Raw genomic sequence first — 144,179 nt, forward strand, 5'->3', positions numbered from 1 at the left:
TGACCAAAGCGCTCCCCGGCGCCGGAAATCACTCTGGATTTTGTCTCGACGGTCTTTTTGACGCTCGAAAAGACATTTAACCGCGAAGATTTCGAACTCGGGCTTGATTTCGTGGCAACGCCCATACACCGGCAGTCACATAACGCCAAGCAGTCCCATCCGAGCACAAAGTTTCAAGGGCGCTTTGATGGTGAGCGGGGTCGCCGCGGCATCTCACTGAGGCCACGGAATCTATGGAGCGCATGGATATCAATTGCGGAACTTTATGGGTATAAATCTCATAAGCTCTTTATGTGAAACGTGCATTGACATTTCCAAAGTTGTGCTTTAAATTTTCAGTTGCGGAACTTTGTGGGTTTAATGTTGTTATAAACATTTGACGCCAAAGGTCCATTGACTTTTCTAAAGTCTTACATCGGAACATACAACGGGACAAGCCAAATCAACACACTAGCAGACGAGTTGACAAAGCACGCAGCGAGGTCCAATGAGACGATGTGTTGGGGTGGTTCGTTTGTGCCGTCATGTCACATAAAAAAAATATCAACACTTTTTTAACCTACGCCAGAACAACCATGTCAAGACACTAAAGCCAGCCAAAGTAACTACGTTCTTATTTATTTTTTCTGCTTTGACTTTTATTCGCCGAGAACACATTGAGCCTCTTCAATTTTTTTTGTTCTCGCTACCCTAACCGCGGGCTGCCAGAGCGAGCCAGAGCGCATATGTTTTTCTCGTATGGCCCCGACCACCGCGCGGTGCACTTCGGTGGGCGTTCTGTTTGCTCTGGCCGAGCGGATTTTCACCTGACAGAGTTTTGGAAGCTTTCTGGCTAGCAGACGAGAAAAAAAAACAATGGTCGCTCGCCGCCATCACTGTGGGGACTCGAAGGATTGTACCGCGTTCCTTGAGCGGAACCTTTCCGGAAAGTCTTGTTTCGCCGGTGCAGGATACTGAGCAATATGCGTATGGTTCTCAGTGGGCCAATCGTCTCATGTTTTCTTCGGTATTAATTCTGTAGCCCCATTAGGTGCCCGATGTAGGCATTCGATTCTTGCCAACATACTTTCCTATGTGTTTTTTTTTCCATTTCGGTGCCTCCGCCTCACAGAAAAAAAATACATTGTTGCGGCGCAGCGAATTGTCGCATGGTGAAAGTTCAATTTTGATACTTCTTTTGCGGAAAGTAATGGGCGACGGGACGCTTCAGTTGCCGGATACGTTTATTATATTATTGCGAAAGCAATTGTATGGACACTCCAGGCGCATTCCTGCCGTCGCCGTCGCCCTCATGTTTCGTATAAAGTCCAAGGGTGATAAAATCGTGACCACGCGCTGCATGCTGTATGTGCGAATGAAAGCGTAGGAGGGGAGGTGGAATGGGTGAGCCGACGATGGTGGCTCAGTCTTGTGTGCGCAAAGGTGAAAAGCGGGGAGCAAGAGCGCCGCCTTCCGTCGCACGCAATACATCGGGGGGAGTGGATGGAATGGGGGCGGAATCTAGGATTCCGTGAATCTATGACTGTGCAACATGTTTATTTGCCTTGTTTGACGCATTACATACAGTTACTTTTTCTTACATACATAGACTCAATGGAGACTTATACGAATACTTAAATATCTTGTTGCGATGTTTTGTGTATACATGCAGTGAACTATGTTTCCAGTGACACTTTTTTGTCCTTTATCAAGCCGTATTTTCATATTTGTATATCCCATTGTATCTTTGCATTTCTAATGTACGAGGGCGAGTCAAATGAAAGTGTGCCTACCCTAACCGCGCAATAATGGTTCGGTTCATTATCTGCGAGGCATGCGCGTATAGGAGAACGGCATGTCTCATTTGCAAAAGTGACACGCAGGTGTGAAGATAAATGTTCTTTAATGCTCTCATACACTGGGTTGAATATGGTTGCGTCACATAATGGACACTTGAAAAGTTGAACAGCTTGGTGTCGCGAAGTTTTTGACAGCTAAAGGTGTTTCCGAAGCAGAAATTAATCGCCCTATGGCTGCCGTTTACCTTGAACACGGCATTTCATTGACCATTGTGAAGCGTTGGAGCAAACGGTTTAAAGGACGTTGTAAAGACATTCCAAGACCGGGCCAAAACCATCGTGCAATCACCCCCCACACAATTTCAAAGGTTCATGAGCTGATGAAACAAGAACGGAGGATAATTATCGATGAACTGGCAGACCGTCTGAACATCAGTCACGGTTCGGTTCACGCCTTAATTCATGAGCTTTTCGGTTATCGGCTCTTTGGTGGGCAATGGATCCCCAAGATTTTGATCCATAGCGAGAAGACGGAGTAGTTTCGCGCTGCCTGGACTCATCTGATCGGGTATCACAATGAGGATGACGACTTCATGTTTGCAATTGTGATCGGGGACGAACCTTGGTGCCACTACTACGAGCCTGAAACACGACGGCAAATGCTTACACTGGAAACATTCGAATTTACCACGCCCAAAGAACGCAAAGGCCATCATTTCCGCTGGAAAGGTGTTGTTGACTTTTCTTTTGGTCGTCAGGGTGCATTACTAATAGAATTTGCTAAATCTTGAGAGGCTATCAATTGTTTCCGATATTGTGAAACGCCAGAACGGCAGTGTGTCGCAATCAAGAACGAACAACGTGGAAAATTTACGAAAGGGGTCATCTTGTTCCACAACAATGCCTGTCCCCACGTCGCTTATGTGGTTAATACAAAACTGGCAAAGTTCAAGTGGGAAACGCTGCAGCATCCGCCATACAGCTCAGACTTGTCACCTTGCGACTTCTACATTTTGGGGTAACCGAAAAAACAGCTCAAGGGAACCAGATACAGACTTTTTGAAGCAGCAACCCAAGGAGTTTTATAAGACGGGAGGGAATCACGCGACTCGTTAGTCAATGGGACAAATGTCTAAATTCTCATGATGACTACTTTTAAAAGAAGTACCCCGTTGTTGGCTCAAATTTATTTGACTTGCCCTCGTATATCTTGCAGAATTCCTGCTTTTTATACGTGCCCTCGGTTGCGACTGATTTCGGTGCAATTACTCACGATACACGACCGGTGACAGCTGCTTCTGCGTAATACATTAAAACAAATTACAGCGTCATTGAGATTTTTCACTGCCCATTGCATATATACAAGAATGTAAGCACGGTTCTTGCATGACAAAGTTTCATTAACATATCTGTCCTCAACTTGTTCAGTTCATTGCGTTTTAATTTTTCATATCAGTGGCATGCACTGCTTTCCTGGTTTCGAACTGATATAGTTCTAAAGTTCGTGTGATATTTTCTTTACTTAAATAGACAAAAATATGGGAGCATTGATATCAGTTATTTTGGGCAATATTTTTGGCACATACGATTATATTCTTTTATGAAAAATTACATATTTTATTGTTTTGACTGTGCGTAGCGTTCAAGAATTCGTTTGCAGCATCTTTGGCAATGACAATGCAGTTATTCATGGATTTTATCCCTTGACAAATTGTTTAAGAGGAAGCTTTAGCTCGGGCCCAATCCGACGCGGCCTATTCAAATACTTGTAAAACGCAGAAACCCTTTTCTTAGATAATCCTGCTAATCGCTTTTATTGAAATTCGTTGCATTTGAGAGAGAAAGTTAAATCCTAGTTCTGTTGGAAACACAACTTCGATTTAGGGCCTGAATGTTTAAAATGTTTTGAAAAATTCGAAAGTTTGAAAATATAGAAGCACGACGTTTACAAACTAATAGCTATGCATGAATAACAGACATTGTGGTTCTGTAACCGCATCTATTATAACTGTCAAAGCGGGCAAGTTTGCGATGTCAATTTGTATCTTACGTGAATTGGTTACGTTGTGTGCAAGGGTTCTGCACAAGCCGTATTTCCACAACACTAACTTTTTTTGAGATTCATGTGTAACATATCCATTTTGTCCGCTGTAGATGTACTATTAGATGCAATTCACAGAATTGTGATAAAATTTTTCATTGTTGAGTCACGGACTTTTAAACTTGATAGCTTCGTTTTCTGAAAATTTTCGATTTGGCCAATTTTTAATAAATAATTGACCACCTAAAGAACAAATTTGAAAGCAGTAGTCACTAGAATTAAAATTTTTCCTTTAAATGCAACAACAAAATTGCTGGCTACGCCACTGGCCCCATGTGTACACACACACACACACACACACACACACACACATATATATATATATATATATATATATATATATATATATATATATATATATATATATATATATATATATATATATATATATATATATATATATATATATATATATATATATATATATATATACACATGGGGCCAGTGGCGTAGCCCCCCCCGAACAAAATTTCTGGCTACGCCACTGGTACCTACATATATAGAACACTTCTAAGTATAAAAAATACATTTGGAAATTTAGTTTTGCGGATATACTAAATCTATATGCAGCCTGAAGATTAAGTAACAGGCAGACTGGACGTCGCAAAGCGGCTCGCCAATCCGCGCCACCACCGGCAGCTTCCACGTCACTGCAGCACGCCCACAGCTGTTGTTAGGTGCGGCAAACAGCTCCTACCATTTAGAATTCATCCCACAATACTGATGTACTGATGTATTGGACCAGTGGTGTCGGAGCCCTCGCACCTGGCTTGCGCACCAGACGAGCTGGACAAAAAACCATATGTAGTAGTCAGCACTCATTTATACTAGGTAGCTGTAGCTTAATCTTAGCCGTTCAATGCGCTCACACTAGTGCATACACACAGAAGGTCAAAACAAATACTCAACGCTCGAGCCCAAAGTGAAAGGCAGAACGCTATCTTGTTTGTGCAATTGTGTGTTTTCAGCGGAACGTAGGTGGTGCATTTCTTTTGGTACGTTATTAATTCGAAGTCATGATCTGTCCCATGAGGCAGAAAATACGGCCTCATCAACTAATGGCGCCAAAAATAGGCGAACGGCGCAAAGAGTGAAACACATTAAAATTCTCGGATTGACGTCGACTTTCTTAGGGAGGTTCTTGTAAACAAATTAGGTTCATGGCTTTAAAATCTGACGCATTTCTGTCTGCGTGGGAATCTGTCTGCGGGAGTTGAGCCCGCTTTCACGAAGTCACAACGGCTCCACAGTTCTGGCTGAATAAAGATGTGCGTAGTGCCTGCGCCATTGCACACGCCACGTCGCAGACATCTGGCTGCGACGTTAGACTAAAGTGACTTAAGGTGGGATAAAGTGACTGAAGGTGAAATGAAGAGTATAAAGGTTGACTAGAGTGGATGAAGGAGGATCAAGGGGGATTGAGTTAGAGTTGCTAAGGGCACGTGACAATGTACGAGTTCACGTATAATTCGCATGTGATAATTGAAAGTGAAATTGTTTCCTATATTTTATGTATGACGTCACGTTACGTGATACGTAATGCAGCATATAATGAAGGAATTACAATATGAATTCGTTGCTACTCGGCGATAAGTTCTGATTGGTTGCAGTCTGGTGATCATTGAACGCTGAGGAAGTAAAGCGAAGAACAGAACGCAAAACCGTTTTAGTACTTAGGAAGTCTTTAATTGCGATACCGTAGAGAAGTCACAATGCTTTCGCATTCAAATCACGTAAGGCTACTTAAATGAGTGTCGCTTTTTCTTCTAGCTTAACGTAATGCGCGTCTCTGGAATCGGTCTAACCCTTTGGGCAGGAGCAGGGCATGTGCAGTTCGAGCGTCGATATGATTGCTCAAATGTTGCGACCTATGTCCATTGTCCATAACACAGAGCAGGCATCAAAGAGATTCACTGACGAGCGGCATACCCAGCCACACTGTACCAGTTAGACAAGTTGGACCGACAGTTTGTTTCAAACTCGGTTTGCTTCAAGACATAGAGGGCATAGATCACGCTCTCTATGCAGACGATATCACTGTGTGGACGTCGAGGGCAGGGTCGGAGAGCTGGATGGAGGAGACCCTTCAGAGAGTGGCAAAGACCGTGCACGAGTTCGCTAAATCGTGCGGCCTCAGTTGCTCGCCACAGAAGTCCGAGTTACTCGTCATCAAGCCAAGAAGAAAGAACGGAGACCAAGAGAACGTACGCATCACCATCGACGGGACGACCATAACACCAGCCACGCAAGCACGTATCCTGGGTGTCATCTTCCAGAACAATGGCAAGGCGGGAGCGTCGATCGACAAAATCGAAGTTTCAACGGAACAAATTTCGAACATGATCAGAAGAGTCACAAACAGACAAAGGCGATTGAAGGAGGACGATGTACTGACGCTCGTCCAGGCCTTCTTGACGTCGCGCATCGTTTACGCGGCGCCGTACCTCAAGTTACTGAAAAAAGACAGGGACCAGTTGAACGTCATTATACGAAAGGCAACCAAGATGGCGCTGGGCATTCCGAAGCATTCTTCGACCGACAAGCTTCTCGGCATGGCCAAGCACAACGTCGTCGAAGAGCTAATAGAAGCTCATCTATCTAATCAAAAAGTTCGGCTCAGTCAGACGTCGGCGGGACGTCGCGTTCTTGCCAAGTTGGGCTGGCAAGAGGCAGAGCGGAAGGAAACGGGGCCGTTACCCAGGTTGTGGGTGCATAAAATCCACAGTAAGCCACTGCCTAAAAACATGAGGTCGGGTCGTAACGACGGCCGCAGAGCAGCTCGTATAGCGGCCTTGACGGAGACTTTGGGTCAAATAGTAGAAGAGGAAGAGGGGGTCACTCTCTTCACAGACGCTTCGTTACCCAAGTTTTCATCGAAAGCAACGCTGGCAGTTACGACGCGGGATGTGCTCGTAACCTGCGCCTCCATCAAGACGTCTTTTCCAGAGGTGGCAGAAGAGGCTGCTATAGCGCTAGCACTCGCGCAGCCCAAGGTGGGAAGAATTGTCACCGACTCGCAAAAGGCGTATAACAACTACAGGAAGGGGTGGGTGTCTATTGCGGCACTAGATATTCTCCAAAGTAAACGCGACGTACCTGAAAGGAAAGTTGAGTTAATATGGACACCGGCTCACTCTGGGCTGGAGGGCAACGAACTTGCCCACCAGTTCGCCCGAGAGATGGAACACCGGGTTGAGGAAGATGAGCCACAGTCCATATTTACTTACAGAGACATTACGAACCATTATAAGACGGAGAGGCGCCGTTACCCCGATCCTCACAAATCGCTTAGCAGAGAACAGCAAGCGATCTACAGGCAAATACAGGCAGGATCCTTCCCGCACCCTTACCTTCAAAACAAGATGTACCCGGAAAGGTACGAGAAGGATTGTACCTTCTGCAAAACTCATTTAGGCACGCTCCAACACGTCATTGGAGTATGCAATTTCATCAAGGCGATCCCCCCACCTCTTAACTGCCGCACTACCCTACCCCATGCCTCATCCACCCTTACCGAGCGATGGGAGACCTTGCTAACCAGCACCGCCCTGGAAGACCAGCTCGTCCTGATCTCCAGGGGCCAGGCGGCTAGGGAAGCATATGGGTCCCGTGAAGAGGGAACCACTTCCATCGACGGCGTCTAAGAAGATGTCGAGCTCGGCTCAATAAAGTTGTTTCTCTCTCTCTCTCTCTCCCATAACAGAGCAGCCCGATGTTTTACTGCCTGCACCACGGACTACGTAGTGACCAAAGTACGCCGGAAAACTGGCTGGGAGCCAGATTAGACAGACAGACAGACAGACAGACAGACAGACAGACAGACAGACAGACAGACAGACAGACAGACAGACAGACAGACAGACAGACAGACAGACCAGACCAGACCAGACCAGACCAGACCAGACCAGACAGACAGACAGACAGACAGACAGACAGACAGACAGACAGACAGACAGACAGACAGACAGACAGACAGACAGACAGACAGACAGACAGACAGACAGACAGACAGACAGACAGACAGACAGGCAGGCAGACAGACAGACAGACAGACAGACAGACAGACAGACAGACAGACAGACAGACAGACAGACAGACAGACAGACAGACAGACAGACAGACAGATAGATAGATAGATAGATAGATAGATAGATAGATAGATAGATAGATAGATAGATAGATAGATAGATAGATAGATAGATAGATAGATAGATAGATAGATAGATAGATAGATAGATAGATAGATAGATAGATAGATAGATAGATAGATAGATAGATAGATAGATAGATAGATAGATAGATAGATAGATAGATAGATAGATAGATAGATAGATAGATAGATAGATAGATAGATAGATAGATAGATAGATAGATAGATAGATAGATAGATAGATAGATAGATCCAAGACACGGTCCTTGGCACTCAACCGTGGACGAAATCTGGTCATACATGATGGCATGGGTCACTCCGAGCCATGCGTGTCTCGGGAAATGGTCTTCGCTTCGTCCATGAATTTCTCAGTGATCGATGTGTACAAGTTAAGCTGGGAAGTATAATGAGTGTCAAGCGACGAATTTCCCTCGGCGCCCCACAAGGAAGTGTCCTATCCTCCTTGCTTTTTACCGTGGCCATGGCTAGCCTTCCAGATGCCCTGAAAGTAGGTCGGACGGCAGTTCAAATCTCCATCTACGCAGATGACATCTGCATTTGGATCTCGGGGTACCAACACAAACGTTTGGCCCGGATAGCCCAGGCCGCAATCTCCACTATCGATCGCCACTTATCGACGCTTGGCCTGTCTTTATCAGCAGAAAAATCAGCCTTCATGCTTTTCCCGGGAGTGAGAGGCAAGTCAACACGTCTGACGCTGAATATCAGAGGGCATTCAATTCTTCGTGCAACTCATGTTCGATTCCTGGGCGTCACCATCGACAACAACCTACTATGACGTGGTGCGGTCGAAAGTGTTGTGGCTGCATCAGTGCAAAGAATCAACGCACTTCGTCGATTGGCAGGTGTACGTTGGGGAAATAATCTTGTATTCATACTTAAACTGAACGCTGCCCTGATAATAAGCCGCATTCTCCATCAGCTCCATCTGATATCACCGTCATCGAGTCAATTCGAGCGCTTGGAGGCAGAGCACAGAAAGAGACTTCGCTTGGCTATGGGAGTTCCAACGGCGGCTTCAAACAAGAAAGTCACTAATGAGACAGAGACTCTTCCACTCCGCCTCTTGGCATCTCAGGCCTTGCTGATGCAGCTATTAAGGCTGGGCGAGTCACGCGCAGGCACGGCGCTTCTACGGCGGCTAAGAGCAAGAACTCGCTCACATTTCCATGCGGAGCTGAACACCTTCCGGTTTTTAGGATTGTAATGGCCTAAACGAAGTCGCCTTGACCCGCCATGGTCTTTTCCGGATGTTACCTGCAGCCTCAATGTACCCCACTACCGAAGAAACGCGCCATTTCAACTGCCGAAGCCAAGTTTATTGTGCTGGACTACTTGAGCACTGTGTTTCAAAGCCATCTACAAGTGTACACAGACGGTTCGGTGTGCGCACAAACATATAGCTGTGCAGCGGCATTCTGCATACCATCCCTTGATGTGTCATGGTCTGGCCGACTGGATCGCGTAGTTTCCTCTACAACAGTAGAAAGCGCCGCAATCACCGTGGCTTTGCAGAAACTACGGGCCTTTTCTGCACGAGATGTCATGGTGCTGACGGATTCCAAGTCAGCATTACAGAGATTACATCGGGGCCTACCTCTAGAGAAATTTACAAGGCAGTATCTGGCACTGATCGACGACCTAATGAGCAAAGGATTTAACATAAGGTTTCAGTGGATTCCATCACACGTAGGAATTGATGGAAACGAGGAAGCTGACACCCTTGCACGCCTAGCGCTGACATGTGCCCCAAAAGTAAAAGCTCCAAAAGCTTTTCGAAACCCTAAGGGTGCAATCCGCCTTCATTTAGACAGATGCACAAGAATCCACACGATTCCTGTGTGACTCATGGATTTACACGCGAACAAGCGACGCTTTTATACCGCATCAGGACCGACTCCGCATACACCCCAGCTTGGTTATTCAAGACTGGGCTTCGCGCTTCCCCACTCTCTGTTTTCTGTGGTGACATTGGCGACATCGAACATTTCATTTGGCTATGCCCGCAGTTTAACACAGGAAGAAAAGCGATGGTCGACAACCTACAAAAAAGCGGTCTCACGCACAGGACCTTTGAAGACGTTGTTTTCCCCGGAGGGCCCGCGGCATTCAGGAAGAGAGCGCAACGACTGCTGATAGCCTTCCTGTGAGACACGGGGCTCATCGACACCTGGTGGCACACCCCTGATCTCAACTCGAAGGAGGCTCAGCTCGAAGGAGGAATTGCCGGCTATGTATGCCAGGCTAACCCCGCCTGCTTCAACATCACCACCACCACCACAACCTTTTGAAAATTAGAATAATTACAGCGCAAGAAACATGCGAGTATAAGTTCTTGCGTGAGTATCGCCTTATCTATGACTTTCATAATTCTCTCTTCGTGAGGTTAGTATATATCCATTCGAAGGAAGCATCATATAACACAAGAATAACAGAAATATGGAATGTTCCGTATTATCGCACTGGCTATAGTCGGCAAATGCTTCACAACAAATGTCTACGTCTACTAAATGACTATAATGAAAAACAAATCGATATTTGCGAAGTCAAATTATCTTACTTATACGCATTCTTCCTAGCCTAACATTGCCCTGTAGAGTTGTTTATGATTTGAATTTAATTATACTGTTTAATGCCACTTTTACTACGCGAACGTTGTTATGAAATTTTGTGATGGCGGTCGAAGCTGAGGCGAAGTGACGTATGTTAACGCAGGATGCCCTACGTAGGGCAGTAATTAGTGATGTGTTTAAGTTTAGGGTTTTGTCAAAGTGTATGACAATGTTGTGTTTAATATAATGATTTTGTGAAAGTGTACGACCATGTAAAGAAAATGTGTTTGCCTCTGCTGCTGTGTTTGCCACTATGGGGGAGAAGGACACACTCAAGCCATCCTTGAATGGCTTTTCCCTTCGCCTCCTATCACATGTATATGTTCTAAACCAATAAAGAACCAATCAATCAATGTCACGCCGGGAGAAGGACACACTCAAGCCATCCTTGAATGGCTTTTCCCTTCGCCTCCTATCACATGTATATGTTCTAAACCAATAAAGAACCAATCAATCAATGTCACGCCGTGAGGATTATTGGCTTTGCGTCTCTTCGACGTTAGGTTAGCTTAGATTTAAGTTAGGTTTGCGTTAGCTCAGGTTGCGTTAGGTTAGCGTGAAAGGCTTTAGGCATGGCGCGGCGTATTCTCACTGCTGTTACGCCATGCGGATTATTGTCTTTACGTTTAGGGCATGTTATGTTCTCTTATATTAGGGAAATGTTAGCTTAGCTTAGGTTCGGTTAGGTTAGACTAACGTTACGTTAAGCTAGATTAGCGCAAAAGCCGTCAGGGTTGCGCGGCGTATTCTCACAACAGTTACGTCGTGAGCATAATTGTCTTTTTGTCTCGACCTCGTTAGGTTAGGTTAGCGTAGGACGCGTTAGTAGGCGTGGCGTATTCTCATATCGGTTGCGGGGCGTCTGCCATCACCGGCGCCCTTTCAGCCACTCGCGTTCATTCGCGGTTGCTAAGGCCTCCTAGATTTTCAAAATTTGGAGGACGCTTAAAATGACTGACAACTGGTCAGAACGTGCCGTGAGATGTTGATGTAATGACCATGATTTATAGTTATAGAAGCCAGTATGCCGTTCGAGATATAAGAGGGAAATATAATTTTAAATGGGCAAATAAAGACAGATAAACGAGCAAGTGGCGAGGCCTGGTTGTGAAATCTTGATACTTCGAAATGAAGTCACGAGATTATTGTACGTCAGTCGACTGTCATTAAGTACAGTAAACTTAGTGCTTAAAATTGCAGTTCCAATATTTTTGAACACTTGGGCTTTATTCTACGCATATTACGAAGTAAAGAAAGTCCACGCTAATGAGCCGCGCTCGCGTCGTCCCGCATGCATGGCGGCGCGCATGCTGTTGTACGCGCAGGAGTATAGCACGAGTTTGCAAGTACCCAGAGTTGTATGATCTCCCTGTGATACAAGATGCCATCGACGAGTTGTGCTGTAAATGGGTGCGCTTTTTACCTCCGTGTCGGCGCCTCTGTCACACTGTACTGACGCCGAGGTCTGCGCCGACCGTCGGCAAACGAAAAAAAGAAAAACACTCTCGCCGACAGTCGGGAGACCGAAATTGGTGTCAGGTTGGCCTATAGTGTGAGGGAGCATTTGCCAATCGGCGTTCTCGCGGCGCGCTGCTTGTGGCGGGGACAGCGGTCTATCGTGCGAGTCGGATTCGTCGCTTCCGCTGCCGCATTCGTCCATCGAAACCTGACGTTCGGGTGCTACTCCGTAAGGATCTAAATTCAGAGCACGCATGCGAGCGAAAATCCTTTGTTCCAGCTCGCTCAGGTCTTGAAGAGACGACAGCGGAAATCAGAAGCGCACGCCTGACTACAGCAACACGAACCGCGTATCACGTTGTTTCGTTTTCGATGCGCTTGGTTTCGTTTTTAGTCAAATACCAAAGCAGTTGGACAGGAAATCGCAAAAACACATTGCTATTATCGCAGAAACACTTTAACACTTTGGAAAACATGAATCGCAGGAACAGAGCTACAGCCGCACTTGTCTGCCTCCCACTAGTGCGGCCCTATAATCGCTATCGCGCTGCAGATCCAAAAATTCGGATAAAAAAATGTTGCATGGCGTTTTCCGGGTTGCTGCTTCAGCATTAGACGCTCTGGCCGGTAAGCTTTCCATTGTACTAAAGAAAGTGGGTACCATAAAATTTGGTTGTCAGTCCGTTTAAGCTTCGCCTTTAAGAGTGCAACGCAATAGCATTCAAAGATCCCTGGCTGTTTCTCACGCTTCCGGGCTACTGGAGCGTATGTAACCTTAACGTTTGCCGGGAAACGCTGGCCGCAAACTCTATGCACGAACGCTAGCTTTGTGGTAGAAACGTGGCCTCTTGCGTTGGCCGCGATGCGATAGCATTCCTCTATCTTCTCCCGCAGCAGAGTTGTACATAACTTTCCCGGTGCCGCTCGCACCAGTATTCGCAGAGCGCTATCACGTAGTGCAAAAAGACCTCAAATGTTGACCTGCACCACTGCGACGCCAACTTTACGGGCGCGACGCCGACGTTTCCGTCAGTGTCATCGAAATTGCAATCAGCGGACCGTCGAGCGTGCGTTGCACCGAGTGGCCCCAGGTTGCAGGTTCGGTATACCGCGATATTAAAGTAATGACTTTGGTGAGGCGCACCAAACTTGACAAACCGCACGGAAGGTGGCAAAGCTTTTTACGGGGTGCCTGGCCCACTCGGAAAGGCACCGGGATGTGCGAGATGTGTTCGGCTTGTTCACAGAGATGAGTACGGTTTGTTTACCCTAAAGTAGCATTTATCTCGCGTAACACTCCTGTACACGCTGAAATGCGTGCGCCTGGCATTAGAGGTTGTTGTGAAATTTTTTATGTATATGTGCAGTGCATGCAACACAGATGCGGCACAAAGAATGAATGACACGTCTGTGTCCCGCTGCACATGCACGCCGAGAACGTCAATTTGCCAACTCGACCAATTAGCTGTGTAGCTTGTACGATTGTTCTGTCTATGCCGGTCTAGAACATTGTGTTCAAAACAGCGTAAATACAGGCACATGCAATTTCACGCTGCACCCTAATTTATCTCTACTCTGTCTTTTTTTCTACTTTTTGTCGGCGTTCTGATTTTTCATGCGAGGTTGATTGACGTAATGGTTTTCATTGTTTTGTAGTAAGCGAAAACATCGTGCGCTTCCGCTGATGAGACAGCTGTGATAGCTTCAGCATATACCGCCCGCCCGCTAGTTCGATCAGCCTTAGTCGACGTGAGGGATGTAAAATTATTTTTGTACGTTTAATAAGCGTTGTGTTATAGAAAATGAACCTGAGCTGCTGCTGCTGCTTGCTTTGCTTTGCTTGCTTGCTTTGCTTTGCTTGCTTGCTTTGCTTTGCTTTGCTTTGCTTGCTTGCTTGCTTGCTTTGCTTTGCTTGCTTGCTTTGCTTGCTTGCTTGCTTTGCTTTGCTTGCTTTGCTTTGCTTTCTTGCTTTGCTTTGTTTGGTTCCTTTGCTTTGCTTGCTTGCTTTGCTTGCTTGCTTTGCTTTGTTTGCTTGCTTGCTTGCTTTGCTTGCTTGCTTTGCTTTGCTTTGCTTGCTTTGCTTGCTTGCTTTGCTTTGCTTTGCTTGCTTTGCTTGCTTGCTTGCTTGCTTGCTTGCTTTGCTTTGCTTGCTTGCTTGCTTTGCTTGCTTGCTTGCTTTGCTTTGCTTGCTTGCTTTGCTTGCTTGCTTGCTTGCTTGCTTGCTTGCTTGCTTGCTTGCTTGCTTGCTTGCTTGCTTGCTTGCTTTGCTTGCTTGCTTGCTTGCTTGCTTGCTTGCTTGCTTGCTTACTTGATGCTGGTGCTTGCTGCTGCTGCTTCTGCTGCTGCTGCTGCTCACGAGGCGTTCATCCAATTAGTTGACATTATCATTCGAATGCGTTGTTACTTCCTATTATTTGTTTTGTACCACCAAAGCTCATGGGTTCAAATGTCCTAACTCAACTTAATGAACTGTGTGCTAATTAACCTCGCCCTAATAAACACTACAGGTCGTGGGTTCCACTCGAACCAAAGGTCGAGGCTTAGACTCCCACGAAGGGTCGTGGGTAAGAGTGGCTTAATTACCTGTGCATTAGTTACTGTCACCTTAATTAACACGGGAAGTCCTAAGTACAACTCTCACCAAAGGTCGAGGGTTCTGCCTCCAATTTTGTGTCACTGAATTTTGATACCATAACGACGGACTGATCAAATTTTCAACGTATGAGTCACCTAAGGCTCTCCCCTGAACAACGAAAAAAGACGCAGCCTCCGCTTAGGCTTATATTGGAGTCACACTGTGCGTTTTCGATCCCGATCATGCTTGATCGCGATTGGAAATACCGTAGAAAGACTGCAAGTTGGGCAAGTTTCTTTTCGCATGTTTATAATGGATAAAAACGCGCTGTGTAGCACCAGTATTACCCAGAATTCCACCCTTATTCAGCGGCAGGCGATTCTGTATATCGCCCATAAAAAATAAAGAGCGTGAAAAAAAAACGTGGTACAGACAGCGTTCTCTCCTATAACGCACGTTGCTCTTCCTGTCGCGTGTGATCAAAAACAAAAGAAGGAAAACTATTTCTGTGTCACACAAAGTGACATTCACTTCGAAGCAACTGAAAGCAGGTGTTTTGCGTGGCCTAGAGTCACGGCTCTCTACCGGAAACCGGTGAAGTACATGGATATTTCAAATTTGCCATCACACATCCTTTGGACAGCCACACAGCCTTTGGACAGTCGAAAGATGGCTTGCATCGCCAGCATCTCGGTAAGCATCCGTCTGAATTAACATTGGCCCGATAGGAAATTAAGTGTCACTGGGAAAATATTCGTCGTCCGCAACAAAATTTTTTTATGCCCCAAGGTCTGGCAGCCGAAATGTGGGCCGCTCACGTTCCCTTTCAATGTTAAAAGGTTCTTGTGGAAGCGAGTTGTATTTTTAGCCTCCATTTAAACTTTGATCTTCTTGGTCGAATATCTACATGCGCTTACCTAAAATATCTATTCAAGGCAATTTAGTCTTATTTTTCTCTCTAATTTCGCACATGCATTGAATTCGGTTCTAGAATATGAGTACAATGGTACGCTAGGTAAGTTGTTATTGTTGCGTCGTGGGAAAATCGGTTTATATCAGTGTCCTAAAAACCTTATTTTCGTGTTCTTTCTTGCGTTTGTTGTTTTACTGCTAGATTGAACACAGCAAAAACATTCTGTCCCCTGAATGTGTTTCTATGAGAACCTGCACGGCTCGGTTTATGTTTCGTGTGCTTTATTACAAACTCAGCGTTGTTAATGTGTAGCAACGGGTTCTCTATGCTGTACTCAAACGTTATAATGCTTGGCATGCTTGGGATGTAAAATATGTATGAAAAGAAAGAGAATGCTGACGCAGGCTTTACAACGGTTACGCCTCACATAATATTTAGGTATGCATCGTAAAGGCTTCGGTAAAATTTCTAACGTTACTTAGACTGCCGTGTATTATAGTTTCTATCTTTTGCAGAAGGGAGATAGACGCGGAAAATATAGAAGAAATGGGCGGACCGATGCAAGATGTCGCTGTAATAAAAAAAAATCAAATACAACATTTTATCTGCTAGTAGACGAAACCGCAGCATTAAAATGTTAGGAGCAACTCGAGATGGTGATTTAAAAAAAAAAGACACAGCGTTTGAATTTATTTATCGCAATGTTTCTAAGGGTACGATGAAAAATTGTCAGCAGTTGCTTGAAATAATATATATAGTGCTAGACGCCTATCTGAAGTTTCGAATGCGAATGGAACATTAGTATTCTTAGTCATATTCCAAAAGTAACTATTCGGTAGTTCCGAATATATGAGGCTAGCCAAATATTTCGCAACAACTGACTGTTGAAGTCTTCATTCTGTGCTCCGTCTGCTAAATACAGTATTGCAAGTTATCAGAAGTGAACAAAAAAACGACAAAAGTTATCGAAGGAATGCAGAAACAGTGGGGAGAACGCGTTTTCTTTTCGATTTTCCCGCAAAAGCGTATGTAACAATCTGGGGGTATTGTTTGTAGCCTGTCTTTTAATAGGATTGAAACTCTAGCCACGTAACATTTTTATCTTTCAAGAAACGCCCAGAGATGTCTTTTTAGAGCGCAGCTCTTTGGCGTCCGTTCCTGGGTTTCGCGTCGTCGTCGGCGTTGTCGTCGGCCTCGTAACCAGCTCCGCCCCCCTTTCATCCCCCCAGCGCTAGCAGCGACCGACTGATACCGCTGGATGCCGCTGACGCCGCTAGAGAGTCAAGATAACGTGACTGCATAGAACACCGTCGCCGCCATGCAGAAAGAGGAGGAAAGGGTCCCCCCCCCCTGTTCTTGTGTGGCGGATAGGGTGCTCTTCAGTTGCCGACGCGCCGGTTATTTCACGTAGGCCCCGGCACGTCGACGAATACGTGGCCACCTTCCCACGGCTAGACCTGGTTCTTAGCGCTGCGGAAGCGAGGGTATCATATTGTTTGTGTCGGCATCGGCGGCGTTGTCCCTGAAACCAACTCCGCAGCTGGGGTTGACTCACTATCGGCGTCAGCGGCATCAGTCAGTCGCTGCTATCTCTTCCCTCCTCCCTTTATCGTGCTGTCCGCTTGCTGCGCGCGCTTCTGCCCCCATCGTTTGCCGCTGGGTGTACACGCCGCCCCCCTCCCCCCTCTTCCTGCGAGTCTCCGGTTGTCAAAGCGCCGGCTCGAACTTAATTCCTTTCTTCGCTCCTCCTCCAATGCAACCCCTGTGCGGTGGCAATCAGAGAGCCAGATCGGCGGCGGCGGATCTGTATATGTGCACCGCCCGAGCCGAAATTGCCGCTGCCGTTTGCCCAACGGCTTGCTGGTAGTAGCTGCCTACTTCGCCCCTACCGCACTCACGAAAGACGTCGTGCACTTCCTGCAACTCGCATTAACCGTCCATCGATCCACACCGATGTTAGTAGTGGGGACTTCCTAACACTTATGCGGGAGAACATCCCGTTCCTCTCGCTCGTAACGCGTCCCACGGCTGTGACAACCTCGCGAGGCACTTGTATAGATCTCGTCTTTGAGAATCAAGCATTAGTGTACCAAGTCGAATATATATCAGTCTATTTCTCTGACCACAAAGCTTCCTTCATGACTGTCAAGAACTGTTAGTGGAGTCTTTGTTAAAGGAATACGTGTGAAAAATAAAAAAATTCTGTGATAGCGCATACATGTGTTGCTCGATTTCTTTGCGTCAATCTATCGAAAAGGTGAAACAGCTTATTTGCTGCGCTCAAATTTCGCATTAGGAAGTAACGTAATCGTCGGTAATTTTTTTTCCTTCCAATTAGCGCTTTTGCTCGTGCTTCCGGCACATAGGTCCTTTAGCATCTTTTTTTCCGTTTTTTAGCCATAACTTCTGATATTTTTCGGCAACCATTTATATAGCGTTTTGTAAAGGTCTAGTTCATACAGCATGCATTCATCCTTGGAAGGCTTGTTTACAACCAAGCTCTAAAGATGATGGGAGGCTATTCTCGCAGTTTTTGTTGACGACTACTCATCCTGTGTTTAGGTCTGATTCTTTATCCCTTCAAGTAAATTTTTCTTTTTCTTAGTATAAGCGTGGTGCTTACAGCAGAAATAAATATTCCTGCTGCAAATACGTAGATGCGGTTCGGTATTCGATTATTACTATATTTATTTCAATACATATTCAAAAAACTTCGTATTTGCCCATCTCTAACTAACATCCATTCTCTCTAAGATCAGTAGTATTAGCCACACGCAGAGGAATCGTTTTTCAAAGAACGTAAAGCAGCAAATGCTTCTGAAACAGCGGCTGATTCCCATTCAAAGCTGAAACTTCGCTCCTCTTATACGTCCCGCTGGGGCCGTCTGCGTCAGTAGGCGTTCGGTGTGTTGCGACACCATGGACATGGGGGTCAGACCCTCCTGAGCTTAGCCGCGCGGGCTTGCCAATGTCCGGGAAAAAGTAGATCCTGGGGGTTGAGCCATCGCCCTTCGGCGCGTCCCTAGCTTCATAAAGGCGACACCCCCGTGACAGACACGCCCGGGGTTGCCCCCTTTTCCTATACACCTCTTCACTCTTTCACTTCTTCTTTACATCGTGTCCTGCCTCCTATTGCCTTCTCTTCAATTTAATGGCGGCTAAGGTGAACGTGGTGGGAGGTATCCAGCCTTTGGTGTGTTAGATTAGGGTTACAGTGATGATGTTGGCTCGGTGCATACAACTGACTCTTCGAGGACTTCGTAGCGTCCCCTGGTAGCATCCGTGGCGGGCGGCTGCCATGGCTGCCGAACAAGCCTGAATCTGCATCGCTTAATCTTCGTTCCTGGAACTGCCCCACCGTCCTTCATCAAAAAGAGGACGCACCACTGAAATATTTGCTGTACTGAATGAAGCGAAAAAAAAGTTTCCGAGGCATATCGCGTGTAAATCAGGGACAGCACCTGCTTTAACAAAGTACCGGTGGCTACTACTGGGAAAGGAAGCGATTTTTTTTTTTTCAATCGCCGCTGCCGTTGCTATTGTTAAAGGCCTGCACGTGTGCGCTCCGGCTTCCTGCTGGTTGGACTTTGCGTTTCCCTTTATAGGCACGCCGTTTTGTCAGGAATGTGAACATTGAGCCGCGGTTCTCTTTTTTTTGTTTCGACCTTTTTTGTATTTCATCTTTGAACACGCAGTTTTCTGGTTCCTGTACGAAAAATTCGCCAATTTCGAATAAGTATCGAATGTTTTCTATTCTACTTGGTCTTTGAATCCAATAGTTACTACCAATAAGTACGAATATTGTCACGTGGTGGTGACGTTGAAGAACACAGTAGCAATACTGTGAAAGACAAAACTAACCTTTATTGGGCGAACCGATGCCCACAAAAAACAGGCTACACTTATAGCACAGCGACGGCGACGAACACGGTCGGCGATCGTCGAAAATCAGATCAGCGTGTCAAACGAGTCGGCTTTTATACATCAATCGTCGAATGCTCCAGAGTAATCGCTGGGACCCGCGTGCCTTCCACAACGTTCTACATTATTCGCGTCGCGCACACATGTAATCAGATTGCACAAGGTTCGGTCACAGAGAGCGGATGGAAGCATCCATAACATTCCAGAAACTTCCGATACATACAGGTGCGTCCTGCGCTGTGCGATAACAGTTGTTAGGCGGTGAAACGTGTCGCCCGATAAAGACAAACAAGTACACGTGTCAATATATTTCTAACATTTTTCTAATATTCCTAAAACTCAGCTACAAAGAAATCTTCCTTTTGAACAAAAGTGCTATAAATTTCGTCCCCACGGGCAAATTATAGGCAGAACACATGAGAACGCAACCAGCGGAGCAGGCTGCATTGTCTAGGAAGCGGAACTTGTCTGACTTTAGAACGATCAGTTACACTTTCCGAGAAGTTGCTGTATATGCGAACAAACAGCTCATTCATTCCTAATGGTTCATATTTGGTCTTAATAAAGAGGGCTTCATAACGTAATATGTAAGGGCAGAAATTTGGTGATGGTATTTATTTATTTATTTCACGATCAACAGCTTCTTGTTCAACATTATTCATCAATAACCACTTGCCCAACTGGCGGTTCTCCTGCAGCAGCCTAAAATTCTGTGCTTTTCTAGGTAATTCAGCCGGGTTCACTTACTTTTTACCCACAACTTCCCGCTAAGTGCCTTGTAGCAATGTAATCACACCTGTAATCAATACATATTAAGACATGGTCTTCGTTGGCGAGTTCAAATAACCTTATGATTCGTTGGATCTCTGTATGTAACCACTTTCTCCTCGTAATTAGATTATTTGAGGCATTGTAATGCGTCTTCGACAGCGAAAAGGTGTCCAAATATAGCTTGGGATGAATAAGACGAACCTGATTAGCGTAGCGGTATGTACGGAGCAGTATTAGGTGCCGTCGCCATCAAATGTCCATTATGATTCACTAAAACATGTCTGAGCATCTTTTGAACTGACACATCGTGGTAATAAATTCGCTTTGATTGTTTCGGTTATTGTTCATTATGTGACGGCCCCTTGTGTGGTTCTTAGGAAAATATAAATGAAATGAAATAATTTGAGAAGAGAGGACGAAATAAGAACCAGTTGACCTCATGAAAACTGCACGCGCCTAAGCCCGGAGCTGGAAGTGTGGCTTTATTTAAAGAAAAATGCGGGCCGATTCCGAAGGCAGTGCCGACTAAAAAGAACAAAGCCAAAGTTAACAAATGTTCTGTAAACGACAAGAGTACGTCGCTACTAAAGAAGCGCCGAAAGGTGTAGATGAAGTTAAAGTGACTCAACAGCGGTTGGCTTTGAAGAAATAATGACCCGGTCTTCGGGTCATTATTCCTTGCGATCTGGTCTCTCCCTTGCGAATAACGAACACGGAAAAAAATTGAAGCACCTGATTTTTTTTTATGTGAACCGCAGTTTCTTCACCTTTCTTGAAGGTATAAATGATACATTACAGATATTGTAGTCCTACCTATCCATGGTACACATGCACAATGGAAGGGAAGAATTGTTTTCTGCGTACGGTCAAACGAAGCTGCAAAGGGAACTCATATTGGTTTCTGAGAAGAAAGAGCCGCAATTGAAGAAAAATTCTAACCGGCCTGACGTTCGACCTCGGGGCCCGCGCCTCTATAGGGTGGTCGCTCGACCGTCTCGGCAAACCAGAATGTTAGCGGGCCATAGAGCGACGTCAAATTTACGAGGTCAAGGATAAAAGAAATCCTATCCTTTTGCGATCTCTTTCATTTTATTACTTTAAACACACCCTAGGGGGTGCTAGGATTACACGAATGAAAATATTAAATGCTTTACAGTTTGCTACGACGCCTTATGCAAGGTAACTGCTGCTGTGAAGTCAGATGAACTGGCGATGGCCGTGATGTCTTAACCTAAGTCGTTGGAGTCTGGCTGCTCAATGAAAAATGAATACGAAAGAACTCTCATCACGATGAATGTCGACAGTAATGCTACTAGCATAGTAGCAGTGTAGCGACATACCCTATTCCTGAAGTGACGATAAAGCTTTCGTTGCTTCGTGTATATGCCGCACACTCCGATATTGTCCCACTTTGCACTTACTTATGCCAAGATTACCCATGAGCATGGTGGCTCTATAAGGCGGTATAACTACAACGGTATAACTACAATGAGATGCCGATTCTTTATTTGTGATTATGGTGTAACGGCAGCACCATGACCAGGACCACGTGAGGGCGACGAAATGACGGCTGTATGACGACGATGGCGTGGCGATGCATGTATGAGGACAATCGGTTGAAGCTGTAGTGACGGCCATGAGACGACCACGGTGACATGAAGGTGATGGTGTGACAACCGATGCATGATAGCGTCTGCCTCACGAGGACGCAGTGACGCCGATTGCATGACAACGGTGGCGTAATCACGACTGAATGATGACCGCAGGATTACAATAGAGGGCCGAACAAGGAATGATGTCGATAGACCGATGAAGGTGGTATGACAACGACAAGATTACAACGGGCCGACGTTACTGAAGTGATGAGGATAGTGAAATGACAGCGCGACCAAAATGGCCCGCCAAGACGGCAGAATAAGCGTAGGACGTCGAAGTTAAAATTACGATGATGTAATTACCGCAACAGCATCACGACGACGGCATCATAACGAATGCATCCTTCTTCCTCACATCTCACTGAAGTTAAATCTGGCGTCCCTCAAGCCACATTGCTAGGTCCTTCAGTCTTTTTAATCTATATCTATGACCTTTCGCCTAACATCAAGTCACGCATAAAACCGCCTGCAGACGACTGTCTCCTGTACCCTAGAAGTACCAACCAAAACCCACAACAACTTTCTTCAAGCCGACCTTTATAGCGTCACTGACTGGTGTAGTGCTTGGCTAATGACCCTTAACGCAACCTAACGTAAAAGTATGTCAGTTTCGCGTTTTTATTACTCTTGTAAACTTTATAATGCACATTGAATGTAACGAAATCAGAACGGATAGTACTTATAATTTGTCTGGTGTTTACATGCCGAATGATTTATCATGGCCCTCTCACGTTACCTACATTACTAACAACGTTAGTCATACTCTTGGTTACTTTCGCCGAAACTTTCGTAAAGCGCCAGCCCAGCTTAAACTATAGCTGTATCAAACATCAATTCGTCCAAAGCTCGAATATGCTTCTGCCGTATGGGACCCACCTCAATCAGCGTTGGCACCTTAGAATCTGTCCAAAACCAGTCAACTTGATTTATACTCAGTTTTTACGCTCGTGCTGCCAGCGTCATGACGACGCTGACGGAGCGCACGCACCTCGTATGGGCTCCGTATATTTCAAACTCTTGTGGCCAAACAACCACCGCTGGACCCAAACTGACGTCGGAACCAGTTTCCTGAAGGAGTCAGCTACCGATTAAGACCAGTCCCGATGCCAGGGACCCAGGACAAGGGTTCCTACGACCTGAATATTGCTGACCCTAATGAAATCTTCAGCTCCTCCGTCTCACCGAGAAACAGGTGCACCGCAGCTACGAAGGTGCGCGGCGTCGCTGTCACTAGCCCGGCTCCCGAGGACTTCGCCCAACAACTCGCACCCCCGTGAGATGAAGTAAGCGCAGTCCCTCCACTTGTTATCGAGGTAGTAGAGGTTGAAGGCACCGAAATAGCCCCCGAAAAAATTGCCCTTGAAGCAGGGTGGCTTGTCAGCCACCGTAAGCAACGACAGACTACGCAGGCATCATCCCTATACTCATACACGAATCCCTCCGTGCTACTGCAAGCGCACGCACAGAGAGTACCCAGCAGTCCGCACTACGCCCACGCGCACCATGGCAGTCACGGCTTCCAAAGAACGATATCAAGATCGTCATTCGCCCGAGAGAAGGTTTCAACGTGTCCGAATTAGGAGACGTCCAGATACGCGACTCAATACTACAGATCACAGACATTACAACCAAAGAAGCAGATGACATTTACCGCTCATGCGCGGGTAATAACATCATTGTAGTTAGCATGCCAATCATGTCTAACGCCGAAAAATACTGCCGCATCCGCAGTGTCCCCACCGGAGCAGTCCGCTACGCTGCCACAGCATACGCCACACCACCGTAGTACACAACCAAACGAGTTATGCATAACATCACTTCGTATGACACGGAAGAAGACATTACCAACAGCCTCGTTTACAAGAAGAACTCTACAATTCTGCAGGCCCGATCCATGAGCAATACTTATTCAGTGCTCATCGTATTCGATGGAAAGCAAGTATCGTACCATGTCTACTACCGCGGAGCAGAATACAAATGCTATCTACATAAGAAGTGCATCGAGGTGTGCGACATCTGCGGGACCATCGGCCAGAGGGCCGATGCATGCCTCACTCCAACCCAAAAGAAATGCAAGAGCTGGGACACAGTAAATCCGCCAGCTGATCATCCCCGCCACCCTTGCTCCGCGCTCAGCAGCAAAGACCACCCGACTGATGATAAGGCCTGCCATCGCCGCTTCCAGAAACCAAACCTCTTACTCCAATGACCATGGGAACGCCTACGACTAGAACAGCGCGGACAAGATGACGGGGCCATCGACTTCTGCAAATGGAGACTCAGCTCTGCCAACACTGAAGTCGATGCCACAACCGCAGGTTCCCGAACCCAGCAACTCACGAGGTTGCAGTCGGTCTCATGGACGCAATCACTCCCGAGGTCACTGTCAGTCAAAGGGACGCAGCCACTCCAGGAGCAGACCGGATTCCACACCGACGCAGCAGCAAGGAAACACCAGCCTTAGAACGACCACAGTTAAAGTGCAAGCTGGGCCAGCATTGTCTCCCACACAGGTCACACCAAACAACCTATAGCAACCTCAGTGAACACAGTTAGTGACGCTACGATGCACAGATTCATGCAGGAGCTCCGATCCTTACGTGCTGAGATAAAAGACCTCAAGACAAAAAAGGCTAAGCTCAAATCACAACTTACAGACACACAAACCAAACACTTACCATCAAATGCGGACATCCTTCCTCTCCCTGCAATAGATTGCCTGCAAACCATCCAACAACCAACCCCGCACAAACGCAAAGGTCTCGAACCAATCTCAAAAGCGGAAACACCAGCATACACTTCAGATGGAAATGTCAGCGGTGAGGCCCTCACTCAGCTGCAACAGCGGATGGAGCGCAACCTCAGCGAAGCATTAGACTGTAAGCTTGCCACATTGCTCGACGCCTCCATTGCAAAGACTCTCAAATGCGCAATGGATAGCATCCTTACTGCGAAACTCGAAACGCTACTACAGCCAACAATTGAGCAAGTCTTTGCGGTAAGAGAACAACAGCCACAGGAGAAAACGGACGACACGCGCAAAGTGCTTCAAGACATGGTCGCAACTCTGGCTCAAAATCACAACACCCGGTTGACAGAATAGGAAAACACCCTACTCCGTCCCAGAGCAGGTCCCCCAAAGAAGCCGTGCTCACGTCCCGACAAAGATGCCTGCGAGTAATCCCGAACGAGTTACCTACTGCATTTGGCAGAGGAACTGCCAGGGCTTCCGGCGAAAACGAGCGCACTTAGAGCAATACATTACCTCTCTCGCACCACATACTTCCCCCGACATTATCACATTACAAGAGACCGGAGAACCGGTTAAGCTGTCGGGACACGCGGCATACACAACAGTTTGCGACGATAACCACAGGCCCCAAGTAACCACACTAGTGAAGCGAAATATTCCGGTTGTACAGCATCATACAGGCATCGATACAGCAGCCCACATTCGATAATCCCGTCTGCAAGGCGCACGCAACAAACCCTCATCATACCCAATGTATACAGCAGCCCCAAATAACAACATAGGTTTCTACGACTTTTCACCTAAGCGGGTCAAGTAGCCAGGGGACCCTCCCTGCTTATCGTGGTGGACCTAAGCAACCCTGCAGTGGCATTGGGGATACCCAATGAACCGCCGCAAGGGAAGACAACTGAGGCTTGACGGACAGAAGCTAGGTCTTACTCTTGTCACGGATTCAACTTATCCAACTCGTATGGGAAACAACGTTAGCAGAGACACTACTCTGGAATTGACATTCGCAAAACGAATTCCACAGGCAGACTGGATCAACACACACCACAACTTGGGCAGCAACCACTTTGTAAACCAAACAATAGTTCAAGTGGGGCCGCGAAAGCCCAAGTGCTCTCAACTCCACATAACGAACTGAGACGCTTTCCCGTAGGCCAGAGCCCTCACCCATTTCTCCGGTACCCAACCCCCTCTGGAAGATTGGGTCGCATCCTTGCTGCAAGATGCGAGCGAAGCCACTAAATTGGTGCCTGAGGAAGCCAATCTTCAGGAGGCAGATAGCAAGTTACTGCAAATGTGGGAAGGCTCGCCAGTCTGCAAAGCAGATACAAACACAACAAACTGAACCGAACGCTCAGGAAACGTATTAGCACTCTCACCCTTCACATCGAAGACTATGCACAACATACTCGTGAAAATTGGCATAGCACATGCTACAGCATGGAGCGACAACCAAACCTGCCGAAAACATGGAATATCCTCCGTTGCTTTCTCGATCCGGCCAACAGCAAGAGCACACAACAGCACAACTTGCAAAACATTATTCACATCCATCCAGGTACAGACACACAAGTTCTTCAAGAGCTGATAGACGGATACGTAGGACCTCAGCCTACTACATCCGCTCCAGCATACACTCGCACCGCTAACGACCACCAGGACGCGCCCATACAAGCAGCAGAAGTGCGTTAAGCCTTCCTCACACTCCTTCCTAACTCGACAATGCTTCGCAACCTAGATGAGGATTCCATACTAGCCCTCACAGCTTATTTTAACGTGTACTGGGAAATTGGAAACTTTCCCTCAAAATGGAAAGAAGCCAAAATCATTATGATTCCCAAACCAGGGAAGAGCTTCCTACTCGGAAACCTCCGCCCTATTTCCCTTAATTGATTTGTCAGAAAGGTCCTCGAACACATCTTCATACGCTTACACGGCATATGAACGACGACGACCTCTCCCCCAATATTATGGTTGGCATCCACCCTAAACTTTCTGCTCAAAATATCATGATTCAGCTCAAGCACCAAATTATCGATAGCAATAAAATCTGCAGGCTGCACACCAGAATCATCTTGGGGCTAGACCTAACTAAGGCCTTCGATAAAGTCATGCATGAGGCCATACTGAACTAACTGGCACAACTCCAGGTTCGACATCAAACATACAACTACGTCAACAATTTCCTTACAGCTCGCACGGCCACCATTACCAACAGAGGGTTACAGTCGCCAGTTATTCATTTCGGCAGAAAAGGCACGTCGCAAGGATCGGTTCTGTCCCTTTTCTGTTTAACGTGCCCTTGCTCGGACTACCACCTGCATTGCTAGCGTCGTCAACCTCGAGCATAGCCTATACGCAGACGATATTAATACATGCATATTGCGTGTGTCTTGTGGACGATGCACGCGGGTGCCCCGACGAAGACACGAACGCTCCCTGGTTCTCGAGCTGTCAGCTGAACTGTCCAGCGCTGCATTATGTTTTTTAAATATACATTGTAAATAGTATCCAGTTTTTATTCCTTAGTTTGCGTGACATTTTCATGGAGAGTGCCGTTCCCCGAGCTCGCCTGGAAGTTTCGCAGCGGCAGCACCATCCTGCTTTCAGCCTTGGCTCCCGGTGACGACACCTCGTATGCTTCTACTCCTGCGACCCCGCCAACATCGTACAGTACGAGTACCAACCTCCGCGATCTTGGCATATTCTCCGGCCCAGATAATGGCGACGTCGAGGACTGGCTCAAAGTGTATGAGAGTGTTAGCCTAAACAACTGCTGGGACCCTACCATTATGCTAGCGAATGGGCTCTTCTACTTGGGCGGAACTCCTCATGTCTGGTTCGGGACACACGAGGATGAGATTTATAGCTGGGATGCTTTCAAGGAGAAGCTCAGTGACCTCTTTTGCAATCCCACCGGTCGGCAGCTGGCTGCTAGAAAAGAGCTTGCTACCTGAGTTCAGTCTTCTACTGATTCGTATGTCTCGTACATACAAGACGTGCTCACTCTTTGCCGGAAAGTCCACGACAAAATGGTTGAGGTTGACAAAGTCGACGACGTACTCAAACGGATTGCGGACGACGCGTTCAACTTCTTGGTGTTCAACAATGTGTCAACGGTCGACGTCATTGTCAAGGAATACCGCCACTTTGAGCTCGCCAACAGCCGCCGCGTCATTCCACAGTTCTCCCGGCTCTCTAACACGGCTGCGACGTCGTCTTGCGTCGACCTCTCCGCTTTACCACCCTTAAAGGAGCATGTCACACGTATCGTTCGCCGCGAGCTCGAGGCTACAAGTCCTGCGTCATTCCATCCACGGCCACTTGACCCCACCTTTGACCAACCGGCCCCAGAGAACGGCACCAGACTTCAATTGTTAAGCATCACATAAATACTAGTGATGCCAGTCCTTTTCATCGCCGGCCATATCGAGTTTCTACTTGAGAGCGCAAGGTTATTCAAGATGAAGTGAACAAGATGCTGGCCAAATGTATTGTTGAACATTCATCGAGTAATTGGGCGTCGTCCGTGGTAGTTGTTAAAAAGAAATATGGCACATGGCGTTGCTGCGCATATTATCGTCATCTAAACCGCATTACAGAGAAAGACGTCTACCCCTTGCCTCGCATTGACGACGCCCTCGATTTTCTCTACGGTGCCAAATGCTTTTCGTCAATAGAGCTTCGATATGGTTGATGGCAAATTTCTGTGGATGAAAAAGGACCAAAAGAAGACCGCGTTCGTCACCCCTTCTGGTCTATATCAATTCAAAGTTATGCTGTTTGGTCTATGCAATGCCCCAGCACCGTTCGAACGGATGATGGACTCTTTGCTTCAAGGGTTCAAATGGTGAACATGTCTCTGCTAACTAGACGACGTTCTCGTATCTTCACCTACATTTGAGACACGCCTTGAGTGCTTATCAGCAGTTCTTCGAGCCTTCCACGAGGTTCGGCTGCAACTAAATTCATCGAAGTGTCACTTCGGTTGTCGGCAGAGAACAGTGCCGGGCCACCTCTTTGACTCTTCCTGTATTCAATCATACCAGGAGAAAATTCATGCTGTCACGTCTTTACCTGTATCTCAGCCTGTCAAAGACGTCCAAAGTGTTGCAGGATTCGGCTCCTGCTTCCGGCGCTTCGTTAAAGACTTCGCAGCAGATGCGCGACCGTTTGCGGATCTTCTGAAGAAGGACGTGCCGTTAAGGTGGGGCCCCGCTCAAATTGTCGCATTTGCCCAGCTCACCAACATTCTCACCACGCCACCCATACTGGCCCACTTTGACCCATCCCCTCCTATAGAGGTCCGAACCGATACGAGTGGTCACGGTATTGGAGCACTCTTCGCTCAGCGCCAACAGGGTCACGATCACCCGCCGTGGTTGCTCAGCGGCTATGGTGTTGGGCTGCTGAGCACGAGGTCGCGGGATGGAATCCCGACAACGGCGGCCGCATTTCGATGAGGGCGAAATGCGAAAACACCCGTGTACTTAGATTTAGGCTCACGCTAAAGAACCCCAGGTGGTGGAAATTTCCGGAGTCCTCCACTACGGCGTGCCTCACAATCAGAAAGTGGTTTTGGCACGAAAAACCCCATAATTTCATTTTTTAACAGGGTCAAGATCGTGTTATCGCCTACGCTAGACGCCTCCTCACAGCAGCGGAGCGCAACTATTCGATTACAGATGGTGAATGCCTGGCTCTCGTTTGGGCGGTTTCCGAATTCCGCCCGTTCTTATATGGCACACACTTCTATGCCATCATGGACTATCACGCGCGCCACTGGCTTTCCTCATTCATGGATCTTACCGGCAGGCTTGGTCGCTGGGCTCTGCGGCTGCAGGAATATTCCTATGCAGTAGTGTACAACTCGGGCCGCTTACAACAAGACGCAGTCTGTTTATCCTGCCATCCAATGAACGAACCACCCGTTGACCCTGACCCCGATGCCGACGCTGACGTTTTCTCCGTTTCTCAGCTGCTACACGTTGCCGACAAGCAACGCCGTGAGGCCACCTTGCGCGCCATCATTGATGGCGTAGAATCTTCGACTTCTCATTCTTCGCTTCACCTGTTTGTTCTCCGGGATGGTGTATTACACCGGCATAATGTACGCCCCGATGGTCCTGCCCTACTCCTCGTCATTCCTCCGCACCTCCAGTCCGCTGTTCTCCAAGAACTTCGCGATTTACCAATGGTAGGTCACCTTGGCGTCTCCCACACCTACGACCGGATTCGCCAACGCTTGTTTTGGCCAGGCTTTGCCCGCTCCGTCCGGAAATACGTTGCGTCGTGTGAGAAATTCTAGCGCCGAAAAACACCATCGACGCTGCCTGCCGGGAGCCTTCAACCGCTCAACATTCCTTCGGAGCCGTTCTTTCTCGTTGGCTTGGACTTACTTGGCCCTTTTCCTCTATCCACGTCTGGCAGCAAGTGGGTCGCTGTGGCGACAGACTACGCCACACGCTACGCCATCACCTGAGCCCTTCCAACGAGCTGCGCCACAGGTGTCGCCGGTTTTATTTCAAGCGACGTGATTCTGCAGCATGGCGCTCCCCGCCAACTGCTCACTGACCGTGGTCGGACATTACATTCTAAAGTCATTGCCGACATCCTGCAGTCCTGCTCAACCAAGCACAAGCTGACTACGTCTTACCATCGACAGACTAATGGTCTCATGGAGCGTCTGAATCGTACCCTAACAGACATGCGTGCAATGTATGGCTCGTCCGACCATACTGATTGGGACCATGCCCTACCATATGTAACTTTTGAATACAATTCTTCGCATCACGACACTGCCGGTTATTCCCCGTTCTTTCTGTTGTTCGGCCAAGGACCCATATTGCCACTGGACGCATCTCTTCCATACGCCGCAGCAGAAACCAGTGAGTATGCACTTCACGCCATCACCAGGGCAGCCAAAGCACGCGAAATTGCCCACGCTCGCCTCCTGACCACGCAAGAGAAGAAGCAACGGCGTTTGTACGATTGCCAACACAGATACGTCCATTTTTCACCTGGATCTCTGCTACTCCTGTAGTCCCCTACTCGTCACGTTGGCCTGTCAGAAAAACTCCTGTCTCGGTACACAGGCCCATATGGAGTGCTGCGTGCCATGAATCCAGTTACCTACAAAATCTCCCCAACCATCATTATCATCATCATCATAATCATTATCATTATATATTTACCCTTAAGGGCCCCTGATGGCGCATTACATAAGGGGGTAGCAAATTGTAACCATGTGTCCCAAAGATAAAACAAATTAATACAGTTTGCAAGAACTCGTAAACACAGTAAACTTATGAAATCGAAAATGCCGATAAAAGGGCTTACTACTGTGGCTGCAGACAACACTTGTGTAATAATAACAGTTTAAATTCTACGTAATTTGTTTCATTGACGATACCGTCAGGAAGTACATTCCAATCATTTATTGAAAGCGTTAGTTGAACCATGAATGCGTTGAACCCTGTAACAATTAAACAGACATCGTGATATGACCTCATGGATGGCAGAATTAGGCTCTCACATAAATAAGGGAAATGATAATATAGCTTATGAACAAGGAAGAGGCTTGCTATGTTACGACGGGATGCCAGGAGGATCAGACCAATCGAAGCTTTGATGTTATTAACGCTCAAGCGAGAATCATATTTGGATGTTATAAAACGAGCAACTTCTAACGCCTTCTTGATGGGGTTCCAGATAGGGGATGCGTATTCAAGTTTGGTGCGGAATAAAGTTTCGTATGCGATTAGTCTAACCATGGGCGGAGCAAATGTGAGTGATCGTCTGATGAAACCTAGTGATTTGGAAACGGTTACAGAAAGCGACACGATGTGCTTTGACCAGCTAATATTACTTGTTATTTCTATTCTCAGATGCCTATAAGGTTCCGCGTGTGATAGCGCGGTAGTCTTTACCTTGTATGAGAAGTGTAGGTTAGATCTTTTACGAGACACGTGCATAAACTTACATTTCGATACATTTAATTGCATGAGCCAGGTCGAACACCGATTTTGGATTAAGATGTTAGGATTAAGGTGATTAAGGATTAAAGTGTACCAGTGCCTCATCTCCCACGAATTCCACTGACGTTGTACATGTCGCACGCCTCAGACCATATTACTCCCCTCTTATCACCGATATTTAGACGCACCAGGACGATGCTTGCATCGCCGGGAATAAGGGTACATGCATATTGCGTCTGTCTTGTGGACTATGCACGCGGTCGCCCCAACGAAGACGATGAACGCTCCCTGGCTCTCGGGCTGTCGGCTGAACTGGCCAGCGCTGCATTATCCTTTGTAAATATACTTTGTAAATAGTCTGTAGTTGTTAACCCTTCGTTCGCGTAACAATATCACTCTGGGGGCCATCGGGGACAGTGACGGCGACATCCAAGAGACGCTGCAGCAAGCCAGCAACGAGGTCGTTGCATACGTAGACCAGCGCGGCCTTGAATGCTCCCCACAGAAATCGGAGCTCCTTCTGTACAAGCCTAATTGGGGAGGTCGACGTCCCAACCCTCAGCCCCTCCCCCCCCTCGAGATAGAACTCCACGTGCATCAGCAATGCATACCTACTGTACCTAGCATCCGTGTCCTTGGCTTACGGATCTAACAAAATGGCAGAAACACGGATATACCCAAACAAGTAGATACTCATGTACACCAAACCACTGGCCTCATTGCACGCATCGCAAATCGACATCACGGCATGAAAGAAAACAACCTTATACGCCTATTAACCACCTACGCCTTGAGCAGGATCACTTATGTTGCCCCGTACCTTAGCCTCAATGCAACTGACAAGCTCAAACTCAATACCATGATCAAGACGGCCTGTAAACAAGCCCTACATGTTTCGATGTCCGCCTCTAACGAGAAACTGGATTCTCTCAGAATTCACAACACCATAGACAAGCTTACTGAAGTGCAGCGTATAAGCCAATACGTAGGACTCAACAATTGCACCACGTGCAGGCGCATTCTAGGCACCCTAGGCTCTTAGGTGGTGTGAACCTACACCACCCAACTCAGTCCAAAAGTACCCGTTCCTCCAAACATTCGCGCTCAGCTAGTTAACCTGCCCATACCTCGCAATATACGGCTACAAAGGCGCTACGACCAAGCCGCTGACGTAGCCTACGTGGACACAGCGGAACACCCCAACCAAAACGCCATGGCGGTCGTTGCAGTCGCGGGCTCGAAGTACGGCGTCGCCGCGGCCGCATCAATACTGATCACGCAGCTCGAAGAAGGAGAAGAAACGGCCATCGCTTGGGCCTACGCGGCCACCAATGCACACTGCATCATCAGCGATTAAAAACGGCCATTCGAAACTACACGTTGAACATACTCTTTGACACTCCTCCCTCAAGGCAACGCTGTGTCTAGATCATTGGGGCCCCTGGTCACTTGGGTCTGGCTGGAAATGAAGCCGCCCACGATGCCGCCCAAGCTCTCGCACACCGGGCGCATCATCCTTCTCCTGAGTCTTCCGATCCCGATCAGCCCTGCGTTCTGCATCGTGGTCACGCGCGGGACCGAATACTCCCGTTCAGAGAAATGCACCTCCACTAACGCAGAGAGCGGTTACGCTACCCCCCAGCACAAAAAAACACTGAATAAATCTCAATCCACCACTTGACGACTACTTCAGACGCGAACTTTCCCAAACCCCCTGCTATACAACGGCAGTATACCACGTCAACCAGTTAGACCAGTTAGACCAGTTAAACCAGTTATACCGATGCATACTCCCCGCTCTGCAAAGCGTGCGAGGCCCGCGCTGACCTCGATCAGATTATTTGGCAATGTCACAAAGCCTCACTCACCAACACCTACCGCACTAACAGTTCCTTAGTGCTGAGGAAAGCCACGTTTCCGTTAGTAGTACATCTGTGGAACATGTGTCAATTTCAATTATACATTACAAACCATCGTTAAACTATCGTTAAACATGCTATGTACGTTGGAATATAAGAAGTACAGCTGACTGGATGGTTGCGTTCGTGCTACCTACGTTGATAGTGCGCGTGAGCTGCCGGCATTTGAGGTAGGGATGCAGGAAGCATTATCAATGTTAGCGCTTCTGCGCGCCTCTCGAGTGCCAACGTTGCAGTCACGATCATTAACATGGCAGTACACGGACGCACTTTTGTTAATATATAGTTTGTTTACGCAGAGCGACAATGGCTGTCCAGAGATATTACCTAATGCAAGCAGCTCTTCCCGGGAGTTTCGAGTTGCCCTCGAACAGCCTTCGATATACCGGAAACATTTGAAGACCGAAACTTACTATGAGAAAAAAATGCGATCTTTTATCTTTGGCTATGTAAACTTGACAATAATGGGTCGGCGCTTGCATGAAACATAGGAGGCGAGCCTGTGGGCGCCTCGTATTGCCTCATCTTATAGGTTAACGTCACGCTTTTGAGATATAATGTTTCTGATTATTTTTCCACACGGTGCACATTTTTCGAATGCACCGTCGGCAATCCCGTAGATCAAGTTATCGCCACGAGACCCATCTTCGAACTCGTTATGACGGCAATCAAACACAGTCTCCTTTCTAACGACCGTATGCGGAAGATCAGGAACGGAAGATAAGGAAGGTCAGGAACATGCTGGCCTCAATTCAATAACTCTACCATCAACTCATTCGTGGCTATCCTGGTAGAAAGATCGATTACTTTCTGTTGAAATAAATATTGGTTTCTTTGAACTTGGTTTAGTACACCAAGAAGCTCCTCATGACCAGAGTCAACTTTAGCAGTAAGGCTGGAAATAGCTGCGAGCACCTTCTCATTCGGACTTGGGTTTAGGTCTACGTCCATGACAACAAATTAAGGATATCAACGCACTGAGAAACATGTTCGTGGTTAACACTTGGGCGAGGCAAGACCAGCATGTATACATTACTGGAGCGCTTTCAGTACAAAGACGGGCGGTAGCTGCATGACCTGCACAATGAAGCAGAAAAAATGCACAACCACTGCCGTGGCTGCCACTCTTTCTTGGCCACTGAAGAGGACAGACGACGGCCGGGCGCTTATATCAGCAGCGAGTGCTGACGACGACAACGGTACCAGCTGGTCCAAAGGGTGAAATGGCAGCTTCCAAACAGTTGCGGCTGGAGCAGACAACTCAACAGCTGGAAAGCCGATACAGGGGATTGTTCACGTAGCCCCGTTTGTTGGTGCCGCAGAAGCAGTGCATGACCATGAGCAGAAGAGAGGCGAAATCTGCACAATGAAGCAGAAAAAAATTCACAACCGGTCCTATGGCTGCCACTCTTTCCTGGCCACTGATAGGGACAGCCGGTGGGCTTGCGTTTAAATCAGCAGGAAGTGCTGACATCTACAGAGGTAGTGGCTGGTCCAAGAGATGAAACGGCAGCTTCCAAACATATTCAGGGTATTGTTGACGTAGCCCCATTCGTTGGGGCCGCAGAAGCAGCACATGAGCGTGAGCAGAAGAGAGGCGAAATCTGCACAATTAAGCAGAAAAATTCACAACCAGTCCTATGGCTGTCGCTCTTTCCTGGCCACTGAAAGGGACATCCCACGGCCTTGTGTTTAAATCAGCAGTGAGTGCTGACATCCACGATTGTAGCGTCTGGTCCGAAAGGTGAAACGGGAGCTTCCAAACGGTGGCGGCTGTAGCAGGGGCTCAACAGTGGGAAAGACGATAAAGGGTATCGTTGACGTACCCGCAAATGTTGGCGCCAGAGGAACAGCGCATGACCATGAGCAGAAGAGAGGCGAAATCTGCAGAATGAAGCAGAAAAATTCACAACTGGTCCTATGGCTGTCACTTCTTCCTGGCCACTGCAACGGACAGCTGTTGGCCTTACGTTTAAATCAGACGCGAGTGCTGACGTGGACAATTGTACTGGCTGGTCCAAGAGGTGAAATGGCAGCTTCCAAACGGTTGCGGCTGGAGCGGAAGGCTCAACAGCCGGAAAGATGACACAAGGGATCGTTGACGTAGCCCTATTCGTTGGCGCTGCAGGAGCCGCACATGACCATGAGCAAAAGAGAGATGAAATCACCACAATGAAGCATAAAAAAATCACAACCAGTTATGGCTGTCGCTCTTTCCTGGACACTGAAAATGACTGCCGACCATAGAGTTTCATACAATAATTACTAGAGGGAACTCTGGCGCTAGTGTCTATGGGAGCTGCAATGAGAGTGGCGGTACCAGCATGGGAATTATGGGAAGTACATGGATTTGTCTAAACTACTTCCTTTTGTCTTCAAACTGCTTTGTGACATTGGAAACTCGTCGTTTTCAACAATATAGTGCGTAATAAATAAATAAATAAATAAACATCATTAAAATTGTCCGATGGCAGAATTCGAACGCAGGAATTCTACCACAAAAGCTTTATATTGAAATCATTAGGACACGGACGCATGTATCGACAAGCGAACGAAACATCCTTATGAATTTATTGCGGGCATGCCAGTGCCTTGAGATGCATCGCGCGTTTCGACTTCGCCACCTGGAGGAGCTCAATCGTAGCAATTATTAGCAATTGCGCGTGTTCGCGGTGTCTTTTGAACTTCGAAGAGTACAGATTGCGCTGAAATTTAGGACAATAAGATTTATATACCTTAATATACAAAGCCACAAACACGAATATCAGACAAATCCGTGTACAGTACTCACGGATTGAAATAGGACATTCGAAGCGCGTGGCCGTCGCTACATGTAGCGCCGCCCGTGGATGCTCATGGAACCAAGGTGCTGCATTGTGGTATAGTGCGAGGGCGAGAACTTCTACAAAGCAGAATTGCTCCTTCCGGTCGCCAACGGGCCGGCCTGCAGCTTACCACACTGCCTGCGTGGCGCTGCAAGGCTTGCGCGCCTTCGTGTGCCGACCGAAATGGTTCGGCGGTGCGCACTGCCCGTTTTGCGGCGTCGTCCGCTTGCGGGTCTGCGCGAGCAGACGACGCTCTCGTTAAGCGCTTTCTGGCGATGCGGCACGCATGCTGCGCAATTAAGACAAAGGATTCAGCTCAACTACGAGATAGCGCCGTACTTGCCTTCGTAGACATGATCAACACTTGCACAAAAGAAAAGAAAGTTTATTTCGTCCATTTTGTAACGACAAAAAAAGAAAAGCATAAGTCACAGGTCTGTCCTCGTGCAACGTTTAAACGAATTCTCAGTATTTTGTTGGTTCCCCCCTAGCAGCGAATACGGCGGCCATTCTGCGTGGCAAGCTTTCGTAGAGGCTATCAGCCAAGGAAGAACGCGCTAGCTTCTCCCATTCTTCTTGAACAGACGCCCACAGGTTTTCCGAAGAACACCTGTGGAGCGGCCGACGAGACAGGGCCTTCTTTATTTCAGCCCATACATTGTCAAAAATATTCATGTCCGCACCTTACGAAGGCCAGTTCAACACCATCTCATACCTGTCTTCCAGCAGGCGCGTCCCGGGTGCTGCGGTGTGAACTGGGCTCCGGTCGTGCTGGAAGTAAAACAAACCGTCCTTAAAGGAGCCATCCAGGGCGTACGACATAAGGACGGTGTCGAGGAGTTCTATGTATGCTGCGGCATTAAAGCGGCCGTCCAGGCGTACAAGCGGACCCAACCCGTCTTTGGAAATACACCTCCACACGTTGACGCTACATCGACCGCTGCTTGCAACACGATGTAGACTGGGGTCGTCGAACGTGGGTGAAGGAAGCGGAAAAAACACAAGACATCATTTTCCTTCTCTGCAATTGACAACCGCGACGATAGGGGGTCCTGCTCTTAAATGTTGGCAGAATGCAATGCCTTTAGTGACCATTTCTACGAACTGCTTGCGTCCAACGCACGAAACAAGGAGCCGATGAAAAGTTTTTCGGCGTGCGCTCTCTCCTCGCGGTAGCGGAGTGCACGGAATATAAAATTTGATGAAACGCATACCTAGCCACCACATACCATCTATCCCATCTATCATGCGCTACGGAGTGCAAAGAAAGATAAGCGTTGGCGGATTTCTTTAGAGAAGCTGTGTAACCCTCGAATTTGTGAAGGAGTCCACCTACCTCGTGCTTCGTGTCCTCCACACTCGCCGCTGCTGGTCCCATTTTCATGTGAACGTGCTCTCGTCCGTAAAAATGACATTCTACCACTCTTCCACTGTCCAGGACCGATACTCCTGTGCAAACAGCAGCCTTTTGATCCTGTTTTCTGAAGAGATGAAGGGCTTAATCGCCGCCACACAACTACGAAGGCCACCCATGTGAAGGCGCTCGCATACAACTTGCGTGCTCGCTGCGAGCCCTAGGTCGTTTCGTATTTCTTTCCCCGTCATCTTCGGGCTTCGTCTCGCTGCTTCAACTATACGCTCATCGTCAGAGTCGGTCGTCACCTTCGGTCGGTGTCCTCTAGGCACAATTGTCAGGCGAGCATCCGTCCTGAAAGATCGCACAATCCTGCTCACCGACGAGCAGGTGCATCCGGTCATATCGGCGATTTGTTGCTGCGGTAAATCTGCTGCAGACAGAGTCACAATCTGCATCCGTTCCGAGATGTGTATGCCTGACATTGCTGCTCGCGTCTGAAACGGAGCCGCGTCTTCCGTTCGCCATATATAACTTCCTGTGGCTCGGCTTCTGCTGATGTCAGTACGGCCAACAATGCCGGGAGTTATCATTTCGAGGTTGAAAAAGGCAGTTTCTCGTCGGCTACTGCACAGGTGTTCGCACGAAATAAGCTATTGTTTTGTGCAGATGTTTATCATATCTACGAAGGCACGTAAGGCGCAGTCGCGTAGCTGAATGCCGTGTCTTGCTTGCACAGCATGCGTGCCGCATCGCCAAAGCGCGTGCAACGAGAGCGCCGTCTGCTCGCGCAGGTGTGCACCATCGAGCCATTTCGGTCGGCACACGAAGGCGCGCAAGCCTTGCAGCGCCACAGTGGTAGTGTGTTAAACCACAGCCCGGCTCGTTGGCGACCGGAAAGAGCAATACTGTTCCGTAGATGGTCTCCCCATCGCGCCATACCACAATGCAGTACTTTGGTTCTATGGGCACCAACGAGCGGCGCTGCTTGTAGCGACGGCCACGCGCTCAGAATGTCCTATTTTGATCCGTGTGTACTGTACTTTCCATCGTTCCCATGGTGGTACAACGACTGTAGCGCCTGAGTTCCCTCTAGTAATTATTGTATGAAACTCTATGCAGCCGACAGCCTTGCAGTTAAATCAGCAGCGATTGCTTGCGTTGACAACTGTACCGGCTGGTCCAAGAGATGAAACGGCAGCTTCCAAATGGTTGCGGCAGGAGCAGACGGCTCAACAGCGAGAAAGACGATAAAGGAGATCGTTGACCAAGCCGCATTCATCGGTGCCGCAGGAGCAGCGCATGACCATGAGCAGAAGAGAGTGGAAATCTGCGCAATGAAGCAAAAAAAAATTCACAACCGGTCCCATGGCTTCTGCTCTTTCCTGGCCACTCTTTGTGGCTTCTATTTAGCAGCTTGAATGGAGTGTAGCACATTGGAGGAATTGTAAACAACATTGCCACCACTAGAATGGGTTGCGTCACATGACCAGCGTCGTGACTCCCGCCTCAGAATGCGAAATAAGCGCATTGAGCGCCAACTTTGATTACGAATATCTTCGAACACAAACACTTAGAAACGTTAGAATGTGGACCTGACGTCTAGTACGACTATCTTCATATCTAGATTTAAGAGATGCCATAACCATGAAAACCAGAACTTTTATAAATAAATTAGTTTTTCACGTGTTAGCTCACTCTACTTCCCAAAAATTGTGTCCACCAACGCGCATAAGCCTCCTGTACATGCAGCTTTTGCCTAGCTAGCATGCCATTTGTATTACAATTCCTGATCTTTTTACTTTGAGGATCCTTTCTACACTTTTAAATAACTGTGTACATGTACAGTTTATAGTCAGTTATAGAAAAACATCCTAATAGGCACTCGAGCATATGTGTGGTGCCATAGTTGACTGCGGAGGTGCTTTATTCATCCTTCGAGCTGCGCCAACTCAAATTCTCGAGCCTAAAAACATTTTTGCAACGGCGAAGTGATCGCACAGCTTTCGTTATTAACGATGGCTCAGTTTGTCTGCTGCGTTGGCCTTTTACAGCGCTGTGCTTCATAGATAGCCATGAGCTCATCGACTTTATGTCAAAAAAGACCTTGATTGGAACTTGTATTTCCACATTGCGAAGGCAGCCCAGAAATTGACTCACCACAGTTAGCGTTTGAGTGCTGCGCTCGTAGAAGTGCATAAGAGTACAAGTGAAAGCATGTTTGTGGGCTAGACGCACACCCACGCGCAAAAAAAAAGAAAACAGAAGGACTTGTGCACCGGGCTTTCCATAATCACGACCCAATTTCGAACGAAGCTCTTTCTCTTGATCAGTTACGCTACGTAATTCAGGTTCCCGTAGTAATTAAACTACTTGCTTCAAAACGCTGCCCCTAAGTGACACGCCCGTTCGAAACCTGAAAAGGACAATTTACACACATCTTCTACATATCCACACGCATTTTATTTCTTAGTAATACATCCATTTTCAATAAATTTTATCTCAGTAGCATCTATAGTTATCCCCCAAAACAAAGAAAATTCGTCTCTTTTCGTAGAGCGTAAGAATAACGCTTCGAATAGCTTTTAGTTCATTTATTGCCCATAGCGCATTCAACCCACACACTCTTAACTTTGTCCATAATCTGTTCCTACTTTCACGAAATATAAGCAGGCTGCCTCAGCAATTCATCGAGAATACCAGGAAAATCTACTACAAACAATGTGTAACGCACTGAAATGCAAGTAGAAGAGGGTGCAGTAATTATTTCCAAACCTTTTATTCGAGCCATAAACGTCAATGTTTCTGATAACTCAGATGCCCCCGTTTACATCAAACGTAAACTCGATGTGACGTCGGGTTCTCCTGGGACACTAGGCAACAGCATAAAATGCCCATATAAAGATTCATAGCACTTGCTAAAGAAATCTTTTTTAAAAAGCCTCTATTTTATCCACTCACATATTCCTTCGTATACATATTTTACATAGTATTCTGCCTGTTCTGATGCGAAACCGTCGAATGGCCTATTGAGCGAGAACTTTGGCGTCTGTCATCTGTAGCAGCGAAACAGCACCTAAATTCGCATTGCCATTAGCTACGACGCCACGTTGCGAGATGCGCCTCGACCGGCCTCGACAAAGCAGAGCGGGCGAAAGGGAACGCCAGCTGCCACGATAGTGCGATAGTCGTTGCGTGCGGAAAGAGGCAATTTCCCCACCCCTGCTGAGCGCCTTGCTGATAGGACCTCGTGTGCAACGCCAGGTGCTCTCCGTAGCTATCTCCCTGGGCATCTCCGCATATAGTCTGGCGGAGTTACTAGTCGACCGGTTTCCCGCCCGGCCCCTGGTGAACGGGTCCTGCCTCCGCCAGCTAGTGAGCCTCGGTGCCTGCCCCTCATTTGTCACAACCCAGAATGGGTGCTCGAGCAGATCGATGCTCTTTGCTGCGAGCCCATCCGGGTGCATGAGCTGAAGGCCGCCCTAGGACAAAGCAAGTGACTGAGCGCTCCAGGAGCCGATAGAATCACGTTCCATATGCTTCGGAACCTGCAAGCTGCAGAGCAAGATCGTCTCCTGGAGTACTTCAACACCATCTGGAGCACTGGGACTCTCCTGGGCAGCAAGGTCACCGCGGCGATGGCGCCACTCCTTAAGCCACGGAAACTTGCGGCGGCACCCTCCTTGTACCAGCCAGTGTCTCTCACCTCTGCCGCCTGTAAGGTGATGGAGAGGATTATCCTGGCACGCATGGAGTGGATCGCCGCGCATGTGCACTACTTCCCGGAGCAGCGGACCGGCTTCAGGCACCACTGCTGCACTGCCGACTCCATCACCAACGTCGTGGCCACACTGGGTGATGCAAAGAACAGTGGTGACGTGGCCCTTCTAGTGCTGCTTAACGTGCAGGGAGCCTTTGACAGCCTGCCCCACGTGGTCATCGAGGCCTCCTTAGATATCCTCGGTATCACTGGCAACCTCAGGCACTTTTTCTCTGCCTTCCTTGCGGGAAGAACTTTCTGAGCACGAGTGGGCCAGGCGCTTAGCGCCCCTCGATCCATCGCCACCGGCGTGCCGCAGGGATCGGTGCTGAGCCTGTTTCTGTTCAATGCTGCCCTGGCAGGTCTGCCAGCCGCACTACCGGCAGACACCCGGTGCCACACACAGCGCTCCGTCTACGCTGATGATGCGGCACTCTGGATCCGGGGAGCAAGGCGGTGCTTTCCAACCAACCGGGAATCACTGCAGGGGGCCCTGGACACGGTGACAACATTCCTTGGGAGCGTCGGCTTACCCGTCTCTCTTGCAATGACGGAGGCCCTGCTGATGCACCTGAAGGCTGCCTCCCGCCTCAGCGTCCACCAGTTGAGAATCGGCACCGATCCCCTTTTATGGAAGCAGACAGTGACGTACCTTGCACTCACCATAGACATACCGGCTGACGTGGATCTCGGTTACTAAGGTCCTCAGCGCCAAGGTGCGCCGCGTACATTCAGCCGAGGGCCGACTACTGCAACGAGGCCGAGTATGCTCGACCAAGTGGGCCTTGCGCCTGAACAAGGCTGCGGCAACGGCGTCCTTGTTGTGTGCCCTCCCACTGGTTTCCCTGACGCATGCCAGGAAAGGAAAACTAGAGATCCTGCACAGGAAGGCCAGCAGAAATATCCTAGGGCTTCCAAGGCACTCCACGATCGCCGCAACACTGACTGAGGCCGGCGAATGGCCACTGTCACTGCTCGTGTTGCAACGGGGACTGGGGCATATTGACAGGCTACATCACGAACCAGAAGGCCAAGCCTTTTTAGACCGGCTTCAGAGCCTGCCGGCTTCCCGTATGGGCAGCCTGTGCCGCCTCTATAAGGAGAGAGTTCCCCACCTACCTGTGGCAGTGATTCTTCCGCCATCACGGACCTCCGGACATGCACCTTTCCCTCAAGGGGATAGCTAAGCCCTGCAGCAGGCGGCAGCCTGCAAACTCCAAGGGGAGCTGGAAGGACACCTGCTGGTGTTCACGGATAGTTCAGTCGTCTCCAGCGAGTCCGAAACAGGGGCGTGCACAGTTCCAGCTCTCGCCTGTCACAGGCAGTGTAGGCTCCAATTTACAGCAACTTCTACTGCAGCTGAGCTCGCCGGGCCGCACCTGGCTGCCGACCTTCTTGCTCAGCATCCTCCCCAGCAGCCGGTGGCGGTGGTGTGCGACTCTAAGCCAGCACTCCAGGCCCTCGTCAACCCGCGGTAGGCAGGCCTCACAGGGTTGCTGCTGCTTGCCAAGTTAACGGCTCTAAACACCACCGGAATCCCAGTATCGTTCCACTCGCTGCCCTCACATGTCGGGGTAGCCAGTAACGAGCAGGCGGATACCTACGCCAAAGCGACCCATCATGATGTAGTCCAGGCTACCATAGCGGTAGTGGCTTCGGTCTACACGAGATATGAACTACGGTGCCTCCTCACCTCCATTCACCCTTACCCCCGAATCGCTAGTGGCAGAGCCCCAAGCCTCTTCCAGAGAACGGCCTGTCTGGAAAAGGCCATTCGACACTCCTGCGCTTGCGGACTGGCTGTACCTGGACTGCAGCCCGGCTGTTCGCCAAGGGCCGTGCCATGTCACCTGCCTGCGAAAGGTGCAGGGATCTCAAGACTCTCGAGCACCTTCTCTGTCGCTGCCCATCCTTGGCGCAGGAGCACTCGATAGTCATCAGCACTTACAAGCGCGACGGCCTTCCAGCGGCCCCAGAGACTGACGTGCTGTTTTCGGTGGGTCCCCAGCTCCCTACACTGCGAAGCCTGCTGGAGTTTATCAATTCCACTGGAATAGACAACTTGTAAGCGCCCGCTACAGTTGCAGCGGTGGCGTAGAGGTAGAACACCCCCCTCGCGTGCAAGAGGTCCGTGGTTCGAATCCCAGTGCCGGCAATTTTCCACCGGATTACAAAAAAAATCCGCGTGTTGATAAAATTGCATAAACAGGCCTGCAGTGTGGCCTGATCCCAGTGACCAGAACCGGTAACGCACTCCCGCACCAGAGCAGGATTGGCCACCCTGGTGCAGTACTTGGCCACAACCTCCTATATGAACAACACAATCAAACCCCGGCCCTCAGTCCCCAGCAGCTGCGAAGCAACTGACCACGGCGGTGGTCAGACCTGCGACGCTGCAGAGGGTGCTAAGAATCACTGGCTCCGGACAGGTCGCCATTGGAATATGAACCTGGCAACGTTTAACGCTAGAACGTTATCTAGTGAGGCGAGTCTAGCAGTGCTATTGGAGGAATTAGAGGGCAGTAAATGGGATATAATAGGGCTCAGCGAAGTTAGGAGGCCAAAAGAAGCATATACAGTGCTAAAAAGCGGGCACGTCCTGTGCTACCGGGGCTTAGCAGAGAGAAGGGAACTAGGCGTCGGACTCCTGATTAATAAGAATATAGCTGGTAACATACAGGAATTCTATAGCATTAACGAGAGGGTGGCAGGTCTTGTTGTGAAACTTAATAAGAGATACAAAATGAAGATTGTACAGGTCTACGCCCCTGCATCCAGTCATGATGACCAGGAAGTCGAAAGCTTCTATGAAGACGTGGAATCGGCGATGGGTAGAGTGAAAACTAAATACACTATACTAATGGGTGACTTTAATGCCAAGGTAGGCAAAAAGCAGGCTGGAGACAAGGCAGTGGGGGAATATGGCATAGGCACTAGGAATATCAGGGGGGAGTTATTGGTAGAGTTTGCGGAAAAGAATAATATGAGGATAATGAATACCTTCTTCCGCAAACGGGATAGCCGAAAGTGGACGTGGAGGGGCCCGAACGGCGAGACTAGAAATGAAATAGACTTCATACTCTGCGCTAACCCTGGCATCATAAAAGATGTGGACGTGCTCGGCAAGGTGCGCTGCAGTGACCACAGGATGGTAAGAACTCGAATTAGCCTAGACCTGAGAAGGGAACGGAAGAAACTGGTACATAAGAAGCCGATCAATGAGTTAGCGGTAAGAGGGAAAATAGAGCAATTCCAGATCAAGCTACAGAACAGGTATTCGGCTTTAACTCAGGAAGAGGACCTTAGTGTTGAAGCAATGAACGACAATCTTGTGGACATCATTAAGGAGTGTGCAATGGAAGTCGGTGGTAACTCCGTTAGGCAGGATACCAGTAAACTATCGCAGGAGACGAAAGATCTGATCAAGAAACGCCAATGTATGAAAGCCTCTAACCCTACAGCTAGAATAGAACTGGCAGAACTTTCGAAGTTAATCAACAAGCGTAAGACAGCTGACATAAGGAAGTATAATATGGATAGAATTGAACATGCTCTCAGGAACGGAGGAAGCCTAAAAACAGTGAAGAAGAAACTAGGAATTGGCAAGAATCAGATGTATGCGTTAAGAGACAAAGCCGGCAATATCATTACTAATATGGATGAGATAGTTCAAGTGGCTGAGGAGTTCTATAGAGATTTATACAGTACCAGTGGCACCCATGACGATAATGGAAGAGAAAATAGTCTACAGGAATTCGAAATCCCGAAGGTAACGCCGGAAGAAGTAAAGAAAGCCTTAGGAGATATGCAAAGGGGGAAGGCAGCTGGGGAGGATCAGGTAACAGCAGATTTGTTGAAGGATGGTGGACAGATTGTTCTAGAGAAACTGGCCACCCTGTATACGCAATGCCTCGTGACCTCAAGCGTACCGGAATCTTGGAAGAGCGCTAGCATAATCCTAATCCATAAGAAAGGGGACGCCAAAGACTTGAAAAATTATAGACAGATCAGCTTACTGTCCGTTGCCTACAAAGTATTTACTAAGGTAAGTGCAAATAGAATCAGGAACACCTTAGACTTCTGTCAACCAAAGGACCAGGCAGGATTCCGTAAAGGCTACTCAACAATAGACTATATTCACACTATCAATCAAGTGATAGAGAAATGTGCAGAATATAACCAACCCTTATATATAGCTTTCATTGATTACGAGAAAGCGTTTGATTCAGTCGAAACCTCAGCAGTCATGGAGGCATTACGGAATCAGGGTGTAGACGAGCCATATGTAAAAGTACTGGAAGATATCTATAGTGGCTCCACAGCCACTATAGTCCTCCATAAAGAAAGCAACAAAATCCCAATAAAGAAAGGCGTCAGGCAGGGAGATACGATCTCTCCAATGCTATTTACAGCGTGTTTACAGGAGGTATTCAGAGACCTGGATTGGGAAGAAATGGGGAGAAAAGTTAATGGAGAATACCTTAGTAACTTGCGATTCGCTGATGATATTGCCTTGCTTAGTAACTCAGGGGACCAACTGCAATGCATGCTCACTGACCTGGAGAGGCAAAGCAGAAGAGTGGGTCTAAAAATTAATCTGCAGAAAACTAAAGTAATGTTTAACAGTCTCGGAAGAGAACAGCAGTTTACAATAGGCAGCGAGGCACTGGAAGTCGTAAAGGAATACATCTACTTAGGGCAGGTAGTGACTGTGGATCCGGATCATGAGACAGAAATAATCAGAAGAATAAGAATGGGCTGGGGTGCGTTTGGCAGGCATTCTCAGATCATGAACAGCAGGTTGCCATTATCCCTCAAGAGAAAAGTGTATAATAGCTGTGTCTTACCAGTACTCACCTACGGGGCAGAAACCTGGAGGCTTACGAAAAGGGTTCTACTCAAATTGAGGACGACGCAACGAGCTATGGAAAGAAGAATGATAGGTGTAACGTTAAGGGATAAGAAAAGAGCAGATTGGGTGAGGGAACAAACGCGAGTTAATGACATCTTAGTTGAAATCAAGAAAAAGAAATGGGCATGGGCAGGACATGTAATGAGGAGGGAAGATAACCGATGGTCATTAAGGGTTACGGACTGGATCCCAAGGGAAGGGAAGCGTAGCAGGGGACGGCAGAAAGTTAGGTGGGCGGATGAGATTAAGAAGTTTGCAGGGACGACATGGCCACAATTAGTACATGACCGGGGTTGTTGGAGAAATATGGGAGAGGCCTTTGCCCTGCAGTGGGCGTAACCAGGCTGATGATGATGATGATGAAGCGCCCGCTACAACGCTGGCAACTTAACTGAGGACTGCCACCTGCTGAGCCTAATGGAGTCTGTTAGGCCACATCCTCCCTTTTCATCTCATCTTTCACGTCCCTCTCTCTCTCCCCCGAGGAAGCTTCGATATGCTCCCTCACGAGTTGCAGAATCAAGCGTCTTTCCTTCCTTTAGATCAATATCATCATCATTTCCGCAACGCGTCGACCGATGGGCATAGCCGTGTAGCTGGCATGTGGCGTTGGCACTGCAGACTGCTGCTGCTTGCTGACTCGGGCAGTACGTATCGTTGTGGTACATTACTCGCAGTGCAAAACTTGCAGGACCACTCAGCCCCATTCAAGTGGACATTAACGATTTCACATTCAGAACTTATAAGTGCTTAGGTGCGACTCGGGGTGTCTACCAACCGGAGAAACCGGGGAATTCTCAGGGATTTTCAATAGTCTGGAAATACTCAGAGAAAATTGAGGGAACTTGTGGTTTTATAAGGGAAAAATAGCTGTCAATTTATTGAATGGGAACTAAAGTTGCTCTAATGATGGCTTGAGTAAAAGCGGAGAGAAATCGTAACGAATTGTCTTTGACGCCGAGTCGTCGGCGGGAGGAGTTGCCAGTGTACAATCGACGACCGATTTTCCGGACGCACGATTTTTGGGACATGCCCGATAATGAAGATGGTTTCGTGGGACCACCACCTACGCCATAAAGTCAATACATAAGAACGTCAATAATCAAAGTCAACACTGCCAACAGGCCTTAGAGCTTTTTCCGACGTACCTGTGGTGATTTGACTCCTTAAGGGCAATAAAAGACGCGCATTCATTTTTTCAGACTGCCAGATTTTTCGGACGTTTTCGCGGCCCCTAGGGAGTCTGAAAAATTGGACGTTGACTGTACCAGTGACCAAGAGGATGCTTCAAATGGTCTGCGGGGCGAGCGCGCGGAGTCACGAGAACGTGAACAGACCGGACTGTCGCATTGGGGAATGATTGAGATCGCAACTGCGCCGCCTCTTTTTTGAAGAAACTTGATCTGAAAAAGCATAGCGTTGGCTGACTCCGAGATTCAGGCGACCCTCATCCAAACTAAAATAAACTCTTCAACGGAGTGAAATGCAACACTGATGCCTTGTGCGCGGGCTGAGTGTATTTCAGAAGAGTTGAGGTTGACTTTCCAGCTGCAGAGAGTCTCACTTGTAACAAGGTTCGGGCCTAACAACAATGAGCTTGCTATCAGTTCATACAAACAGCTCTTTTCCGAAAATATTTGCTCCTGTATACACCTCTTTTTATTCGTATTTGAATATGTTCGACTCGATTTTCATTGGGCCTTACCATTTATTTTCGAAGATATTTTATTTGCTCTGCATTTCACTAACCCCTCCCTTCAGTTTTCTATATTGAATAAAATGAACACTACTGTTCACTATTCAAACTGGATTAAATCGTTTTCTTAATGCATACTAGAAAGCGACAGCATTGGTAGACATGGTGTAAGCCCGTCTTGACATAAAACAAAGTTCTGTGTCGCTCAAGAAAAATTGCAATGGCACTCAGGGAAAACCTGGAAAAGTCAGGGAACTTGAAAATGTCAACTTGGTAGATAGACACTCTGTAAGAATATAAACTTGATAGTTTTATTTTCGGAACATTTTTCATCTTGAAAGATTTTGTAAACAAAATGAGAGCCTAAAGCAGACATCTGCTTCTAGCAGTCACTAGATATTTACTTTTCCTTTAAATTCCACAAGCCTCGTGAAATTTCGTGCATTGGTTGCCGAGAAAAACAATTTGTCATTTCGCCTGCATTTAGATAGGAGCCTCCTACCTAACACATGCTCTTAACACCTCCGCCGTAAAACATTGAGCACAATCCCGTAAAAATGTAAGTTACGTGGGTTCATCTTTAAGAGCAAGTTAAGTGTTTGTTCAGCAGGAAGGAGCGCGATGACGCTCACTTGAAGCTTTCTCAAAACCCAAGAGTATGGACAACGTTTTTCTTCCCACTAAAAGGTGCAATATATACCACTACATGTCATAAAACAACAGCGCAACTGGCGTGGACAACATGAAAACACAGGATTTTAAATTTATTTGACTTGTTGATCTTGTGTTGACCCCTGCGTAGCATGTAATCTTCCCTGAAGTGATAAGGATGGCCAAATCACAAGTAACGTACAAAAACGCTGACTACTCACTGTATAGGGAAAACTATGTACAAGTGTATGTTAGGCCATTTTTTCTCCAAATTAGCTGGTACATTTAACGTCGCGTTTCATACTTAACCAAAAATAATATTCGTTTCCAAATTCGCTTTTTGTATATTCGCGCATATGGCTTTGATAATGCTGTTAAAATGAAGTGATTACATGTAAATTAGAGTGATTTACGGTTTTAAGAAAACGTTTAGATTATATTGCACATAGAGATTCGTTTAAAGGTCACCATCTTGTCGAACAAGAGGCGCACCTCTGAAACTCATGGTTTCAGTATTAGACTATAAATGCCAGGCAGGCAGATCGTAAATCAATGAGAAAGAGGTGTTTCGCAAGGTGAAATAGGGCTAAATAAAAAAATTTACATTTACTAACGATGTTGATATTCTTTCCAACCCTGCAACTGAATTACCTGCAGAATGCACGCAAGTTTGTTTTATATGTAATCTGTAATATAAAGATTATAAGGTTATCGTCTTTGAAAAATTGTCGATACGGCTGTTTTTGCAGAACAATAAAACCCAACTGCAGGAACTGAAACATTCTTTTAAAGCATAGTGTAGATACGTACTTACCATTCATTGTTTTTCTTGAAATATTTTTTTTTACTTGCGAATAGCACGGATAAGTCATGTATATTAGGTTTTCAGTAAATTTATCCGTCCGTAAATTTATCAGTGGTGACCTCTGGGATGACACCGCGTCGTCTGCAATAATCGTAATCACGGCCACCATGTGTGAATCCAGCGAACGTTCTCTTGACAACCGACGACGTTCTGCTTCTGCGCGCGAACGTTAAAGCAATAACGAGTTATGGTTATCGAGAACAAAAATATCGAAAAACCAACCCCTTAAACAGTAATAGCCAGCTCGAAGAAATAGCTGAAAATTTGAATGTTAATGTACAAAAGAAGCACTACAAATTTCCTAACAGAGTGATTGCGATCAAAGGCGAAGAATGAAAGGCTGTCTTTTATTTGTGCCGTGATATTGATAGTGGAATTGATATTGATATTGATATTGATATTGAAAGTGAAATATGCTTTACCACGTGCTCTCTGGTCGCGTCATTGGGCACTGTGACTGTATACTTGCTTTAGAAGCTATCTGAAATCATGCATTGGCTTTTTGTAGGGTCTTTATTTTCTGTAAATTTTGCACGCACTACTTCTAGCGGACCCCGATTCGCATTCCGTGTGGTAAACGTCCTGTTTTATTAACCATGTGCCTGTAAGTCTGTGTTTTAAGGGCGTACATAAGCCACGTTGCCTTTTCTTTACATCCTTAATGTGTAATTTGCACTGTGCTAAATCTTACTGTTTTCGCTGAACAATTTACGAAACGGGTATTTGATTAGGTGATAGTAACATTCTTTGAGGAACATTTCGTGATCTACAGCAATTGGGAGAGCAACAATTATTAACTGCCACATCAGCTATCTATTTATTTTCATTTTTATACCTAAAGATATTGGCGATTACTTTGTTAGCAGCACCCAGATCGTTATCGTCAAAAGAAGCTGAGGTTGAAGATACTAAACTTGGGGCTGTTCTATTCCTAAAATACTTGCATTACTTTCTCACATTTCAAAGGCCGCCATCTTGAGCACCTATTATGCGCTTCAAAAGTGTGCCACCGGTGACCTCCACGGCATGTTCATCTACACCATTGCCCTAGCAGCCACCATTCTTGTTGCGGCGTTTACCTGGTACTCCCGAAGAAAATGTCGGGGTCTATGCCCAAAGCTGCAGCCGCCCGGACCGAGAGGAATTCCCCTTTTGGGAAACTTGGAGTTCAACAAACGGGGCTTCTATCACACCAAAGCAATGGACTGGGTAAGACAATACGGACCCTTGTTCAGGCAAGTACACACGATTTCTCTTTTGCCTTGTCATAAGCACACGGTATTTATAAATAAGGTCCTCCTAGACAAGGGCTTCAATTAATGGTATCGGTTCTCCATTGTGTGTTCTCTCAAGAATCACCTGTCCTGTTCGTTAAAGTTTCTTGCGATTGTGTATTTAGTGAAGCACAGTATATCCTTGTCAGCCGACTAGGAAGCCTTGCTACAAACGGCAACTCGCAGGGTCAACAGGAGCAAGTCTGGCGGGCCCTTTACTGACCTAAATACGAAACGATCCTATATTTCTCAACTCATAAGACAACAGGACTCTGTACACGCGCGTAATCAAAGCATTTACGCTACATTTTTAATGCAATATATCGCTGAAATTTATTAAAGGCATAAAGTTGTTTGCAGCCAGAAGTGCAGGGTTCAGGAAAATGCATGTCCTCTAGGATTGCAACTCATTTATAGTACCAGCGTACTGGCTGGGCTAAATGCGCTCCATGAGAAATGAGGAAGTAGGAATGCGTTGAGCGGCACAACCAGTTTGACACACCGACGAACAACAAGAGGACATGTGTCCGGTCTAGCACTGCTCTCGACGGCAGTAGACGCGCCAGTTGGTGGCGTGCAGGGGCAGTTTCGCACGAGCTCTCGTATTCAGTAAACATCAACTATGCAACTATGCATTTGTCCATGTATTCCTGAGTGTTGCCAAACATCATGTTCTTGAGATTGTGCACGATACTGCAGAGTAGGGTACAAGAAAACCAATTCATTGGATTAATTTCTGCTAATAGAACAGCACTAAACTATGAACACAGACATGATGATGATTTGGGTGATTTATACCATAAAATATTTTACGAAGAGGAAGCTTGATGCAGAAATGTATGTGCAACGATTCGCATCGGGAAATGTTAGTGGTAATTGCGCTGGCTAGTACAGAGGTCACAGCTCCACGAGACAGTCTACCACCTCCTCTTAGCCACGCAGGGGCGTCTGCACAAGCAGGCGTTTGGTGTGTTGCGACACCACGGACCCGAGCACACGAGGGTCGGACCCTCCCGCGTGTAGCCGTGCGCGGCTTAGCCGTGTCCGGGGAAAGGGGGATCCTGGGGGTTGAGCCAATGCCGGGTGCTCGGACCTTTAAGGCCCCTCGGCGGAGGCAACACGCCTCTTTGGCCTCTGCTTCACGTAGACGGCACCCCCGGACTGACCCACCCGGGGGAAATCGGTAGTCGCCTTTTCCTGTCTCTCTCTCCTCAAACCTTCGTCTTTATCTTTACATCTTTACATCACTTACATCTTTATCACTTTACATCTTTCCTGTCTTCTTCTCTCTTCTATTTACTTCCTTCTCCTTGGCGGCAAGGGTTAACCCTGTGTGGCTATCCAATCTTGGGTACACCATATTTGGTTATAGTGGCGGCGTACGGCTGGCGTCGTGCAGACTTGCATGCAAGCTCTGCAGCGTCCCCTCGTCGGGCTCCGTGGTGGGCGGTCGGCGCTGTTGCCGAATTTTTATACATTTTCATGGAAACTTCTTTCCCCAAACTTCCTGATCGCCCTCAGAAACGAGGGCGCACCGAAGAGGTCTTTCAGTTTTTCGGACGACAAGTCCACAATTTTCCACGTTTTCATGTCATCCACTCAGAAAAACCAGCTAAACAAGTACGAACAATCTCCCCTTTCCTTGTCTCTAAGTCTCTTACCGAAGTTTTTGGCCCAGGTTATAAGGTGTCGAGGATGGCTAGCGGTGACCTCCTCTTGGAGCTCCGCGACCGGAAGCAATTTGAGAAGCTGCCACAGCTAATATCATTTGGGGAGACCCAAGTAGTAGTAACCCTGCACCGCACGATGAATACCTCCCGCGGCGTTGTCTCGGACGATGATTTGCTGGAGATCACTGAGGCTGAGCTCTTGGAGGGCTTCAGCGAACAGAATGTCATAAATGTCAAAAGAATTAAGATGAGGCGAGATGGAAAAGAACTTGCGACCAAACACCTAATACTCACCTTCAATTCAAGTGTCCTGCCCGAGTCAATCGAGGCAGGGTACATCAAACTCCGTGTAAGACCGTACGTGCCGAATCCCCTCCGATGTTTCAAGTGCCAACGTTTTGGCCACAGTTCGCAGAGCTGCCGAGGCCGCCAAACTTGTGCGAAATGCGGTGCGCATGAACATTCCTCCGAAGCCTGTGAGAATTCTTTCCACTGCGTAAATTGTGATGGCGAGCATGCCGCATACTCGCGGTCATGCCCGTCTTGGAAGAAAGAAAAAGAAATAGTAACAATCAAAGTAAGAGAAAACATATCATTCAAAGAGGCACGCAGGCGGGTTGCATACCTTCCTAAGGCCAGCTTTGCCGAAGTGGCGCGTCAGGGGGCAGCGTCACAACGGCCTCCGGCGACTATCCGACCCACACGCAGTGAGTCGACAGTTACGCCATCTGCCCCCACGGTGGTTGCAGCTAGCGCTGCTCCGCCAACCGAGGAAAAGGGGCCATCGACCCCGAAGGTGGGCGCAGCCGAGGCTGCCTCAACCTCCCAAGTCCCTTCCAGTGCTGGCAATGGCCGGCGCAGCCAAATCCCCCAGGGAACCCCATCGACCTCCGGGCTGGTGGGCGCAGGGGTCTTGCCCTCCAAGGCGGGGCCTTCCCTGGTAACTTCTCGCTCACAAGAGCACGTGTCCGGCGCCTCACAAGAGGCAATGGACACTGCACCTATCCTCAAGGTGCCCCAGGCGCCTAAGGAGCGGCGAGGTTCCCTCGAACGCTTCAAAAAGAGCAAAACTCCGGTTACAGGGCCTCGAAAGGGCTCTGCAATCTAAGACACTCCTTCCGTTTCCGTAAACACAGCACCAATTAAATTTAAAATATGGATACACAAATCATTCAATGGAATGTCAGAGGTCTACTTAGGAATCTTGATGATGTTCAAGAACTTATCCATAAACACAATCCAAAAGTGCTGTGTTTACAGGAGACACACTTAAAATCTACACACACAAACTTTCTCCGAAAGCACGTTACGTTTCGCAAAGACCGCGAGGATGCTGTCGCAGCATCTGGCGGTGTAGCTATTATTGCTGACAAAAGTGTAGCGTGTCAGCATCTAAAGCTCCAAACGGCCCTTGAGGCCGTGGCCGTTCGAGCCATACTTTTAAATAAACTCATTACAATCTGTTCTCTGTATATACCACCACATCATCACCTTCACAGACGCGACTTAGAGTCATTAATAGATGAGCTCCCGGACCCCTATTTTATTCTTGGTGATTTTAATGCACACAGTACTTTGTGGGGCGATTCACGCTGTGATGCGCGAGGTCGCGTCATTGAACAGGTGCTTTTTTCCTCTGGAACATGTCTCTTGAACACGAAGGAGCCCACATATTTTAACCTGTCCAACAAGTCATACTCTGCCATAGATCTTAGCATTTTATCGCCGACGCTTTTACCCTATTTTAAATGGAATGTCCTTAACAACCCGTATGGGAGTGACCACTTCCCAATAATCCTAACCACGCCGAAACAAGATCAACTTCCCCCGCTGGTCCCTCGGTGGAAGATTGACTCAGCCGATTGGGAACGGTACCGAACTCTTACTTACATGACGTGGACTGAGATGTCTGGTATAACCATAGAAGATGCTGTTGCATATTTTACAGCTTTTATACTGGATGCCGCCTGTAAATGTATTACACAAACGAACGGCGTGGGTTCCAAGCGGCGTGTTCCCTGGTGGAACGATGCATGCAGGCAAGCACGGAGGAACCAGAACAAAGCGTGGGCGATATTTCGCGATTCTCCTACAGCTGAAAACCTGGAAAACATTAAACATGTCAAATCCCAGGCAAGGAGAACGCGCCGGCAAGCAAGACGAGAGAGTTGGGCGAAGTTTATATCAAGCATCAACTCGTACACAGATGAGACAAAAGTATGGAATAGAGTGAAAAAGGTTAATGGACAACAAACGTATTCCCTGCCTTTAGTAAATAGTCACGGAGAAAGCCTGAATGATCAAGCCAACTTTCTTGGCACACACTTTGAACACATATCCAGCTCCTCACACTACACAGAAACATTCCTAAAGAACAAAACGCGAATAGAACAGCAAAAGTTACAAAGAAAATGTGCTAAAAGTGTGGCGTACAACGAACCATTCTCCATAGCAGAACTGCAGGCAGCACTGAACTGTTGTAATGCATCCGCCCCAGGTTCAGACCGCATAATATATGAGATGTTGAAACAACTACCCCCCGAAACACAAAAAACCCTCCTTTACCTTTACAACATTACATGGTTTTCAGGCGAGATCCCCTCTGTTTGGAAGGAGGCTATTGTAATCCCAATTCTAAAGCAAGGAAAGGATCCTTCCTCAGTGTCAAGCTACAGACCCATAGCACTAACAAGTTGCCTCTGCAAAGTTTTCGAAAAAATGATTAACTGTCGCCTACTACACTTCCTCGAATCAAACAATTTGCTCGATCCGTACTAGTGCGGGTTTCGGGAGGGTCGATCTACCAGTCATCATCTTATACGCATAGAGGCACGTATCCGTGAAGCTTTTGTCCATAAGCAGTTTTTCTTATGTGTATTCCTTGATATGGAGAAAGCTTATGATACTACGTGGCGGTTTGGGATATTGAGAGACCTCTCACACTTAGGTATCCACGGAAATATGTTCAATGTTATCGAAAGTTATCTATCAAATCGGACATTCCGTGTTCGTGTGGGCAATGTTTTGTCACGGAAATTTATACAAGAGACTGGAGTGCCGCACGGTGGGGTGCTCAGCTGCACGCTCTTTATAGTAAAAATGAATTCTCTCCGTCTACACATACCACATAACATCTTTTATTCAACATATGTTGACGATGTGCAGATAGGATTTCAGTCAAGTTCTCTCGCAATCTGTGAGCGACAGGTCCAGCTTGGTCTTAACAAGGTCTCCAAATGGGCTGATGAAAACGGCTTCAGACTGAACCCACAAAAAAGCACCTGTGTTGTTTTCTCTAGAAAAAGAGGCCTGCACCCTGATCCTGAAATTGTGTTGCATGATGAGCGTCTACCTGTAAACAGGGAACATAAATTTCTAGGCATAATTTTAGACGCGAAATTAACTTTTATACAGCACATAAAGTATCTTAAAAACAAATGCATGAAAACAATGAATATCTTAAAGGTTCTCTCACGCACAACCTGGGGCAGTGATAGAAAATGTCTCATGAACTTATACAAAAGCCTCATACGCACACGACTAGACTACGGAGCCATAGTTTACCAGTCGGCTACTCCAACTGCTCTAAAGATGCTTGACCCTGTCCACCACTTAGGAATTCACCTGTCCACAGGCGCCTTTAGAACAAGCCCAGTGGAAAGCCTGTACGTTGAATCGGATGAGTGGTCACTGCATCTGCAGAGAACATATTCGTCTTTCATGTATTTTCTTAGAGTGAACGGAAACAGTCAGCATCCCGCGTATTACACCGTAAACGATTTGTCCAGTTGCCAACTTTTCCGCAACCGACCCAGAGTGGCACAGCCTTTCTCCATGCGTGTTAGAGACATGGCTGAAGAAACAAGGGTTCCACTGCTTGAATACCATCTTATGTCCCCTGCTATACGGCCCCCGCCGTGGCAGTGGCAACCAATAGACTGTGATACATCTTTCGTAGCTGTCACAAAGCACGCGCCTGTCGCGCATATGCGAATGTACTTCCTCGAATTACAGCACAAATACTCCTCTCCTGAATTCTTTACAGACGCATCGAAGTGTAATTTTGGCGTATCTTACGCAGCGGTCGGTCCATCCTTTTCAGATGCCGGTGTTCTGCACCCTAACACAAGTATTTTCACAGCAGAGGCCTACGCGATATTGGCTGACGTTAAACACATTAATGAATTTATTATCCCAAAGGCAGTTATATACACTGACTCTTTGAGTGTTGTAAATGCTTTGAAAACTGTCCGGAAATATAAAAACCCTGTAATTCTATCTCTTTACTCAGCATTATGCACAACCTATCAGTCCAAACAGCATATCATCGTATGCTGGGTGCCGGGGCACCGAGAGATAGAGGGAAACGTGTTGGCTGACGAGCTAGCCACATCCGTCAACGCGATCGCTTCCAACACTTCCACGACTGTCCCTGTAATGGACCTCAAGCCCTCAATAAGAAAAAGCTAAGGGCTTTCTGGCAGTGCTTGTGGGACAAACAAACAGAAAATAAACTACATGTTATCAAGCCGTATCTTGGCAACTGGCCGCCGGTATCAAAGAACCGCCACACAGAAGTAACACTTTGCAGACTCAAGATAGGACACACATACAGCACACACGCATACCTCTTGTCCGGTGGCGATCCACCCACGTGTGATAAATGTGGTGAGCCACTTACCGTGCTTCACATCCTGCTGCAATGCACTGAATTAGACGCTAATAGGAAAAAGCATTTTCCATTACCACACCGTCAACAAATTCCCCTTCATCCTCTTATGATCATAGGTATGGAACCGCTCTTTAAATATCAATCCGTGTTCGCACTTTTAAAAGATGCACATAGTTTTCATGTCATATCACCAGGAAATCCGTAGCACGGCCTCTTAACTGAGGTTTCTGCTGCGATAACTGCACTAAAAGCACCTGCCTCCCAGCCTTTGGGCTCAAAGGCCTCCCGGAGGCTTAGGTGGTATTTCAACATTCTTGCATTTTAGCTCCACGATCACTTATCACGCGTACTAGATCCATAGACAACTATATGTATCACTATCATAATTTTATACTATATATCATTTTACGCTTTTATGATACGGATTGATTTTAGGCCACTTTACAGCCATGTCACATCCCACCATCGTAACTCACCAATCAGCGTTTAACACATCATTATCAGTCATGGCGCTCTTTGGCCGCACCTGACCCTTGCGCCACTAAACAATACACATCCATCCATCCACCTCCTCTTAGTCTCCGTCTTGCGCGCATGGTCCTGTCCAAGTGCACCGTAACATAACCCCTCGGAGATGGAGCGCCGTCCCAGCGCTTGTTAGATTGATAGCGAACCATATGAACAGTACAGTTTCAAAGGGGACACGTGGACGACGTCAGTGCGTAGCTGGGACGAGGAGAGCGTGTCAACAGGGGCGATTTCGTAATTTAAGTGACCTAATAGTCGTAATACCTGGTAGGGCCCGATATAACATTACAGCAGTTTTTCGGAGAGGCAGACATGGCGACTTTCAGTCTACAGAAGAGCTAGATTTCGGAGAGAGAACTGAAAGTTCGGGTGGCGACTGTCGTAGCGAGTCTCTTGTGACGCGTGAGCCGCTGTTAGTCGTGGCATATTCCATCGTAGGTCGCGGCACCGGAGGTAACAAAGTGCCTTATGGCAGAGTGGTATGGCGACCAAACAAGATGTAGAAAGACGAGAAACCAGTGGAATCATGATGAGACGAATTGTACGCAAATGTCACTGAGAGCAAAGTGATGTGCCAGTCGCGATGGTCTGCCTAAAGGCACTTAGACAACATCTTTATAAAGGTGCGATTCAGTCGTTCAGTCAGTACGTTCGTTTGTAGGCGATATGCAGTTTTGAGCTTGTTTTCGGTGGAGAAGGAACGAAGTAGGTCTTCGACAACTTGGGACAAGAAGTAGAGGCCCCATCTGTCAACAGGTGCCTTGGCGCGCCATTGTGAAAAATCACGTCTTGAAGTAAGGAGTCTGCTAGATCTGTAGCACAGCAGGGCATATGTAATGGCATATCGCGTTGCTATAGGCAACGACTATTAATTTGTTCTCTTTTTTGGATACGCGGAAAGGGCCAAAGAGATCCATGTCGACACGGAAGAAAGGCGCTGTCGGAACATCAGTTGGATGAAGGGGCTAGCAGGCTGGGCACATAGCCTCTTTCGACGCTGGGAGGGATCGCAAGCTTCAGCGTATCGTCGCACACAGCGGTGCAGGCCTGGCGAGAAGAAACGACGTCGACCTCTGCCGTAATTCTGCGGATGTCGGCCGTGGGCGAGTCGTGGAACTCAGTAAGAACAGTAAGAACATGACGAGGTACAACTAGAAGTAAATTTGGTCCATCAGGGCTGATGTGGCGTCGATAAAGAGTGTCGCATGGAGCACAAACATTCTGGTTGAGCGATCTGATTGTCCTGAGGTCAAGCGCCCAGTGATCGGCCGGAGATAATCATCCTTTCGCTGCTTAGTAACGATGTCACTAAAATCAGAAATGTCCTGAAGGCAAGTGTAGGAATCAAGTTCACCGTTGTCAGGAGGATCGAAGGAATGGTGACACAAGCAGTCGGCGTCCAGATGTAAGCGGGCGGATAGGTACAGGTACATCGCAATGAAAGGATACTCCTGAAGTCTGAATGGCGAGCGACCAAGGTGGGCAGTTGGGTCTTTCAGCAATGACAGCCAGCACAGGGCATGGTGGTCCGTGATGACAGAAAATGGGCGGCGAAAGAAGTAAGGGCAAAATTTAGCCGCTGCCCATACCAGAGTGAGGCACTCGCTCTCGGTGATAGATAAATTGCGCTCTGAAGGGGACAAGAGGCGACTGGCGTAGGCAATGATACTCTCGACTCAATTTTGCTGTTGGATGAGGACAGCGCCTATGACATGGCTACTGGCGCCTTGCGAATTTGAGTTGGTGCCGATAGACCAATGTGGCCTAATGTCGGAGGCGTTGTCAATAAGTGGATGTGGGTGTAGAAGGCGTCGGCTTGTTTGCGGCCCAAAAAGAACGCAGTGTCCTTGAGAAGATCAGTCAGTGGCCAGGCGATATCCGTAAAATATTTAACAAACCGACGAAAATAAGAGCATAAGCCCACGAAGCTGCGCACACCTTTTCCTGAGCAGGGTACAGGGAAGTTATTCAATGCGTGAATCGTACCAGTACCAGGATGTATACTGGCAGCATTGACAACGTGGTCGAAAACTTGGACTTCGTGGTGTCCAAAATGGCACTTAGACGAGTTAAGTTGAAGCCTAGCCTCCCTGAAGAGTTCAATAATAGCGGCCGAGTGACTGAGGTGGCTGTCAAACGTAGGGGAAAATACAATGCTATCGTCCAGATAACATAAGCAGGTGGACCCGAAGGAGAGAGTTCAGTATTCTTTCGAAAGTGTCTGGGGCACTACACATTCCGAAAGGCATAACATTAAAATGGTAAAAGCCGTTCGGTGTAGCGAAAGCGGTATTCTCACGGTCGAGTTCATACCGGTTTGAAGGCCAATTAAAGACCAGTATTTCGATATGTGAAGGCAGTCGAGAGGCGTCGTCAACCCGAAACAGAGGATACACATCATTTTTCGTGATCTGGTTCGGTTGACGGTAGTTGACACAAAATCGCCAGCGGCCATCCTTCTTTTTGACCAAGACAGCCAGCGATGCCCAAGGACTCGAAGAGGGCTCAATTAGACTTTTGGTTAGCATCTTGTCTACTTCACTTGAATAACTTGGCGTTCTGCTTGAGACACGCATTAAGGTTGCCGATGGATAGGACTAGCATCAATGGTGTCATCTTATGGGTCACAATGGAAGCCTGTCCCAGCGGGCGATGCTCAAAGACGTCGCGATAAGACACCAGGACGCGACAAAGATCCGCAGCCTCTTCGGGAAGCAGGTCTTGAGCGAACATCTTCGAATATATGCCGGGATTGGACGTTGCGGAATTGATCGAACAGTAGTTGGCTGCAGACGGGCACGGAACATATGGTACAGAGATGGCGGTATCGTACATGGGAGAAGCGTTGCCAAGTTACATGCCCTTCAGGATAACTTGATTACATGAACCAAAGTTTAAAACACGAAGAAAACGTGGTTATCGGCGATTGTCACAATTCTATGAGAAACGGCAACTGTGCGTACTAGGAGAACATTGACATTAGCAGTCAGCATATAGTCACTGTTAGTAACAGGCGGTAAGCATGTCAAGTAATATACATGTCCGGTTGAAGCGGCAACCGTACGAAGCCAACAGAACATAAACGAGGCTTAACTGCTTTTGGAGGACAGCAGTGAATAGGCAGCTCGAGTTGGAGGATGCCAGCAGCGCAGTCAATCGGTGCTAAATGGTCCGGAAAAGTCGAGGTCGAAGATCAAGTCGTAGGAACACTATTCCAGAACAGCAAATAAAATGGATGTGTTGAAACTAGCAACAGATAATCGGGCAGTGCACATACGAAGGATAATGTATGTTGCTCCATCAGCGACCCGGTAGCACGAGATGCGGTAGGTGTAAGGACGTTCTTCAGGTGGCAACGAAGATGGTGGCTCATCACCGAGATATGGGCCCCAGTATCAACAAGCACTGGCACAAATATACCGTCAACTACTACATCAACTATACTGCGTCTAGTCGGCAGGGTGAGACAATTTGTCGGAGAGGTCGACAATGCAGCGTCACCACCGGGAGCTGCATCTTTTAGTTTTACGAAAGTATGTGGCCAGGTCGGAACGACGGCGACAGGCGACAGGATTGGGGTGACCTGGACGTCGGGCAACGACTTTGCGGCGAACGGGACCGGTGACTGCTCGGCGATGATAACTGGCGGTGCCACGCAGTCGTACCGTCAGTGGCATGCAGCTTCGGCTCCGCTTGCGGCTGGATTTGGCGAAAACTGCCGTCTGGATGAAGGCTGCTCGAGAACGGCATCGAGGACCAGTGGTTGCGACAGCATCGGGTGACGTGACCAACGCGGAGACAGGTGAAACAAATAAGTCGTTCATACGGTGTTCGCCACTCTGCCATGTTGCGAGAACATCCAGGGATCAATTGATTTCGAGTATGCGTGAGCGAAGGACGCTCATTGGCCGGGAGCTGGCCACGGTGTAAATTCACTGGAAGCCGACATTGGCGAGTTCTTGGCGCACTATTGCTTGAACAAGGGGAACCATAGGAGTGCATGTACCATTAGCATGGCATGCATAGACGCGGGACGCATGGCTTCCAGCTCACGGCGTATGATCTTCATCAGCTGCTCTGAAGGCAGCTGCTGCCGCGAAGTAAAGTCCTGTCTGTTTTTACAAGACGATGTTGCAGCCGTATCGGGAAGCCGCATAAATGACCGATACTTAGGACGGATTTTCACCTGCTCGATACGCTGGCAGTTGGTGCTAATGTCATTAACCGATGTTCAATTCCTGCAAATGAATAAATTTAACGCGTCATCGGCGATAACGCTTAAGACATGCGCTACTTTTTCAGACTCCGGCATTTCAGCGTCGCCCCTGCGGCTGAGTGCCAGCACGTCGTGTATATAGGCGACGCAGCCTTTGGTGGACGTCTGCCCTCGTGATGCAAACTCTTTCTTGGCGACAACCTTCCAACCCAGTGGTTTCCCGAAGAGATCTCGCAGCTTCTGCTTGCAGATATCCCAGTCACAGAGTTTGTCTTCGTGATTATTAACCGCACTCGTGCAGTTACTGCCAAGTAAAAAAATTGTGTTCGCCAGCATCGCTGTAGGATCTCATTGTTGTGACTGCTCACTCGCTCATACATCGCCAGCCATTCGTCGACGTCACGCGGGTGCGTGATCCAGTAGCCTTCTGGCAGTCGACAGTCGACACAGGCGCTGCCAATCTAGGCACCATCTCCTACGACATCGGTGAAGATCCGAAGCGGAAGCCACTGCGAAGCTCCGTTCTGAGTCGTTACCGCGCACTTTCACGACATGTTACAAAAACAAAGCCCGATGCACAAAAACAAATGCATGTACAACTATTTACATGGGGAAAAGTTAGTACTAATGGCGCAGGCTGGTACCAAGTTCACAGCTCCCGGAGAATAGGTTAGGATAGGATAGGAGATCTTCCTACGATAGCGCGCACCCGCTGCGGGAGACTGGCCACGGTTTGGATGGTATTAGGAAGACGTTGTTACAAAAAACGGTAAAAGTGTCAGGTGGAAACGGAGAAAAATAATGCTTGAACACATTCGGAGAATCGTCTTGAAGCAACTATAAATTCTTCCACGACGAAGTAAATATCCCTGTGGTAGTTTCCAAGAGGCTCATAGAGAAAGGCTATTTAAAATGGAAAAATTTAAAGAAAGTTGCCTGAATGTTTGGCCTAAAAATTCTTTTCCTTAAAGAAGAAAAACGGTGCAGAATAAGAAAAAATGTTCTGCGGTCTCATCTGCACATTTCGGGCACAGAGGGGAGGGTGCCAGACCAGCCTTGTGACGATAAAAGCTTAATACTGCTGTTCCACTGCGTAATCTGGTAAAAATTACTTCAGTTTTTTTGGTGTGTAAAGACTTTTTGTGCCAAGAAAATAAGAGGTGTCAATATTCTGAAAAATTTGCTATAGCTGGATTCAAAAAGTCTTGAGCGATTTCATAGCTCCTGCACCTAGCTGTAGCTAAGTAAGGTGATGAAGGAAGTAATGATAGCACAGGGCGACTGAGGGCCGCTCTCGCGAGACTGCCAGCCATTTCATTCATATCTGATTTCTTATCACCAGGAATCCAAAGTAATCTAATTATATTCATGTGGGCAAGCACTAGGAAACGATACGCAACAGTTTCAGGACAGGCTACCACTTTATCTCCGTCTCCCTAATGTACGCACTGTCCAGTCCAAATGCACCGTAACAATATCATTTTATGGCAGAGTTTAATCCTATTTTCTACTTAATAAATATCGGGGTTATGCAATCAAGGAAGCAGTACAAAGAAGAAAGAAGCGGTAATGTTCTCGCGTGACATATTGGATATGTAGACCTTTAAACTGAATCACATGGCACCGACGTGAACCTGCAACATGCTACAAAATAGAATGGCCTCCTGGAAAATCAACAAAAGATATCTTCATTGCACTTTGAATTTCTGCCTCCGAGTTGTCGGGGGTATGCTGGGGCACCAGTACTAATAGTGGCGTAGACATTTTAGAAAGCGTTGTAGAAAAGAAAAGAAAACAAAATTTTGATTTATTGCTATAGAAATGACTGCCAGTTAGCGTCCTTTACGCACGTTCTTCGGTCCAGCGGCATTGGCGACAGCGTCACGGAAGCAATTGCAGTTTTCGAGAGCATATTCTGAAATGAAAATTCGTGACAAAATTCGCTGTCTTTTTCTGTACACAGACATTATCGGCTAAAAAATGCACCAGTCGTGGTAGTTGGTTTGTTCGTCCCGTTTTAGGTCAGGGACCGCATTACGTGGCCTCGGATGGAGCCGAATACTTTAAGGGGGAGCGTAATTCTTGTAACAAACTGCACGTTTGTTACAAGAACTGCCAAAGGGTGCTACGAATCGTTTCAACTACTATAACAATGATAAATATACATGGAATTGCCTGACTTGTAATCCGAATGGTTGCAGCAGGCGCATCAGCAGCGCAGGCTGTTCACAGCACTAACCAAGACATGTGATGCAAGCCTACTTAGCAGGCGCTCCACATGATAAATCAGTGGGTACAGTCATGTGCTATTCGTGGTCAATCTTCACATTGCCGCACATACGCAAGAAAGCAGGCAGAGACTGATTTATTTAAATCAGATGCTTTATGGAATATCGTGCAATAAGCTGTTCAGATTGTGGATGGAAGCTTAAGCAAGTTGGTTCACCGTTGACATACTGGCCAGTAAATAGTACCAAGATATGAGGAATATTGATCAGTTAGCAGGCATAGCGTAAACTGTGAATTAGTTAAATGGAAGAGAAAAAAAGACAGCCTCCGAATGCGGTCACCTCTGCCTGAAGATATTTATATCAGTTATCTGTACTTTGTTTATGTGCGTGTGTGTGGCTGCGTCACGTGAAACGAATGAATTGTTGGGCTACGAGTTTCGCGAGTGCTGTGGCGACCTTAATTAGCTCTTCGAGCGTTGTATTAGGGTGGTGCTGTTTACTGTGAGATATAGGGTACTGCCTTTTACTACATCTATCTGCCCACTTTCTTTCTGGAAAGTGCTGCTTTAGATATATACTTCTGCTGAAACTCAGAAGAAACTTCATATAATGATGGAATCGAGGATTTCAAACCATGGTGGCTTCGTTTCAGATTCAAGATGCTTGCAGTGAATGTGGTCGTTGTCAATGATTACGATCTCATCAGAGACACGTTTTCGAAGCCAGAGATACTGCACCGCCCGGCAGCTTGGTTACTGAAGGAGACCACAGAAGGTTTGGGCACTTGATATATTTTCTTCCATAATTGTGTATCCTTGTAGGGATGCACTGGCCCCACATGCGCGCAATTGCAACTCCAGTTAGTAACCATGACCTCGAAAAAAAACTGCAGTAGTCAGTTAAATTACGTTTGCGTTCAAATAATTTGTTGGCCAAATTTTGGAATATTTAGGGATACCAGGATGCCAGTGAGAATAGACCGCGTTGCTCCTCATGACAAATTTGCTGCGAGCCCACTCGACAACCATTGTCTGGTTCTAGCTCGAAGAAGTATTCGATGATTACGTTTTACACTGGACAAACAATTATAATACTTATAACACTTCGACTAGACGGCCTGGGTGCCATAACTGAGATATTACTGGAAAAGAACACACTCGGCCAAGGTTTACGACTGGGCGTTTTGGTATAGCATATTAGAGGTTGGATTGCGCAACAATTTGACGAGACACACAGAAGAGAAGCACACACCACAGAGCGCTCTGTGTTGTGTGTTTCTCTTCTTTGTGTCTCGTCAAAATGCTGCGCAATCCAACCTTTAATACACTAGGCCAATATCCAAGCAATACAGAGGTTCGAAGGCAGCAAGAGAACTTCATGCGTTTGCCAGTGATCGGACAGGGACTGTCGCTGAAGCCAACGTGAAGCCCTGACAATGAGGAAACGCTTGCTTCAGCGACATTCCTTGTTCGGTCACTGGTAAACGATGGGAACAGAACAAATCCAAAACGAGGCCAATATTGCCTCGCCTAGACATATATTTACCTGCTTTGGGTATACATACATAAATACATCTACTTAGAGCAGGTAGTGACCGCGAATCCGGATCATGAAGCTGAAATAATCAGAAGAATAAGAATGGGGTGGGGTGCGTTTGGCAGGTATTCTCAGATCATGAACACGTTGCCATTGTCCCTCAAGAGAAAAATGTATAACAGCTTTGTCTTACCGGTACTCACGTGCGGCGCAGAAACCTGGAGGCTTACGGAAAGGGTTCTCCTTAAATTTAGGTCGACGTAACGAGCCATGGAAAGAAGAATGATGGGTGTAACGTGAAGGGATAAGATATCATGTGTGGTCGTTCTTTCTCCATCAAGAGGTTCCCGTGTCCATAATTTCTTTAGTATGGCCATTGGTCGTCTAATGTATCGGCCATACAATAGGTCAAAAGAAAAATGCTGAGACTCGACTGGGGCCCTTCTGTATAAGCAAATAATAATGGCGCCAAGTATCTGTCCCAATTCTTTGGGCTTTCCTGGCACATGTGCCGTACCATATGCTTTGGGGTGCCATTGAAGCGCTCAACAAGATCATTCGGCTTACGGTGCTTTGGTGTCGTTGGCAAACGTCGGAAGGACAGCAGTTCTCGGACGCTCACAATTTCCGCGGTATTCCCACCTGAACTTCTGCTACCATCTCTGTTTCAACACTTGGTAATGCAACGTCGTCAGGATAGCGCTTTGCACAGTCCACCGTTCTTAGACTAAAGCGAGTTCCTTTTGCCGATGTCGGTGAGAGTAGCCCGATTATACCAATAGACACACGCTGGAAAGGCGTGTCAGTCAATGGCATGTTCCCTAGGGGGACATGTCAGACCAGGTCTCTCAGAACAGTACGCTGACAGACGTCACAAGAGCGCACAAAATGGGTCATCCCAGCCTGCATGCCTGGCCAATAAGATTCTAACAATCTAGCGGTGTTTAGGTGATACCTTGGTGGCCTGCTAAAACTCCTTCATGCACCATCTTAAGGACGAACTGGCGGAGGCTTAGGGGAACAAGTTGCTCAACTTCCTTCCTATCAGCCATCTGTTATGTCGGTAAAGTATGCCCTTTATCAAAACAAATTCCACGTTTGCTCATCCTTTCGTCGCTAAATTCACGATTGACGAAAAACAGCCCTCCAAGATACGGTATGCTCACTGCAAATATTGCAGAACTTGTGGACTCACATCTAGTGCGTTCCAGGCAACGACAGGTAGCTTTATTTCCGTGGTTCTTGTTGACGCTGCACTCACAGCCGCTCGATCTTGGGATATGCAGAGGCGTCGAACAGGCTTCTCTGCTGGTACCGATTCCTTATGCAGACTGGCAATGTCAGCCGCACCACGTGACGTGTTAGAACCAGTGGGGTAGAGTACCCCACCGTTGTTCCCAAGCACAACGTCGTAGAGTGGCTTTTCCATGCAAAGTGCCAGTGTTGTTCCTCGGAGGAATGGAGAGTCTACGTAGATTGTTGCCTTTGGAAACTGCTTACATGAATCGTCCAGACGGTAAATAGACGCATGATACCAATCAAATTATTCTCCTGTACCAGCGAGCGCCTGACATCCATGGTATTGCATCCGGAATCTCTCAGCGCCGTCACAGGATACCCATCTGATATCCGGTTGCCGTTGGTATCGGCTGGGTGAGAAGACCAAGATAAATATCTTATCTATCTGTTTTTGTAGATGGCCTTACTTTATTTTCTGGTTTATTGGTAGAAGCCGGACTTTCCTCATTCCGGGTGGCAGGCGTCCGGTCGCAGTCAGCAATAGCACTTAACGTCTCCTCGTTGCTGCAGTTTACGTTCAGGTATTCGTCAGCTTTGTAGCCATGTTTCTTGCGTTTCCAGCGAGACGAGGACTTTGGTCTGTTTGACCGCGTCCAACAATCTGCAGCACGGCGTTCTTGTCTGCCACGTAGAATGCAGTGAACTTTTTCTTTCCCGCCCTCTGTTTCAAAGTTCTTACTCTGCAAGACTGATTTAGTAGTCTCTCTGTCCTCTTTTCCACTGGAGATGCTTGTCCCGCCTTGCGCCTCCAAATAATTGTCAGCCGCTTGGACTAGCTGGCTGAGGTCGCGGCATCCTCGCTCTTTTAGGGAGGCAGCGAGCCTCTCATGGCAGCGAACCCAAACCTGTTCCACTACAATCTTATTTTTTAATGCCTCAAACGTTTTGTGTTTTCGCCATCTGCTGCCAATGATAAATGTACCCGAGTAGTCTACCAGCAAACTGCCCTGCTGTCTCGGAATTATCTGGCTTAGCTTCGCGAAAGTTTTGTCGGTATCCTACCATGTACCGGAACCTCTGAAGCAAAGTTTGCTTCAGCTTTTCATGATCTGTGGCATCTTCCCCATCTATGCGTCCCGCCACGCTTAAGGCTTCGTCTGACAGACACAAGCATAATAGCAGCGCCCACCTGTCTCTTCGCCATTCCTGGCTGGTGGCTACCCGCTCGAAGCACCATGCATGTACGTGTCGAGTTCGTCGTGGCCCTCGTTGTAGGGAGGAATAAGCTTGTGGGAACTTTTTAGGCTTCACCGCTCAGTTCCCCACGTTCTGTACCGGTTTCGACCATCCGGGCTGTGTGCGCTGCAAGGGAAAATCTAGTCCCTAGCAGAGTTTGTTCCGCCGTCCGGCGAGCGGTCTCCTGTTCATGGGCCACTCGTGCGGCTTCCCTGTCCTCAGCTCATTTATCACGCTCTGTTATGCTGCTCATCAACCCACTCCTTCAGTTCTTTACCTGACAAGCCAACCTCTTTGCCAATCGCAATAAACATCTCCCAGACCATTTTCATTCATTGAACACAAGCTAAGTGTGGCTCTGATGGTCGAAAGTAGTTGGTTGGATGTTGGTTGGAAGCCAGAAATTGTAGTGTTAGGACCATTCGGCACCTTTGCTAGTGTGCAGTGATGCGAAAGAAAGAGAGACTCGTTTGCGGACCTTGTTCTATTGTGAACATTCAAAGAAATTGAAAGAACCTTAAAAGAATATAAAGAAAGTTAATAAGCTGGGTAATGGCATTCAGTACGTCCACACACAAGCACACGACAATCAGCGAGTTGAAGCAGTCCTGTCCGGAGAGGCTCACGGTTCCGTCGTCACGGCACTGTAGAATCGCCGTGCTTGAGTCGGAATGGACGATGACACGTTGCGGCCCCTCCCAGCATGGTTCTCGGGAAGCATGGCACGCTCAGGAGAAGCAGCGGCAGCCTGCAGACGCTTACAGCATGGCCGTGGTGCCTGGTTCGTACGCCGCTCGCAACCCACGTGCGGCGGTCGCACGTGGGGACCGCGTCTAGCACAGCAACTACTGTGCCACACTGGAACGCTGCTCGGCACAGCTCCGGAGTGGCAGCCCACGGACCGGTGACCCTCGGGTCCACCAGCATCTCGAACATCTCGAGTACCAGGGCTCGAGCATCTCGAGCCCGGGTACTTCGGACACCCTAGTCCGCGCATGGAACTGCCGTCTTCCGCACCTTGCAACACACGTCTTGCCTGGCAGGGCCTAGTTTACCCCAGGAGCTCGGGGTTCATGTCCGCCTGGTTAGAACACTTTGATATCGCTTTGTGCTGCCGCTCTTGTGCAGCCGTTCACTTTTTCCTTTCCTAGGGAGCTTTGGTGTCCGCTCCAGTTTTCTCGTGGCACTTGCTTATTACAACCACCAAAATACCTTTTTTACACTTTTTTGAATGTGTGTGAAAATGCTATGGCATTGCTTTTCATTGTTGCCAAAGAAAACGAAACAGTGTCTCCGTTTCCTCTTGTGAAATATTTTTCTGCTTGCCTGAAGTTTGTGTGTGGGTTCTCTATATTGTCTTCACAAACTTTGGTGACATGTTGTGCTTCACCCAAATGAAATTTCCAAGAGTTGGAATAAAGAAAAACGTTGCTAGAAGAGCAGACATATTTGTGCGCCTTTTGGGAGGGCGAGATTTATGCATATTTTCTCGGCGTATTAAGATGCAAACGTGCCCATTTGAGCACTAGCATTTACTTTGCATTGAATGACAAGAAGCGACGGTAGACACTGCAGGGTGCAGGAAGTACTGAGGTTAGTCAAAGTTGCCTACGCATCGTTAATACAGCTTGCCAAGTGGCTGTTAATGGAGGTTCCAAAGGGAACAGGTGCCTTACACCTCCATGCATTAGCAAGATGTTGCATTTTTGTGCGATTTCGGAGAAAACAGGAAGGACGGGATTTCGAGATATGGTGTGCCGTAATTTGCAACTGATCATTCCGTAACTTCCAATTCGGCTATGTAGGGGCGGGGGAAGACACTATGGAGCGTACATACGTACTATTCATCGGGAAATACGAATAGGTTCTGAAATTGCTCTATTGAGTGCTCCAGGTTATATGTTTTCATTTAGCAGACAACAGCAATGACAGAAAATGTATTTGCTGTTTTGATTTGAAGCATAGTAAGCGTGTGTTATCTGCAGCATACTTTCCTGCATATTGTTGGATCATTTTGTAAAGCAACAAGCTCTTGCTTCAGCTGCAGGCTCTCACAGGCAGCCTTGGCCGCACGCTCTTTGCCTATGTTATGCAGTGCCGCACAAACCTTGCAGGACACTTCTTGCGGTTCCTTTTATTCATTGTACTTGGGCTGCTGCTTCCACTTCGAGGTTCAGGACACTGACTTTCCACTGCAGAATTTTAATCCACAGTGGATGCAGAGTCCTCCGTGTGTACATTGCCGCTTAGCTCCATGTCATATGTGGCCACAACCTCACCGTCGTCTGGTGCGTTGTATACTGCCACTTCTGCATGGCAGGAAAGTGCACCTGTTAGTGCACCGGTTAACAGTTTAACAGCTGCACTTCGAAACCGGAATAGCAACCACTGGCACTGTGCATGTCGAACAAACAAAAAACATCTGAAATAAAAGCGTCTCACATGACAGCTGGTTATCAAGAAGCATCTTTGATTGGACATTCGTCTCTTACAGCACCTGGTACAATATATTTTCAATGAAATGGAGAGTGGTCATGCTTAAGCATGACTTTTAATATAACCAATTTTAGCCTGTATTGCTATATCGCAGGCTGTGATAGGTTACACACAATAAATCGCAAAAAAACTGATGGCGTGTTTACAGGCACCGCACAGCTTCATCAATTTTCAGCGTAGTACTCTAGCAACATCACACGTGATCTGACATATCACACTGAAAAGCTTGCACACTTATAATGTACAAAAAGCCGGCTTATGGTAATAAGCCATTAGTAGTTTCAGTGTAATGGTGAAAATAGCTGATTACCTCCAAAATTTCCTCAACAAGGTCGCGGTCATTGATTTGGAGAGATCCAAGGAAAGAATGAAGCTGCCAATAAAATGGCCATTCAATTTCCTTCGCACCTGTTGTTCCGCTGCAATGTCGCAGCTTTCTGCAAAGAAAGGTTTCTTGAAAGCATGAAATTCTGCACCATATAAATGTACATACCTGGCACATTGTCAAAGGTAAAAACATGAAAAACAAACAGGGTGCGAGCTGCACTTGAAAGGAATGGTGAAGCGCCGACCTGCCCCTCAAGGCACAGAAAGTAAATTCGCAAAATGAAGACAATAGCGCAGCGGTACAGGAAAAAGCTCATTCAAAATGAACTTCTTGACACATTAGCTCTCTACAATGAATCTAGCTATCGTTTATTTTCGATATATTCGTTGCCCCACAGGCAATCACTGAGGGGAGTGACACATAGAATAAAAAAGCACAGCATGAAATAATGTTAATCAGGGTGGCAGCTTGGGCACTTGGCAACGCATCAGAAAGTTTAAGAAAGGGCAAACTGTACACGGACGAAAAGGCATATAAACCAGCGTCTGTGAATGTCTGCTGTGTGCCTTCTCGTCCGTGTCCGCTTCGCACTTTTTTTACGCAGATTGAAGGGGAGAACGGGCCTATACCTAATTAATATGCGATCTTAAAGCTGTCAGGCACTCGGGTAAATTTAAGCAGGAAGAAAATGTCATAGCTCGTAAATGAATATCTACGAACACGAAATGCACACGACCTCTGTGCGGCAACAATATACTTGCAGACGTGTCGCGAGCGCAGTTTTAACATTAGTACGCTTAGAGCAAGCCGGCGATAAAGCATGGAAACAGCCCAGTGCCGTTGAACGTGCATAGAGCGATTAGTCAAAATGATCACGCAAGATCCAAAAGAGTGCCGTTTTGCCAAAACCTAGCCCAGGAGCACTGCGTATCCTTCGTTGTTTGCAACGTGTCACACCAGGGTCGTGAAGGTGGAGGCATAACATTTCGGTGTGCTGTGCTCACACGTCACACACATTGCCAACCCAATTGATCGTTCCGTTGTCAGCAAAAAAATAATACCACTTCCCGGTATTGTTTTGTTCAGATTTGAAAGCTTCTGTCGTACTTGCTTGTCGTTATACGGACCTGCTCCCGCCGGCCGACCAGAGCTCAGAGTCTAATTGCCCAGAGTTCAGTTGTATATATATGCGAGTATCGCGTGTTTGCGGGTGCAGAGTGGTCGGGTTCGCCTCCCAAATGCGGATCAGGGCCTGCGTCATCACGACGGGCACGCTTTTGGGAGGATGTTTCGCTGCGAGCCAAGCTGCACGCGTTGGAAGTGGGTGCCGCCATTTTTATCAGTTGCGGTTTTTACTGAAGTGGCCCACCTCAGTTTGCGGCAACCATGGTTAACGGAAGAACTATACCAGTCAGGTTTACTGTTTGACTGAGTGTAACTGCGGTTAGCCTTAACTGCCCTCAAACTTAACTGCGGTAAGACTACCCGCGTTACATGGGTATTAGTGTTCAGACATTATTAACTACAGCGCGACAGGACGACAACCGACAAGAACGCACTGCGCTCTGTGCGTTCATTGTGTTCTTGCCATTTGCCTTTCGGTCGTTCTTTAGTTAATCATATCTCTTTTCACTGCTTTAGTTCACGCAAGCGTAGCATAGTCTGCCATCACCGGGGTTTTTGTAGTTCGACTTAGTGTTTCAAGAGTGAGGCATTGTTGCGCAAGCTCAGACCGTGTCACGGAGCAGCTGGTGTCTGCAGGTCTCGCTGTTCTTGGCGGTCGGGAATGGCGGGAGAACAGGCGGTTCGTGACGCAAGCACTCGTGGACCTCGGCTACGGAAAGCAAACCATGTGGGACCGAGTTCAGGCAAGTTTGCAACTATGGACAGAAAAGCGGCATGGGCAGAACCATGTGGCTTCTGCTGAGTGCACACGGCGACATTAGCATTTATTATGCAGGGAAAAACGGCTGAAAATGGCTTTTCAAATCATTAGCATTTCAAATGTTACTTGTGCAAACATGGAAGTGTCAGCGCGAGACTAGAAATGAAATACACTTCATGCTCTGCGCTAACCCTGACATCATACAAGACGTGGCCGTGCTCGGCTAGGTGCGCTGAAGTTACCACAGGATGGTAAGAACTCGAATTAGCCTAGACTTGAGGAGGGAACGGAAGAAACTGGTACATAAGAAGCTGATCAATGAGTTAGCGGTAAGAAGGAAAATAGAGAAATTCCGGATCAAGCTACAGAACAGGTAATCGGCTTTAACTCAGGAAGAGGACCTTAGTCTTCATGCAATGAACGATAATCTTATGGACATCATTAAGGAGTGCGCAGTGGAAGTCGGTGGTAACTTCGTTAGACAGGATACCAGTAAGCTATCGCAGGAGACAAAAAATCAGTTTTAGAAACGCCAATGTATGAAAGCCTCTAACCCTACAGCTAGAATAGGACTGGCAGAACTTTCGAAGTTAATCAACAAGCGCAAGACAGCTCACATAGCTAAGTATAATATGGATAGAATTGAACATGCTCCCCGGAACAGAGGAAGCCTAAAAGCAGAGAAGGAAATATGAATAGGTAAGAATCAGATGTATGCTTTAAGAGACCAAAGCCTGCAATATCATTACTAATATGGATGAGATAGTTCATGTGGCAGAGGGGTTCTATAGAGATTTATACAGTGCGAGTGGCACCCACGAAGATAATGGAAGAGGGAATAGGCTAGAGGAAAATGACATCCCACTAGTAAGGCCGGAAGAAGTAAAGAAGGCCTTGGTTGTTATGCAAAGGGGGAAGGCAGCTGGGGACTATCAGGCAACAGCCGATTTGTTGAAGGATGCTGGGCAGATTGTTCTAAAAAAACTGGACACCCTGTATACGGAATTGCCTCATGAACTTGAGCGTACCGAAATCTTGGCAGAACGGTAACATTCTCCTAATAATTTAATAAGGGGACGCCAAAGACTTGAAACATTATAGACCGATCAGCTTACTGTCCGTTGCCTACAAAGTATTTACTAAGGTAATCGCAAATAGAATCAGGAACACCTTAGACTTCTGTCAACCAAAGGACCAGGCAGGATTCCGTAAAGGCTACTCAACAATAGACCATATTCACACTATCTATCAGGGGATATAGAAATGTGCGGAATAAACCCTTATATATAGCTTTCATTGATTACCAGAAAGCGTTTGATTCAGTCGAAATCTCAGCAGTCATGCAGTCATTATGCAATCAGGGTGTAGACGAGCCGTATGTAAAAATACTGAAAATATCGATAGCGGCTCCACAGCCACCGTAGTCCTCCATAATGAAAGCAACAAAATCCCAACAAAGAAGGGCGTCAGGCAGGGAGATACGATCTCTCTAACGCTATTCACAGCGTGTTTTATTCACAACGTGATTCACAGCTGGGCACAGGTACTCGTTCACATACACTGAACTCGTTTCCACAGACCTTGGGTTTGAGGAAACGAGTTCAGTGTATGTGAACGAGCACCTGTGCCCAGATCGCAAGCGCTTGCTGGAGCTGGCTGTCAATAAGAAGCGCGAGTCAAACTGGAAGTTTGTCTGGGTGCGTGGAGGCCAGATCTAAGCACAGAAATCTGAAAACAGCATGCTGCTAAAGATAACGAATAGCAGTGACGTGGCCAAGATGATCTAAGAAGTTATCCTTCATCATGGATTGCTATCACCTGCTTGCTCCAGCACAGTTAAACAAGCTATTCAGCACAAATGCCGTAAAACTTTTTCACTTGTACTGCCGTTCAATAAACAACAAAGTGGATGAAATAGAAGCCCTTTTTTCTGTTTTCAAATTTTCTTTTGATGTAATTATATTTAGCGAGACCTGATATCAAGATGAGGCAAACTATTTAGTTCTAAATAACTATAGACATTTTGTTCTTAATAGACCTGGGCGGCGAGGTGGGGGAGTGTCGTTACAGATATTGAACACACTTGCTGCAGTAGAAAATAAACTATTCACAGTTTCTACCCCAGGTGTTGATATACAGACAGTAGGAGGTTGAAATAACCTTTTCACCGTTCTATACCGTCCTCCTGATGGAAATTTGAGAGGCTGCCTAGATGTTCTCGAAAGCCTGTTTGATTATGTAACAGCAAACCAGCAAGTATATTTATCCGGTGATATAAATATTGATACGCGATGTGATTCAGCACCACAACGAGAATTCATACGCTTACTAGATGCCGATGGTTTTTTCAATCTTATCGAAGTACCTACACGCATCACGTGCTCCACATCTTCCTCCCTTGATATTGTAATCATGAACGCAGAAAAATGAGACACAAAGAAAGCTGGCACTCTACTGTCCGACTTAAGTGACCCTCTCCCTGTTTTCGCCTTTGTCCCAGCTGAACGCCCTTATCGAATTCCCGCAGCACCCTCTCCACATTTTCGACGCATTGATATCACCACACTTGACGGTTTTCGTTCGATGCTATATGAAACAAGTTGGGACGATGTGCCATCTTTAAAAGACGTGAATGAGGCATATAATGCATTTTTGTTTAAAATAAAAACTGTCGATCACAAATGTTTTCCGCAAGTCCGTCCGCGCAAACGCAATCCTAAGAAGCCGTAGGTTACGCTTGAACTGCTGCGCAAAATTAAGACCAAAGAGAAAATCTTTGCGCAATTCATAAAATCGCGCCAGCCTACCAAGCTTGAGAAATATACAAAATACCGAAACCAGCTAAATCGAGAACTAAGAACTGCCAAGTTAAGTATTTTAGTAATGCATTTTCCGAGGGATCCAAAATAAATGTTAACAACCAGTGCGACCAATTGAACAAATTTATAAATCGCACCTCAAAAACAACTATTACGACAATAATGTAAGATGGTATACGTATAAGTGGAGAGGAACTGTGTAATGAATTTAATAATTTCTTTGTCAATGTAAGCAAAGCATAATGCTCACCCTCTGACACAACTGTGGGTTACGCGTATAACACGCCATGTATTCTGGAATCCATGTTCATGTATCCTACACATCAAGACGAAATCATGACAGTGTTTAGAATTCTAAGAAATAGCAGAGCTGAAGATAAAGATGGCTTTCAGGTCATACCCTTCAAGTTTGTAGTTGAAATACTAGCCCCAATGGTAATGCATATATATAACCTAACTTTAGCACCTGGCGTCTTTCCAAGCGAAATGCAGGTAGCAAACGTGGCTGTCATTCACAAAGGTGGTGCTACCTCAGATATGGCTAAAAACAGGCCCATTTCAATTCTCCCGATATTATCCAAAGGTCTGGAAAAAATTATTTACGTGAGAATTCATAGTTTTCTAGTTAAACATTCAGTTTTATCAGACAGTCAGTTTGCTTTGAGAAAACAGAAGTCCACTGAAATAGCACTAATTAAGCAAAAGCAGATAATAATAAATGCGTTTGAGGAAAAGCTCCTTGTATTCGGAATATTTGTTGATTTTTCAAAAGCATTTACCTGCTTCATCATGATTTACTGATACATAGACTCAATTACTATGGCATTAGAGAACGAGCTTATCTTTAATTCAATCATATTTGAAATATCGTAAAGAAATGGTCTCCCTTAATAATGCTATATCAAACTCACAACCTATCCTCTCTGCTGTACCCCAAGGCAGCATTCTGGGGCCGGTATTATCTAATATCTAAATTAATGATATATTTTCTGCTCCTCTTCCTGTACACATAATTGCGTACGCAGACGACCTCACAATGCTTGCCTCAAGTAATACAGCAACTGACCTACAAGCACTCGGCAATCAGTTCTTAGAATTCCTGCGTCAATGGTCCTTTAAGAATTTCCTAAAGGTAAACATTACCAAGACGAAAGCAATATTATTCCGAGCTAAAAACAGAAGGGTGCGTGCAAATCTCGCCCTTCGGTTAGCAAACAAGAAAATTGAGGTCGTGCCAATTGTGAAATGTCTTTGTGTTGCTTTGACCGAGTCTCTTAATTGGGATAAACATATTGAGAATATCTGCGCTAAAATAAGCAGCATTAATGGCATCCTATGTCGCCAGAGGCACACACTTCCCCCTAAAGTGAAAATAATAATTTACAATGCATTTATATTGCCACATATAACTTATTGTCTCATGGTCTGGGGGACAACAACCAAGCAGAACCAAATGAAAATTCTAATTGCTCAAAAACGAGCAATTACATTAATAGCTAACGTAACGTGTTATACTCATACGGGTCCCTACTTTACAAGGTTTACTATCATGACAATATCAGAGTTATTCCCATTCAAGTTGATCTCTATGTATAATAACGCTGTTTCCACTAAGGATGGTTTCCTTCTATCAAGTCTCAATCCGACTCGTTCGATTCTATCCTACAATACACGGAACAAAATGTCATGGAGTGTACCTTTCTGCCGCACAACATACGGTAAGCACTCACTGCCATATAAGTTATCACATTATCTCAATATTCCGCAAAAGAACAACATCATACTTGAAGAGACTTCACGACATAAATTAGCCAAACTTATTCGCATGTTTGAATGTGTATAGTTCGTGATTAGAACATATATATGGCTTTGTGTACCTTCATTTTACTTGCATAGTATCTCGGTTCATTATAAATGAGTTTCCTGTGCATAGAATATGCGAAGTAGTTTTTGCCAAATAAAGTCCAGTGATAGTAGAGGCGTAACTTCACGCAAATGTCAGATGAAGATATTGTGTTTGTGAGTGCGCTCTTCCACTGCTGTTGTGGTCAGCTGCTGGGCTATGCACCCCGGCAGAGGGCGCAGGGTGGCTCTCAAGCTGAAACAACGCAGCTTCTTGCCTTGCGTCCTCTCTCCTTTGTTGCTGATCTAAACTTGAAAGAGTTAATAAAATATATTGTTACAAGCACGGAGAAAAGGGGTTTATTTAGGCGTGTGAGAGCAGGAACGGCAGGCTACGAACAACAGTAACGGCCGCTGCCCAGTCTTCGTTCTCATCTTCCCTTCTCTCCTTGATCCCCGCGTCCCTTTTACGCGCTTGGACGTAACATATATCTCTCCTCGCAGACAAAGCCCACTGGGCGAGTCAACTAGCTCGTCGTGGCGCGCATGATTTCAACCGTGTGACATGCGCGACTTGTGTCCTAGCAGTACGTCTACCAGTGTTCGTGAGGCGTGCGAGAGTACAATTCACTTCGCTGACTTTGTCGATGACAATATACGGTCCATCGTAGTTTGCCAGCAGCTTTTGGCACAAACCGCGCTTCCTTGTAGGAGTCCAAAGCCAAACGACAACACCAGGGTGATATGTAACAGGCCGCTGTCGTGCGTCGTAGCGGGCTTTGGAGTTTTCTTGTGATGCCAAAGTCCGTAGACGCGCAAGTCTCCGAGCTTCTTCAGCGAGGCATAGCGTATCGGCGACCGTAGAATTGTCGTGGTGGTAAAAAGGGAAGATAGTGTCGAGCGTATACCGGGGCGGCCGAGCATATAGAAGGAAGAAGGGGGCTGTAGCCGGTTGTCTCGTGCTTGGCGGTGTTGTAGGCGTAAGTAATAAACAGTAGAACTTCATCCCAATTCTTGTGATCGGACGCAACATACATGGAAAGCATATTTGTGATTGTTCGATTAGTGCGCTCGTGAGGCCATTCGTTTGCGGATGATACGGCGTCGAGTGCCTGAGGTGCGAGTTACATAAGCGCACAAGCTCTTCCACGATATCCGCCGTGAATTAGCGTCCCCGGTCGCTTATGATAACACTAGGTGGTCCATGTCGCAGATCAATAGCGTGAAGTAAGAAGACCGATACTTCGGTGGCGGTGGCTGATGGCATAGCCGCCGTCTCGCAATAGCGCGTGAAATAGTCGGCGCAGACAATTATCCAGCGGTTCCCCTTAGATGACTTTGGAAAAGGGCCCAACAGATCAATTCCAACTTGCCGAAAGGGTGAGCTGGGAGGCGGCACAGGTTGAAGGAGACCTGATGGGGCAGTGGTAGGGCGTTTCCGACGTTGGCGCTGTATGCAGCTGGCGACATACAACTCAATCGAATGTCGCATCCGGGGCCAGTAAAAGCATTCTTGAATGCGATAAAGGCTACGCACAGTGCCTAAGTGACCGGAGGTATGGTCATCGTGCATAGCCTGAAGGTTTGCTGGCCGGAGACGCTCCGGCACCACTAGAAGGAAGCGTGCACCCATGCTTGAGTAGTTCCTTTTGTACAGGAGCCCGTCACGTAGACAGTAGCTGCTTGTTGCACTTGAATGGGCAGAAGTGAAGAGTGGCTCCAATTTGGTGTTTGTCCGTTTTTCTGCTTTGAATGCATCGATATCTGGAAAAGCGCATGTCACAGAAGCGACGAGATGATCAAAATCATCTGCGTCGCAGTCAGTCGTGGTAAGCGGCATACGGAAAAGGCGGTTAGCATCAGCATGTTTTCGGCCACTCTTGTAGGCAGCAGTGAAGTTATATTCCTGCAACCTCAAAGCCCAGCGCGCAAGGCGACCACAAGGGTCGCGAAGGTTCAAGAGCCAGCACAGAGAATTGTGGTCTGTGACGACTAGGAATGGGCGTCCGTACAAGTACGAGCGAAATCGCTGAACTGCAAAGATTACAGCGAGGCATTCTTGCTCTGTCACCGTGTAATCTCGTTCACGTCTGCTTAATGAGCGGCTTGCATAAGCAATCACGTGCTGACGGTCGTCATAACGTTGGACCAAGACGGCACCCAGACCGACGCCACTAGCATCTGTGTGGATTTCTGTCGGCGCAGTAGGATTGAAGTGGCGAAGGATAGGTCGGGAGGTCAGCAGGAACTTCAACTGACGAAATGCAGACTCGCACTCGGGTGTCCACTCAAGCCGTGCGTCTTTATGTAGCAGATTTGTCAGAGGATAATCGACGTCAGCAAGACCAGGAAAAAATGGGCGAAAGTAAGAGCAAAGACCCAGAAAACTACGAAGTTGCTTCACTGACTGCGGTGCACTGAATGCCTCAACAGCTGCCGTCTTGAGGAGTCAGGCCGGATACCGTCTTTGTCAACAAGATGACCCAGCACAAGGGTTTGACGGTCACCAAAGTTACATTCCTTGGAGTTCAGAACCAGGACGGCGTTTTTGATGCAGTCGAGGACAATATCCAGGCGCGTATTGTGCTCATTGAATGTGCGCCGGATATAACAACGTTGTGAAGATAGCACATACAGATGTTCCATTTTAACCCATGCAGAATGGTGTCCATGAATCTTTCAAAGGTTGCTGGAGCGTCGCACAACCTAAATGGCATCACATTGAACTTCCTCACATCCGTCAATTTTTTTCACCCAAGTCAGCATTGTTTCCGCAAGAATTATTCCTGTGGCACCCAACTTGCTCTTTTTTTGCATGACTTACATTTAAACCTAGATCGCAATATCCCGACAGACAAAATATTTTTAGATTTCAAAAAATCGATCCATAAGGTCCAATATCTCTTAATGAAGTTGTCTAGTCTTAAAATTAATCGTGTGTTCTAAGCTGGATTCGAGGGTTTTTAAATAACCGTAAGCAGTTCGTGCACACTAACTCCCGTTCTTCATCCTTAACGCCCATGCTTTCAGGCATACATCAAGGCACTGTACTTTGTCCCCTGCTTTTCTAGCATACAATAATGACATTCCTTGTAATATTTCTTCTCGTGTCCGACTCTTCGCAGATGATTCTGAGCTTTACCGAGTAATTACTCACCCTACCCACCATTTCGCGTTACATAATGACCTGTCGCACCTAGGAAACTGGTGTAACACTTGGCTCATGTATTTAATGTATCTAAAACCTTGTTGATGTCCATTCGCTGTCGTCATAATTACGATATGCCTAAGTACAGCATAAATAGTATGCTGATTGCAATAACTGACTAATTCAAGTATCTTGGTTTGTATATCTCGAGTGACTTAGACCTGTCATGTTAACTAGATAATAAACTCTGCTAATCATACTCTAGGTTATCTACGCCCTAGCGTTTCCCTCGCTCCTCTCTCTATTAAACAACTTGCTTTCCAAACATTCTTGCTGGCCAAGATGAAGTATGTCAATGCTATTTTTTACCCCCACCACAATAACCTTATTAGCTCCCTCGAGTCAGTTCAGAACCGCGCGACATGATTTATTCTGTCTAATCATTCGTACAATTCACGCATCTCGGCAATAAAAGCCCAAATAAGCTTACTGGCTCTAGCCCCACGCTGGATAATGGCACGTCTTTTTTACAGTGGAGCTGTTAGAACCTCGCTGTGTTTCTCTTGACGTCCGCAGCTTCGCCGAGCTCGGGGAGAAATTGCTGAGAGATCATGAATGTAGAGTATAATAATCATGGAGTTTCATACAATAATTACTAGAGGGAACTCTGGCACTATTTTCCACGGGAGCTACAATGGGAGCTTGTACCAGAATGGGAATTATGGTAATTACATGGATTTCCCTATACTTCGCCGTTCTGGCTTCAAACAGCATTTTGCCTTTGTAAACACATAATTTTCAACAGTGTATTGCATAAGAAATAATTACATAAACATTATTAAAATTGGCCGACGGTAGTCCGACGCAGCACCTCTAGCACAGGGGCCTAATATTGAAGCGATTATGCCACGGACGCCTCTATCGACGAGCAATGTGAAACGCCCTTATGAATTTATCGCGGACATGTCAGTGCCTTGAGACGCTTGGCACATTTCCATTTGGCCATCTCTACAACCTCGATCATTGCAATTAGTAGCGATTGTGCGTGTTCGCGGCGTCTTCTGCACTTCTGCAATTTATGGCAATGAAGACATAAAAAGCGCAATAGAGAAAGCCACAAGAACGTCTGAACCTACAAAGACGAAGATCAGAGAAATCCATGCACTTCCAATCATTCCCATGGTGGGCCAACGACTGCAGCGCCAGACTTCCCTATAGTATATTGCAGGAAGCTCTATGATAAAAATAGCATCGCGTAGCCACCACCTCCTCAAATTTTAATGATAGTGCAACCACTCGCTCCCCAATGGGAGCTGTTGGTGCGCCTTAGTTCAGTGAGTGGCCGCCATAGGCCGCTACGCAAATGGTACGACTAATTAATGGCGAATTCCATTGAGAGGACAGGAGTAGAGCGCGGCGCAGTGCGGAGTCGGGTGGCAGCGCAGTAAGAGCCGTAAAGCTCGACCCGCCACTGGAATGCGGGGTACATCCGGAGAGCAGGTTGGAGGGGGACGTGTGTGGACGAATGTACCATGTCACACAAGCAATCGACGTCCCAGTATTCTCTGTGGGAGAGCGGCAAAACACGTGTAATCGTGTTGTGGTCGTAAGGTGTTCGCCGGTTCGCGGCCGCGTATAACATACATTTGTGCAACGCCGACGCATCATCCGACGCATCCGGTGCCAGTAGATTTCACTGCTGTCACCGTCGAGCGTCTCAAGCGCTTCAGCAATGCAAGACGCTTTGCTACCGCTGTCCTCCGCGCAACCGACGAGAAGCAAGGTGGACTAGAAATGCCAGTATCTGTCGCTGAATCGTTGCGAAGCTCGTTCATATTATTGACGTCAGTCAATGGGGCCAAAGCAGCAACTACGCTTGGCTGCCGCCAATGCCGCCGCGCTTGCCGGGTGAAGCAAAATAAATACAAATGAGGAGGATATTACGGCTTGAATCACGCGACTTTCCCCATACTCCACTTTTCAGGCGAGAGCAGTGCGGACTGCTCCCGGCTGATCTCAGCGCAGCGAAACTGGCCTTGTTCTAGCGCCGGATGACGGCGCTCCCACTACTGTTTGACCAGTGAAAGACGCCGCACCTGGAAAGAGCACTTTCAGCGTGCTTTTGAGTGCTCCTTTTCTTCCCCTGGAATTCACCATTAGCTACTGCTCGCCTTAGGCAGGCGTCCACTGCCGTTCCCGATATGAAGTAGTAAACGCTCCGTCCCCGCGTCTTTCTGGTGTCAGGTTGTTACTAAAACCCCTTAAACTTCGTAAAGTAGCGACACTCTCCTCATCCGCCTTCACTCCTCCTCGTTTCTCCTCTTTCACGCTCCCTCCTCGACTGTGGCGCTGCCTACACTGCTAGAGCGTAGCAACGGCGCCAACATGCACTCCTCGCCACTCCGTGGACGCTTCTCGAGCAAAAATAGCGCTGATGCATGGCGCGAGGGCCCACGTGATGCCATTAGGCCAATAGCGGCGCGGCGTTGGCCTCGGCCTGAGCGCGCGAGGAGGAGGCGGCATTCTTCAAAGCGTGGCACTACTTTACGAAGTTTAAGGGGTTTTAGTTACGCGTCTGTCAGCCTTCCTCCGACTTCCGCTGGGAGGCGCCACCCAGAGGGTGCTCACTCCCCCGACCGTAAAGCAGGCGCGAACACAAGCCGACGGAGAAAGAACGAAAGGATGATGGGAGAGGGTGTTGACCGGTCGGAATGGCCGCATCTGGCAGGCATTGAAAAAAATAGAGCAGGTGCTGGCGTAGCATAGCGACTCGGCGTGGGTAAGTGGAGCCTAGCGAGTATAAAGTTTGCATCGCGCAGCATAGCAGCACGGCGAAGGTGGGTAGAGCGTTGCGGGGGAGAAGGAGCGGCGCGGCGGCGACACAGGTGCTCTGACGTCATTGCTCTCCGATAAAAACCCGCGTGCTCGCTTCGGCGGTCCTCTTTCTCGCACTGGGAAATAAATCATGCGTTGCTCCGCTATCACAAACACCCGAGAGCAGTGGAGCTGCGGGAAGCCCAGTAAAAGTTGAATAAAAGTGCGGATTGGTACTACTTTGCTGGCCTTCCTCCAGCTCCGCTGGTATATGGTGTTCGTGATAGCAGAGCCACGCATAACTTTTTAATAATTTGTCCCATTCTTTTCTTTTGGTTACCCGTACATAAATAGAGCCCATCGCATTGCCCGCACCAGCCACTCTAACACAGTACATCCTTCAAAAGCCCGTACAGCACAGGACTGGAATGGCCTGGCCACCGAAGTGGCCAATATCATCGACCCACACGCATTCCAAATCAGTTTATTCAGACATCCTTAGATGCTTAGGGGCACGGACAAAAAGCCCTGAAAAGGCTTCACGCAGATCATCGAGAACATCCTACTGTAACTTGTGTTATCTTTGCTTGCCGTTTAACCAGCCCCTCCTTCATGTAATGTGTCAACAAGAGGCCCTCAACTAAATAAACAAACAAAAAAATCTCATGCTACTCGTGTTGCCTCTAGAATATGGTAATTGTTTTCTTAAATCCACTGAACATTAGTTCAGAGAAAGTGCATAAAATGTTGACTAAAGAACAATAAATTTTATTTACAGTGGTATGGCTATTTGGTTGGATGGAATGTGCCGTAGCGGCCAGGGAAAGCGAAAGAGGCCCGCCGTGGTTGCTTAGTGGCTTTGATGTTGCGCTGCTAAGCAAGAGGTCGCGGGATCAAATGGCGGCCACAGCGGCCACCTTTTCATGAGGGCGAAATGCAAGAACACCAGTGTACTTGGATTTACGTGCATGTCAAAGAACCCCAGGTGGTCAAAAATATTCCGGAGTCCCCCAGTATGGCCTGCCTCATAATAAAATCCTGGTGATCACACGTAAAACCCCATAAGTTAAATTTAAAACAAAACAGCTTTGATTATGTACTGCCGCTGGCTCCGATGGTGAAGGTCCACGGGGATCGGAGCGTTCATCTCCTGGTGTTCCTTCAAGGTTTGGTGCATGAACCCAGGGATGAAGGATCGCAGTGTTTTAACGGCTAAAATTGCTTTGCAAATAAAACTACATGTTTGCCTCTATACCTAGCCATTACTACTAAAACGGCATCCCCGCTGTTGGGTCATTGGTGGTCATCTTCCAAGCTCCTTGAGAAAGCGTCTTTATTCTCTGATTCGGCGCAGGTCGAAGCTCAGCATCTCGTTGGCACAATTGACAAATTCGGCGGTGCCCCCATTTTGCCCCGCGACTTGTTGTTCCGGTCTGCGTGCAACAACGTGGTAACGTTCCTGTTGGGTCGACGTCTGGACCTCGACGATCCACGCCGGAGGGACATGGACGAGCACCTCGAGGGATTTCTGCTGGGCAGCGCCGCCTCGTCGATTGACTGCCGCCCACAGTGGCTGAAGAGGCTCGAGCGGTGGCTGTGTCCCCGTTCGCCCCGCGTGACCGTTGAGGACCTGGCCAATGAACTTGAAGCCATGTCCAAGTGAGTGCACACGCCTAGAGTGATGAGAGGGGAACGTGAACATTTATGTGACGGCCCCGCGGACACGTGGCGCGATTGCTGCTGAGAAAAGCACAGGACTCGCGGTATGATTTTTTCTGTGATAAAAATGATACAAATATATATGTGCAGCAGCTAGACCTACCTGAATCTAACATGAAGGCAGGAGTTCTGGACTTGATGGCTGTTGTTCCCTCTCATGATACTCTTACATCTCACTTCTGTCCACTCCCCTCACATACTCACCTAAAGAGCTAGCCTTATTCTACTATCTTAATTAAATTAAGCTAGTAGAATAAGGCTAGCTCTTTAGGTCAACTTCTACAAAAGAGAACATTTATACAATATTTGACTTTTTGGGACGTCATTCAAGAACAGCTTTTCATTCTTCGGCAACGTCTGGGCAGTCTAACTTTTTCAAGTGAGCATGAGCTTTCACGTGAGCATCAGATCACTCCGGGCGGCAGGCATCCGGTCGCACTCAGCAATAGCACTTGACGCCTCCTTGTTGCTGCTCTTTACGTTCGGGCACTCGTCAGCTTTGTAGTCATGTTTTCTGCGTTTCCAGCAAGACGAGTATTTCGGTCTTTTTTACCGCGTCCCAAAACCTGCAGCATGGTTTCCTTGCTTCCCACACAGAAAGCACTGAACTTTTTCTTTCCTGACCTCTGTTTCGCAGTTCTCGTTCTGAAAGACTGGTTTACTAGTCTCTCTGTCCTCTTTACCTCTGGCAAGGTTTGTCAGGCTTTGCGCCTGCAAATAATGGTCAGCCGCTTCCGCTAGCTTGTCGAGGTCGTGGCATTCTCGCTTTTTGGCGAGAATGGCGAGCCTCTCATCGCAACATACGAAATACTGTTCCGCTACAACAATGTCTTAAGCTTCGTATATAGGTGAATATAGGCAAATTTCGTATGTAGGCCAAGTAGTTACGGGCCCCCGTAACTACTTGGCATATTTACAGCTATATGAATGTGCTTATACATACAGCTTCCACCAGGCTGTCTACTATAATCACTAACCTTCTTCTCTAGATCGAGTGCCCGAACGTTGCTGTATTCCTTTACAGGGTAACTCTCGACATATCCAACATTGCACAATAACTACAAACTGCAACCAGCTAAAAAGTTCTTCATTGAGATCAGCCCTAATCCTTCCTAATCCAGAATGTTGAACTGTTCTTGCGAGTATACAGTGTAAGACGTTGCAGCGAATGCTTCTTTATCACTGACACCTTTTTTCGCCAGTATTTTTCCTCTTTTCTTGCGAAGAATCGGGGTAGCTAGGACATTTCTGCAAATACTTGCTGACATATTCGCATAAGCTGCCGCTCATTTTTGACGATGCGTAGAAAAAAGTGCATAAATATGAACAACTTGGCTCGCAATGCACAAGCTTGCAAGTCAAATTCCAGATCCCTAAAATAATCAGCAAGAGCACGTTCGCCTCCCTTGCAGGAGAGAAGTCCAACGAGCGATGCGCATGGACGTCTCCCAGCGTAACAAAGCTGTCATCGACATCTACAACGAAAAGCTAGAGGAACTCGGCAGCGGACATGACATCTTTACAGGCAAGCACTATGCCTTTCATCAATTCATCAGCATCACGCAGGACTAGCGTCCATCAGGCTCTCTAAGAATGCACAGTGGGTTATAAGGGAAATCGTAATAAGCGACTCGGGATTCATTTTGACCACACCTCGGGTTCTTAAACTGCCCAAAACATATTTCCATTAAAAACTGAGGAAAGGCCCATTTGCCGGCGATGTCGAGGATTATTTGTCGAATGACGACAGTGCGAACCAGGAGAGCATCAACGCTTGGTCAGCGCGGAATGTGAGTGTAACCATCACACGGAATGTGATGGCTACAGACATCGGGAGGACAACAGAGAGAGAAAACGATAAGTGAAAGGCAGGGAGGTTAACCAGGACTGAGCCCAGTTGGCTGCGAAAGTCCACGGATCACAAATGCGTCTGAGCCAGTGTGAAAGATTTGAACGGCGAGGCAGTTGACAGGCAGTTGGTGACAGGCAACGAGAATGGGGCAACTTGAACAATAAGCGATGAATTTTCGGCGAAAGAAAATGCGGAGTGCGTGAAGATTCTTATAGAGGGCGCCATGTGGTCGTACCTCCAGAGGCACGTATCATCGGCTCAGTTACGCTATGCAGAAGCTTGGTGGAGGAGCATAATCGTAAGTGTATTGCGCGAAGGTTGAACATAGACCAGACAAGTGACAATGATAAGCGCGTTCAGACAACTTAAGTCTTATTATCAATGCGCCGTATTATACAAGGAAGTGAGAAAGCTATCTGAAAAAGAAACAAGAATTAGTGAAGGCAGAAGCAAGGAAAACTAGCAAGTCGCAAAAAGTGAAGCCATCATAAAAACAAGAAAAGTAAAAATCAATTTAGTGCCGAAACCACACTAAAATAGAGGAGATCACGTACCTACAGGGCGAGTGCATAAAGAGACGAAAGCGGGTGGTGGTGGTGGTGGTGGTGGTGGTGGTGGTGATGTTGAAGCAGGCGGGGTTAGCCTGGCATACATAGCCGGCAATTGTTCCGCCTGATCCTCCTTCGAGTTGAGATCAGTGGTGTGTCACCAGGTGCTGATGAGCCCCGTGTCTCGCAGGAAGGCTATCAGCAGTCGTTGCGCTCTCTTCCTGAGTGCCGCGGGCCCTCCGGGGAAAACAACGTCTTCAAAGGTCCTGTACGTGAGACCGCTTTTTCGTAGGTTGTCGACCATCGCTTTTCTTTCTGTGTCAAACTGCGGGCATAGCCAAATGAAATGTTCGATGTCGCCAATGTCACCACAGAAAACACAGAGTGGGGAAGCGCGAAGCCCAGTCTTGAATAACCAAGCTGGGGTGTACGCGGAGTCGGTCCTGATGCGGTATAAAAGCGTCGCTTGTTCGCGTGTAAATCCATGAGTCACACAGGATTCGTGTGGATTCTCGTACATCTCTCTAAAGTGAAGGCGGATTGCACCCTTAGGGTTTCGAAAAGCTTTTGGAGCTTTCACTTTTGGGACACATGTCAGCGCTAGGTGTGCAAGGGCGTCAGCTTCCTCGTTTCCATCAATTCCTACGTGTGATGGAATCCACTGAAACCTTATGTTAAATCCTTTGCTCGTTAGGTCGTCTACCAGTGCCAGAGACTGCCTTGTAAATTTCTCTAGAGATAGGCCCCGATGTAATCTCTGTAATGCTGACTTGGAGTCCGTCAGCACCACGACATCTCGTGCAGAAAAGGCCCGTAGTTTCCGCAAAGCCGCGGTGATTGCGGCGCTTTCTACTGCTGTAGAGGAAACTACGCGATCCAGTCGCCCAGACCATGACGCATCAAGGGATGGTATGCAGAATGCCGCTGCACAGCTATCTGTTTGTGCGCACACCGAACCGTCTGTGTACACTTGTAGATGGCTTTGAAACACAGTGCTCAAGTGGTCCAGCACAATGAACTTGGCTTCGGCAGTAGAAATGGTGCGTTTTGTCGGTAGGTGGGGTACATTTAGGCTGCAGGTAACGTCCGGAAAAGACCATGGCGGGTCAAGGCGACTTCGTTTAGGCCATTCCAATCCTAAAAATCGGAAGGTGTTCAGCGCCGCATGGAAATGTGAGCGAGTTCTTGCTCTTAGCCGCCGGAGAAGCGCCGTGCCTGCGCGTGACTCGCCCAGCCTTAATAGCTGCGTCAGCAAGGCCTGAGATGCCAAGAGGCGGAGTGGAAGAGACTCTGCCTCATTAGTGACTTTCTTGTTTGAAGCCGCCGTTGGAACTCCCATCACCAAGCGAAGTCCCTTTCTGTGCACTGCCTCCAAGCGCTCGAATTAACTCGATGACGGTGATATCAGAGGGAGCTGATAGAGAATGCGGCTTGTTATCAGTGCAGCGTTCAGTTTAAGCATGGATATAGGATTGTTTCCCCAACGCGTACCTGCCAATCGACGAAGTGAGTTGATTTTTGCACTGATGCAGCCACAACACTTTCGACCGCACCACGCCATAGTAGCTTGTTGTCGATGGTGACGCCCAGGAATCGAACATGAGTTGCACGAAGAATTGAATGCCCTCTGATATTCAGCGTCAGACGTGTTGACTTGCGTCTAACTCCCGGGAAAAGCATGAAGGCCGATTTTTCTGCTGTGAAAGATAGGCCAAGCGTCGATAAGTGGCGATCAATAGTGGAGATTGCGGCCTGGGCTATTCGGGCCAAACTTTGTGTTGGTACCCCGAGATCCAAATGCAGATGTCATCTGCGTAGATGGACATCTTAACTGCCGTCCGACCTACTTTCAGGGCATCTGGAAGGCTGGCCATGGCAACGTTAAAAAGCAAGGGGGATAGGACACTTCCTTGTGGGACGCCGAGGGAAATTCGTCGCTTGTCACTCATTATACTTCCGAGCTTAACTTGGACACATCGATCACTGAGAAATTCATGGACGAATCGAAGAGCATTTCCCGAGACGCCCATGGCTCGGAGTCCGTTGATGATGCCTGTATGAAGCACACAGTCGTATGCCTTGGCAACGTCCATAAAGATGGCGAGTGTGGAAAGGCCGTCTGCGCGATGGTGCTCGATATGACTTAGTAGATCCAAGAAACTGTCCTGGGCACTCAACCATGGACGAAATCCGGTCATACATGATGGCAGTCTATTTCCTTGCTCGAGATACCATATTAACCTCGTACATATTAGTCTTTCCATCAACTTTGATACGCATGATGTTAGCGATACTGGCCGGTATGAGGTGAGGTTTGCAGGATCCTTTCCCGACTTTAGCACTGGCACCACCCAAGCTGTCCTCCACGCTTCTGGGATCTCTCCTGTGCTCCAGACGTGATTAAATATGTCCAGAAGTGCTCGTTTTCGTTCATATGGCAGATTTGTCAGCATCTGATTGCTGATCGAATCGGGACCCACAGCACAGCGACTTCATAATTTGCTAAGCGCCAAATCCAACTCACGAAAGGTGAACGGCGTATCCATGGTATGGGATGCTTCAGACAACAGAGGGTTCGATACTGCTGCTGATCTGCCAGATGTATATACGTCTGCAAAATCTTCTGCAAGGGGTTGCAAGGGTTTGCACAGGCCATTCGAAGCAAGTGCTTCGAATGGCCTGTGCAGGCGAATCTTTCCGGATAGGCTATTCATTACTCCCCATATCCTTGTCATGGGAGTAAACGCCGATAAACTCTCACAGAAAGCAGCCCATTGAACTCGTCTTAACCTTTTTGTGTGACGACGGAGGACAGCGTTTATCCTGTTGTATTCAGTTTTCGCAGATGGATTTCCCGTTTTTCTCATTAGTTTTCGCTCCGCTCCTACGCGCTGCGCAGAGGTTCTTTAGTTTCAAATCAGGAGTAGGAAAATGATCTGGCAGTTTCAACATTGAGGTAGCCACTCTTTTGCTCCGCAGCATATCTGCGAACAGCTCACCAGGGGATTCGTCCAACGCTTCTCTGTATGTGTCCCAGCGGGTCACAGCACAAAATTGTCCCCCAGCAGTGTGAAATCCGGTGATGTTCGTGAAGATCGGAAAGTGGTCACTGCCCATCCTGTCTGGGACCGTTGTTGACGACACGACAAGGTCTGTAGAATGGATCACGAGGTCTATGGCACTCCATGAATCTGGTGTTCTGAAGAAAGTTGGTTTGCCATCGTTCGCGATACATAAGTCAGCAGCATCCGCGGCTGTGACAAGTTCCTTGCCTCAGGAATCTGCAGTCTTATCTCCCCAAAGCGAATGATGTGCGTTGAAGTCGCCACAGATTATTATAGGAGAGGGGCGACGAATGCAAAGGTCCTTTACGAACGCCTCCATGGAGACCTTCCTGCGCGGACTTATATAAACCGACACCACACTGAGTTTTCGTTTTCCTAGGCACACTTGCACGGCGGCGACTTCCAAGAAGGTAGAACAAAGGCCTTGCACTGGTAAGGTGACGTGAGGTATTTCTCGCCTGATGTATATCATCGCACTTCCATTTGCAAATGATGGTATACTCGGATTTCCATGTCTGATGTACCCTGGGATCATCCTTCCATTTGGGAGACCAGCCTCCGAGAGGGCTAGAATTGGTATAGGTATGTCTCGAAGGAAGAGGCTGAGTTCAGAAAGACGCTGTAGAATACCGGCGCAGTTCCATTGCATTATTAAGGGCACTTTTGGACGACGGAATTGACCAAGTGGGCGAGACATTGCCATTATGCTGCTGAGTGTATGTGGAAGTAGAGCAGAGTATTACTGACTCAAGAGCCAGCACTGCTTCCAGCATATCCTTCGTTGAACTAGCAGGCATCTTCGCGACGTGGGAACGTAGTGCCGTGAACAAAGCGCGTATCACATGCTGGCAGTTTTCCTGCTGACTGTTGCCAAGTGGTACTTGAGGTCGGTTCACTGCGGCCGCATAGGTGCGTTGTTCGGGCTCTTTTCGAACAGGGTTCTCAGCCGCTGAGACCGTTTGCGTTGGCTCGGTAACTTCGTTTATCGGTGTGAGATGCGGGAAGTGAGATGCGTATTCTGTTTGCAAACCAGTTAGTTGTGGCGCTCTGGATGTCTTTTTCGTGTTCGATGGTGCGCTTGCACTCTTTGGACCCAGAACAAACAACTTATTTCTTCGCTGAGCAGCTGTCCGCGCAGGGCATCGACCGTAGCTAGCAGGATGGTCACCACCGCAATTTGCACACACAAAGTTGTCTTTACTTGCACACGTCTTAAAGTCATGAGGTCCCCCACAGCACTTGCACCTCTGTTCCCCACGACAGTACTTAGCGATATGTCCGAAGCGCTGACACTTTAAACAGCGTGGTGGTGTCTCCACGTAGTCGACAAGCTCGTGTCTGGTGAAACCAAGGTTGATCTTCTCCGGGCGTTCAGAATTTGGAGCAAATGTGAGAACCACCGAGTTAGTGCGCCTTGACTCCCACTCAGATGACGAGGTTTGGACCCGACGGACGATTCATCTTGCATGGAACACTCCCTGAGGTCTCAGGTAGGTGAGTAGCTCTTCATCCGAGTACCATTTAGGGACTCCTCTAATAATGCACGTATTTTTCATATAACTGTGTGGGACACGGGCAGATATGACTATGCCGCCGATATTCTTGGTCTCTAGGAGGACGTTGGCTTGTCCTTCTGTCTCTACATCTAAGAGCAATGCTCCCTGTGCTGTGAAGTGGCTCTTCACTGGTGCTCCACCGAGAATCCTTTCAAGCTCAGAATACAGGACAATATGGTTTACTTGCTTTAAATCATCTCTTTCGGATGCTGCAGTGACTAACACTGGAATGCCCTCCGCCCTGTCTTTACGATGGCGCACAATTCGGAGACCACCCTCGTCCATGTCCAGGTCTGAAGGGTTCACCACGTTGTCGTCCTCGATGATAGTTGACTCGTCTTCAGATTCACCAGTGTCTTGTCGCTTGCAGTCAGGCTGGCTTGTACAAACCAGCTGGCGTTTCTGACCCGGTGTCAGCCCTTGGGAGGTCATGGCGGGGGTCCCGTCGGTGCCAGCTTGGTTCCTTCTAGCACCTTGTGAGGCGGCGGGTGGCGCAGCACCCGTCGGTCTCCGATACGGAAGGTACCTTTTCGAGTCGACAGACGTCTTGAACCGTTCTGACCAGTAATATTACCAGAAAATAACGAAAATAACGATAAATGTAGGCAGAGCTACTCAGACAGGCTAGCAGCAGGTTCATCGTCTTCTTCTTCCCATCAGACGAAAGCGCTCGTCCTGCCTTCATGGATGCGATCGTGTTTAAGGCGGTAAATCATTTATTATTTGACATGCACCAACTAGCCCAACTGCAAGTACTACCAGAAAAAGAAGAGATACAAAAAGAAATGTAAAGTAGCATAACAACCGCCTTTCATACGTCCGCTTTCCTAAAAGCTGGAGCTCTTGGTCTTATAGGGCAATGGATCGCTTGCTGACGCATGCACGCTGCTCTCGCGTCACTTGTGCCGCTTTGTGACACATACGCATGTTGACTGAATGAATTTTGGTTATTTTAATATTTAATTGAATGAAATGGCTACATGGGCTTGTATATATGTTTCCTTCTACCTTCTTGTAGCGCAGGCAGAATGAGAGGGACGCGGAAAGGCAAATTATAGACAAACGCACAACACAACAGATTTATTTCCAGTTCGTGCAGGCGTACTTACATTCCTCAAAACACCATAAGGCACGTGTACATTGTCGGCAAATATAAAAAGACCGGAAAAGCCACTCAGAGGACACTTTTGTAACCAGATTGATTATTTATAAGCGTGTCCGTATAACGCGAAACAGGAAATCGAGCTCTTTTATTGATCAAGAAATTGATGGCTTATAGGCGCGTGTGCTTAAATTTTGGTGCCATAACGCCGGATGGTCGTCGACCCGTGAGCCATCTAAGGATCTCCCCTTGATAGTTGAGGTCCTTTCTAACCAAGCAGTACCAGCATGCGCTTGTGTTCTGTGCCAAACAAAAATCTTCTTTCCTGTCGCGCACATTGCACGCGTATTCACGCCAGCGCTCGTTAAAGTATCTGCCAGTCTGCTCCACATAACAGGCGCCAGACGATACAGGAATTCTGAACATAAGCGTCTGTGAAGAGTCATCATACTAGGCTTCCTGTCTGACCTTGAAGAAGCGTTTACGCTTTTCGTCAGCGCATGTTTTCTTTGAAAGGTGGCAGCGCCTGTATGAAGCTGAGAAGACTACCTGCATACCCGTGCGTTGGTCGACCATGCCCGTGCGTTGGGATCGCTGCGACCTTGTCGAGTTTTCCTATGTCCCTTCCATTCGCATAACTGTGGTCACTCTCCCGGGCCTTCATTTTCCTCAGGATGGGCTGAGCGACTGGCACCACAGTATTCAAAATTGGAATTCAAATTTAAGGACTGCTTTCGAGTCTCCAGAGCTTGCGAAGCCTACGACGTGGCAATTATGAACAGCTGGTGTCACAAATCAACGAAACCTGCCATTGCGCATCTGAACGAGGACATGACATCATATTTCAGTGGCTGCCGGGACACTGTGGCATCGTTGGTAATCACCTCGCCGATGACGCTGCCCGACGTGCCCAGGCTGGCTCACCGACAGTCCTTATACCTTTATCCAGAGTCGACACTGCAAGAGAGCTTCGCAGTCTTGCTCGTGCAATCACGTTAGGTGTCTGGCATACACCACAGAACTCTAAGTGTCGTTTACACAGTCTCGACCCATCACTAAAACTTACATTACCAGCGAACCTTCCACGACGTGACGCAACACTGCTGTGTCGGCTGTGGGTAGGAGTAGCATTCACCAACTCCTACAGCTACCGCATTGGAATGGCGGATTCACCAATGTGCGCTAAGTGCAAGTGTGAAGAGACCATCAGTCACCTTCTGTGCCACTGTTCTCGCTTCGATAATCAACGTGAGACTCTCCAGTGTGCATTAAATAGACTGGATGACAGGCCATTCACGGAAGCGAAGATCTTGGGAGCCTGGCCTCACAGCTCATTGGCCCAAAAAGCAGTTAGAGCGCTTTTTCGCTACCTGAAGGCAACGGACTTGAGTGCCCGACTATAGACAACCTACACTTAAGTTCTCTCTCTTTCTCTTTCACTTCCCATTCCCCTCCCCACGCGTAGGGTAGCAAACTGGACTCAGTCTAGTTAACCTCCCTGCCTTTCCGTCTTCCCTTCTCTCTCTCTCTCTCTCAAATTTAAGGAAAAAACAACTTTTACTACCAGTAAAAGAAAGTCCAAGTTTAAGGAAAGCTCGAGTCACCGAGAAAGGTGTCTCGGTGTTTGTTCATTATGATCTTGAATTATGTTTAATTCGTGAGTTCTCTTTTGTGTCTGACAATTGCCCAAGTGCTCTCTCTCTCTCCTTGCCAAACACACTGTATTTTCTGTTTTCTGTTGTGCTCCAAATGATGTTCTATCTTCGTTCATAAATTGTTTAGGTGATCTTCTTTGGTAGGCTACTGAAAATAATTACCCAATTTTCTGTGCTGGAGGCTTTGACATCAATATGTCGGACAATAGTACACTGCGATTTGACTTTGATGTCACGGTGTGTTCTAATGCAAGTTCAGATGTGATTAATTTGCCAACTCGTGTTACGCAGCAGTCAGCGACACTTCTTGACACATTTGTAACTAACGCTGAGCTGTCACTGAAAAAGAACAGGTGCTGTTTGCTGTGACCTGAGTGATCACATAGAAATAATTTTGTGTGCGCTGAAACAAACGACTAAACGCCCATTATTGTGTTATCGATACTATCAGACCATAACCGATTACACCCTTGAGTCATTTCGTGCTACAATACAAAATGCGTCATGGAATGATGCATACCGCAGAGTTGCAGCGCTCAGATACCGCATATGAAAACGTTATGAAACAATTTAAAACATTATATTCTGAGCACTTCCCATTCAAGAAAACATCAAAACGGGGAGAAATTCGGAAGCCCTTGGTTATCCCTTCTTTGCTTCAAGGCATCCGCGTTAAAAACCAGCTTTACAGAACATTTGTCCATACTACCAACCTTTTACCTCTATCGCGATACAAGGCGTATCGATAATAAATTAAACGAGGACATCAGAGTTGCTAAGACTCAATATTATGCAGACATTTGCCAGCATAGAAGTGGTCGCAGTGACGCTGTCTTTGCTTCAAGGCATCAGCGTTAAAAACCAGCTTTACAGAACATTTGTCCATACTACCGACCTTTTACCTCTATCGCGATACAAGGCGTATCGATAATAAATTAAACGAGGACATCAGAGTTGCTAAGACTCAATATTATGCAGACATTTGCCAGCATAGAAGTGGTCGCAGTGACGCTGTCTGGCGGCAACTATTCACTCTTTTTAATCCTGTCGGTAAAAGTGAAAGGCTTTATAAAATGATCATTAACGGAACTGAGACGTGTAATCCCTCACTGGCAAATTCCTTCAAAAGCTCTTTCCTCGTGCATTCCCAGTTCAGGGGTAATTCAGAAGCGCAGAAATTTCGTTCATCGGTAGCCGCGATAGCGTTTTTTCTTTCTCCGGTTGATAACTAGGAAGTTACCACCACATTTCGTAGCCTTTAAGGTAGGAGTTTGCGGGACGATGGCGACTTACACATATTACCTGTTAAACATGTCATCCAGCTGATCGCACCTTCGCTGACCCATGTTTTCAACCTTTGTCTTACGACATCCACTTTCCCTGTTCAAATGCAAGTCGCTAGGGTCATTCCGGGTTTTAAAAAGTGTGATAAAAATAGCGGTGCTAACTATAGGCCAATATTTTTCGGTTTTTCGAAGGGTCTAGAAAAAATAATTTAAACTCCTCTCTCCCATTTTATTGAGCAACATAACGTTTTAACACCATTCCAAGATGGTTTCACACAAAAACATTGATCAACTGAAACGGCGCTGCTTGAGCAAAAAGAATTTATTATCAGAAACATTTAGGAAAAACGACTAGTATGAGCCCTCTATATTGATTTTAACAAAGTCTACGATATTTTAAATTATAAATAACCTTTTGCTAAGCTTATCATAAGAAGCCAACAAACAAAGACAATACGGAAAAGATAGGGGAAATTACTTGTACCTAATGATTTAATTACAGAAATGATAAATTAGTGGCAATGAAAGTGCATAAAAAAACTACTTGCTGCAGGTGGGGAACGATCCCACGTCCTCGCATTACGCGAGCGTTGCTCTAACCAATTGAGCTACCGCGGCGCAGTTTCCCCATCCACTTTCTTGGGTATTTATGCGTTACCACTAGAACTAACCTTCGGAGTGTTAGCCAGCGGCACCACTCACAAACCTTGGCGCCGGCGCTGGTTAACACTCCCAAGGTTAACACTCCCACCTGCGGCAAGTTGGTTTATCATTCACTTTAATTGCCATTAATTTATCTTTTCTTTTTTTTCAATTAGTAGATACAAGTAATTCCCCCCGTGTTTTCCTTGTCGTCTTTGTTTGTTAGCTTCTCATGATAACATTAATAAAAATCGGGCCCCTCAGTTAACCCCCTTTCTCTCCTTCTTGCTAAGCGTGAGAGCTATGGTATTCAAGGACATGCTCTTGAACTCGCGACTTCTTATTTGTCGCGTCAACGCCAGGTGTGCCACAGGGAAGTATGCTGGGACCTTTCTTGTTTAATTCATATATTGACAACATCGTCAATATTTAACCTACGGTCGCGGGGTCGAGTCCCGGCCACGGTGGCCGCATTTCGATGGTGGCCAAATGCGAAAATACCTTTGTACTTAGATTTAGCTGCTTTTTAAAGAACCCCAGGGGGCCCAAATTTCCGGGGTTTCCTACTACGGCATGCCTCATCATCATATCTTGGATTTGGCACGTAAAATGCCCTAATTCTTTTATTTATGCTAACTCATTTTATGTTATATGCGCTGACGACACCAGTGTATTTTTCAGTGGTAAAGAGCCTGACGAATCGTTCAAAAAAGCTAACGAAATGTTAGTCATATTCGAGCGTTGGTCTCAATAAATACATTAGAAATTATAGCGGCCAAAACAAAAGCGATCATTTTTCGACCTAAGGATAAAGTGTATTATGCTCTGAATTGTTTACTTATAGCTCGAATAACATAGCAATTGTGTTAGCATTAAAAACCTTTGGCGTTTGGTTTACAGAAAAGTTGCTGTAGGATGTGCATGTCAGTCATGTGTGTTTAGATGTCTCACGTTTTATTGGTGTCTTATACCGTAATACTAACGTCCTTCCTACTAATACCAAATTCCTGCTTTTCAAATCTTTGTTCATGTCACAAGTGAATTACCAACTCGTATGGGGCACTGCCACGCACAGAAACTTACATGTCTATGTGCTTGAAATGAAAGCTTTACGCATCATTTAAAACTTAACCAGAGATCATCGTTCCGCACAGCTCTTCATTATTACTGAAATTCCAACGGTTTTTATTATTTGTAACCTACGCCCAGTTCTTCGATACAAATACGAAGTAAAGAATAGTATCTCAATGCTTAGAGAAATAGGACAGTTAACCGTATACGCTTTTGTGTGTCCTTTACGGCTGATGAAAAATTTTGAAACAAGAACACCACGCTTAAATTGCAGAGGCCAAGTGTTAAAATTAACTCTACCCACAGTATTCAATGTTTTAACACGAAATGGTTTTGATATCTCATGTTACAGGTCTTAGCTTCCTGCTTTCTTCGTGTGGAGCTTATATCTGGAATTCCGAATATGAAAATTGTCTTTGATGTGTTTTTCTTCGGTTTTCGCTTTTTTCCTCGATCATTGCATACAAGCATAATGTATGGTTTTGTCTGATGTTTATGTTTTTGTACACAGGTTATGTATACCGCCACTGCATGTTGTTAAACTGTAATAGGCTGGGAAGCCTAGTCAAGCTCACTTAAACTTTTGCTTCCCATGCCCTCCCCTCTCTGAATTGGCAAATAAATAAACAAATATATAATTGATTGATTAACTTATTGATTGATTGATTGATTGATTGATTGATTGATTGATTGATTGATTGATTGATTGATTGATTGATTGATTGATTGATTGATTGATTGATTGATTGATTGAAGCCGTACAGACCGTACTAATTTGGTTGCACCTGAACTAGCACAGCCCTATTGGCTTTCGACAAAACGTTTTGCTGCTTTCAGGCACTACTCCAAGCCTGAAAAGTGTAGTGGCTTGTACGCTGATCTTAAAATCAGGATCTGGGGCCGTATTCTGAAACCTTCGCCTTCCGCGAAAGTTTCGCCACCGCGAAAGTCACATTCAATAATCCAAGCGACTGCTTACCCGTGACGTCAGTGTGCACTACCAACGCGCGCTCTCGAACGCTTCACATCGCATGAGAGATCGCACCCGGCGAGTGCAGAGCGGCTCGGGTGTGTTGTTTTCGTGTGTAGTGGCCGCAGTACGGGTTCTGCGCACTGACTACGTTTGCTTACGGCCTCTTTAGGTAAACTCAATTTAATGAGGAGGGGTGAAATGTTTTATTTTATATGAATCAACAAACATCGCCGCGAAACAACGCGTGTAAAACGCCACCAAAAAGAGTACTATAAACTACCACCTATCTTATCTCTACTACACTCCACCACCAACCGAACGCTAAGACAAGCCAAAAGACATGTTCATTTATTCAATACATGTCGAGAGCACCCATCGGCACCATGACGCTAAAATGACGTAGGCCGGAACTACTAGATGGCGCTGTTTAATTTCCGGTTTTGCTAAAATCTCCAATCAGCGCGCGCCGTTCGCAGAGGCGTGGCCAGGGCGACGCTTTCGCGGAGGCGAACGTTTCAGAATACGTCTCCTGTATACCATCCCGTTACTCCATCAGTGTTATTTACTGCAATTTTCTTGCCAAGCTTTGCCAAGTGAAATTTCATTGCAGTCGGCCCTTCCGTCTAGGTTTTGAAGTTTGATGCTTTCATGGTACGACCCGTCGAGGCGTGAGATTGTCTGCATTGCCTACAGCGATGATTTCCTTTGTCGCCTGCAGAGGGCCGGCTGGTGGGCAACGTGACCGACTACCTGCTGGGCGCCACAGCCGTGGTGGCACTGTTCCTTCAAAGCCACGTGCTCAACTTTGCCGCCCACCCAGACACTCTGCAGGAGCAGGTGCGGCAGGAGATTGACCGCGTTGTGGGCAGAGATCGGCTGCCGACGTGGGCGGACCACGTCCGCATGCCGCTCACCATGGCCACCATCTGGGAGATGTACCGGTGGAAAGCGTGCACGCCTTTTGGCATCCCTCGCGGGTATGACTATCACACCTGTCCTGGTTATGTCGCAAAAATATGTATCGAACTGTATCGCACATGATTAACCGGAAGCGTTGGAAAAATGCAATGGTCTCAAATTTGGCAGCTATTGCTGCCACTGCTGGCACCTGCAGTACTATTGCGAGTATATATAATTGCCAATATTTATTTTGGTTTCAAATAGCCGCTTACATATAATACGTTATTATTAATAACAATAATAATAGTAACTATACCCGTAAGTGCCCTCCCATTATTTATAAATCTTGTCGTTACGTTCTATACGAAAGAAAAGAAAAGTGCGGCTGGAGGCTCGAAGTGAGCGTAATATAGTCAGTCCATCCTAGAAAAAGAACACTGTGCAGATTCCGCATATATTTCACCATAAGTTACCCGATTATTGGGTAAGCCGCTAGAGTGGGTACGGGCCAGTAGATCACAAGGATCTACATCTACTGTGGGAATCGGTGTGCGCGAAGCTTTCCTGAGGCAAAATGACGCATTGCGACAAGAGACGTCGCTGCAGATTTCAGTGATGAACGCCTCCCTTACACAGCGTGGCCGGCTCTGCGGAAGAAACCCAATTTCATCGTTAAAACGTGCTGAATCGCAAGACACGACGTGCTCGACATTATAGAATGCACCAAAACGCCACACTACGATAATACGCGCAGCGAGTTTCGGCGAACAATTTTTCCCGTAACTTTCATGCTGACCGTTTTCACATCAGTGCAGTCAATGGCACCAATGATAGCGCTTACATTATACCTCCAAATTGCAGAAAGAGTCTAAGAAAGCATCGCTTCAAAATTCCAGCAGATAATCGCTCTCGACGTAAATGCGGATATCATTCAAGCAATGTACCCACACATCGCATTGCCGAAGACACCTTTGTTTACAATCTCAAGTGGTCATTCTGATATTTCCATTGCTTCATGTTCGTTACCGACTGAACATATCGGCGCACACTCCAGCTCGGCAGCTGATGAGGCCTGCTTAGGCGGCATGTCCTACCTGCACGGTGGACTCTGTAAGCGGTTCTGCGTATTTTCTTTAATGATATTGTGGAGGGGACAATGCATGCATCTGTTGTATTCCGTATTGGGTGACTTTGAGCCCCTTTTGATGCCACCAAGAAATCTCCACTCAGCACGACATCCAAACCGTAGCCAGTTTCGTCCCGCTAGCACTGCAAAATTGGAATTTAGTATATCTGGCTTCAAATAAACTGCGACGTCATTGAATAGGCTTCCTTTGCAGGCGCCGCAAACAAAATTTTTTTCTTCATCTGGAAGAGCGAACGCCCTCACTTTTATCGATAAATTGTTGCCACGCTGTGAGTCAGGTTCGAAAGCATCTCAAACCGCTGACTTGTAAGATCGAAGAAGCTAAGGGTGCTACGTGAAGTTTCGAGGCGTGTGTCCATGGTCTAATGGGTATAACATCGCACTGATGTGCTGAGGGAACTGGGTTCGAGCCAAATCGATGGACATGTAAACCTATTTCTGTCTAGCGAATGATAGTGACGACTCCGGAGCTACAAATCAAGCAGAAGCCGCACGGCGAAGTGAGGGAAATATGCTAGGAACGCTAATGGCCTTAAAGAATTACGTTCCTAATGAATTATACGTCCCTGTGCCGCCGAGACTGTAGCGTACGGTTGCAAGATCGTGGCCCCCGCATTCCTTGCTGAACGTAGCTGTGCCTGCGCAACGCTTGAAGCGAATGAGCTCAGCTCCGAGTAGCGTGTTTACCAACCTGCTCCCAGCGTAACCGGTGCCGATGCTGGGATGGTCGTCGATGTGGCATGTGTCGCACGTGGGGCTGTTGGCCATTCCAATGAGGAAAGCACATGAGTTCGTAAAGGCAACGCCTAGCCACAGACGGTAGAGCAAACTTATTTGTCCTCAAGCACGTACCCGCCGCCGCCCCCCGAAACGAAGCGGGATACACCTTCCCCCCCCTCTCCCCACCCACGCCACCAGATTCCTCACACTCATTTGTATAGCGCCGCCAAATCAATCTTGATGCTTGACAGCTATTCGGCGTTCAACAGTTTGCTGTCGTTTTCACTCCTTTTGGATGGGAGTAGTTATCCGCATCTCCTGGGATGTGAAGGCCAGTTTTGTCATCGATTGTGTGCTCGCGCGGTTAACACGAGATGCATTCAGTTGTCATCATCTATTGCAACGGTCACGCGCATCGCTGTTGCTTTGTAAGTTCAACCTTCTTTGTTTGGACTGATCCAGTGACCAGGAAAGAGATTGAATTTATACTCAGCTGGTCCGTATGCTTGTGGAACGAGTTGCGACCGAGGACAATGCCAGTTGCGTTTAAATTTTCCTTTTGCTTCATTACTTCCTCGAGTGACAGTTCGCCGCGACGCTGGCAGATCCTTGGAACCATACACCCGCAAGACAAGTTAGATATGCTAGAAAATAAAATAATGAGAGACAGCGTCTGTCATCAAACACTGCAATAACTATTAAACCGATAAGCAATATGACTGTCACCCGTTGCCTCATCTGGTTTTTCCCTAATTCTACACCACTTTTCGTGCAAAATTGGCAATGGGAAACAAGAGTCGCAAGGAGTTAAAAAATTAAGTGATATATTAAGGGCAGAGCCGAGGCAACAACCAAACAGGAAGAAAAGCCAAAAATTGTGTGTTGGTGTTTAAAATATTTATGGGTCAAAATCTTTTTACTTAAAAAGGAAGTAGACAAAACACCGCCGGAAATGAAGAAGGATTTCGTATGCTTTGAATGACGCTTCTACCTTTATCAGTCTAACCACCTGACGTAGCCATTTCTCTGCTATGCTTATGTGGGTGCTTTTCCAGCATTCCGAGGTGGGTGCAGTACGTCTAGAACCGCAGCGCCCTGCACTCTACGTGGCTGTACGGGACTGGCAGCCACGCATTGTTGCACAACTTACCAAATAACAATACGAGTCGCTTTTGGCACTTAACTTGGTAGAGCAGTAAACGACGGATCCAAAAGAACTGTGATTCTTCCGCAAATGAAGCTTACTGCGTATTTATTCCTGAGCTAATTAAAGAAGCTGTACTAGAAATCGTTATTTTACACCTTCGCTGGTTTACTTCTTCTTGGCAGGGGTCTTCCTGCGCTTCTTCCTTGCACGAGTCCATTTGATGTGATTCCTAGTTTGTCAAGCAAGGAAGAGGTCAATCTCACAGGCGCACACCTGTGAGATGCACCTTACTTTATTTCTTTTTTACGGGTTTACGCGTTTTTATGGCGAATGGTGGGCATTATTTACATTTACACTAGTAAAGGTACCCCCCACCCCTCATTCGCACAGAAAAGTTAACTTGGGTTGGGGCCGCCTCCCCCACGAAAAAAAAAAAATGCTGGTTACGTGCCTCATTGTTTTCATACATCTCTGCGAAACACCGTCAGATTTAATTAGATTAGGTCTAAGTGCACGTTAACGAAGTGGTTTAAGTAATTCCGGCGCGCTCCACTGCGGCGTCCGTCATAACCCTGAGCAGTTTCGAGACGCCTAATGTCACAAGTAATGTTTATTTTTATGAGGACCGAGTGCTCATCGTGCGGGCTCACTATATTTTTAGCGAACAGCACCAGTGAAGCAGGCAATAGCTCGGAAGAGAACAGTGAACTGGGCCAGGAAGTAACAGTTCGTAACTACGTCAGCGCCAAAGATGGTCGGTTGCTTGTCAGCGCTTTGAGCTGTCTTTAATTTGATGGCGCTCCTTGCGCTTTTGTGAAATAAATAGTTTTAAGGATATATTCACAGTGTGAGATTCGACAACTGCGTTTTCTCACCTTTTTAAAACGCTCTTTGCAGTGCCTTTTCAACATTGAACAGTGCTTTAAAGCCTATATGAACCTGCAATTTGCTCGAATTACGTCACTGGAATGAATTATCTGTTCAGGTGGATGTGATTTGCAATAAAAACTAAACCAATCTGCTCACTAATAGAAATCGGAGTAGATTTTTTTTCCAGCGTCCGCCTGAGGGTGACGTGAGGAAACCGAAAAAAAAAAGATGACGGTCACTTTAGCACACGCTACAGAGGTTGAAGGCGAAAGCCTACGCACCCACGAGGCATCCATCAAATTACTCTGACATTCGAATGCGTTGTCACTTCCTATTACTTGCTTTTTATTTACTTGTTTTGCTCTTCACTTGTTCTCTTTTTCGGTAGCCTAGACATCTCCCCTGGTTCTGCGCGGTTAATCGCACGTTAGAACGGCCGTGGCAAGTCTATAAAGACCATTAAGACACATACGGCGGTTTCACTGAATGATTTTTTTTAATTTTAACAAAGCACACAGCGCTAACTTTCAACAACAGATTTCCTTCCAGTTCTCGCAAGTGTACTCATAATCCTCAGAATGTCACAAGGCACTGTACATTGCTCGGCAAATATGAACGAAACCGGGACACCGCACGCAGATACTTTTGTGGCCGCAATTACTAATTTCAACGTTCAACGCGAAAAAAGATAATCTAGCCACCTTTCTTTTTATTGATAAAGAAATACTGACGCATGCACTTCAAATTTGTGTGCCTTTTTTGACCCTTGAGCCATCTAAGGCTTTCGCCTTAAAAGACTGGGAAAAGGCTCGATGAAAGCCCCTGCCTCCCCTCCCGGACTCCCGCCATTTTCATCGTAATTGCTCAAATGTGCAGATAGTATTATGGCAAGAGCAGTGACAACAAAATAAAGCCGACGCTAAAATTTTGATAATGAAACGGTAATTCCATAAAACGGCTATCCATTCTGTAACGACGTACAATTTATGCGAGATATAAGATTATAATGTAACATTCGTCGGATATATTTAGTTCACGCCATTGGAATCAGCCAAGCAGGACAAGTACGTACATTGTGAACAGTTGTATTCCTCTTTAACTATAAGAATTTGGAAATAAAAGAGCTACTATGCATAATGCTGGTTCTCTAAGTCTTGATCAAAATGTATTCAAGCCACTTCGGAATTTCCGCCTCGCAAAGTGATGACAAAATTAGTATCAGTATGGTAAAAGAACGAAACCTTAACAACGTTGTGAACCACTCTACTTTGTATTAAATGCAACTTCTGAATAGTGTTGAACGACGTTCTTCCCCATACTGATTAAAATTAGCGCGGAACTCATCTCACGGTGAATGTCAATGGTAATTAGATATGTGTTATGATTTTAAGGTGATGTGGTAGCGTGTGTTGTTTATGGACAAAATGCCAACCGTTTTTTTTTAATAGCTTACCTCTGACCATTGCAATGTGATTGTTCCACGATAAGTTTCGTTGGAAAATTATTGCTAGGTAGTTCGCCGCCGGTGAAGTTTAGTCGGTGAGGGGCTTATTTTCAGAGATAATGAAGAGGTCTCTACAAACTCTTTTCCTGGTCTGAAAAGCACAGCTATTGTTTTTCATAAAGGCGGCGTTAACATTATGGAGTCCCTTTCTGTAGAGAACACATGTCAGGCGTTCAAAAAACAAGCCTCTGTTCTAAGCGTATATAATGACAATGGCTCTTCTCTGATCAACACAATATTATTAGCATCCATGAGAATAACAGAATGCTACTTTGAGGAACACCGGCGCATTATTGTGTTCATGTAATTGAGTGGTTGAAAATTTCAATTGCGGGGTTTTACGTGCCAAAACCTCTTTCTGATTATGAGGCACGCCGTAGTGGAGAACTCCGCAAACTTTGACCAGCTGGGGTTCTTTAACGCGCACCTTATTCTAAGCATACGGGTGTTTTCGCATTTCTCCTCCATCGAAATGCAGCCTCCGTGGCCGGGATTCGATTCCGCGACCTCCGTGGTCAGCAGCCCAAAACCATAGCCACTGAGCAACCACGGTGGATGTATTGTGTGGCTAATATTTATTTCTACTTGCTGGCCCTAAAACAAGTATGATTCGATTATTCGTAGAAACTTTTGTGGCTTTTTATCGGAATGTTGTTATTTTCAAATTATATAGATCAGTTACTTTTGTAATTAGAAACATTACAAACTTAGAAACATATACCAACAAACATATCGGCTGAAGAGAATGGTTGTAAAATTCAACTTACGTGTTTCTACAATTCAAAATTGCCATGTAATCTAAATACTTGGCATCAGATTATTCGTTCACTTTCCTGGTTACGGACACGTAATCGCTAAGCTTGCCTTATGGCCCAGCTTGTCTGTGACGTAGAAGGATCCGCGGGCGGAATGACGTGAAATTAACAAATAATTTGATGGAAGTTATACCGATCTGCAGGGCTTCGTCTCTTGCTTTGTCTTCGATTGTTCGTGTCTGTTGCAGTGCATATCTAAAATGCACCAAGGGACGCTCTTTGGGGACGGGACACGAACTTTTCGACACGAGCACTCATAAATTATGCGTGGCAGCTTCTGATGCAGCACATCAAGAATGTGTTGGGACTGAAGGCCTGAGTCTGCAATAGAGCGGCTAAAAAATACTGCGCCTGCATCTATAGTTCCGTTGAAACTAACAAATCTTTACATTTTCTCCTCCTCTTCCTCCCATCATAGTCACTAGTGTGGTTGCGAGCTTTGTCGCCAGAGCGTGTAGGCCTATACAGTTGCATCGGAATATCGCTGATATTTTGGAACTGATCGCTGAACTGAGTAGAAACGAGACATGTAGCACGGCGGTATGGTGTACGTAGGCGCGCAGCTGTCATTTTCGCGTTGTATGCCAACCTTTGTGTTTTCATTGTCTACACCGCACCTGCAGAGTAGCGGAAGACACAGTGATTGGCGGCTACCACGTTCCCAAGGGTACCGTGCTGCTGCCAAACTTTTGGGCCGTCCACCAGAGCACCAAACTCTGGAAGGAGCCTGAAAAGTTCGACCCGTCGCGCTTTATCGGACCAGACGGCAGCGCACCATCCACTAGGCCTGCACACATAATCACCTTCTCGTTAGGTAAGTCCTAGAGGAAGGTAAACGCAGGACTTGTTTGCCTTGTGGAACGTTTGGAATCGCTTTTATTTCGTATCGTTATTCTAGAGATCCCGGTTAGCAGGGTATTACGAACGTCGCCTTTACTAGATGCCTACCGCATTGCTCGTTTTCCCATTACCTTGGAGGTTCCCGCCGTTCAGGGTAGTAGCAGAGAGATGGCGCTCATGGTCGACAGTAGAGGTGGTTAAGCGTGAGATGTTGTGGCGGATGGACGTATGTTTACAGGGCTCCGTGGCGGCGGCGAAATCACATTTTTTGTGCATGCTGTGAGCTTGCTTCTGTTTTTTATTTGCTCAGTTTTTAGCCTTTAAATTATAATTTGTAAGTATCTTTGCTTTTTCTATTTTTGTGCGCGCGGGTGTGTTTCGTGTATATTTCGTTTTGTAGGATAGCCAGAGCGTCCTTAAGAGCCACGTGCTTCAACACGTGCAACCAGGTGGGATGTTAATTCTTTATAGGCTTTAAATAGTAGCTTGGCACTGGCGAGCCCAATAGCTTTTAGGGGTTTTACTGTGTGTGCTTTTGTATCGGGAATATTGCTTTGGTAGGAAAGTGAGAGCGTGGCCGCGTGGTTGAACACGTGCGAAGACGTGTCATACCTTAAGTCTATGCAGCATTGATTGCTTTTAAAACATTGGTGAGAATCACTTTGCGGCATTTTCAGGATTTATATATTGTGCGTATCGGCTTTTGCTAGAAGGCTCATGCTCTGGGTTATCATAGCATTATAGCATTTGCATTTGAAAAAGCCGTGCAATACATGGCAAGAAAGCCGGGAAACCATGCAGTGTGCGGGCGGTCACTCAAGGCAGTCGAGGGGACGGAGGACAATGGAGAGGGAATCGAGTCACTCAGCACACACTGTGATGTCGATGGTAGGCTGAAGAAAATGGAGGCTTTCCAGGAAGAGCTTCTCAAACAGGTCGAAGACCTCCAAAATGAGCTAAATATGGAGCATGATGCGCGGAAGGCAGTGGAAGAAAGACTTCAAGCAGCCGAGGAAAAGCTTAACAGGGCCACCATTTTGAACCGGAATGGTCGTGATGATGAAACGCAGTCCCCCGACGTGACAGGAGAGGAGGGGTCAGAAAAGTACGCCGCATGCGTGCAACGTCGTGAGGAAGTATTTGGAAAGAGCGGCATCTATCTTGAGGCCCCCAGTTGAAAAAAGCATGAGCGCAGGGCTCAATGCCACCTGTCAAGTCCGAATCACGCGGAAAAGGACAAAGGGAAGCAGGGAGAGAAAGGAGAGAGTGAAATGGTGATCATCGCCTGCGACTCAAACTTGCTCGATGCACAGAATCAATTCTGGAGAGGGTGAAAGGCGATAAAAGAGTGGCGATAGTGACATTTCCAGGGCGGACACTGAGTTTTCTCATGGAGCGAGCAAAAGCAGAGCTCGCGGAAAATGCCCACGCGCGCAACCTTGTCATATTAGCAGGTAGGTTAAATAACGTCCTAAATAGGGAAGGGACATGATTAGCCCAGTGCTTGGGGAAGGCGGTAGACGACTTGCGCAAGCTGTCACCCCACATGGAGATCGTGGTGTGCACGGTGCCGGAGGTGCCTGTACGTGACAAAGTACAAGTGCAAAGATGCGTAGTGGCTGCTAATGAGGCGACAGAGAAAATGAGCCCAGAAAAACGTTTCGACGGTTGTCGAAATAAACCGGGAATTGATGGGGTGTGGTGGTTTTGAACGAGACAGGGTCCACTTCAATTACAGGCTTGGACGAGAAGTAGGATGGCGACTTGCTGGTCGTGCTGTTACATTTTTGGGGCCCTTGGGCGCTCAGGAGGCCAAAGTAGGTAGTAATGAAGAAGGTCCCCGAGGGAAATCTCTGAATAGCATCGCCGTCAATAAAAGAAAAACGAGGAAAGCAAGGCCTTACTATGTAATAGGCTACATCAACATGCAGGGTGGCAGAAAAAAGGAAAATTGGGCAGAGATTAAGGAGCTGTTAAATAGAGACCAAATAGGGGTGCATGCAGTTACAGAAATGCATCTTAGAGGCTTGGAAGAGCCGCCAGTGATTGAGAATTGTGTTTGGGAAGGGTGCAACAGGACCAAGTCAGAATGAAAGAGAGGGGGAGTCGGAATGGTCATTCATCAGGGAGCGAAAGCGAGAAGAGTAAATTCAAAATGTCAAGAGCTTCTTCCGTTATCAGGTACAATGAGTGAAAAGAAAAATTTGACTGGGCGTAACGTATTTTTGAACCTCAAATAATTGCACAGAGAAAAATCTAGAATTATTGGAATGCATAAGGGCTGATATTAAGGGTTGCGGGAATGATGCGGGAATTATCCTGTAAGGTGACATGAATGCCCACATACAGGATCTAGATGGCTATACCGGCAACAACGGGAAGTCAATGCTAGATATTTGTGAGCAACATAACCTCTTTATCGTGAATACAGGGCCTAAGTGTGAAGGGCAGATCACGTGGGAAGTGGGAAACCGGCAGCCTACCATTGATTACACTCTGATGACCGAAGGAATTCATGATAAGTGGAGAGGAATGGTCATTGACGAGGAAGGGAGTGAGGACGAAGGGAGTGAGCAACATATGGAATGACCATAAACGCATCCTTTTGAAAATGGGATATATAGCTCGAAAAGAGAGCAAGCAGTGAAAAATTGCCAGTCCAAATTTGAAAGCTGAACTCATAATAAATATAGTCACTGGAGTCGAAGAAGAACATTGCGGCCAAGTAAAGAGTGGAAATATAATGAGCTTCTAAGCATAATGAGGACAGAAATATGGAAACAGAAGCAACAGGTTCCTTGGAAAGGAAGAAAGAAACCGAATAGCTGGTGGAACAGGGAGATACGAGAAGCCGATCGCCGAACGACAGAAATCATCCCTAGAGCACAGGCAGGCAAAGAAGGCGCAGTTGCAGCAGGATGAAGTGGCCAGTTAATGGGAAATGTATCGGGAGAAAAAGTCTGTGGTTCAAATACTGGTGCAAGCAAAGATAAAGGTGAAAGTTAACGCTCATTGTCAGAAATACTTGAGAAAAAGAAGGGCGCACCTTGAATATTTTGGAAACACAAAAATTATTAGACAGGAAGTCAACAACAATACAACATGTCCTAGACGAACATGGAAACCAACTGAAAGGGGAAGCGGCATTAAATTACGTCCGAAAAATAAAGGCCGAATCTTTCCAAGGCAATGACGAGGTTGTATATGAAGAAAAAAGAGCACGAAAGAGAACCAGATGAAAAAGGAGGTGGTGCTGGCACATTTCAACTAGAAGCAAGCCGAAGAGAAAATTCCTAAACGCACAGCCACAAGGCTAGGTTCCCGTTAGGCTGATTAATGAACTAGGACCAAAAAGTAAGGAAGCTCTGGCGAAAGCAGTGGAAAAAATCTTTAAGTATAGAAGAATTCCAGACAGTTGGCGACAAACTAGAATGAATTTAATTTATAAAGGTCAGGGGGAGAAAAATGGAATTCACTCGTATATACCATTGACCATTACATCGCTAATATACAAGTTAGCAATGCAGGCAATTAAATTAAAGCTCGAAGCATGGAAATAGAATAGCGAAATTTTGGGATAATTTCAGAATGGCGTCAGAATATGTATGCGTTTGGATTACAACTTATTTGTTCTTAGTCAGTGTATTGAAATAGCAGCAGAAAGCAGACCGCTATATGAGACCTTTTTAGACATTACAAAAGCGTATCACAACGTAGAGCGCAACATTTTGTGGGATATTCTGGAAAGGGAAGGCTGAGGCGATGACTTTCTACAGCGTTTGAGAGAGATTTACCTAGATAATACCCTTTGCTTTTAATGGGAAGGGATGAGGAGCGAGGAGAAAGTTGATATCAACAAGGGACTGAGGCAGGATTATCCTCACTGCTGTTTATGATGTACATGGTGAGAATGGAGAGGGCTCTAGAAGGAAGCGATATCGGGTTTAGACTCTCATACAAACGGGCGGGTACAGTAGTAGAGCAGCGGTTTCCAGGTTTGTTTTATTCGGACGACATTCTGTTGCTAGCGAACAAGCAAAGTGATTTGCAACGTCTGGCTAATATCTGTGGACAGGAAGGCGAGAATTTATGTTTGAAATTTAGTGTTAGAAACTGTTAGAAACAGTGAACAGACAGGGGTAGTACAGGGCTAGGAAATATCTCGGGTAAAAGAATATAAATGTCTTGGTATATGGATAAACGAAGGCAATGGAATATATAGAGATATACGGAAACAGAGGAAAAAACAATAACAGTAAAGGGAAGCGAAATGCGGCCATATTGAAGCACAGAGTGCTCTGGGGATACAACAGGCACAAGGTGCTATAATCATGCCTCCTTTGTGCCGTTCGCCTCCAGTTCCCCTTTCTTGTGCACCCCTTTCTCGTGCTTCCAAATCTCACCGGTAAGCTGCCTGGCCGATGCCGCGGACCGCGCGCTATACAGCTCCAGAAAATAATGTCACTGTTCCAGAGAGTAATTCGTTCTTCAGCACTCTCTATTCGGGAAGATGTCCTTACGAAGGCCCCACTCGATACTCAAGCTCCTGCATATTCTTTCAACGCGTTGTGCATCTGGTTGACCATGACATTTTTGTGGCCACTGTCACCAGGTCGTTTTATCGAGTATTTCATGCTAATTGCCATTCCGGTCGAGTTATCTTAGTTGTATTTTGTGAACCTTGATGCCCAAATCCTAGGCAAACAATGCTTAGAAAGTCGTACAGCAAAAATTTTAAAAGCACGAAAGTTAGCAAAACGTATTTCCTCAGAGCTTCGCTAGTTACGTAAATTGGTATGTTTGCTAGTGCGACATGCCGCATGGCATACGGAAGCACCTCTGATTGTTTCGCCTGAAATATACCTTATTAGTGTTCAAGGCTAGGCAAACAATAATATCGCGTTGCTCGTATGTTATGCATGAACCATATTCAGGTTCCCTCGTCCAATATTTACAATGCGGACAGACCTGTGGCAGCGCATCTAAGCCCGTTTCCACTCATTATTGAGGTGATATACAAGTTCAAAGCTCGGTAGTGACACGCTAAGAAGTTGCCCAATCACAAAAACTTATTCACGCCTTTCAGAAGAAAGTGAAAACTTGCCACTCGTCGTCATCAGTACGTTCACTGTGCACCCTCCAGAGCGATCCCACATACCACCACGATACCGCGTGATAGACGGCGCTGTGGACGCAATATGACGGCGCCCTCAATAAAACGGTCTACAGGAGGAGCTAAAAATGCTCCCAGCCTGATTACAACTGGCCTGTAGGACGAACAATTTGCGTAACTCCGCTGACCCTATGACCAGAAGCTGGATGTTTTAAATATGCCGAGCCACCAGCAACCGTTGAAAAGCCGCCTACGTGGCCGCATATATGGGCGCGTGCTCGCTTCCACGAAGAAGAAACGAAAAACTTTATGCAGTACATACAGATAGTGGATGATAGCGCACAGGTAGCAGTAGGAGCGCATCAGACCAACTGAGCGGCTGCAAGCGACTCTCTCTCCTCAGAACAGGTAGGTTTACCCTTAAATCCCTTCGGTGACTCCTCGTCGGCAGGAACCGATTTGGGCGAGTTCTCGTCGGCAGGAACCAGGCGGGGCAGGGTGCTGACCTCGCCGGTGTCGAATTCTTGATTTGTCAGGGAGATGGCAAGGCGCCACGGAAATGGCTGGGCGCTCTTTGAAGTCGCCTCCCGTGTCGAATTCTCGATTCGTCGCGGGGAAATTGGGGCGCTCGTCGCCTCGTGGTAGCCACGTGGTGCATGTAGTATGGCAGCACCCGTCGCCTCGTGGTAGCCTCGTGGTCACCACATGGTGCTCATGGTGTGGCACAACACTATGTAACTTTCCTTAGAGCATCGTTTTTCCCTGAGGAAAAAAGAATCAAGATGATTTTTTGTGCTTGTTTTTTTTTTCAGCTGAGACACGTTAAGATGCGGTAGAAAACAAGTTTGCTCAATTTGTTAACTCGTCATCACCAACTTGAAAGAACTAACTCTTTATTTGTAGAAATGCAGGCATCGCTGGGATGCACAAATATTTCCGAAAGAAACAACAGTTTTTTTAACCTGCAGGAAGAAACTGTCTTATCGTTCATTGCAGCTGTCGGTGTCAGTTGCATGCAAATTTTTATATGAAAGCTGCAAATAAACAGCACCATGCAGTGGGCATGTAAACATCTTTTTACACGTAGAACGGTAGAAAAACTCCTTCGAATGTAACTGCCTGAATAATGTTAAAACATTCAACCGGCATTCTGAAACACATCGGGGCCACAAATTTATATCTTGCTACAAGTTGCATCTTTACCATCAATGCCGCTATGATGCATATCGCCTAATCTACCCGCAACTACAGCGCCCACTAGCCTCAAGCCGTGATTTTGACGTTCCAAAGCAGTGGTTTCTCCTCGTTGCGTCATATTATGCTTTTGGAGGGGAAGTTCCGGAATCCTACGTTGCGCTAACTTGTGACGACACGCATGCAGAGACACGTGGAGAGTAGAGTTACTTTTGTTCGTAGTGTGTTATTCATTGCTCCCCTGCTTGAGAAGATCCTATGCTTGAGGCAGGCAAAAGAATTAAACAAGACAAGACAAAATGTCAAGTGAAGCTGGATTAACTTAAAGAAGAAATCTTTGTACTTAAATGGCGCGTCGTTCTCGCCGACAAGAAATATCGGCGGCGGCGGCGCAGCGAGAACCGTCGGTGGCGGCGTGCCGACGCGTCGACGGCATTGCACTTATCTCTTCCATGTCTCTTTAAAAAATCACTTCGCACTACATCGAGGAACTTTATGGGCGCACACCTCTAGCTGCAAACCATTTTATTGAAGGCGCCGCTGTTTGACGATTACAGCGCCGTCTATCGTCTGGCGCCATGCCGGTATGTGGGATAGCGCTGGAGGTTGCACGGCGAACGTGCTCTTCAAGACGAGTGACAAGATTTCGGGTTTTCCTGCGAGGTCTCAACCAGTTATTGTGATTGGGAAACTACTTAGCGCGTCGTTACTAAGCTTTGCGCTTCGATATAGCCGCAATATCAAAGGTCGATGAGCTTAATGGAACTGTCATAGCTTTGCTGGCCGCGATCTAAATGGCACATTAGCCAACTTTGAGCATTGTCAATAGGCAGCATACTTGCAACGCGTTATCACTATGTTCACCTTGAACTCTGTTAAGATATCACTGTGGCGACAACAATGAGAGGTGTATCACGTGCCATGCGGTGGGTCACACCAAGGTGCATCATTGGCGTGGCCAGGGGAGGCGGTTTGTGGGCCCCCCAAAATTTTCTGACGAACCTCCCCTTTTCCCACTGAACAGAAAGTTTCAGGAGGTGGGCTCCGAAAGAACGACATGGATGAAAGGAAAAGCTCGCATGTGAAAGCAAGGAGAGGGCTAGTGGCGGTGCTAGTATTGGTCCGAAAGGGAGTAGAATGTCATTGGGGCGATCCACTTTACCTGGCAGAGAACATTGTGGCCCAACTCACTGCGCGCCTCTGCTTCATTCTGCATCGTCTAAACCATAACTGCTGTGGGGGGATCGACACTCAAAATTCCACACAGAGATAAAGATGGGACGAGAGCGTGCATGAACCTTGCCTCCAAGCCTTCGCGCAGTCGAAGAGCTTTTCATTTCTGGTACGTCACCGAATCGTCGACCAGGCTACGCGAAAAAAAAGCATTCCTAAAATTTTGCGACTTGCTTGTCTAGGAAACGCATAGTAAGCACCCCCCCCCTTTTTTTTCCCTATTTTCGCCTTGTCCGTGCCGTTCATCATGTTCATAGTTTGAGAAACGCTTGCTGTCAGGCTAGTTTGTACCCACTGTGAAGAATTAAAACGGGGCTAAAAACTGGACTAGAAAGGAGGACCTACAGAATGCTGATTTGCGCACGACAAAATATATCAAGGCCCGGGGTGCTGGGCCAGAGAAAACCGCCACAGCGAGCAGGTGGGAGGGCAAGCAGGTGAATGGCCTCGAAGTTCATGCGACGGCCAGAAACGGAAATACAGGAATGTTAAGGGCCGCCGTGCCATTCCACAACCCGGTGAATGTTAAAGAACGCGACAGTGGTCAAAGGAAAATAATTTTAAGAAAGGGAATTGGGGAATGGACAGGAGGAGGGGGGTGGGGAGAAAGCGCATGAAAGGCGTCAAGAACGAAGTTGTCGGAATGCGGATAATTATGGACATAGGGTCAGCGTCTGGTCACTACCCGATCGCTCAACACCAGACAGGCGTGGCCAGTTTCATAACTGAGTTTCACCTACCCTGGCTGCTCGCTGCTGCATCCTACGTAAACAAGTCGGCAATTTTCCGAATAAACGGGAGTCAGGAAACATGAAACTTCCAAATATCGGAGCTACTGGCCCTTATTTTATTGCAAACTACGGATGCCGCAATTTTCAGAAAGGCTTCTAAACAGAAAGCAGCCCAACTTCGGACTGTCTGCCTAATCAATTGGCGAGTGTGATCAAATAACAATACACGTCGCGTAATGACTATGATACCATGATGACCAGTTACTTCCAAACATTTCTTCATGCAAGTCGGACATCAGGTAACCGAAAGTGAGTGAAACTTGCATCATATGATACGATCGCATCTCTAGCGCAAAACTTCACTCTGTATTTTAAATCAAGAGTAACATGCCCACCATGCCGAAAGCATGATTGAGTGATAGGCGACTTGGAATATAGTGCCCGCCTTCTTCCGTACGTAACTGTAACTCTGTGCATGCATTTCACTGAGAAAAATTGTCACGAGAAATGTTGCATGGAAGGTAAGAGCCAGATAGCTGAAAATTAAATAAGAAAAGAAAGAAGATGCGGGCTCACCTATTATTTGGGTGCCAAGCGAAGCTACTGTAACCAGGTTATGCTAGTTCGAGAATTTCCTCTGGTACGAATCAGTAAGAGTATCATTGACGCCATCTGTTGCAGGTAAAAGAATCTGTCCTGGAGAAAGCTTGGCGACAGCTGAGGTTTTCCTGTACTTGACCATGCTGCTTCAGAAGTTCAGAATCCTTCCAGAAGAAGGTACCACCTTACAAATCGGATCGTACCAGCCGCTATACGAGCACGCTGCTACAAAAATACGTTTCCTGCCCCGCTCTGATTAAACTCTACTTAGAAAAGAGCTGAGGAAGCAGCAATATTGTCTCCGTACACTTCGTCTGGTTCCTTCCGTGCGATGGCTCCTTCTATTCGTTTACGCGATGGCTGTTTTCACATGGGCCATGATTGCTTTATGTGAGAAGGAACTTTCCTATCTTGCTACAGTGAGGTGGTGATGTCCTCTGGCCACTGCGTGACACTGCGTTCGTGTTTTTTTTTCACAGCTACTAGTAGTTTGGTTGACCTGATCACTTCCGCTTATCTCGCGTTACCCGCTAGCTTCCGGTGCCCTTCATTTCATGTTATTCTACTTGACTTCATGTGAAATTTAAATGGAAGAGAAGTTTTTCTCGTGGTTATTTTGTTTACGGGTTTTTTTCCCACATCTTGACATAAATGTCGCTCACACGAATATTAAAACCACTTGGAAATGCAGTGCATGTGTGTGTCTGTTTCTGATATTCACTAAATTTGCTCTAGGAGCTCGCCCAAGCAACCACCCTGCTGAATTCCAAAAGGCCTCGCACTGTTGAAGATGTGCGACAGTTGCTACTTTGTAGGGCAACTTGCGCTTTGCTTTAACGCACACATGGTTCTTGGTGTGAAAGATGGGACAATGTGGCTTATACGAAGCCTGAAGGGTCTTACCTTGCAGGTATGATAGGGTCATCGAAGAAATACCCAAGAGGCTTGAATGGACTACTCATGAAGCTAAGTGCGGTTATGAAGTTATTGAAAAAGCGAGAGCGCTTGGAAGGTGGCATGCTTGATCCTCCAGCTTGGTGTTCCTTTCTAGTGCCGTCGCACGTGTCCATCATGAACGATCAGGGAACAAAAAGACTCGAGGGCACGGTTTGAAAGGCATTAGATCACGCCAAACAGTTATTTGTGGTCAAGATTGCAAACATCTTACGCATATTTCACCTGTAGACAGATCAGAGTAACGTATATGCAAGTCTTGCATAGATGAGAGCACACGTTTTGATTCAGTAAATCGAAATAGAATGTGCCTCTTGGGCACTAAATTCGAGCTCGAATGAACATTGTACTTGTGGGCCAATTCTGTTGGCATGTCAATGACGATTCTATTTCAGCACGGCGAAAGCGCAATGAGGGTAACGTTTGTTTCAAAAAGATGTGGTTGCATTTACCATGTTCAGCATCACGTAATAATTAGGTCATTATCAGATTGAAGGAAAGTGCGTTATTGTCAGAATCAGAATCACGTTTTATTGATTTATTAGATGTCATACATAACTGAAGACACACAATGAGGTCCAAGAGCACAATAAGATTTACGGTTAAATATACGCAGTCGTAAAGAAATGAAAACATTTGAAATAAACATTACGTTAAATTTTAATATAGACTAGAATGAGCTACAGCCAGAACCCGCCACCCTCTAGCACCCTAGACACGAAGTCGCCCAAAGAAGAGCTGTAGATATTGGCATAGGTGTACCAGGGAAGAGGAGGGGGTTATACTGCGCTGGAAAAGAAAGGAAGTATTTTCCTAGGTATGGCGCCAAGCTCAGACAAAATATTTTAGGGGTGGGTTTAATAGGGATTATTAGTTTATATTGCAGAGCCCTATTCTCTAGGCTAATCGATGTGTTATGTAATCTGGTACAGAATATTAAAAATTTATCATTCTAGAAAAGTGACAGTCTCGTCCGAAACGCGAAGCATCGATTGCGATAGCAAATTAGTAGGCCGCTATACCAAGTAAGGATAGTAGTTTTATCGGCCGTGCGAACTTGTAAATAGTCGCTTACTAACGTGTCACGCGCGCACAAGCAAACATGAACACACCTCACTCGATGACCTCGGAAACTCGATGTCAAAATGCTGAAGTCAGAAAGCGCGGCAGCATCAGCGAGCGAACTGACTTTCGTGCTTCCTCTTGCTTCAACCTGAACTAAGTGGCTAAAACACTTCGCACACAAAGCTATTAGCACTCATCGAGTCTGTAACCAACGCAGATTGCTTTCAGATAGGACCCGCGCGGCCGCACCATACGTAGCAGTCACCAGAGTAGAACGCCCCTTTTCTTTTCTCCCCTTGGTGCCTTGCGCACGACCAAATACTACACTCTTAGGCAAAGTTACACCCGTTGGGGTGTATATCTGCCACACAACGATAAGCGTCATGTGCCTTGATTGCGTTACCTTTCTTGAAAACGCCGCGCCCGCTACTTTCCTGTCGGGAATGCTATGTCATGCTGATAACGCGTATGCCGTTCGTTACTGGGAGAGAGAGAGAGAAAACATTTATTTATCATGAGTTTGGGCGACTTCCCCATTGGCTCGCGCCACTCCGCGTGCCCGCCGGATCAGCCGTCGCTGCTCTTGCGGGTCTGAGCTGGTCAGCGCAGTCTCCCAGGAGGAAGGGGAAGGTGAAGGAATAGGGGAGTAGCCCGGAGGGTGTGGGCACTCCCAGGTGCAATGATATACTGTGGGCTTTGCTCCACAATAGGGGCAGTGTGAGGGATGTTGTGTGGGGTTACCACACAATATCCCTCATATCCCTCATTGTGTGGGTACCAGGCTCGCCGCGTTAAAGAAGGAATGCGGACAAGACAGACGACGACTATCGTTGTGCGGCAAAAGGGTGTAATTTTGCTTAAGAGTTTACGCGCTTCCGGCATTGCACGCGCGATATTGAGCCGCCAATGTAGGCTCACTCCCACACGTTTTCACTGGTACATACGGAGCGCAGCGACAAAGTATCACCCTTGAACTTTAATACGTAACGTCATGGCAACGGTGATGACGATGGCAGAAATGTGTCTGGAATGTCCATATAATTGCTGTCGCAACGAAATTGTTCACTAATGGGGCCTAGAAGAGTGCCGGAAACGAAAGAGCGAGGACAAGGAAAAGCAAGTAGCGGTAATTCGATATGATCACGCACTGTCTCATCGACTGAAGAAGGCTGCCAGCGATTATAACGTAGAAGTAATGTTTTCGTCGCCAAACTTTAAATCATTTGGTCAGCGGTAAATCACGGGTCTGCCCCAGTGCTCCCGAACGAGGTGCTTGCAAAGTCAAGCACCACGTGCAGTCTATGCTTTGTAAAAGTTGGGTTGCATACCGTCTACCCCTTTCTTGCTGTCGACCATATTTATGACAGACCGGGATATGTAAACACTAACGAAGCATCACACCTCATATAAAGGTGCAGCACACTCCCAATTGCCTTGCTCTGCTAAAGTTGCATTTGTGCGCCAGTTTTCAGTGAAGTTGATGTGCTTTTCCAGCATGGAAATCAGAGGTCTGCATGCTATAGACAGCTATCATCAGTCAAAAAGAAGGAATGCACATCATGGGCCACGCCATGCCTTTTGTCCACAGGTTCCTTATCCATAGCATTACCCGAGCTCAACTTGGAAGTACGAAATATCTACAAGATAAGTTCTTGGGCGAGTCGGTGCTTACTGTTAGACATGATTTTGTAGGGCGAAAATTCTGTAAAGGAAAAAAAACTGTGAGACGAAACAGACAGAAAGACGGGTGCTACACGAAAGACTTTCTGTCTGCTCTTTTCTTTCATGCTTTTTCGTTTCCTAAATTGCTATATTTCAAGATCATGTCATACGGGGTATAAGAGGCGTATTTCTCGGGTGCCACAATGAAGTGTTCTGTTGTCCCTGTAATGTAAGAATTTCATGAGTGCCCTTTCGAAAGCAAATGCATTTTTGGCCAACATGGATTAGGATGTCAGTTTATGCAGATGGTACCTGTCTTTAGGTATCAGCATTGATGGTTACCACACATAAGTAAAATGGTATTTTTTTTCCTGTTAGCTGCGGCAGAAAAATAAGTGTGTTTTCTACTCTACCCTGGGGCAAAAGCTGGAAGCTACATGGTTGCAGCTGGAACTCGGAAGACATCCCATTCTATGTGCAAGAGTCTTTTAAGTCAGCACACTCAAACGGTGATACGCTGTTGACTATGCTACAGTGTCAACATTACAAATATTTATTCTACTTAAGTGTTTAGCAAGGCTTGCATTGGAATAACCATTTTGAGTTTCCACTGAAGTATAAAAATTCTGTCAGAACCCATCTCGCCGTTACTGTCGGCGTTAAAGCAATTAGTTTTCAAACCTTTGGGTACTCTCAAAGGGTGCCCAAAATAAGGGTGCCCTTATTTACAGGGTACCCTAAATAAGGGTACCCAAAGGTACCCTTGTTTAGAATCTGTGGTGGTCATTTGGAGATTTCTATTGCCTCTGTTTTATGCGACAACCAATATCCGCGGGGTCGGCCCACTTTGATATGACACTTGTTATCCTGGCTCAGCCACGACCCCGACGGCATAACGACAACGCAGTAGTGACGATTGAGTGATGAAGGAATGACGTCGATTACATGAAGATAGTGGTAATACGACACCATGGCAACAGTGGGATCAAGATTCTGAAATGGAGACAATCGTACAACGAGGACAGCGTTAAGACAATGGCATAAGGGCAAAGGGATGAAAAGTATCTCGCGACATTGGCATAACGATGACTCTACGACGACACTGATATGAAAAGAATCGGATGGCGAAGCCAGAATCATGCCGACGCGAACGACTATGACGGCACCATGACGACGGCACAGCAAATTCGTAACTGTATGGGAAGAATGGAATGGCAATAACGATAACACCAAGATGGAATGATGACAGTCTATCGTGATGGAAAGGCAAAGGAGGAATAACATTTATTGATAGATCGAAGCGGTATTACACTGCCGTGACGACACTGCGATGACATTTCGGAAATGATCAGACTCCTACGGCGACAACATAAAGATAATTAGATGATGATGACAATGATAGCGGGACAATATAGGGATGACGAAAGTCTGATGACGAAGCTGTAAGGGCTTTGATGGAACAACCATAATAGCATCATTATAACGAATACCTAGTAGCGTAAGCTATTAGACAGCATCGATCACAGGGTTGGCCTAATAGGCGAGATGGAAAGATAAATTGAAGGTGCCTTAAGTAGTCAAAGGATGCTAATTACAGTAATACTGCAATTGTGAACAGCTGAATCCTTTAAAAATTGTTGCTGACACCTCTAATCTCTATAGGTAAGCGAGTATGAATGCATGGAAATGGTCCCCAAAATATATCCGCTTATCATTGCGTGTCCCTCACCCAGCTTCTGACATGAAAGTGCTACACAAAGTTAAATCTTTCCTGTTACGACTTCTCGTTTGTCAGGCATTGCTGATTAGGTTCGTATGTCTTACCGAGTCTGCCTCTTAAAAAACAAATCTTCAAAGAATGCGTGCCAAGCCTCAATCTTAGTGTCATGCTGCCTTAAGTTTGCTACATTTTTAGTCTGAACAGCCCAAAAAAGAAGGTAAATCCATCCGCCCTCATTCTTCACTGATGTCATTTGCAACATCATGGCTCCTCAACTGCACATTAAAGCGCCTCAAGCCATCTGCAGACACCTGATCATAATTGGTGAAGCATTTACCAAGACCATCTACAAGTATGCCGACTATATAGTGTGGATGCAGGCACAGGCGGAGCTACGTGTTGGGCTTTGTCCGTTGGTATTTCATGCTACTGTCTGAACTATTTCGTATCAATAATTGCAGAGTGTGCCACAATGACGATGTGCCCTCCTCAGGATGTCGCGATTTTTCACCGATTCGAAATCGTCCAGTCAGCAGCCATCTCATAGGATGCCTTCTAACAAGTTTTCTTTGCCGTCTCTAGCATTATTTAAGGAGCTGAGATAAAGTTGTTGCACCATCAGATTTCAGTGTATACTTTCAAAAGATGGAGCGCCAAATGAGACAGCCCACCAATCTTGTCCTGTCATTGTTGTTTCTTCACTGGTATGCTATCTCCGTTGGCGTTTCACCTTTTGAAAGCTATGAAGCAACTAGCCCCTCAAGATGTTCTACTTCATTGGATACCCTCTCACATAGGCATTTCTTGCAAGGAAAGAGCGCATACACTAGCAAACCAAGTGCTGCCGAGGACCCCCAGAATCAATGTACCTAAGAAAAGCTAATGGTTGCCTCAAGTAAGACCATTTACACCCACTTCCTATGCATCTTGACACTGCTGCACGCGCCATGTGTACACAAGGACTAGCCTGTACAGAAGTCATGCTGTTGTAGAAACTTCGGACAAGATTGTCACACTGCACGTTAAAAAGCCAGGTAAGCGTGTTGGTGACTTCGCTGCAGTCGGCGCAGGGCTTTCTATGCGCTGCAACGAACCCATTGTGGTCGGCCATACACAACACTAGTCTGGTTCTGCTGGTGCTTCAATGCACAGGCAAAGATTATGATTTGAAGGATTGTGCAGAATTCACTCATTCGTATGTGCATCCACTTGCGTTCCAGGGCAGACAATGAACAGTGCAAACGAAAGCTCGAGCCTCCTCGTCCTCGCATTTACTGTGCGGCTGTGGACTTATGGAGAAGTGGTAGCCTATTTTATGTTTTAAAAAGTAACACTTGGATGGACTGCGAACCCATGAACACATGTAAAATTTTGTATGCCAGAAAGTGACGCATCGGTGAAGCAGGTGCCATCGTGGGCTGTCAGGCTAACACCACCTGTGTCACATAACTTAGGGAATTCATTGACCTTATGCTAACAGGAGAGATATTCAGAGATGGCTCTAAAGCGGGGTGAAGAGCGAGGCGGCTGACTCCCCCTAATACTTTCTCCTGAGTGCCTACTACCACCAATTGATGAAGCGACCTCCTGGAGCTTGTTCACGTTATAGAGACAAAAGTAGGTAGGAAATAATGTACTGCAAGCAACGTAACTGTCGTGCTTCACAGGGGACACCTGAACCGTCTGCAACATTGAGAAAGATACAGGCTAAGAGGAAAGATAGGGGAAAAGAAAGTTAATGAAATGAAGTTAAAAGGGAAGAGATATATCAAAACGGGACAAATATAAATACGTGCCTGCAATGTCTTTAAAAAAAACACAGAAAGAGGAGTAATCAACATGCATGTCACACATATGTATGCGACAAACGAGAAGAAAGGGGTTAACCAACGGGTCCGATTCTTATTAGACATATCATAAGAAGCCAACAAACCTTACACCAAGGACAGCATTGGGGAAGTTACTTGTGCTTAATAAACGAAATAAAGAAACGATAAACTAATGGAAATGAAAGTGGATGAAAAAGCCACTTGCCGCAGGTGGGGAATGATTCCACAACCTTCGCCACCAACAGCAATATGCAGCATAGTGTTGTGCACTGTGTTATTCGGCCACACGGTGGTGTTATATGCGACACCAGGCCCATCTCCTTCACGAATATCGCCCTTTCGTGAAACTGCGCTGTGCCCTCGGAGAAAAAGCGGCGCCATATTGGAGTCTGTTGCAAGCTCCAAGTTTGTAAATGTAGACAGGAGATGGTGTTGCACAGGGTTACAAAACAGATGTTCTGGACTTCCATACGCTCAACAATCGGTTCTAGCTAGTCCTAGGTGATGCCGGTGGGTGTCCTTTCACACACAGCCTATGCACAGGCACAGGACGACGGCTGACTGCTGGTGTATGAGCCGAAGGCTGCAGATAAGCTTCAGTGGTTTCCCCCTTAGTCAAACAGTTGTCTGAACATTGTACAATGCTTGTATCGCCTCAGTGTATCACCTGTCGAAAGAACACAAATGTTCAATGGAAACGCAAGTGCCGCAGCCGCAAGGCCATCAGCCTCCTCAAATATGCTCTGCTCTCCAACAGAAACATTCTGGCAGCACCCTTGCAGACATTTAGTGTGGTCCTGGAACGTCAGAATCCCAGTATGGCTGCGGACTCAGCCACCCATTCCAGAGCACCCTCACTCGTGCCTAGACTAGTATATCTGGTGAACAGCATTGCGGTGGCGATGATAATTGCCCATTGTTCTGCTCACAAATCCACGTACGCCTACCTTTCTGAAGCAGAGTTTTCACGAGTTCAGGCATTGCAGCCTCAAAGTTAGACTGCTGTGAGTGGAGTACTCAGCCTTTCCAGTAAAATTCTAGTCTGACAAGGGTAGGGATGTATGTTGAGATACATGAAGTCGTTTCTTTGCGTATATTGCACATCGATTTGAGGTGTGTGTACAACATATAATCTCGGTGCAGCTGCAGGCGGCCTAACTATCTCTTGCTGCTCTCTCTCCTGTCCTGTATTGAATATTACAGTTCTTTGCTTCCCATTCTCTTATGCAAGCAACCATGGATATCCGTGGGACGTCCGCCACAAGTCCAAATGTATGGCCATCTAAATATGAATCGCGGACGTCGATAGGATATACAAAATTTGACCATATCCCGTTCGACTCTCCAGGGGTTGTCCAATAACAATGTCACGGGGACATCCTGTTTTGAGCGTCCCATGGCTGTACATAAAGGGGCGTACCTAGGACAGTAGTTAGGACATCGATCACTGTCCTAATATAAAGATATAGCTGGAAATTTTAAAGGTTCGTAGCACATTTTAAATTTTGATATTTCTGCACTCATTGAAGACCTGATCGTACTTATTTTTGCCAGGTGGAACGAGTAGCTGACACATCCATCCAACATTAGACCACAGTTGTGCAGATTTTAATATTTGGGCAAATGTACTGTAGCATGAAGCGTAACAGATCTCAAAGCCTTTGCTTTCACTGGTTGGTTCACTAAGGCCATGCTGCGCCAGTCACAAGACAAAAGGAAACGCAACGTTAGGGCAGGTGAACCTACACTACATTAGATTTGGCGTAAATAACGAGTTTTCTCTAAAAAGTCAAGCAGGTTAGTAAATGACACTAGGGGGTCATCTGCCAGTAATAGGGCAGAGTGTAATGGTATATGTAAATTATACAGGTTCTGTAGAACTTTCCGTTTCTGTGTGTCGATGTGGGGACATGTCATTAGGATGTGTATGACCGTAAGAAGTTCATGGCCTTTTTCGCAAGTTGGCAGGTTTTCTTTTCGAAGGAGGAAACTGTGCATCAGAAAGGCTGGCCTTTCTGAGGCACCTTATCTCTGTTTACGAACTTTATACCACAGGTTGCTCGTGTAGAGGATATTTTATCGAAATTATTAACAATATTTTCATTGCAAGTCTAAATTACAGTTCTATCGTCCCACGCTCCACTATTCAAATCTAGTTTCCCTATACTTCTAACTAATAGTGGGTACGCACCACTGTCTGGGACACAAGACAAGACAAGGACACCCATATAGGCAGGTTGCGAACGTAGTTCCCGCGCCTACTAGGGCGCCCCTCGCGGCGGCGAGCGCAGAACCGGCAGGATACGACCGGCCCGCTTGCGTTCGGAAAGCCTGTATGTGCACTGCTTCGCGCGTAGCTGTTGCCTTTTCTGAGCAATGCCGAAGTGCAACCCGAGCTCTTGAGTAGTGGGCTGCAACAGCACTCACGGGGAGCAAAGTTTTACAGGTTTCCAAGCCGCCCGTATGAAGGAGAACGGCGTCAACACTGGATAGCGCTCGTCCGACGGCATAAGCTGTTTTATGTTCCGGCGTTATGCCAAGTGCGTTATAACGCTGAATTCTTTGCTTTTACAGCAATGATGGCAGCAACGGGACACCTACAGTAAGTGGCGTAGCTAGGTCGTCTGGCACCCGGGGCCCATAGGTCTTCTGTTACCCCCCCCCTTCCCCGGGTTTGTTGGAGGAAGGCGAGCATATCAACAATTTCTGTCTCCAGACGTATATGACCCCCCCCCCCCCCACTGGCCCCTTGCACCCGGAGCCCACGCCCCCCCCCCCCTTGCTACGCCACTGCCTGCAGTGCGTACCAGGATATGCATCAAACAAAGTAGTTTGTTCCTACACTGTACCGCAGTAAAGCCGTAGAACTCTTTCCTAATCCTCTCCCATTCAAACAGCGCTAGGGCTTGCTGAGAGATTTGAGGAGGGGTTGCAGCCGGCTGAGCTGGCATACACTCTTCTGCGCCCATGGCAGCATATCAACGAAGCTGCAGATGAGATCACCAAAATTTTTGACAACGTCGTTTATTGGAACCTCCTTTGCACGCACTGAAAAATCGCAACATAAAGGTATCGCACTTCCAGTAACTTGGGCGAAAATATTTTCACAGCGTAGTCTAACACAACTGGTAAGTTAATCCCCTTTTTTTGTGTTGGGGGAGAGCAACGTTAGAATACCTCTGGTAGGTCGTATACCGAGTCGTTCGTACGCCCCACGTTCTTGGATGAGATGTTTTGGATTCGTATTTGCCGTCCTGTATGTACAGGGAAACTTCCGCGGCGTCCTTGCACTTCCCTGCGATGACAGCACGGCAATCGCAGCTCCCCGCTAGGATTTGTCTGCTGTCGCCGATCTTCAAGAATCAATTTCGCCTACAATTTCATGCGTCCACACCATAGATAACGAAGTAAACTACGCTGAGCTTCACGCATCTCGCTGGTGCATTATTTTTCGTTTGCGGAATAAACCTAGCAGTCACTTCCGATCAGTGCGAGTTCAACACTTCCCTCACGTGGTAGACGTGCCCCACTTCAAATAGACGACTTTCTTTCTCTAAATTCTTTCACGAAAAAAACTATGAAAATCTTGTAATTCCTGAAACCCGGTTAAAATTAATATCGGCACGCTATTTCGCGCCATCGCTACCGTTTGACAGGACGCCAAACACGCAGCGCGTGTTGCTGACGCCGTGAGTAATCCTACCACATTCGCGCAACTATTCGTCAGATGGCGCTAGGGGTCGGAAAGACAGGGCGCCGCCTAGCACTTGCAACCTGCCCATGCACACGACAAAAGTGGCTGGAGTACACTTGTCGGACGGAGAGTTTGTTATTGCGCTCATGCAATCGCTAGCCAGTCGAGTGGATCCAGCCCAACCTTTTTAAAGCGCATGTTTTATAGCTAGCATCAAGTAGCGATTAACTGGATCCCATTGTCTCGTCTCTGACCTCAACGCAGGCTGTCGCAATAATCTCGACCCGTCAGTGACGAGTTCCTGCACACAGTGCAACGTAGGGCTGTCTAAGCCCGACTTTCACTCGACTCGCCTCTTTTGTGTTCATGTAAATGCAGCTGCAACCGACAGAAAATAAGTCAGCACCACCTCGACCCCTTCTTTCCGTCCACAAGACCGAACGCTTTGATGAAAGTACGAAACACTGTCGTCTCCACGCTGCTAATCGTCAAGCGCAGCGTCGAGTCATCCGCTAGAAGCATGGATACAAAGAACTCCTACGGCGCAACTGCCTTCCCCACCACCCTCACAGTAATGAAAGTCGATTTCGAAGGCTATGCGTTTGCTGTACTAAAGGGGACGTTGACGTCATGGACACCATTTTAGAGCTACAGCAGCTTCAAATAGAGAGAGAAGGGAGGTAGGAAAGGCAGAGAGGTTAACCAGGTTGAGTCCCAACTCAGAACAGCTTTAATGTTTGTCAGTGGCAAATGTTCCTGGAGCTCAATTTTCTTTCACAGTGTGAAATTGAAGAGCAAGGACTAGAAAGCACGCGTTGCACGGCGCAGCACTATCGAACTGAAGGGAACAAAGGCTGCGTATTTCCTATACTATACTAGAAACTATATAAACTATAGATTATGAAAATCCTAGCTTAAGGATATTTACGCTTTAATATCGGACGGCTACGCCAATATTTTCTTGCAACGGATAGAACATTTGATGCAGCTTATACGTGAAATCGAAACTGGTGAGACTCGGTAAACCGCAACTGGTGAATAACATGTAACTATTTCTAAATGTAAGTTATTTTTCAGGTACGTTGCGTTGCTACCTTACAAGAACGCTGCGTCTGCCTTGGGCCCTGAGAAATGTTTGCGAGTTTACGTGACGGTATGTAACGTCACCGAACAGGCGCTGATCGCGGCAGATCGCGGTGATGCCCGGATGTTCATCATCGCCACGATCGCCAATCACCTGACAGCGCGTGCCATGTGCGTCCGTGCTTCGCGTTCGTTTGACAAGAAGCACCAACGGTCACAGTCGGAGCGCGTTTCCATGCTGCTGTAGGTCCCTTCAGTGGTTTCCTGTCATTGGAGATGCCGGTAGTATTTAAGAGCGAAGACGTGCGCTCCTTGCTTAAAGGCAAGCGCATTGTTTTGATGGGCTGTTCAAGTAAGTACTCAGACCATTCCGTTTTCTTCATGTGCTTACTATAATAACTGTTGTTCTGCCCCTGTCAGACGTAAGAGCCATCTATAAAGACCTGGTTTGCCTCTACCAGCACAACCAGTTCGTCTCAAACGAGAAGTTAAAACTGAAGGTAAGCGCGCTTTCAACAACTGAGTACGTGCCGTTCTATATTTTTCATGTCTCATTCATCGGGCTTGTGCTGCTCTCTTGGCCATGTACAGTAGTGAAGTCGGCTGTGCAATTATCGCGTCTCAAGGCTCATATGAGTTTTAAGAATTCAAGCACGCTCCGAGTGGTTTCGTTTTTGGCAATTGCAAGCACTGGTAGACAGGTCAACGAGGAAGGGAGTCGTGGTGACCGGGGGGGGGGGATATGGTATGCCTCCCCCCCTCACTTTATCCTGATATTTCTGTCTATCAAGATAACGGGCATAAAACGGCGTGCGATGGCACCCGCCTGCCCACTATGAAACAAACTAAAAAATTACGCGGAAAAGCTTGACTGACGAAGCTATAGTAGGCAAGCCAACTTGGAGATCTGCCTGGCCCGGCTGCGTAGGCGGTGCAGCGGCCGCGTTCGATTCCTGCAGCCGCGTTCGGATCGAACGCGGTGGGAGTTACAAGAACGCGCGTGTGTCCAAGGGTGATTCCACGTATTCAGTTTGCAACAGTTCGCCGAGGGTACTCGAGCGCGCGCTCGGATCGTGGTACGCGTCCCAATTTCTTCCAGGAGAAAGCAAACTTCCGCGTGGCAGTGCGTCGCGGAGCGCTTTGCGTTCGGGAAACCAGAGATATTTGTGTCGCGTTTTCGGTCTTCGCTTGTTTATTAAATGACTCCCATCGGCGCAAGGTACCAGCTGCGTTGCACGCAATTATGAAAGCATGAAAAAAAGCAAAAAAAAGTTTCTTTGTTCCTTTTTTTCTTTTTCTTGTGTGTCAATCCATAAAGCTAACACAAAAGTGGATCCAAACTCACCCTCACGAAAGCAACGTGCCCCCTTTAAGGTGGCGCAAATAAAAAACGAAAAAAAAAATAAACAAAGACCCGGGGGGGGGGGGGGGGGCACGGCGAAACTATCAGCGCCAAACCAGTCGAAATTGAAGAGTGACATGTGATTGTTTTGTTTATCTGGAGCAAAGTAACGCTATATAAAACATCAAGATAAAAACTTGTTGCATATTGATCAGCTGGTACTCGCCATTAGATTTAGGTCCCCTTTAAAAAAAGTGGCCAATACTATTTCTAGAGCCCTGCTTTGCTTCGTTTTTGTTAGTCCAGCTGTTGCTCTCGGATGTTAAAGCTGACCACTTATTATTCTCGCGCAACTTCACGTGCTTCACGCACTCTAATTGTACTGTAGCCTTTTATGTTCAGAGACACTTACTCTCACTGCACCCGCCGCGGTTGCTCAGTGGCTATGGTGTTAGGCTGCTGAGCACGAGGTCGCGGGATCGAATCCCGGCCACGGCGGCCGCATTTCGATGGGGGCGAAATACGAAAACACCCGTGTACTTAGATTTAGGTGCACGTTAAAGAACCCCAGGTGGTCAAAATTTCCGGCGTCCCCCACTACGGCGTGCCTCATAATCAGAAAGTGGTTTTGGCACGTAAAACCCCATATATTATTATTATTACTTACTCTCACTGTGGTTAATGTTTTATCAGCCAGATTTTGGCAATAATCTGGAAGTTTAGCGTGCAATGGGAATACAATTTTTGATGAGCTGAGTTGTAAAAAAAAATATTTTTTTTAGGTGGAAGAGAGTGCAGATTAGTTGTCGGTCGTTTTGTACGAGCCTAACTGTCTCTTTGGTGCATATCTGACTGAAAAAACAAATTTCAGATGGAAGAGAGTTCCTTTGGAGACATCCTCGTTTGTCACGGAAAGAAGTACAATGGTCGTGGTTACAAAGAGGAGCGTCTGTTCAAGATGGACAAGACAACCATCGCGTTCTACTTCCTTACCAGAGTCTACAATGATTACGTAAAAGCGATCCTGGAAGGCATGGTCGACGAATTCGTGCCAGACGTAATCATCGTCGGATCTTGCCTCTGGGACATCACACGGTCAGTGGTGCTATGTCATGCATCTCTATCGCAAAAGAAACTTGCAGCTTGTTTCATTGATCCAGCAAACACCCCAGCCAAATCTCGTTGCTTCTGTCAGTGGGCATTGGTCAAGTGGTGCATTAGACCTAATATAGAAGTTCGCTATTCAATGGGTTTTCAATCTCTTACTAGAACAGATCGAATAGTGAAACTTTGCCTCATGGCTCCGCAAGAGTCCAGCTCCTTTCCCATGATTTTGGCCCAGCGGCTTTGTGGCGGCAGTCGAGAGGAAAACATGGTGTCTTTGCAGCGTGTCTAAAAGTAAACTTGTAGCTTAAAATTCTGGGCTATCACTTAATCTTGCATTGCGTGAGATTCAGATAACGATCCTACAGGTGCTGTTCTTGCTTCTGAATTTTTTTATTCAGAATTAAATGCTTAAGTATAACAAATTGGAAAAAGCAGTATTATCAAACCCAAGTGACAGTGATGGAAGGGGGAATGTGCAAAAGTTGGTATATCATGCCAAGTTGACGGAGGCGAAATGCGAATACACCTATGTACTCATATTTAGGTGCACATTAAAGAACCCCAAGTGGTCAAAATTATTCCAGAGTCCCAAACTACGGCGTTCCTCATAATCAGATGGCGGTTTTGCCACGTAAAACCCCATAGTTCAACCATGCCATATTAATGCTCGCAGGAACTTATGAGGCGTTGATTGCACTTCTTTTGTTGACAGAGCTATTAATGCTGGGCTGTTGTATCAGCTTTTTAATCTCCTAAATGTGGTGGGCCTCTACACTTATTAGTTGGTTACAGTGTCACGGCAAAATGGGAAGGTCAGTTGTTATGGGGTTCACCTACATGTGCTACAGTGCGTTTATATACCTTCTTATATAATGTCTGGGGGTGGTAAGTCATAGCAATCTTGTGTTATCCAGAACATTAGTTCAGTATGTTCTCCACAGCTCTTGACAGAAAACACCAGCCTCTGTCACGGCGCGGCGTGAAAACTACAATGCCTGCAAATGTAACAGACTTTGCTTTCGATACTTCAAGAAGTTATAGATGCATCATCCCTGTTATTCCGCTTACCAGTATTCGGCAGTTAGACAAGGAGTAATGGCCGCTTGTTCTGAAGTGTTTTTTATTATGTACAACGGTGTGCAAAGTCTGGCTACTCATTGAAGATTCTGCTACACCAAAATTGAAATGAAAGGCAAATGAACAAAACCTAAATGAGAGAACAATATATATAGGGGAAAAATCAAGAAATTAGAACTTTTTACAGCCGCTTCGATAGAGTTAAAAGAACATCTCTCTAAGTTACTTTTAAAAATTGATTGCATCCGAGCTACAGTGTACTGGGCATCACTCATGGCTGTTGGAGGTCTCATTATCTCTAGGAAGAGCCAAGGGGATCTCAGCTTTGGTGCTGTCTGCAGCAATTTAAATGCATTTCTGAAACATGCGTTGCAAACCATGGCAGCCTAGCAAATTTGCAGAGCAGGCACAAAGCTACCATAGCTTCCACAGTGGCAGCGACTTGTTGATTAGAAGTGGACTGCAGAGAGTCTTAAAACCAATTTTTATTTCACACTTGTATCTCAGTCACATCTGCTTTTTAGTACATTTTTGCTTGAAAAAGTTTGTATGAAATTTGCTTTTTTCGATTGCCCGATAATTCGGAAAATTCTGCGGTGCCTTTCCGCGTAAGAAAAAACGAACGGTGGCTGTACTTATTTGCATAAAACGACAAACTTCAACAGAACAAAATTTCTATATAACAAAGTAAATTGAAGATTTTACCAACTTCGTTATATCGAGGTCTAAGTGTATTCTTTTTCCTGTTTGCATTTGACTCGCACCTCGAGCATTTATCAGGCTTTTTTTCATCAAAGTTGCGTGTCATTACTGTTAACGGAATTGTTTATTGTTACTTAATAATTGAGACGATGTTAAGTACTTCGGTCTGAAATCCAAACAAAATATTACCTAGGATTGTCTGAGTCCTAGCAAAGAACAAGTCCCCTCATTGAAATTTTGGCTTCAGCGATATTCCTTATTTTAGCACCTTTAATCACAGTCAACCTTGTAGTATGGCTTGTTTCGTGGAACTTGCGTTTTATAATTTCTTATCCAATGCACATGCTAACCTCGTGCATGCTTGTTTACAGCATGTTTAGATATACAATCAGTTTGTTCCGTAACTGTCCTGCCCCTCTGCACAATAAATTTTTTTCTCGAAACTATACCTTTAATTGGTGCACAACCCGTCGTGGTGTACAATGTTGCACTGCTAAGAACAAAGTCGTGAGATGAATTGTGAAAAATACCCGTACGCTGTGTGTTGGTTGCACGTTAAAGAACCCCGAGTAGTCAAATTCTGTTCGGGGTCTCCCCCACTACAGCATGCCTCATAAACAGATTGTGGTTTTGGAATGTACACCCCAGAATTGAATCAATTTAAATGTTGCCCGTACTCCGCGCCCTTCGCAAAGCTCGTAGCTGTTTTTTAACTTTCACTTGCCATCATCTAACAATGCTGTGTCTATTTCAAACAGTTGATTTGCAGTCTTTTTTTTAATACTGCCTCTTTAATTCCACAAGTGCCTGTTTGACTGTTTCGGTCCAATCACAGATTCTGCGTTCAGAGACTTTGCACAGGGTATGACTATTTTGTAAATATTTACTATATTCTGAGAACCTCTTACTGTCTGACACGATATTTTCTATGTTGAGTGCCAAATAGCTTTGTAAAAATTTCGCTGCTGTGGCGTAATCTGCCTGTGTGTGTGAATTTGTATATACGTTTTGTATAGTTATGCTTCTTTTGGGAAGCTGCAATAGTTTGTTGCAATACTGCAACAGTCTAGAATGACCCCATTTTGATTTTGGCTGACCCACTAAACCATTTGTGTACTTCAAGTCTGATAAAAAACATTCATATTATGTAACGCCCCCTCCTACACAGGGCCTGTTAGTCAAGCTGACAGTAATTATCAAATAAATAATAACATTCGAGCCTCGTTATTCGAGCCAAAAACACCTTTGGTATACCCATTTTCATTGCAAGCATGTATTCGTTACATGCTGATGCAAGGAGCACTTGAGGGGTTTACATCTTTGTCCAATAATTTGTTACTACATGGGCTCATTACATCAAAGTTAGGTCAACAAGGGCATAATAATTAGGTGCTTGATCGTCACTTTCTTGTTCCGTTAACACTGCCTCCATTGCCATTTCCTCCACGATTGTTTTCTGCACAGGGTTGCCCGTTTTTCCGTTTTGAAATGTACCCTTACAAGGCCACATTTGTCATCTGCAGCTGGGGGCCTAATGGTGTCGAAGAATACAAGACAAACCTGGCCGTGTTGTTCACCGAACTGAAACGAATACTCCCACCAAATTCTCTAGTGATTTGGCTCACGGCGGCACCTCTGGCCCAGGACGTGCGAGGAGGATTCCTCATACCACAGCTCGAGTTCCTCAAGTACTCACTGAGATTTCATGTCCTTGAGGCAAACTCCTTCTGCAGAGAGGTGAGCAGTGCTCATGTAGCCTCTCGGTAACAAATTCACTTGGGATACGGAGGAGAAGGACGAGTTGAACTATACTGGTTGATCGCTCTTTAAGGACGAGACATGTCAATGCAACGATTATCTCTATATGCCATATACACCGGTAATAAGCACATTTAACACGAAGAAAAAAAATACTTTGTGGAAATGTTTTCCGCACTAGGGGAGCAACACTAGGCCAAACACTGCAAGGGATCTTTACCCCAAGCCACCCATGGCTTCGTTTAGAACTAACAGTTCTGCAGCCGAGGATCTTGCATAGGTCTGTCTCCTCTGATCATCCTCTCGCAAGAAAACAACTCACCTGCAGAACTCCTTCCTCGTCCGATGTCCCTGCTCTAATCTAATGAATGGCGCTTGCTGCTTGTCATTCAGTGTTGGCCGAAGGCATTTAGCCTGAAACTGATCTCAATACCGAAACTCAAAAAGGAAAAAAATATTCGTCTGGTGGTTTGCCTGTAGGGAGCACTTGTCCAACTCTGATGGAATATAATTTATAAGGTAAACACTTGCGCTTTGATGTGCCAACCAACGGCTTTTGATGTTGTTTATGCTATAAATCCATGTATGCAAGTTAATAATAAACCTAATAAAACTTTAGAGCCAAGGCTGAACTTTGAGAGTTTCCAACTAATTTTACGGCAGCAAACTGCCTCAATTACGGAAAAGCATTTCAAAATGCCTGGCGTGGCACTGACTTACTGGTGATGTTGGCTAGATGCAAAATATTAAAAATTCAATTTTAGTCTGTTTTCTGTTCTAAACGTCTTGCACGAGATTTACGAAAACAGTTTTGTACATTACTCGTTAATACAAGTCGGTTTAGTTTCTTTCGTGTTAGATAAACGATAGGTTAGTTTAGGCATTCTGTTCGAGAATTGAATATTTATTTGACTGGTAAAGATGTAATAATGATTGTAGAGAAAAGAACAGGGATCTTCACTTTCTTCACTTTTGGGACTAGACTGCCAAGCCCAACATGTGTGCATAACTTCACAGATTTTATGGCATTTTCATATATTTCCACGCACTGATACATTGAAAAACTCCCAAAATCAGCTGTATAGAGTCGCATGTAAACTTTCTAATTCAGTATAACCTTTCTATAGTACAAATGATTGTTTTTGCAAATGGATCACTGCAACAACAATGTATGGTAAAAATTCTCCAATGATTGCGATACACTCTAATGAAAATTTGAGCACAGCGCTGTACGCGTTTTCATTTCGCATGTTAATATTTTGTATTATGATTATATAGATACGCAGAAGAGAATACTGCGAGTAACGTGCTTTATTTCCGTACGGACGACGTGTGCTTCTCTGGCACCATGTAGTAGCCATCGTTGCCTATATTGCAGAGCACTACGCTTTTCTTCTCAAGCTTTCGTTCCGCCAATGACGAGAGTGGCCCTTCGTCGTGGGGAAATCGTGCCACCAGTGTTAGCAGTGACAACACCCAAGAGAGCATCACATTGAGCCTTACTCATAGAGCCGCTCGCAATTGCCCCCTTGAAGGAGCACTGCCTCCCCGCCCCCCTTCAGAAGGGCAGATAAGATCACCCACATGACTGCAGCGGTCATGGCCTGCCGGAAACTCGGTGCATGCACAGGCTGTCTCCCCTCCGCTTTTTTTCCACCATGTGCTTTCACTGTAGCGTACTCTTCCCCTTTCCTCCTCGCACGCTCTTCTTTTTTGCTGCTCTCCGCATTTGCTAGCATCTTTTGCTGTGCTCGTTCGCATGGTTACGCCACCGAGGCTGAACGACGTCACTCAACGCAGGAATGGGCGATTACGAGCTGCGCTTAAGTATGAGCGTAACTCTATGAGGTCGTCTTTTGCGTTCACGATTGCGAACGTTGGCGCCTGGAAAACGTACGTAATGGGAACGTATCAACGAGTTTCTACTGTATATCCCGTATTGCATCTGTGCTCAGGGAAAACATTAGAAAGATGCCTGCTATTTCACCTACTCCACCCCCCAACCCCACCTCTGTCCCTCTTGTGTCTGGGTTCTTTTACAAATCTTTAACTTGACAGGCTGGCAGGTATGTCTGTTTCTTTCAGAAGAACTTGCCCTTGGCTTAGTTAGTACTTGCTATGAGACATAATTGCTGCGCAAAGTTCCCTGCCTGTGTCGTTATGATTGTTTTGTTTCGTGTTTGTGGTTTGTGTGAGTTATGTCACAGAGCCTCTGTTGCGTTGGTCGTTAAACGAAATAATTGGATTTTACTTTGAATTGTTTAGCGCCTCCTTAGGCACTCTGCCCAGCTAAGAACTACTGCCTTCCCTTCTATTGTAACACTCGCACACTTTGGTGCACCCTACTTCTGTCCATTTTGTAGACAGCTGACAAGTTTGGAATCGATGTTGTGGACGTCCACTACCACTTGCGCATGCTGTTGGAGCATCGAGCCGAAGACGGAATCCACTGGCTGCCCCTGGCTGTGCGGCTCTGTACCAATCTGGTCCTCACACACATTGCCTTATCATGGGGTTTGAAGCTGCCAGAAGGGTAAGTGACCTTAGCGGAAAAGTTGCAGTGTCGTCAGAACATTATTATTGCCCTGTAGGTCTTGCAGGGGCAAATCATGTCTGCCGAAATCCCAGAGGCGGAGGAAGGCTTGGGAGAAGGAAAATAAACCTCCACCCAACTTGCAGCACCAAGATACAAATGAAATCCTTGTGGGTTTCACAGAAAAAAAAGCTTTGTAGTTTAAAATAAAAATTTGGTCTGGTCGAGAGATTAATACTGCAACCAACGCCTCTCTGGTGGGGTCGCTCTACCACATGAGCTAACTGGGAGGCTTGCGAATTGCAGTGCGAGGGCGAATTAATCTGCAACTTGAAGTGATGGAAGCTGAATATGGCAGATCGGTTCTGTGGAAGCCAGCAATGTGGAGAAAGGTGCATGAAAGGTAAAATTGACATCCACCTGACTGTCACATGTACATGGACATGTAATGAGGAGGGAAGATAACCGATGGTCATTAAGGGTTACGGACTGGATTCCAAGGGAAGGGAAGCGTAGCAGGGGACGGCAGAAAGTTAGGTGGGCGGATGAGATTAGGAAGTTTGCAGGGACGGCATGGCCACAGTATATGACCGGGGTTGTTGGAGAAATATGGGAGAGGCCTTTGCCCTGCAGTGGGCGTAACCAGGCTGATGATGATGATGACTGTCGCAGGAAACTACAGAAACCCGACGCTATAAGAAAGGTCGCCTCGCACTTCAATCGGCGAGCCTCCTGGTTAGCCGAGATGGTAGAGCAATCACCCTTGGAGGGTGTTGGTCACGTGTTCAATCCCTGGACCAGGACGAATTTTTTTTGCATGCAAAGAATTATTTTCGAAAAACCCATATGAATTTCCTTTGTTGCTTCATGCTACAAGTGAGGTGGACGTTATTTTTCCGTTTCAAAGTGAAGCTTTCTTTGCCTCTTCTCCTGACTTTCTGGACACTGCTGCTCCTGTGATGGTCTTGCCTCGCGTGTTGCTGGGTTTCTTCCAACCCCACGAGCTCGCACTTGCCTCCACCCATACTAGGACCCATCGATGTCCTCCTCACGCATCGCTCCATGCAGGGTGAAGTAAACAGCGGTGCCAGCCATGGCGGCCGCTATTTCTATGCCCACTTCTAGGGATGCGTTGCCAGCGCATGTGTGTATGACTGATTAGTAGGCAGCACAGAGTCCTGTGAACAAGAATACTGTGGAAAGGCATAATTATGTGCTAATATTTAAGAAAGTAATAATTTTGATAGTTTACAGTCAAGTATACTACCGTATTTACTCGAATAATGATTGCACTTTTTTGTCAAAAAATTTGACGCAAATTCAGTGGTGCGATCATTAGGCTGGTTAAAATTCTCTTGAAAAGAAATAGTTCTTTTTTTCATCCCACGTTTGCTGCGGGATGACGACAGGTCAACAAACAGGCGGCTTCCGCTGTAATAGTGCGGCACACTAAAACAAAAATGGCAGCCGGCGAAGCAAGCCGAACGTACCGACGGCGATTTTTTTTCTTTTCATGAGTACATTACATGCATTGAAAATTTCTTCCATATCAGTAATGAATAATATCATTAAGATGGGCAAGTTTGCGACAATAACGTAGCCATGTCCACTTTGAGGGGTCAGAAACAGAGATGGGCGCGCTTAGCTGCCGGTTACATAGAAACACATGGCTGGCATGCAGCGGAAACTGCGATCTTCACTACTATCCTTATACGGCACGTTTTCTCTAAGGTGGGCGAATATCCTAGCTGTGTTACAAGCATCGGCATATGCATAGAGTATACTTCTAATGTATCAGTGTAAACGTGGCCACTATTATTGCCGCTCGCGATTTGTTGCATGCCCACGAGTGCAGACGAGAAGAATCGAAAGGCGCCTTTTTGCTGTTGTTGTTGACCAAAACCATTATGTAGCCTACAAATAATAAAGCCAAGGTAAGTTTGGTTGTAGCTTCTTTTCGTGGAAGTGCGGAAAGTGATGAAAAAAATGGAATGGGGCATCTGCTTAAGAATGTTTGGTGCGTTGCGTGCAGACCGCTTGGTATGTCTTCGAGAGTCATTGGCAGATGGTAAGCGCGATCATCATTAGCCACACTTGGTACACGACATATCGCTGTGACAAATTCGAGGTGTGATCATTACACGGGAAAGAAAAAAAATATAATTTTCTCGACAAAACTCAGAAGTGCGATCATTATGCGAGTGCGACTGTTATTCGAGTAAATACGGTGTTAAGCTGCTTCACTGGGCCATGACGTGCTGTAGCCTGAGATTCTTTTGAAATGCGTTATGACCGCATGTTGGTGTGATAATTTTGTGTACCATTCAACAGGAACTAGGCTGCATGACAGTCGCTGTTCTGTTCTACAGGTGGAAAATAATGCGCTTAAGCATTCCTATAAAATAGACAGTCGAATGTCAAATGACCATTTTCCTAGGCATTGCTGTTTTTTAGGCAGATTTGCACAATGAAGCTGCATTGCTTGGAAACAAATGCTTATGCTGCAATAGCAATAAAATTCCTTCAGAAGATCTTGATAGTAAAAATAACTAGTCAATAAATGACGAATTGATACATGATTATTGTTACGTAGTTGCAATCTAAGTACACATTTTTATCGTGAACTGTCATTTGTCACACTTCGGCAGCACTCTTCGGATCAGAGCATAAACTAAGAAAATGAGCTTTTAATGAAGTTGAACAAAGAAAATGGCTACATTACTGTGCGTCTTGACTTGACAAGTAGAAGAATGGAAGAAAATGAACGAACAAAATGTATATTCAAAAGGATAACAAAAGTAGAACAGATAAGTAAAGAAAGCTTCAGCTTCGCCTATAAGAGCGCATCGTGATAGCATTCAAAGATCCTTGACTGCTTCTCATGCTTCCCGACAACTGCAGCTTATGTAACCGTAATGTATTGCGGGAAACAATGGCAGCGAATGCTATGCAGGAAAGCGAGCTTTCTGGTAGAAACGTGGCCTCTTGCGTGGACTGCAAATGCGCGAAGGTGAGTGCCATCTGGATGCTGGTGTTGCAAGGAAACGAGCTCAGTGCGCCGCTCAATGAATAGTAGAAATGCTGGAAAAGGGGTTTATGTTTGAGTTTCCGCATAACAAAATTGTATATTCAAATTACAATCCAATGCTATCATTTCTGTAGGTTGTGCATAAGGTGTACGTTACGATATTTTTTATGCATTTTGCTTTCAGAAATCCAATTAGTTACGAATCTCATAAGCAGTCTGGAGCAAGTTTAATTACTACGTGGGCGGCCACGACTAAGCGTGACCAGATGAGTGTCGGCTTCTTCCAGAAGTATGCAATTGTTATCAAAATTCGAAAGCAGATATGTGATTGCTTCAGCCTCTTTATTAAACATTGTGAATAAATGTACACAGTAACAGTAGGAAGAAGTGCACTGATCTAAACACCCTTATTGATTGATGTAAGCTATTTGCCAATAGCAGCCACATATGGGAATATGCTGTATCCCGAAATATAGCGCCTGAAGAGGACGAGCAGGCTCCTGTTGAGAGTGTTTGAGAAAATGTGACTTCGCGCTCTGCTTGTAAGCTTCGCGGGCAGCGCACGACTTCCAAATTTGGCTGAGATGTGCACAGCATCGTATGCCATTCGTGGGCTGCGTTTTTTCACCAAGCTCGAGGAATAGTTCGGGATCCCTATAAAGCCTGTTGGTCGGTGACTTGGCCTCTTCGTTTTTACAGAAGCACATAGTAACAGAGTTTTGCAGTGTGATCAATGCCCAACCTAATTTCATGTGTTCCGGCATTGTGACTGAACAGGCAAGTGCAGACGTGACCTGCAACTGCCATGGTGGCTTAGCAGCTATGATGCCGCGCTGCAAAACAGGAGGTCGTAGAATCAAATCCCGGCCACAGCGGCTGCATATCGATGGGGGCGAAATGAAAAAAACGCCAATGTCCTATGTATTGGGGGCACACTGAAGATCTCCTCGAGGTCAAAATTCATCTGGAGTTCCCCCACTATGGTGTGCCTCATATTCAAATTGTGGTTTTTGTGAATAAAACCCCCGAATTCAATTAAGATGTAAGCTTTCACTCATTTGCGTATTCAAAATTTTTTACGTGGTGCCATGTTAGAGTCTTCAGCTCAGTGCACTTTATGGTCATTTCGTGAGCTATGTCAGGCGTTCTTATTGCCTCCTTTGTGTACACTCTGCCCATTTTTTTAGTGGCCAATTCATCACGGACAAGGAGAGGAAGCTCATGCTGGCCGAAAAGAATGGTTTTGACTACGCGACTGACGAGGACAGCAAGGGCGAATGCAGCAGTTTTCCTGCTGAGCTCTCCTTCAGCACCATCCTTGGATGTGACGAGGAAGTCAGGAATGAGGTGAGCTCCAAGTGCAACACTGACGGTTTCATGGCAGGAGCTATAGAGTCTCCTGCTACTGTACACTTGCATTACTTTTACTTTGGCTGCAATTGTTTCAGTTTCTCAGCGAAGGTCTGGGCAGGCGGCCATGCAATTCTGTGAGCCCAAAATTTTGTTTAGATTGTAAAGTTGGCCTTCACCGGATAATTTGAACTTGACTAATGGAACATGCGTGCTGGACCCCTATGGTGACCCTAATGGTGAACCCCTTACTGGAAGCTTCTGATTTCATGATTATTAATAAAATAAGAGTAGTTTTAAGTAATTTAACTTTATAGAGACTGTCATAACTAAAGTTTTTGATGGGTTTAGCGCCATTTACCATTCATCACACCATTTCTTTATCTTCCGTAAGTTTGCGTGTAATTTATCCTGGTCTCCGACTGTATCAATTTCATTGTATATAAGGCAGTCATCTGGAAAGAGCCTGATGGAAACATCTATTTCATTCCGGCGGTCATTTATAAATAAGAGCAATAAAAGGGGGCCCAAAACACTGCCTTGGGGAACTCCTGACTTAACACATGAAATCTCAGACCTTGTACCACTAATTTTGACATCTTGCTCGCGAGAAAGAAAATGGAATGAGAACCATTGTGTAACAGAAGAATTCTTGAGCATAGCATCAATTTTTCTAGTAGTTTACGCCTTCGCAAAGTCTATGAAGATTATATCCGTCTCTCCCCGAGAGTTAATAGTTTCTGAAAGATCATGGACTAACTCGATGAGCTGAGATGTTGTGGATAGGCTAGGCCTTGACGAAAGCCATGTTGGTAGATAGATAAGTTATATTCATTAATATAATTTAACAGATCTTTCAAGGTAATATGTTCAGGCCTCTTTGAACAGGTACTAGTAATTGATAAAGGGCGATAATTTGCTAAATTGTTAGCACTGCGGCTTTTGAGTATAGGAACCACTTTACCCTGTTTCCATACCTTTGGTAAAAAACTGCTATGAAGTGAAGACCGAAACATTAATGCAAGATATTTAGAATTCCCTCGGCGCATTACTAAAGAAACTCGTTAGGGATGCTATCGGGTCCAGGGTGTTTCATTATGTTTAAATGAAGCAAAAGGTTGAGCACACCTTGTTCAGAAATTTCAACGTCAACAATGGGCGGCCTGTCAATGGAGATTCAATACTTGGCATAATACCGTTATCTTCTGGGAACACAGATGCAAAATTTTCATTGAAACTCTCAGATGAAGGATGTTCCTTAGATTGTGTCAATGAGCAAGCATTCAATGATGGATTAATATATCTCCAAAATTTACCTGGTGCAACTTTTCGAAATTATGGGATAGTGATACCAAAGAACCTTTGTTTGGATTCTTTCACAAGTATTTTAAGATTCCTTCCAAGACACTGAATATGATTCTTTTTATATTTCTTACGTTTTCGTTTTAATTGTCTCTTTAAGTGTATTATTTCTCTTGTTATCCAAGTGCCTCTACGGCTAGTTTTCTTTATACGCTTCGTTATGTACAGCATTATAGAAGACATGACCAAATTAGCAAAGTACCCCCAGAGACAATCAGGACTCTGATTATGCATATGAAGTTCAGAGAGTCTCTCATAGGAGTCCTCTGGCAAATATAGAACCCTAACATCATCAGCTCTAGCAAAGCTTAACACAACATTTTTGCGGGGATGGTTGTCAGTGTTGGCGGAAAGGCTCAATTACAGCACTACAAGTTTATGGTCTGAGATAGCATCACTGATCTCACAGTCGAGTAGTAAAGGCAATAGGTGATTAGACACGAAAACAGGGCCCAGGATAGACGAAGAACGAGCACTGATTCTAGTATAGTCGGTAACCACCTGCTTTAAACCAAAACAAAAAATTGTGTCGTCTCCCGTTGAAAATGCTTTTCTTTTTGGCCTGCCCTGGGAAGATTTTCGAGCAGTAACTGTAGCTCGCAATGTGTGATTACGGTACCTACCCGATTTTAACGCGCACCATATGTTATGTCTTTTTTCAAGAAAATTTGGCTGAAAATTGCCTGCGCGGTTGCTGCTGAATACAAAACTGCCCTTGCGGTATTCATATGCTTTACCTCATAATACGTGTGCACTGCGGCGAAGCTGACTGTAGGAAGTGGGCCGTCGTTCTGAAACATGTATCAGACCCGTGGCCCTTTTTCATGCTAAAAGATTGGGTGCGCATAAGATTTGTACTTGGTTAAGGTCCTTTCATGTCATTTCTGCTTTATTTTTTTACATTGTACACGTATAAAGTGGGCACGCATTTGCTTTGTGGATGTGCAGTTCTGCGTAAATACTGGTAAATTAATCAGTGGTTTGTTTTGGTGCTTTTTCTGAATCTTGTTTAATTTGACCCGCCTGATAATTCGATCACTTTCATCGTTCCTGTGAGGGAGAGGGAACTCTGGCGCTGTGATCATTCACCGACTATGTGAGTGATTGTCAGTACACGTAATTGTCTGATCTTCATGCTTGTGGCTTCAGAATCTCTTGTGGCTTTGTTTACTATGTAAGCTTTAGCTGCCTTATTGACATCAATGTCAAAGCTGTCCTATTTTCCTCAACGCACAAGGCAGTGAGGCTGAAAACATAAATAATTGCCACAATTTGTCATTTATAACACAGTATTTGTTTGAAAATTTTGTTTGCGAAGTCACAAAGCCATTTGCAGCCAGGAAGACGAACTTTAGGCAAATTCATGTACGGTAGACCTTCGTTAAAAACCGTACCTGGTTGGGACGAAGGAAAGGTATGTGCAAAATGCTTGTACAGCTTAACAGGTGGCAAGAAATTTGCAGCCACTTACCCAGAAGAAAAGATACACTGAGTTTGCATATCAACGTGCAATGACACATTGTCCAACACAAAAACGGTATTTTCGTCCCAGCAAAAAAAAAAACGATCCAGGTGCCTTGTATAGTCTTCAAATAGCTTGGCCATTATCCCTGCTTTCCTGTTACTGCTATACAGTATGCCCCATGGCAGTTCAGCCACCTTTAAAGTACGTTAGCTTACTGAACTTTCCTATCACCAAGAGAGGCAGCTTCTCACTTCCTGCCCTGTTCACAAGAAAAGCAGTAGATTTTCTATCTTTTGTGTGTTTATTGCCTGCACAAACTTTCCTCTCTGAATGCGAAAATCCATTCTGGCAGCAACTTGTAGAACGGCAACTTCGTCCATATTAAATGCGTCGTCGGTGAAATGCTTTCACAGAAACTGGAGAGGTTACCCATTCTGTCAATCCTCCAGAACCAGTGCATCGACTGTTGTGCCTGGACTCGACCATTGCCCTGATGCCGGAGCGGGTCTTAAATCTTGACAGCCACCCATTGCTGCAAATGAAGCCCTCATGCTTG

At 46.5% G+C, this 144,179-nt stretch overlaps 2 protein-coding genes across 3 annotated transcripts in view; both read left to right on the plus strand.

The window, feature by feature from the left end:
* Window positions 1–12,696: 12,696 nt before the first annotated feature.
* Window positions 12,697–116,587, plus strand: LOC135907520 (cytochrome P450 2J4-like). The gene is made up of 10 exons (XM_065439215.1): window positions 12,697–12,747; window positions 15,265–15,388; window positions 50,642–50,910; window positions 64,919–65,040; window positions 72,863–72,969; window positions 84,964–85,268; window positions 86,741–86,853; window positions 99,797–100,055; window positions 106,805–106,995; window positions 115,974–116,587. Exons 2-10 carry the CDS (start codon window positions 15,299–15,301, stop codon window positions 116,150–116,152), a joined length of 1,635 nt encoding a protein of 544 aa, XP_065295287.1. The 5' UTR covers window positions 12,697–12,747; window positions 15,265–15,298; the 3' UTR covers window positions 116,153–116,587.
* An 11,443-nt stretch (window positions 116,588–128,030) lies between these two features.
* The window catches only part of LOC135907501 (PC-esterase domain-containing protein 1A-like), a 21,478-nt gene continuing 5,329 nt past the window's right edge, over window positions 128,031–144,179 (plus strand). The window contains exons 1-7 of one of the 2 annotated variants that reach the window (XM_065439198.2): window positions 128,031–128,251; window positions 128,320–128,399; window positions 130,113–130,336; window positions 133,651–133,864; window positions 136,249–136,418; window positions 139,372–139,428; window positions 140,634–140,793. In XM_065439198.2, coding sequence (XP_065295270.1) covers window positions 128,176–128,251; window positions 128,320–128,399; window positions 130,113–130,336; window positions 133,651–133,864; window positions 136,249–136,418; window positions 139,372–139,428; window positions 140,634–140,793 — 981 coding nt within the window. In that variant the 5' untranslated portion in view covers window positions 128,031–128,175. The remainder of the gene's footprint in view (window positions 128,252–128,319; window positions 128,400–130,112; window positions 130,337–133,650; window positions 133,865–136,248; window positions 136,419–139,371; window positions 139,429–140,633; window positions 140,794–144,179) is intronic. The other variant, XM_065439199.1, reaches the window with a different exon arrangement.

Source organism: Dermacentor albipictus, chromosome 6 (genome assembly GCF_038994185.2).
Source record: "Dermacentor albipictus isolate Rhodes 1998 colony chromosome 6, USDA_Dalb.pri_finalv2, whole genome shotgun sequence".
NCBI lineage: Eukaryota > Metazoa > Arthropoda > Arachnida > Ixodida > Ixodidae > Dermacentor > Dermacentor albipictus.

Bases quoted from the DNA above. Each gene is read 5' to 3' on its own strand.
- LOC135907520 (XM_065439215.1), top strand. From the start codon at position 15,299: ATGGATATTTCAAATTTGCCATCACACATCCTTTGGACAGCCACACAG. The intron at 72,970-84,963 runs GCAAGTTTGCAA...GATTCGGCGCAG, and splicing joins CCATGTGGGACCGAGTTCAG to GTCGAAGCTCAGCATCTCGT. The intron at 85,269-86,740 runs GTGAGTGCACAC...CCTCCCTTGCAG, and splicing joins GAACTTGAAGCCATGTCCAA to GAGAGAAGTCCAACGAGCGA.